Source organism: Gobius niger (genome assembly GCF_951799975.1).
Source record: "Gobius niger genome assembly, chromosome: 18".
Lineage (NCBI taxonomy): Eukaryota > Metazoa > Chordata > Actinopteri > Gobiiformes > Gobiidae > Gobius > Gobius niger.
This window is the reverse complement of record NC_136869.1, coordinates 19,465,405-19,578,113: the sequence shown is the minus strand read 5'-3', so window position 1 is coordinate 19,578,113 and position 112,709 is coordinate 19,465,405. Positions and strand designations below refer to the sequence as shown.

Genomic DNA, 112,709 nt, shown 5'->3' with positions numbered 1-112,709 from the left:
GCTGTATATCAATATGCTGGACAAATTAAAATGTCTTCGGGTATACCTAAAAGCGGCATTGAAATAAAATAGTTAGATGTTCAATGTAATAATTTAATATTCCCTGCCTATTCGGGAATAAAGTAGCCTACATAGCGACCCACGGGCCCAAGCAGCACACATGGAGAGCGTCATGAGAGGTAGCAGCTAATATGTCAATGTCTTTTTTGTTTTTGTTTCATAAATTTAAAACGATGCAAATCGACTTGATGATCTTTTTTGGTACTCTTTTCAGAGCTAAGATAATAAGTAATTTTTGTCATTCACAAAGAAAAGGGAGCCAACATGCTTTATGTCTTAAAAAAGTACTTATGCTAGTTTTATCATAAAAGATAGATTTTGTAATTTTACAGTTTACTTGACATAGTTTAATTTGGATGCATGGGATTTGTTTTGTTTTCATTTCAGGAATGGAAACATTAGTGTTCTGTGCAGCTTGAACGCATCGGCTGGTCACATCACTGTCCACTGCATCTCTACAGCTTCCTGCTAAGTTTTCAAACCAGAATATGTCATCCATCATGACAAACACATTATTCACCTATCAATAATACATTGCATCTCCCTTTTCTCACTGCTGAAACCCAAGCTTTGTTTTATTTTGAGATTTCTCATTCCTCATGCCAGGCTTTATGAAAAACACAGGAGAGAAAGGGCGACGACCAAATGCATTTCACCTTGTGCTTGGTGGAATGCATTTGCAGCTGCTGGACAACAATGGCCTTGAGAATAGTGCTAGCAGGCCACAGTGGACTGGTATCTGAGTCTGCCAGAGCCACACCTTCAGTCCCTTCGCCTCAAGAGTCAAAACAAGCAGCAAGCAGTGCAATCACTGACACATTTCCATCCAATTTCCACTGCAGAATGTGTTCATTTTGGGCCTAATGGCATGTCATTTTGCTGGAGCCTTTGGTCAAGAATTAATCCTGGAATCAAAACAGATTTTCCGGGGAGCAATCTTCCATCAAGTATTGATTTTTTTACACTCACAGAGCCTGTACTCCCTAATTTAACCTGACAGCCAGCAGCACAATGGACTGGGAGCACCTTGGCATCTCACAGAGGGAGCTGTGCTGCTCCTTCAGCCTCTCAGTGAAGTGAGAGAGTGGCTGGGAGGGGTGAAAAAGGACTCCCAGATGTATAAAACAAAGAGCATTGCTTACAGAAAACACCCAGATAAATCTTCTCGTCTCTGTTTTACCTCTAATTATGTTTTCTAGTGCAGTGCGACTTGGGCAGGTATAAGGCTGAGAGGGAAGAGGGGCGAGCGTTTGGGGCCATCAGCTATCATTATGGGCCTGTTGACATCTCCCTGTCTTTGAGTGATTCTCATCTGTGATTTCCTCTGGCCATTTTCCACAGATGCACAAAGAGGGTTTCAACAGGGCCGCCATAAAAACGAGCCAAAGTGTCGGCACAGGTCCTCACTAATAAGAAACCAAAGACGTGTCCACCCCTGTCACTCCGCACCATGCCTTCAGATATACAATCATTGTCTGGATGCGAGCGGTGGTAAGTACACTAAAGCATATGTGAGGTGAGCGGGTTGAGAGGATGATGGAGGCCAGGCCTGGTTATTTTCCTGCAGCTCTTAAAGCAGCGCTGACCCGTGTCCACGAGAGTTGCACTCTGCCAAAGGGGCGCACAGACCAACTACCAAACAAGAGGGAAACTGCAGCTTTTAACTCTCAATTACAACTCAGAGAACACTTGGGCCAAAGTCACAGGAAATGCTGACATTTTCATAACTTTTAAGTTTACCAAAAGCTTTAAACTAGACTTCAGCGGTGAGAGCAGTAGTATAGAACGGGGTGAGGTAAGGTCTCACAGGCCCAGCTAGGCCTCTACAATACAGCTTTATAGTGCACTTTTGAATAAACAACAACAATAATAACAACAACAACCACAACAACAACAATAATAATTATAATAATAATAGTAATAATAATAATAATAATAATGCATTGGTTTTATATAGCGCGTTTCTGGACACTCAAAGACGCTTTACATTGCATTATTCATTCACTCCATACTTGGTGGTGGTAAGCTACTATATTGTAGCCACAATTGCCCTGGACTGATAGAAGCGAGGTTGTCAATCTGTGCCATCGGTCCCTCCGACCACCACTAACTGCTCACTCACACACTACATTGACCCAGGGTTCCTGGTGTTCCCAAACGGTCTCCCATTCAAGTACCAGCCAGGCCCCAGCCTGCTTCTTTGTGTATTTGTAGTTTGGAGGCACATCATTAAATAAGACATAAGATCCTTAGGGTTCGGGCTTAAGCTTAGGGTTAGAGTTAAGATCTTATGTCTTATTACATTATGTATCTCCAAACTACAGATACATATTTTTCTACTGTATATATCCCATAGGTACAAGTTATTACGCATTGTTACATAGCACATGACATTGTTCTAATTTTGTAGGTAATCAAGGGTAGTGTAAAATAAAGTGTTAGCTAGACGTTTATCATGCACAATAAGGGTGTATAAAAGGGGGTTAAAAATGTGTATGTATTAGGCAAGGCAGGTCAACTTTATTTATACCGCACATTTCATACACAAGGCAAGACGCATTGAGCCGCTCATCACCCTCATCACTTCACTTGCTTGACTTTGCATTTTCATATTTACTGTTTTGTTTTATTGCCTTAAAGCAGGGGTGTCAAACTCATTTGGGTGGTGGACCAAAATCCAGCCTCCTTGGCGGGTCGCATGTAATGTAAACATGAAAATACTAAATTGAGAAAACATGTTTCTTATGAATTAATAATTCAGAATAAAAGTAACAAAGGATTGTAATAAATAATAATAGGCTTACACTTGTATAGCGCTTTTACCACGTGGCTTAATTGTTTATATCCTGATCTCTTATTATGTCAGTGCCCTCTGCTGGACATGTGTGGAATTCTGTCTTTTTACAAATTTAAGCTGCCCCCTAGTGGCTGGAATGAGCACACTGGTTATTTACTTAAAAGATCATAACTCCGCACAGGAGTAATTAGCACCTTTTTGAGTGACAGTGCAGGGTTTTAGAGGCAGTTGTGGTGAACAGGTCTGGGCTCATTCTACATAATAGGACATTGCTGGAACATGTAGGGGGAGGAAAATACAGAATTATAACATTTTTAAACTCCGTATAGTCCCTTTAATGTTTAGTGCAGCCCTGTCAGGCAACTCCTGTTGTGATATTGGGCTATACAAAACCATTGATTGATTGATTGATTGATTGATTGATTGAGGCGCATTGATGTTGTAGCCATTCCCAAAGTCTATAGCGTTGTGGCCCCTTTACTGATCTGAAGATCCTTCTTCACTCTAATTCAAAATATTTTTTTTTACCAAGTTAAAATAACATGTAAAGTAAAATACAACGCACATTACACAGATATTTATTGCCCTTTTAAAACTGAAACTATATGATGTGCTCTAAACTGTGTTCAAAGTGTATCATCGAATTGTTGAAAAGAGATGTTGCATTTATTTATTTATTATCTCCTGAACAGGAACTGCACATAAACGGTGTGGTTTTACCCGAGTGTTTCTGATCGTCGACTCAGGATCCTGAACAGAGCCATCCGGGCCTCAAACACAATCACAAGTGTGTGGTTAAATGGACTATAGGCCGATGTGACGCGCCGCCCGGGCCCGACAGGTGTCTCCATATGAGCGCTATTATCTCCTCTTACCTGCGAACGCCTCAGCATGTGTCATTGCTAATAACGCCCCCCGAAAGAGGCAGGGGGGGAAAAAAAAACAGCAAATAGTTGTGAAAGCCAAACGCGCGGGAGGGGGGTGGCGATCATATGCATGGCCGCCCCAGATCGCATGTGAGGATTGGTAATTGCACCCCTAGAGGCACCAAGGTGGAAGTAGCCGAGGCCGGGGCCAGCTCTCCTGCTTTCACACTCCCAGCAGCTGAAACCTTCAAGAGCGGACAAGCAGGCGAGTAGAGGGAGACGTACAGACAGTTCATTTACCCAAAACATTGGCCCAGCGCGCGCCGGCTGAAAGATAAGGGAAAGTGAATGCTTCATGCCTGATGGAAGACAAAGGCAGCAATTTAAAACCATCTGCATCCAACACAAGCTAGCACCCCCCACCCCCCCCTTAGTGCTACCCACAACCCCACCACCTCACTCTAGGTGTCCTGACTGATATTGAAACATAATCCATTCGGAGCGCAGACGTGTCATAATATTTCAATGTGTCCTCCTTCTCACTGAGGCCTGTTCGGGACAATTTCAGGTGCAAGGGGAATGGGGATGTTTTTGTTTTGTTTTTTTTCTCCAACAAGCTCGACGGTCGGCTTCACTTTGCTTCTGGTTTGGGGAGGGGAAAAAAAGAGAAGTATCAAGTGACATAAAGGAAAGAGGCACAAGAGAGTTTTACAGTTTTATTGCAGCTTTATGGCCATTCTTAAGGAGACCTATGGTGTCTTTACAAAAACATTTTCAGGACAAAAGTTTTTCTAGCAAAGCAATTTTGGTTTGGGGCTGTAAATCTCTGCGTAGTGAATGAAAGATCATGGAAAGGGGAATGGTCCTGTGACTTTTCTGCCGTGTTTTCTAAAGTCACTGATGGAGGAGTGGGAGAATCGGGTTGGATATTTAAGGCGCTGCAACTGGGGAGTTTTGTGTAGTGGGATTTTGAATAACTTTTGAATATTTGTTCAAATGTCTTATATTATTTGGGAAGAACACATGATGGAAGATTTCCTTAAAGCTGTATAACATTTCATCAAATACATAATACCTTGAATAACATGAATTTTCACATCGCCAGCTGTCTCCATGACAATGTTAATGCTTTAGTTTGAATACAGAAAGCTTGTCATGGCGTTAAAATGCATTAAAGGTGCATTATGCAACTTTTTATGAGAAAAAAAGTTGATTTTGTGATTATTTGACCTTGTAGTGACCCAGTGCTGTATGAGTGGTCACCATGGCGCCTTTACTTTCCATCACAGTCGTCTCTACAACGCTCCAGGATCAATTGTGTTATAGGTTTTCTGGTGAGAGGGTCTGTCAGCAGAGAAATCCTTCCAAAAGTGCCATGCTCATACACTCATACAGCCGCTGGGTCACTGCAAGGTCAAATCCTCACAAATATCAATAGAGAAAAATTAAAGGTGCATTGTGGAACTTTTTATGTGAAAATTAAAATGTTTTATTTGTGCGTATTTGCCCTTTTTGTGACCCTGTGGCACCTTTACTTTCAATCACAGTGGCCTCTATGATCCTCCAAGGTCAATTGTTTTTAGAGTTTCTGGTCGGTTTTCACAGCTGACCGACCCTCTCATTAGAAAACTTACCAAACAATTGATCCTGGAGTTCTGTAGAGGCCGCCATGATGGAAAGTAAAGGCGTCATACTATCGACATACTGCACCTACTAACTACAGTGGCTCACAAAAAGGTAAATTACGCACAAATGTCATGCTTGTTTTTTCACATGAAAAGTTCCACAATGCACCTTTAAGAATGAAAAATCCCACACTGATCCCCAAGAAGAAAAACAACTTTTCATGTATAAAATTAGTCTCTATAGAGATGTAGATTTCATTGAACAGCACAGGAAAAATGTGTATATATGCACATTCCGTTTAAATATAAAGCCAAATACATTTAATACAAAAATGCCTCATGATTTTAAATGTATGAATTGTATTTTATATGTTATTTTCAAATGCATACAGTATCACGACATTCTTGTTTTCTAGGATGACCCGACACAGAGATCACGTCTACACAAGCGTCCGGTGGTGAGTGAAGTAGAAATAGAAATAGAAATACATACAGTACATCGACACAAATGCTCACGATTTTATATTTACTCCATGAGACAGGACAAATTCCCTAAACCGAAGCCTCTGCTGTCCAAAAGTTTCCATCTGATTTGATAAAAACAAACTTTTTCTGTGATTCTTAGCGGCCGATTGATGCACTGAACGCGCTGTAGGCTCTCCTCTCATTGTCTCCAATGTTACTCCGCTGTTTGTCGGCCCCGCTTGTGTGTTTACAGCGAACACAAAGTAAACTTTCATCACGGCGCTGTACAAACAGTTTGAGACATCACATGTGGGTCAGGAGCTGCATCGGCACAATTACCCCCGTTAATGGCAAGAGCAGGAAAACAAAAGAATAAGGAATAAGTTCGTGAGCACCTCGACGTCGGCACTCAAACGCACAGCCGGGGTTTTTGAAATGAAGAGCTGAAAGGAAGAAGACGAAAAAGCATCAGTTTTCAAGCCTAATGTTAATAATTTATGTTGCCTGTGCTTTTTATTATTATTATTTATTTATTTACCACTTTCTTTTGCCGCATCGGACGGCTTTTCAAAAGGCATCACAGACGGGGGGGATGGCATCTATCGAAAGTTTTTGGAGTTTTAGTTTTCAAAAGGCTTTCTGCGCGCTTTATTTATACATCGGGGCCCTCCTTTACACTTGTCTTGTTGTTATTTGGCGAGGCGAACGCATGCAGCTTTGATGAGAAGCAAAGCTGACATGTATTCTTCGGCGCTGACCCCGAGGAAAATCTAAATAAAATAGCTAAATATTGAATGGACCGGGGCCTCCAATCCTCACACTGGCCTCTCATTAAATATATCTGAGTGTCAATTAAAAGTCATTCAGCGGCCACCAGCAGAGGCGAGAGGTGAAGGAGCGCCATTGTACCCCGGGATGTGAGATGCACTTGACCATGACCTGAGCCGGACCCTGACGCCATTCATTTGACTTGTTCAATAGCTGCTGTTTATGTGTGTTGTTTGTAGAGATGAAAAGAGGAGTCGGCCATGTTTGAAAAATATTTGTATGTTGCTGAAACCTTTGAACTCGCCAGTAGCGCGCACCTGTTTCTGTTGCTTAGAACACGCTTTTTCTTTTCTCTCAACCAAAATAAGAAGCAAAACCTGACTTTGAACAGTTTTCTTTGAGAAAGGTCATCCACAGTGTCATTTACATTAAATGCATTTAAGTGGACTCATTCAGAGCGGAGCATAGGTTTCTGTTCCATATAAATCCAAAACATTCAAATTCAGCAAATCCGATCGTGATGGAAGTAAGAAAATGTTTTGACAAGTGTGTTGAGAATCCTAAATGAAAGCCATCATTAAGTAATGATCATACTGTAATTAAGAATGGACTAATTATCCCCCCCTCTTCCTGAAGCTCTAAGGAAATGGAGGCAGTTCTTTGCCTAAAGCACTTTCCATTGAAACGTTTTTGCTCCTCGATAAGTCATTATTGAACACATGCTTGTCATTCTGACCTCCACATGTTTAACACTCGCAACATCGTCCTATGTTTTTCCTTTCACCGTTATTTTCATTCCATTCTATTGAAATGAGCTGGCTCCAAAAGCCCAGCTAAATTGCTAACATGAACGAGCTTCAGTTTGACCACGCTGGACGCTATGGGGGACGCCTCCCTCCCTTGGTCCATTCTTTTACAGTCTATGGATCTGATGGAGGTCACTGCAATATGCAACCAGAAAAATGTTGTGAAACATTTTGCTGTGGTCTTTGTCTGATGAATTTTGGCTTCACTCACGTACTTTCTTTTTGCCAACACTCTGCCCAAGGTTGGTCAAACTAATATTGGTTTTGTAGGAATTTTAGATCTTAACAGTCTTCAAATACTTGCATCAAGAGGTCCAATATATACCATTTTATATCAGTTCCACATCCTGGCTGCCAACATTTCACTACAAATAAAACGAAAATGACTCTTGACTCATAATATTAAGAAATAGAGATGTAATTGACTGCAAAGCCTTAATAGATGCAGTTCCTCATGGTCGCTTAAAGTGCGACAGCAGGAAAAAATGTGAAAATGCACATTTTTCCGTTTCTCTCTTGAGTGGTAAATAGACTCACCTTGTAGTCGGAGTGATGTCGGTGTCACAGTGAAGCTGGTTGAATCAGCTCTTGTTAAGTATCTATCAGTGCAGAATGACTTTAGAAAAAACCCGGCAGGCTCATGTCAAACAATTGTTTATTACTAATTATGGTACAAATCAATGTGACAGACTCGAAGCATTTATTTTAGAAAGACACAAAGTGCTGCTTAACTGACCAAACAGATATTGCTCTATAGATTACAGTTTCCAGTCTATAAAAATGAAAAAGAAAAAAAAAGAAAAAAAAAAAACCTCTGCGGCTTCTTCAGCTTTGGTTTCGACTTCTTTGAGTTCAGTGTTAACATTTATTTATTTTTATTTTTTTACAAAAGAAAACAAGTGTGTTCCCAATCGCGGTAAAATCCTCTTCCGCCGGCGTAAACTTGGGAGTCAACATCGCGGCAGAGGCTCAACAATCGAACAGAATCAATACACATTAAGAGCAGAAACGTGTCACAATAAATAGATGAATAAATACATAAATAAATAAACCGACAAACACGTGGTGAACACTGACAGTGCGCGCGACTACGGACCCGCTGTAATGCATGGCGTCGAACAGAACTGAGGTATAAGCCTTGGATCAACTCGCCGTACATCGGATGCTCTTCCTTCTGCGGTTTTTAAAGATTGTCAACATCATGGATCTGTTTCTCTGTACAATGTGCATATTAACGATAGAGCTTTGGTCCAGCTTTGAAAAGTTGAGCGAAGGCAAGAACTCCTTTTGTGTCTGTTTTTTTTTCCTTTTCTTTTTTTTGTGTGTTTTTTTTTTTTTTTAAAGTACAAGTTTTTGGTTTTGCAGCTTTTGTGTTAATAAGCCTCAGCACTGATCCTCGTTCGAACTAAAGCAAACGAAGTCGATGACAAAACGAAACAAATCCTTTACCTTAAAATCGACTGTGCAATCGACTGACGATAGTGATTCCTTTTTTGCACTTACTTCTTCTTCTTTACTTAAATCTTCCTCCTTTTCACTGACGGGATAAGACAGATATCGAGCGGACGCGATTCTGCATAAATTGCGTCAAATTTCACCTCACTTCGAATCAAGTTCACTCGTTTCGACATGTGACACTTGTTCTCAGCCGTTCTTGCAGTTCCTGAAAGAGACAGGCCGCGGTTTGTTGAAATATTACTTTGCAAATCGAGAATAGAATGTGGGAATATTTACATTTTATTCATCCGCAAGCCCTGGTTTGAAAAAAAGTGACCCTTTTTTGAATCGTAATGTCAAGCTCGCTCGCAAAGCACGTCCGCGATGTGTTCAGTGTCATAGAATAAAGATGAACATTGTAAACAGTTTGTAAACCTCCGAAAGTGTAGAACTCATTTGAAAAGAAAGCGAGGAAAGCGGAAAGTAATTAAAAGTCAATACAAGATCTTTTCTGTGGCAGTTATCGCCTCAATTTTTGTCGCTCTTCCGTCCACGTAGCCGTGAAAAGGAACTGAAAGCTTTGGCCGGCACTCCAAAAATGTTTTAGCTGACCCGCGGAATGAAAGATCGCTCTCAAGAGGAAGAAAAAAAAAAGAAGCAGCAAAATCCACATACAGAATAAAACAAATTAAAAACAGCTAAATATTTGCCAGTCCTTGAGCTGAAGTGAATGTGTTCTTTGGCTATCAAGCTTTGGCAACAGAATGACACAGTAGCTCAGATCGAAGCTGCCCTCCCCCTCACCTCAGCGTCCCAAACAATCTCGTCCCATCATCTGTAAATACCTGTAGAAGTGGCACAAACGTAAAAGTGTCGATAGATGAAAAAAACAACAACAAAAAAACAGGCCAACAACAATATTATGCAATTGTTCGACAGCAAGAAAAGGTATTCTCGTCCAAAAGAAGTCCCATCAGTGTGACAGATTTTCCCGCTCCCCCCACCCCACCCCGATATTTACAAACAATGAAGAAAAAAGGTAGCAAGACAAAGATAGAACGTATATTCAACTTCACACATATAGCTTAGAGTTTGCCAGTACAAATGTAGAAATTTAGAGAACATTTACATTACAAAATTATTCTTAGATGCAACAGACTTTGGTAAATAGTGTTTTGATTTGGTATGATCTCTTTACTAAATCCCTCCTCGTCGCGAGAACCGAAATTTGGGCAATAGTCTGGTCTGCACGGCCAGAGTCTAAAACAGCACAGGTGGATTGTTTTTTTTTCTTTTTTTGTTCTTTTTACATATTTCTCACATAATAATCTCTTTTTTGGTTTTTGCCAAGTTCATTTACATAACTGTGGTTTTCACGCTCACAACATTTAAGTTTTCGTTCGACTGTCCCATCACAAAGAGTCCGTCCCACGGCTTCTCGCTTGTGTAATGGCTGCCGCTCCGAGAGTTTCGTGTTTTGTTTTGTTTTTTATTTGGGGGGGAGGGGGGGAAGCCGTTCACTTGGGGAGATCCTCGAGAGAATCGGTGAGAGAGTCCATGGGCGCGGCGGGACCCAGCTCGGGCTGTTTTAGGCGCTTTATCGTGTTTTTCAAAGCCTGCCTCTTGTTGCAGAACCACACCCGCACCACCTCCCTGTCATAGTTCAGTTTCTCGGCGATCTCCGTCATTTCCTGTCCCGACGGGTGCGTGTTCTTCTCAAAGTGGCTGTTGAGGATCTCCAGCGCCTGCGGGGTGAACGAGGTCCTCCGCTTGCGCTTTTTGGACGGCTCGCTGCCGATAAACTCGGTCAGGTTCTGCATCCCGGAGCGGTGGCGCGCTTCGGCCTCCGCCATCCAGCGCTCCAGAACGGGCTTAATCTTCTGGGCGCTTTTAGGGGTGATGTCCAACTTCTCAAACCTGGCAGGATATAAAAGGCCAGGGTTCAGTTTGCCAGTCAGACTGTTACCTATAGTGTTCTCCTGGGCTTCCTGTGGTAGGAAAAAGTGGCTTCTCAGGATGGTGTGTCTGGGGAGAATTAAGAAAGAAAAAGAAACTTACTTAGAAGCCCTAGAAGCGAACAAGGGATAAGCTCTTTGGAGGCCGAGACTGCCATCCGGGTTCAGCTGAGCAAACACAAGCCCCTTTTAGTCATTTCGTTCACTTTATCTATCAGTCTATTTGCTCTATATCACTACTGTATCAAACCCACCCAAATGCATGTTTTTACCATCAACTGCTGATTGTCAACTATGACCTAAACCTTTTTAACATTATAGTTGACCCAGAAAACAAAGACTAGAAGGCCAATTCAATATGTATGGAGCCATTATCTCAAACTGTAGGCCATTGTGGTTCCCCATCTAAAATCAAGCTAAAAGTAACATAATAGGGACTTCTGTTTCCCGTCTGCACCCGGAAGTGAACATGCAGCAAGTCTCTGTCTCAAAACTGGCAATAATACACTATATTATTCAAATGATAAAAGTGCAAAAGAAACAGTCTGAAATTCACGACTTCCAAGAGAAGGAAAAAAATATATATAACACACAAAATCTCTAATGCAAGCAGTTAAATATGGCACCATTATTTATTTAACCAAAAGCAGTTGAATTATTTATCAAATGTACATTTAATACATTTTTCAAACTTTCTTCCCCCTTCTAACAACCCCTCATTTTTTATAATTAATAAGAATACATTTGCACACTTATAATTCTGACATTTTAGCAGCTCGCTCTGTCAAAAGAACGGACCCACAGCTCAGTGAAGCCTGGCGCTTTTTTCACGCCGTTTATGTAACTTTGTACTATTACTACTTATCTTAAAGGTACCGGGCATGTGGTATGTACTCTCACTGGCGATATACAATCACAAGTCGCAGGTTTTGATAGCACTGGAAAGTCAAATATATATCTGAATAAATAACTGGTGTTATGGAGCAAGCGTGACGTGCAAAGATGCTTTTAGTGGCCTGATGGAGGGACAGAGAGAGCTCGGAGGAGTCTGGAGTCTCAGCGGAGCAAACAATGCGCCCAAGACGTTTTTTTAATGGTGTGAGGAGGAGATGCCCATGCACGCCTTCCCCTACACCTCGCCTGCGCATTCCAGCCCTGTCGACAGGCGCCATTATTTATAACCCCGTCCCGCATCTAAACAGCGGGGAGTACTGCGGGGAATACATTAGTAAATATGAAGAGTCACCAGAGACAGGACATTTCATGGATCAACAGGAAGCGCGGGTACTAAAATGAGAAGAGAGAGTGTGTGTGTGTGTGTGTGCACTCCCCCGCGCCGCCATTTCTGCCCCAGATGCACCTCCAGCGTGGCGGCTATAACTCTAAGTACCTCAGGAGCCTGGTTACAAGTGCTCCATTTTAGGATCGCACTCCTGCAGGCCTGAAACAATGCCTCAGAAATGCCACGGCACGTCCCATTGCTCAAATAAAGGATTTCTAATCATCTACTCGGAGCGACTCAGATCTCCCTTCATTTTTGCTTTTGGACCCACATACTTTATCTATTTATCTTTATCTATTAACTTATTTCTGATTTCAAATATTTCTTTCTTCTTTTTGTTTCTTCAAGTAGATGCCCCATAAATCCATTAACCCTCAACAAAAGAGAATAAAGACTGTGTGGTCTCAGCAGCTAATTTTCAGATCATGTCACGGTACGAAAGAAGCCTGGATGAACTTTTGAACTTTCCGACAAACCTGTTTTGGACCGGCTTCTTCTATGACATTTGGCACAGTGGAAACATTTTAAAAGCACTTTGTCGGACGGGGCAAACCTTCAAATAGGTGCTCGTGTTGATATTGACGGTGGATCATTGGGAGTTCATTGGTCAAAAGAGTGTTTTTAATCGTTTGGAGCCGGCAGTGGTCAATGCCAAACACTGATGTCAAGGATGTGAGGAGTGCCGCAGTAATGGATTTGGGTTTACGACATAGTAAGAATGTTGTATTAGCACTTAACTGGTTTGGGAGGAGGTGAACCTTGTGAGTTAAGTTAGCTAAAAAATGCAATAATGACCATCCTTGGATATTTACTTAGACGATGGGCTCCACTGCGTCCTCATTTGTTTTTTAAATTCAGGTACAGAATTGACAAAATTCTTGCAATTGTTTTGCCCAAATTTGAATACATCTGTGAGACTCCGGGTGTAGAGGTAAAATTCAGACGAAGGTCCGTGGCTGCTCACACACATGATCATCACTCACATAAAGGATTTCATTCTGTTCTGTTTTTCTTTGAAGTTAAATAATTATATCATTTTTTTGTCTGTATTTTATTCTGGTATCTAATTAGTGGTATGGCCTGTACTGTCAAACCACACATTCATCAATTTAGAGCAAAACTGATGCTTTTATTCAATGCCAAACATGGACAGGGACAGTGCATATTAACCAACATCTGCATTGAAGCAACAATAACACAGGGCTGATATACGTCCATGGTCCCAGGGCAGATGACACAAGTGCACAATAAAAACAATGGAACAGAAGTTGGTGCTGCAACAGAAATGTTCAAAAGTCACAGGACTGGTTTGTTTTAAGCCACATGTTGAGTTTTGAATAAAGGAAATGTGGGACATCCCCTGACAGTGAGGGGGAGACTGTTCCATAAGTTACAGGAGACATTTTATCCAGAGGCTGGAGGCCCGTGTCCTGGCACCACTGTGAGCCTTGGCTTTAAACAAGTCCAGTTCCAACAATAGCATATTTAAGACGGTTACAATTCTCTAGGCTTAATACATTTTTCTTTTAATTATTAGACTTATTGTGGAATCAAGCACTAACAGAGCTACAGCATGCTAAGGAGCTAATGTTCTGAATGTCTCTGTAATCTGATTGGTCACTTCATGTACCACCCCACTCAGAGGCGCTAAAGCAGTATGTTAGGGGTTTGTATTTTATGTTATATAACCAAGCATCAACGGATATCTAGATATGTTCTTAAAAAAAAAAACATCACAAATCTAAGCAGGTTTACCTGAACGCTGAAATTGAAGAGTTACCTCCGTATATATAATATGTCCAAACTCCACCCTCGGACATGCTTGTTTATTATTAACTCATAAAAAGTCTGGAGCAATACTGAGCAATGGGAGCAGACGTGATCTGTCACTGTATGTTCCCCGTCTTGAGTTCTAACTAAACCCTGGAGCCTCTCTCCCCCAAAGTCAAACGTCCATGTTGATGTAAACTAAACTCAAGCATGTGCATCTCTCCCCCATCAGCGTGTCACGTCCTCTGTCATACAAGGGGAAGACTCCTGCAATAACAAGCAACCGGGTGTGTTTATTTTTTTTTGAGGCTAATGGCTTTTAATGTCTGTTATAAATATTTGAATTATGCCCGGTTGTGAATATTTCATGTGCGATTTGAAGATTTTGAGCATTAGTAGCAGGCGGCGCGGCTCATAAGGAGTCGGGGCCTGTAGCGCTTCACTTTTGATCGGCCGCTTGATTTTGATGCGATGAAATTTTAAAAAGAGAGTGGCAGCACTGTCACATAAACAGCGCGGGTCAAACAGTGCACGTTTCCAGGACGCACTCTGGAGGAAGAAGGAGGGAACGGGCAGCAAAAATCGATTGAAATTTTGATTGTAGTTTATTGTGATACCCAAACCTTGATGCACTTTTGATTTTCATATTGTAGAATCGATGCAAATGTCAGAACCAGTGTCATTGACGTCATGAGTGAATATTTGTTTACTGTTTTACAATAGAACAAACTGTAGCTTGGCATCAACGTTTTCAAGTAACACCAAAAGCAGAGCTGGAAATGACTAAAACAACAACGCCCTAAGTGTTCTTTGAGTTACTACAGTCTGTAAAATTCATAGCTACATCCTTTATGCACATGTGGTACATACTTAGCCGTTGAGGAGGAAGTAGCATTAGGACACGATGTGGGTCACTAGCTCTGATGTGAAGGGTACATTCGTCTTATTGGCCGTCTTTAAGTGAAGTGGCATTGGAGTGGAAAAACAGGAAGGATAAAGCGCTGATTGTCTGATTATCTCATGAATATATAATGCTCCATTTAGGGCTAAACTGTCCTCGCGGCTGCCATAAAACATGCGAATCTTATTAGCAGATCATCTCCAGCAGCCGTTCTCATGCTCCGACGCAGCCAGCCTTAGTAATTATTAAATGCTTTAAGTGCTTCATGTAATACTCTGGGATGTATTTTGCATAAGTAACAGGCGGCTGTCATGTCAAACGGGGAGAGGGAGGGAGCGCAGACACGGTGCGGACACGGAGGCCTCGTTCCTAATTTAAAGGCTTTTCCATGACTTTAGCAAAAATGGTTTGTGTAACAACATCAAGGTGTTGGAAGTGTTTATGAACAAAAAGCCGTCTATACACCAACGTTCAAATGGACTGGGTTTACCAGTTTTTCAGAGTCAGCTTCATGGTCAGTGCTTCAATCGACAGAATTGGTTTATTATAATGCAATTTAATGTTGGTTGAAATATGTAGTTATTTTGTGTGTGCGATGTGAAAGATTGAAGGTGGGGCACAGATGTTATGCCACTTTAGAACCACTAAAATGCACTCAGCTCAGTGGTTCTCAAACTATGGGTCGGGACACTGAGGCTGGGGGTCGCCGGATGATTTTGAGACAAGATTTTTAAAGATTAGAACACTGAATTTAATGTTTTCTCTTTTTTTTGTTAAAACATCACACTTTGTAAAATGATCCCAAATATAAAAACAAAGTAATCAATTTAACTTAAACCACATAAACCACATTAATATGTTTTGCACCTGAAATGATTAAATGCTCTTGTTGGTCTCATGATTTTGGACGTTGCGGCCTTTAGGTTTGGGAAGTTTTATAGATACTTTTATAATAATGAGAAATATTTTGAGTATGAATGTGGAGAATGTAGACCCAAGCACTGGCCTGGGATTGTGTATCACAATAAGGAGTGGCCATTGGCCAAAAGATGATACTGTCCACTGTGATTATATACAAGCTGGCGACATACATCTGACAGAGGCTCTGCCAATGTAAAGTAGCTTCATTCAGCTAACACAGGTTTTTACCTTTTAATTGCGTTTCACAAAAACCTCTATTGTAACCTTTTTTTTATGTGTCTTTTATGTTTCTGAGTGAATCTATACTGCAAATGGCAAATAAGCTGAATCTGAATCTGAATTTTTCTCTTCATAAAAATGATTGAATGTAAAGTGTTGGTACTATTTTGTGCAGTGTAGCAGATTTGACTGAAATAAAAGTAGAAAAAGTTTGACTTGAATAAGAGTAAAGATTGTTTCTAATTATGTACATTTCATTTCAGATAAGAATATCCAAGGGCAGAAATGTAGTGCCCGTTTCACTGAAGCTGTGGCTCTCTCTTTGACAGAGCGGGGCATTTCTAAATGTTAAAAAGTGGCCCTCACAGCTGCGGAGAGTGCTTACCTGCATATGGCCGACTGGCTGTAGGCGGGCCCCTCTGCCGCGCTGAGAGCCTGGCCCACCTGCGTCTGAGTCAGCCCCAGCGACAGGCGGCGGATCTTGAAGGCTTTGGCAAACTCTCGGATCTCCTCCAGGTTGACCCCGTCCACCTCGCTGGGCGCAGTCTGCGGGTCTGCGGGCACAACGTGCACAAATCATTTCATTAACCCGGCACGCCGCTGTCATCATGTGCATCTTCCCAAACGCCGCTCGGCAAACAGCCCTCGCCTCGGTCGCCACTTATTATCCAGCTCTGCCCTCCCGCGGTCAACTCCATATATCTGAGCGCCGCTTTGAAGAATAAACTCAGCCGAGGAGTGAATAGAGGAGGGCCATGTTTTTGTGGGGCAAGTGTTAATCTTTAATCTCCCATACAAAAGCACCGCACACGGGGCCTGATAATATGACAGAAAAAGATTGAATGGAGCCGGTATGTCTTATTGTATACGGACGTCTGCCTTTTTCTGCATAAGTAGACACATACAGCTGTAGCGTGTGGACATAATGTGGACATTACAGTAAAGAACATATGACAAGGTTTTCATGTTTCTGTTATTACTACGCCATTTTATTCAATAATGCCAGACCAGTGTGGGAATTAATCGTATTTTTCCACTAATGGAGAGTCAATGTTATTCTAAAGAATGTGTAATATATGAACAGCCTAGAATTACTTGTAAAAACAAGTGTCAATGTCTAAATACTGGTAAATACTTGTTCTGTAGGCAGGCTTTGGGGGGGGATGTTTCTTGTTAAATGTAGTGTTTTCACACACCGTAGGCCGCCATGTTGGACGGACCCTGCGTTTCTCTGATTGGTTAAACTGCCTGTCAATCACTCCTTTCAGAACACACGAAGAGAACGCTAACTACCTTGTAAAGGATTGGAGAAGCGTGTAGTCAGGCTGAACCCCCAAGAATAGAAACAGAAATGTGCTTTCACCTGCTTCCACAAGGCCTCCAGTGACAACATTTACACATTTTGCCGTCAATCACACACGTGTCCAACCACTAAGAGTTCACTCTACAAACTTAAAGCCACAACGTGTAGAATTGACTTAACTTTACCGGGAGCGGGTACGTCTCCAGCTTGTCTAAGTAGAGTTTGAGCTTTTTTAATAGGTTAGGTTCTCATCCAAATCCATTCTTTGATTAACCATTGCAGTAATAACATTTCCTGTGTCGAGCTGCTCATTGGGAGCACGTTTTGTCATTGTTGGGCAAGTTACTTAAGCATTTTAATCTATTCTATATTAGTGATTACAGCTTTAAAAATGTAATATGTTTGTATTACATATTACTGTTTCAAAAATGTAGCTGAGTTGCACTACTTTGAGTTACTTTTGAGTTACTTTTGGCAAAATATAAACTATGATATTAATAATGCCACTGAGCAAATGTGCAGTCAGATATTTCCTTTTCCTTCGCTTTCCCCCATTTTCTCATTTTCGTGTTTTGTTTTGACGACATTAACTACAGACCGCAGATCTTATACAGCAGTGTCCAACAACTTGATCTGGTATGCTGCATTTTATTTCGGGGAGTTTGACATTTTTTCATTCACACATTTAAATGCACTCGTAATCTAAGTAATATGTTATATTCCTTAGTCACTGGAAAAAAAGGAATATATTTGTGTAACTTGTTACTTTTGTAATACATTACCCTAACACTGCGTTTTGCTCTGACAACAGTATAGTTCAAAATGTTACAGTGTGCCTTTAAGAATTCCTGTCTGTACTGTCACTGTAGCTGCACTACTAACCCTAGGCCCTTATGTACAGTATAGTTGCAAAGCCACAGTTAGGGAATAGTTCCCCTGAGCCCATTTCCAATAAAGAAGTGAAATAATAAACATGCAAAAGTAGGTGAAACTTGAGCACGTCTTTAATGTCAGTGTGTTGTTCATACAGTATGTTCTTCTGAAATGGCCGGTCTGACTTAGTGTTGAACATCATTTCAAACGACCCACAGAAAACAGCTCAGTCTCACTTGGAATGTTTAAGCTGCAGACCGGAGCGCACAAACGTCTGACAAACTGCCGCATGTTGAAGAATTTCTGGACTAATAAAAAGTGATTTCACATTGTACATCACTGTCAGGGGTCCGGGCGTCCTGCTTACCAAAGCAAAGTTTGTGCCTCTGAATAATTCATCTTGGTCATTATCGATGAATTATTAAAGGAATCCTCCAAGCGTATTTAAGCAGAAATCTATGGGCTGCCATCTCCTTGTGGCTCATAAGTGATGTGTAGCGTACGCGGCGGGCTCTAGACGTGTGAACGCTCTGACCGGGACACACTAAATGGGAGGGACGGGCGCTCGCTGCTTCGGCCCATCATCTCCACATTGATGAGCATCACTTCATCACTCCCACAGGACTCCATTTACTTAGAGGGGCCCGGGCCACTAATGCTACGCCGCCTCCGGGGCCCGAGTCTTTAAGATAATGCACTTTCCCATCACGAATAACAACACAATTTACAAGGAATGAACGCAAAGTGAATAAAAGGTACAATTAAAAGAGCTGAAATGATCCCAGCCTGAACACACTAATCGCTCAGATAATCAGTCTGGGAGCACAGTAAATTAAACGGCCAATTTGTAATGTCTAAATGACAGGCTGTTATCCGCGGGATTGTGTGCCTGAGTGAACACTGAGCTGCAGAGTTGGCCTGTCTACATCTATAACCTGCTTTCTTCATTAGACCAGTCAGAGATACAGTACATATGCTGAGATTAGCTCAGGCTGAGAAAGTGACTATTACCTTACTGTCACTGTCTCATCCATTCATGCTCAGCTACGCGTGTCATCGAAACAAATTACCTTCTAACTTAAATCCATATCCAGTATTCAACCTATAAATGAATATAATATGGCACAATGGAAAAAGAACTTCATTATTTCATACATTCAGACTTTACTATCACCGTAGGGAAATTTGTTTTGCCCAAACTGATCTTGGTCAGTAGTACCAAGCTGGAGGTATTACCCTACTGTGCATGTTTTGGGTTGAAGTACAAAACCAGAGAGAGAACATTCAAACTCCCCACACACAAAGGCCAGGCACGGGAATCTTTATTTATTTATTTTTTATTACAGGCATTTTCATTGGCTAAAAGCATTGTGATGTTATAAATATGTTTGGACCACAATTCATATTTTAATTTAGTGGCTTCCTCTTTCATTGTTTGTAGTAAAACAAAATCGGGTTCAGGGCCTTTAACTGTGGGCGGAGCAGCTCATTTTAGTGGTGCTTTGTTTTGACTGGAGGTAACTAGAGGCGGGTAGTACTCAGTTACATTTGCTCTGCTATATTTACCTTTTGAAGCAGTTGTACTTCTTAGAACTTTTTTATTTTTTTACTTCTTCTTTAGTAATATTGTATTGAAGTATCTGTTAGCGCAATACTTTCAATACTACATTTTGTGTTAATTCACTTTTCGATCTTAACACGTCAATAACTGTCAAATGGAATTGGGTTTATGAACTTTAAACACATGACTGTTTTCTTTTTATACATTTTAATGTTAACATATTACAAATCATAATTACTTGTAATTGTATTGCAATACATATCGGATCGGCCCCTGAGTATCGTGATACGTATCAGATCGGGAAAAAAGTGGATCGTCCCAGCCCTGTACTTCCCATCTGTACTTTTACTTGATTTAAAAAAATAGTTACTTGTTCCACCAAAGTGAGTCAATCTTTAAGTTGCAAAAGCTTCATGTTGACACATATAATAGATGTAGTTTGTTTTTCATGTACTAAACTCTTCAGAAAAACACTTTTTGTACTATATATTTTTAGGCATTTTCTTTAGAAATGCTTGGATTTTTACATAATTTCATGTTTTGTTTCTCATAATTTATGTCACTACTAAATCGTGAATCCGATTTTTACGCTCACTCGGAACTCACAGTCAACTTACATTTTTGACTTGAGAAATGATTTAGTTCACTACTTTCTACTTCTACTATTTCAAAGTAAAGTTACTCTTACTTGAGTACATTGTTTTGTTACTACACAAATCTCCGCAGGCAACGAAGAAAACATGAAGTTTAAAGAGACTAGATGCAAGTTGGTCATTCTATACTCACTACTGCCACCTCAGGTCTTACGCGTAACTGCAGTTTCTATATTAAGCTCGAGCATGATGGCACTTTGGACCCAAATGAACATCTTTCTGAGTGACAGTGCAGGATTTTAGAGGCAGTTGTGGTGAACAGGTCTGGGCTCATTCTACACATCAGGACATTAATGGAACATGTAGGGGGAGGAAAGTACTTAGTTTTAACATTTTTAAACTCTGTATAGTCCCTTTAAGAAGAGTGGGTCCTCTTCCAAATTCTTATCTGTTAAACAACAGCAAGAGTAGCATTCTCAGTGCTTAGCTGATCTTTAGTGCATTTCATTCCGCTAATATGAGCTTTACTTCACCCGCATTAGTAAAAGATGTTTAAACAAAATAAAATCAATCAAAATCAAAATAAGACTGGGAAAAATCATCCAGCCCGAGCTTTACCTCCTATTTTGTTGGCACCAGTTGAGTCCAGGCGCTGTGTTGTAATTTATGGAGGACAGTGCCACTATGAAACAGGATTTACGCTCGGCCGACTTTGTGCAGATATAAATCACATACAAAAGAATAAATGCACACTGACACGCTCCCTTTGGATTGACATTTCCCATCTGATTATTGTAAAGAGCAGTAAGGGACACAGCGTAGTTTAATAGTTTTATGCTGTTTGTCGGCGGCTGACACTGGCATTTCATCTCGTCTCGGCTGCTCACTCTGTCAGGGGATTGGTGTATGTATGCAGTAAGTGAAACTGAAAGGAAACCATATGCCCCTGTACTCAGCATATAGCGCTAATTCTATTTACGCCAGTGATTGTGATTCTGCGCAGGCCAAAAACAGTTTACCAGAGATTTTTCCCAGCTACAAGTAAACATGCACTAAACACAATGTCTACAACAAGTTGATCAATTGCGACTTGTGTTTTTGATTAAATTGCGCGGCTTGGAAGCTTGACTTAAAATGAGTTTATGTGGAGTTTAGGGGAATCGACTGTGACAAATGAAATTTATCAGAATAAAGCAGTTTTTTAAAGGCGGAGGCTGTATGCTGACAGGCGGAGGCCCGGTGATTTATACGGGCCTGCCAATGGTCAGATCGTCCCAAGAATGAAGCTTATGTTCATTAAAAAGAGCACATGCCACATCAGATCAGCTACAACAGAGGAGAGGAGGAGTTGTTCTGAGATTATATTACTTCATGCTTGTAAATGCCAATAATAAGACCTTGAATGTCATTTGAATACGTTTGAAGCATTAACAATACTGTATTTGGGCATTAAAAGGCGTTCTGTAGTTGTAGAATTGAGGTTATTGCTGCAGCATATGAAGATTTCCTTTTGGTAGGGAGCCAGTGTTGCTCGTGCTCTCCTGATTCTCCGTGGTGTTTTTCTGTGGCCGTGTGGCGGACACTTACTGCTGACCAGCTGTCCCACGCTGAGAGCCGAAGAGGCCGAGGAGGAGGTGGAGGAGGAGGAAGAGGGCTGGTGGTGGAGAGGGCTCTGTCTGTGCATGTGCAGCAGGCTGGGCTGGGACGTCACTGGACCCGACTGACCCTGGGGAGCCTGGGGCAGCTGGGGACAAGGACACAAGCACAGGTCGCACTCACATGACTGCATAACAATCCAAAGAGCCAAAAATGCAGAGGTTTTGACCTGGTTTATGGTTTATATCTCTGTAATTACTGGGCTTGTCCACATGAAACAAGTCAGCGGGAATATGTATATAATTGACTTCAGTACTAGCAAGTATTATTCAATCACAAAGAGAAATTTGAGGCACAGGGTTAATGTAGCAAATGAATGATAAGCTTAGCAAGAGATTGAGAGGTTTTTTGAGAGCATTTTCTGTATTTGTAGGACCTCAGGAGGAGCATTCTGGGAGCTGTCACCGTGACGCTAAGAACAGCCACCGGTGAGGATTCAAAGATTACTCAAAGATGCGCCAGCTCCAGTAATGTTTTGAAATGTGTCACCGTTCTACAAATGTTATCGATGACAGAAAAGGGTGACTGAAATCCATCCACTTTCCTTCCACATTACCACACGGCGGTTACTTCATGTAATCACGTCGCTGTGGTCAGTAAATCTAATCAACAAATCTACAGCTATTAAATTAGACAGTTAACACGCCGTGGTAACGAGATTGCACTGATAATAGATGTTAATGACGAGCGCCTGCGGTATCGGGAGTGACAGCGGGATATACCGGCGGCCTAATAGACTAACACTGCGCAGGAGACAGAGGGAGCTAAAAGGAAAGTGAGTACAGCTCTGCTCGCTGTCTGTACGCCTCAGCTCAGTCATGAAATGTTAACGCGCGTGACAATTAAGACTCGTCACTCCTCGCCGGAGCTAATAACGGCAGCGGGGGAAAGAAGTGAAAACATGTGGACACAGCACTCCCTGTATCACACCTCAGTCATGATCCGCGGGGCTGTGAAAGACAATGTATTTTCATGTTTTATGCACTATTGAAATGCTCTTACAAGATCAAAATGGCGCGTCTACACTTTTAAAGCTGTCGTAAAAGCTGGGCCCGGGCTTCTCCTTTCCCTCCTTTTTTTTGCTATTAATTATTTTGCGGGTGGCATGTGTTTGTTTTGGATGCTGGTGGTGGTTTGTGGGGGGGGGGGGGGGGGGTGTCAACAGCGATGCGCACTACTGTCAGCGCTGTTGACAGCCTCTGAGAATTATTTAGCTTCACTGGAAATGCTCTACACTGCACACTCTGACAACCGTAAATTATGCCCGCGGAACGGCGCCGTACACGGGGGCTTTGAAGTGGAGACAAAAGCATAAACATTATTACAAATGCATTAATTCATTCGAGAGGATGATCTGGTGGTCGTCGCCGCGGCCGCGCAATTAGTTGTCCGTCTCGGGAGCGAGTTCATCCATCCCCGCACTGTACGGGCCGCTCAGACGTGAACTTTTACCCTGTAATTCCCCCTGACATCGCCATTATCCAGTCAATAATGTTTTTATCCACTGTCAAACCCGCGTATGCAGAGAAGTCTAAATTGTCCGCGCAAAACGACCTGCGCCTTTAAGACAAAACAAAACGCCTGTGGTTGGAGGTCGGCGAGGACGCAGGTAAGGAGTGATTGAGGAGGAAGAGGGGCAGGGGGCGTGGGGAGGAGAGGGAGGGGGGCTGGGAGTTTACAGAAGTGATGAAAAGTGTTGTTTTTTGGGGGAATCTACAGGGGCGCCGGAGCCTCTTTTGAGTCTGCTCCTGAAATGTTGGCTGACAAGTGCCTCCCAAACAGACACTCGCATAGGGAACAATTGAGCTAAAAGCCGGCTTTTTGTGAGAGGCATGATGCAAATGAGCGTTATAAGTGTCAAATGGGGAAATATACGAGACTGTGATGTGCCTCGCACTGCACTGAGCAGTTTTGGAAAAAAATTGCACTTCTGATGAGTTTTTTGCAATTGCGATTAGGTTTGTAAATAACGTATTTTAAATCAGGATTGAGTTTACACAGTGCACATTTAAGCTAGCAACATTAACATCTGGAATCAATGCATTTCACTACATGTTTGTAGAGCCCACACCACAATGTTTTAAATACATAAGACGACCCCAGGAAGATGTTTTTTGTAGTTTTCAGAGGATGATATATTACCTCAATACTTGTAGCCTTTGCTATCAGCTAATTACAACCATAAAAATAGCAATTTCAATATGACTGCGATTAATCCTGTAGCTTTCAATACGCCTCCTGTGAGTGAACAGTCCACTAGGTGTTGCTCATAGTCTGGAGAGTTGTCCATTAGGTTGCATGTTTAGAGTGTACTGTGTACAGTACTGGACGTGCCAGTATCATTGGTACCTGCTGTCCGGGCTTGATTGGCGACAGCGTGATTCCCTGGGTGTTGATGACAGGAAGGATCTGATTGCCGATCACCGTGGCGATGATCTGGCCTTGAGCGTTGGTCAGGAGCTGCGGTGTAATTGGCTGAACCTGCAGCGCCGGGTTGCCGCCCCCTGATTGGCTGGAGGGCCCTGCAGAGTTGGGAATCAGTGGGATTGTTCCAATTATCTACAAAGGGGGCAGAGAAGAGACAAAATCAGCTGGGCGGTTTTAAAAGGCGCAGAGAACAGAGGAGGTGAGCGCTACTGGAGGCATCAGTCTTAATGATCCCAGCTGCGAGCTGCGAGCTGCTTTCTGAGGTTAGACTCGGACTGATCAGAAACAAGCCACAAGCTCGCACCTATTACAAGAGCCGGAGGTGGTGCTGCTGCTGGTGGTTGTGCTGCCAACATCTGCACGTGGACATTTTGGGAACTACAACAACGGAAATCCACTGGTTTAATGCCTCCATAGCCATCAGTGCAGAAGAGAAACTTGGAGATGTGTTGATGTAGAAGTTACATATATAACGCATAGCATTCATATCTTTATTCTGACTCCAGTGGTATCGGTCCATACGTACATTTCTGATTTAAAGAGGGGGACAGTTTCTGTATTTGAAGAGCTTAGTGTGTGATTTGGAGACAAACATGCACAAGTGTCTGGTGATCATCTGTCACAGCGGAGGTCTTACAGGCCGGGGCGAGAGGAGCCAGGGCAGACTGCTGGGAGCACACTGCAAAGGTCAGCACAGAATACCTGTGTGTGTGATGGTGCACACCAATGACTGTATTATCCATCACAGACTGTGTGCGAGGGTGTGTGGCACACACACACACACACACACACACACACTTACACACACAGAGTGTGTGTGCGTCTAAGTGTCTTTGTCTGTCTTCGGGAGGACGGCTGAGACCCCCATTTCACCCGCACACAAGCAAAAAGGAAGAAAAGGGAAGAAGGAGCACAAAAAGAAACAATAAGTGTAGAAAAAGGGAGCATCAGAGAGTGAGACAGGCCCTGCTTCTAACAAGTGCAGGGTCCCAGGGGCACTTGAGGCCTCCTGCCCCTCCGCCCGGCGCGCCTCTCCTCTGTGGCTGTAATCAGGAAGGGCAGATCAAAGGGGGCGGCAGAGTGTCACTGCAGCGTTTTAGCTCTCAGAGCTGCCAGAGTGTGGCCGAGAGTGGCGCTTTAGGGGGGGACTTAGCGCCTCTTCACCATGATGAAGGTTAATGTCATCTGGGGACTGGTTCTGGGCTCCTCTGCCCACCCCCTGCTGACAGCGCTGCTCCACCAGGCCTCATTACACCAGAGAGCGCAGCACGCATCACGCCCATTCCTCTGAATTCTCTTGTTTAGCAGCAAGGCTGAGGCTACTTTGAGAAAATTGTTCTTTCACTGCCTTTGAATATCAGTCTTGATGCACCAGTCAAAATCTCTACACTTGGACCCAATTATGAAATCAAATGCTTTACAAACAAGCCTCTCCTCCCTCACAGTCGGCTGCCTGTGTGTTTCCTGTGCGCCTCTGCCTGACATAATAGGGAGGGATGAGTGGGGAAAGGTGGGCCGCGCTCTGTAATTCATCCCTGCCACGGCTCATTTGCTTACGTTGCTTCGCATTAGGGATGAGATAATTTATCTCTCTCTCCGCGCGGCTTTACAAACTCCCTGTAATGCGCTCCTGCCACTTAGCATATTTTATTGCCCGGGCTGACGCCTGTGTCTCCTGAGTCCTACAGATCGCGCTTTGCATGTGTCTGTGGCAGGGAACTTGTTCCGCTCAATTATTCATCATCATTGGACTAAGTGGTTCTTCTATAAGCATAATAAAGGAGCAGGCGAGTGACAGCTCCACTCTTATCTCTGTCCCATGATGCAATGGGCTCTTCAGCTCAATGTCTCGCACACATTTCATCGTTCCACTCCAGTAAAAACGCACTTTGTATTAAGGAATTAACAATTTAAGACAAGTTTCGGTCATTTTTTGAACAATAAACATTTCAAACATAACAGAAGTTTAGGTAAGTTACGGGAAGTTTGTTTTAACCTGACCCTGGCCTGCAGTACATGCCTTTAGTTTAGACTAAAAAGCTTTCTCCCAATGGGCCTCTTTCTTTCACTTCTCAGTTTGCCTTCTACAACACATGTGTCCTTCCTTCACGCTGCAGAACTCATTACGATTATGCCGCACTTGTTTTTCCCAAAATGTCATCTCTTCAGCCGGTGCAAATCTGTGTCTTTAGCCATGGTCTGGACCCCAGAGAGACACTGCCTGGAAGAATGTATCCAAAAGTGCACTTCATAAACACTCTGAGGTTGGCATCAACTTTTAGACTATAGCAGGATGAAGGAAACCAAGTAAATACAGAACTTTATTTTCATATTTAAAGCCAAACATTTAAATGTGGTTAATGATGCCGTTATATTTGGAAGGTCAGAGACGCTGCGTGCTCTTTCTATTGCCTTCTATGTATTGGGACTTAATCCTGAACTGGTTCTATTTGAGTGTCATTTGTATCCCCCCAGTTTACATTTGCAGCCTTACTTTGCCTACAGAACCCGCATTACGCTACACCCAGGAGACTCCCCCTTATGAGAAGCCGCTGTGCAAAGTGGATAGATGGCCTGACGCCACAAACACAGCGCCCAGGGGTTTACAGACACGGCCCGATGCCCCTGGGACGACAGCAGAGGGATTCGCTCGGGTACAAATCATTCCTGGAGCATCTACATCTTTCAGGAAATCCAGAACATTTCCCGCAACGGCCGGTAACGACCCCATTTCAAGCTCACTTTTGTTTCAAACTTAAGAGAAATTTAGTTGAGAGTTTTGCCTTCGTAAAAACAGTGAAACAGATGCAGAGTGAGATTGACTGAGCAATATTCTGCTTTCATCTGCAGCTTGAACAGCATTGTTGTAGCAGCCGTGTGGATAAAAGAGCCTCATTGATTCTCCTTGGTGAATAAAAAGGCTGTGGCCAGTATAATTAAGCTTAAAAAACATATTGAGTTCCCCATGTCCATCAAAGCTGGCACTTTTCAAGGTCCCTGGAGCTCGCACTCATCAAAGGGTCTTTTAGGAGAGAAATGAGGAGGTTAAAGACATTTTATATTCAAAGAAAGGTGACTTTTGCAACTGTGGAACAGATGATAGAAACACTCTCTGCATTATAATGAAAGTAATCATAAAACAAATCTGAGCTGAGTTTTGATTTACAGTAGCGGCCTGTGCTGGACCTGCGGCCTTGTTTGAGCCTTCGTAATAGCCTGTATAATGTCCCATAGTGAGGGGAGGGGGCGGTCGGGACCCTCTGATAGGGGAGTGCATGTTTCCCCTGAATAATGCGCAGGAATAATGAGATGGGGAGCAAAGGCTGTAGCCCAGGGCTTTGACCGTCTCAGTGACCTGATTATGTCAGGGAGTGTCAGCCGCCAAGACACTACAAAAGCACAGAGCATCCCATCAAGTCCATATCCACAGTGATCTGTCCCCAGCGCTGCAGGCTCCGCGGGACAGAGAGGCCATACTGTCTCATTACTGGCATTTAGCATCAAGGCTCTGTTCTACACACTCACCTATGAGCCATACATGCTTTACTCTGAGTGAACACCAGTAAATGACTTGTCTAGTCCATATATACTACAGTGGGAATGTTTACGCACTGCTGTTGCTCGGGTTACTTGTTCTGCTGTGTGTGTAAGATGGGGTTAAGGTAAATAACATGGAGTGGCATAAAAGGGCACATTGTCCACACAATTTTCCTTTAATATGTGCTGGGTGCACCTACGATAAGATGATTCATTAGATAGGGCTCCACAATGACAAGCATCATCGTTCAAGCCTCTGGCTACTGATGGAACAATTCTGCAGCCACCCTGTAAATATGACAAGGTCAGCATTTTACTGCGACGGGCGCATGCGGATAAGAGAAACAAGGGCTTTGTTTATTCCCAAAAAGCTTAATATATGGTTGCACTCTTTCTATATTGTAGACAAACCGCCTAAAGACCCTGCACTGGAAATCTATCACAAAGGCTGTTCTCTCGATTGGCCATTGTTTATGATGGAGTGTGTGTGGTTCAGAGGCTGTTACTGTGGAAACCGTGCTCAGTGTAATATTTAATTAGGTGTTGTTCCACCCACCTGTCCTTGTGCATTGGTCACCAGCTGTCCGGTGGCTCCCTGCAGGTTTGACAGGGTGTTCCCAAACACCTGGGAGCCGATGGAGCCCAGGGCTGCGGCCGCTGCCATCGCCGCCTGACTGGCCAGAGGGTTGAGCTGCTGAAACACATCATTAAAAGGCACATGTGAGTTTTCCAAGGCCCGGTGTTCACTGCTAATGCAGATGTCCTGAATGAAGAGCTCCGCGTGGGGGCTTCTCACTTTGTTCTGTGTTGCTAAGGCCAGAGAGGCTAACTGCAGCGCGGGCTGTGCAGTCCAGTGGTGAGGGCTACACAGTCGATCATACAGTTCCCACAGGTCTGAGGTCTGGACGCAGTGGGAGGCTCGGCGGTGGGGTGGAGCAGTGAAAACGCTGTGAATAAGTGGCCATTTTACCACTGTAAGTGCTTCCTTTGGCCCCCAAGGCTCCCCACGGGCCCAGTCCAGTCTGTCTACCGGCGGCAATGACCCGGCTCTATCCCACTCACACAATGGAACCATGCATCACTGTATCGTCCACCGCCTCAATACGCTTCGACTAAGAACTTCTCCAGTGTCATAACGCGCACTGTTACTTTTGTAGAAGGGGGGGGGGGTAAAAAAGACCATCTTTAGCCTGCTGTATCGGACTCATCGGGACTGGCCTCAGAGAAGGAGCGCCATGCTAAAGGGAGAGGCTGAAGAGCTGTGCACATCGCCGATTACCCATATAAATCAAGCTAACCACTTATTAGAAGGCTGAAAATGCACTGCTGATTTGGTTGTAGTGCAGCAGAGCAAGTCTTATTAGGTTGAGTAAGTAGATCAAAGACCGAGAAGAGATAGTAGACCCCCCCAATTACTCAGCAGAATGGAGGAATAATAGAAACCGTTTGGTAACAGGCTGAACACTCGCAGCAGCTGATGTCTCAGTCAGTGTATGTAAAACAACATGTATTTGGAACAGTCAAACTAACTTTTCCACAGTGCGTTTTCTGTGGGGAATTCAGCTGTGTTCATCTGAGATCACTCACCGGCCATACATCTTTCATCTCTCCCACCCACCACATATATATTATTACACTTTCTCAAATCAAATGATGAAAAAATGCCACCGAGCGATCAATACTTTTTCATTGACAGTAAAGGTTAAGCACATTAAGAATGACACTGCATTTGTCTTATGAAATCATATTTCATGTTGGTGGCCTCAAATTGGCCGTGATTGATATTGCCTCCCCTCGTCTGAAAGTCATCCAGTTTTTCCTCGATAATCGCAAGACCGTCTTTTATGTGTCCAGCGGATGTCCTTTAGAAATCTGAACACCGTAAAAAACGGAGAGCGGGATTTTATCATCGGATAGAATGATGAGAAATTGGGGCTGTGTAATAGTTTACAATATCAACGCTAGAGCTCATAATTGTATAGATTAGGTCCGCTCTTTGTAATCTCTTTGCAAATGAGTATCTAGCTCTGACACAAGTTTTGGCTGGTATTTTTTGCCGAATCAACACATTGTTTATATTGTAAGTTATCACAAATTGTACAGGATTATGGTGATGTTAAAAGAGAAAAAGAGTGCTGCACTAGATCAAACAAGTCAGATGTTGTTTACTCACACACAGTAGACTGCGTAGACTGCTCCTGTATATGAACATAGAATTATATCAGTGCGTGAGTGGAGTTCATTTGCCCACACTGACAACTGCTATTACGAGTACTCAAGTTAGATACACATTTTGACAGTTAACACAAAAAAAAACAAAAAAACGAGCAAACACTGCTCTCTCCATTAAGTGAAGGCTTAACACGATCGGGTGTTCAATGGAGCGAAATGACTAAACAAACCAGTAACATGAATGCAGTACTTGTGCATGGAGAAAATGCTTTATTAAAGGGACTATACAGAGTTTAAAAGACCTGTTCACCACAACTGCCTCTAAAATCCTGCACTGTCACTCAAAAAGGTGGTAATTCGGGGTCCGAAGTGTTTAATATGGAAGGTGCAGTTACACGTCTGACCTGAGATGGGAGTAGTGAGTAAAAAATGGCAAACTTGCATCTAGCCCCTTTAAAGATGTGTCCTTCATAATGTGGCGAGAACTTTTGTTTGTTTGTAGAATCTTTTTTGGTCCATGTAGGGAAATACATCCACTAAATTTGAGTCATGCTTTGACCGGGGGCAGCACTGGAGAGACCAGGGGACTTAACCCTGTTTTGCATGTTTTGGGTTGAAAGTGGGATAACCGAGCAACAGAAAGTAGAGAAAAGTCCATGATGTTGAAATAGTTTTTTATAGTACTTTTTTTTTTTAAATCCACACACCATAAACAGGATTCTGTGGGCCCCAGCGGTTAAGTGAGCGCACAAAGGAAAGCCAACCACAGGCACTTGAACGCATCCAAACAAAGGCTGCAGATCAACACACGGATAATGTGATCTGCGAGGTGCTAACACACCCCGAGAGCCGCAGCGTGTCATTGTGCGATTTCTCTAAAATATCGTGTTTTATTTGATGATAGCCCCTCGCAGATGTTATTGTTGTGCTCAAACTAGGCGCAAAGAGAAGCCGCATCCCCGAGCGCTGAGTATTATGGTCCGGGGTGGGAGAGAGCGAGAGAGAGAGAGCAAGCGGCGGGAATAAGGAGAGACGAGGCTGTGTTCAACTCCTAAACAGGTGATTTTCCGCCACGGTGGCTCCTCTCAGCGCCGCGGCGGGAGGCGCGAAATGACAGGCCTGCGCTGGCATTTCCACTGATTGCATGTGTTGTAGAGATAAACAGTGATCTTCCAGTTTGCTGTGCCTGCATGTTAACCAACCGATCTGATTTGTTTTATTGTCCATAAAAGGGTCAATGGAGACGCTCCCACTGCACGGACGACATGATGCTAAACACGCGGCGGTTCGCTCTATTGTGCAGCGGTTTTTAATACGATCAGGAGCACAAAATTTGGAGACAAGACTGAATTATTAAGCTAGCACAAAAACCACATGCTTCAATAAACATGTTGACTAACCATATGTAAGTTTGTCCGGCCACTTGATCCTCGTCCAATCCCAGGTTAAAGCAACTAAACCTTCACGACTGCTGCGGGATCAACCGGTTCGGAAAGAAATGTCGGCAAATTGTTACAAATGCAGCGTTGTCCTTACAGAATGAGGTTGAGCGAGTTTAAACTCTGCCAGACCGTCTGCGGCCTCCCGGACCATGAGGGTCACCTGGCGCAGCAACCCGTGTAATCTCCAAAATAGAGGGGAAAATGGTGTCCCGACAAAGCGTGGAGAGACCCCTGTGAACGCAAAATTGTCTGACACACACCAACCCGAGTTTATTCTCAGCTTGGCCCCCTTCTTTTTTTTCCCCCGTGCGGCCGTTTTTTGAACCTAATTGCTTTTTCTGGACAGCGCCGAGCCGAAAGAATACGAAAAGAGAAACAACAGATAAACGGACAAAGTGGAACAGACACCAAAGCCGATCTGTGCGAGCCGCGACTTCAGCTGTGTGTGAAACTTATTCCTCATGAAGAGGGAGAGGGTCTTTGCTGTCAGGAATAAGTCCAAGTAAGTTTCAGCTTGTAAACTTGCGATTTTTACATTCTTGTTACAGAGTAGCACTGCGGGGCGCATCAAAAACGGATTGAAAACGCCATTATAATGGTCACAATGAGCCAATCTCAAAAGGCTGCAATAGTTCAGTTAGCATGTTTACGGACGTACCATAAAAGATACAGCAAACTATAATGCATTTCATATTGGAGACGTATTCTGAACAAGCGGAGGTTTACTTCGATCATGTAGACCCCACCTCTGTGTCTCCTCCCTGCACTGTTTCCTCTCCGGCCTGAACGTAATCAGCTGTGACACGAGAAAACACGCTCTGTGTCTGTCAGGACTCGGCAAGTCTTCTGCTGACAGTCCTCTGCTGACTCCCCACCTCTCATTCCTTAGGAAAAAAATAGAAAATAAAAAGTACATGTATAAAATAAAACAACAGCCACTCTTCACCTCCCTGTCTGCCCTCCCCTCACGTCGCCCGTGTGCTTATGAACATCAAAATGCCATTAGGCCGTCCAAAAACACCTCTGGTCCCTTGGTCGGGTACGGCCCTTTGCACGACGGCCGTGCACTTTGAGCCCTCAGAGCTCACCACTGGGCCTCTGCTGCAGCCGCTGGGGAGGATAAAGACTAAAAAAAGAGTCACAATAGAGTGGAAGTATGTGGAAGAGAAGGACAGACAGAACACTGGGATTGTCCATATTATTGAAAATGACTTTGCGCTTTGCTTTGTTGTCAAAATCATACCTAAAGTGGCGTTTCAACACAACACTTTATTTTCAAAACACTCACTCGCTGATGTCATGAGGTTTGGGTTTTTTAAAGTTTAAAGAGGGCTTTTGTGCTTCACTGGTTAGAAAATGCAATATTGATCTAAAAAAAAGAAGACAATCCAGTAGTTTCACTTCCTGATTTTCACAGTCTCACTGTAAGCCCCGCCCACCCCTCCTCCTCTTGCTCCCCTTTGTTGTGCAGCTGTTCGTGCAAATCGTGTGGCTCGTGTGGCTGTAGTGAAGCTATGGCGAGTGTTTTTACTCTGCAATGAAAGGATTAAGCGTAGGTGAGGAAAGCACTTCCTGGATACGTAACACGTCTAGCCAGTGGAGAAGATTCAAAGATTACTCAAAAATGCTCAATTGGGTCAAAACACCTGCAAGAAGAGGATGTGTTTGAAAAAAAAAAAAAGAAATAGGCCGATAATCTAGGATCTATAAGGAAGAGCAGGGACAGACAGAAACGGCGCGTAGAGAAGGTTGAGGTGGCGCGGACACTAATGGAGTGATGTCATACGAAACGGCGGCTAGTTAGCCGCGGAGGTTCGGCTGATCAAATAAAAAGCATTAAGTCCAGGAAATGGATCTTGGAGAAATGGCTATATCTAATGAGGCGAAATGCAAATGAAGGAGGGAAAGAGTCATGAAAACGTTTAAACCCGCGATAAAGGGATGATGGAGTGCTGGACAGTGGCCGTCAATCTCCGCACTCATTCCCTTCATGTGAAATTAACAGCGGCTCTAATCATGACATAAAATCTGCTTCGGCCCATTTGTTGATAATTGTGAAGGAACAAAGTGGGCTCTTTGTCATCAATCACCGCCGCACTACACTTCCTCTGTTAGAGAATACAGTGCAAGTAAAAAATGGCAAGTTACTGTGGTGGGAAAGGGCTTTCAAAAAGTAGCCATCCGCACTGGGTCGCTTTAGAAATACAGTGTAAGTTTAAAAAATATAAACAGAAGTATGTGAGCCCACTATATACTGGATTCCTCTCCCCCCACTGTATTTCTCCATCCGCGGACATGATATATATACTATTTAGCCGTTTCCAGATGTATTAAATTTGAAACTACTTGATGATTAAGTATCTGGGAGGAAAAGTGCTGACCGTTCTAGCCCGTGATGTGACACATTCGGCGCAGTTATTTCAGTACTGTACTTGGATGGGGTCGGAAACCACAGCAGCGTTAAGCCCAAACCGCAGTAAATCCACTCTTAACGTGGACACTTTTTCTTTTGCAGTGATAAAATGAAAAGAATCCAATTATCAAAGTCATAAAGTCCAGGTATGAATGCATTATTTGTGTGCTTAGTCTCCGTAGCCTTTGTCCGACAATTACTGTGGATATTCAATAAGCTCTGGCTGGGGTTTGGGAGGTTTACTTCATCCCGGACCGACCAGCCATTTGTTTTCGTTTGGGGCCAAATAGCATCTCTTTTCACTCTGCGGTTGTTTGACATATAAATATAGCATTTGAATGACTTTAATATCCTCCTAATCAATGTCCAGTGATCTTTTGATGTCCTCAATTCAATATAGGAAGGGTCATCCGTGCTGCGGCTTTATAAACACAATAAAGGTAAATGATTACTCTCCAGCGCGGTGTCCAAAAATACGGCCCGTAATGAAGAGAAATGGAGGAGTTTGAGGGGGAGGCCTGTCAGGTGTCATTGGCCAACTCCCGAGCCCAAAGATTAATCACGGCAGAGGGGCTCGGTGGCTACCATGTGTCCAGCCCTGATCGATAAATCCGCCCCCCTTCCGCCCCTCCCTCGGCGACTCTCTCTCCGCTTCACTGTGTCTTTTTCTCCCAAACACACGCCGTTACTGGGAACATGTTAAATCAGCATAAGTGGGGGGGATGAATTGACGACATTTACTGCCACATTTGTATTGATTATGGAGTTTGGACTTCCATACGGCTCCTCTTTAAGGAGTCGACTTAAGAAGATGCACTGTTCTGGCTTTTAGTCCAGTCAATTTGCAAAACATTACCAGGTCTAATGAAAAAGGGAGAGGATGCCCTTTATATGTAGTGGAGACCAGTGCTTTTGCATCTTTGTAGCGATATATATGAGATATATATGAGATATGTTACAAATATATATCGGCTTTGGCCTGCCCTTTGGTAACTGTGGAGAAGAATTTCTGATAATATTCTTCAGGGACTGCAAATGGGACTTTTGGCTTGGTCTATGAGGAGGGCATAATGCAATAACATTGCATTAAAAGGGTCTTTTTACAGCGTGGCATTGCTGTGCGCCTGGACTCCTCGTGTGAGCCCGGTGCGCTGTTTGCGGTCACTAATGGGCATCAGAAATTACAGCGGCAGAATTGCGCCCCGCGGGGGGACTGGCCTCCTCGGCGGAGCGGAGCACTTAGCCAGTGTCTGGAAGGCTGCAGTCGGAGGAGGGGGCTCAGTGTCACCGCCCTGGCCCATAATTAAAGAAACCCTATTCCTTAGCCACTGTTAGGTGAGCCCTCGCCCTGCTCCGTCCCAGGCCCCTGTGGGCGACTAATGCGTGTTGCCCCCGGTGCGCACGTGGGCCTGGACAGGGAGCTGCGCGGCTGCCGGGTGTCAGGCTGGACGACCCTTTGCCCATCAACCAATATAAAAAGGCCAGCTTTAGAACTGCTGCACACAGCCCAGGAAATAGAAACTTGGTAAGGTCTGGAAACCTAATAAAGCCACAAGAGTCAAAAAGTAAGTGCAGTGCGGCCAGAAAGTAAAGTCCCTGTGGAGTTTTAAATGATTCACCCACTACAATGTGATAAATTTAGGTTGGGGCACATTTATAAATTCATGGCTCATATTTGGTCCTTAAGTCTGTAGATTTGGTTCCTGCCTAATCCCTCATTTGAAGTAAATAAAAGTAGTAGAGCTGTCATGGTCAGGCTGTTTTCCTCATCTGCGCTCATGCTTTGTAATTATTCATATGAAATGCGCCGCTGTTGATGGGCAACAGTCTTATTTTCTGCTTCAGTCAACAGTGCACATTTGTATTTCTAAATTGTGGGGCGCTTGTTATGTAAGGCAATTTTCTGCCTTCTTAAGAGCCGGATCTCCTGTGCATTAATAAGAGGCTGCTCTGAGCTGCTGGAGTTGAGGGGCTGCTCCTGCTAAAAGAAAAAAAAAAATACTACACTTTGCTTTCCTAACTTTGGAACATGGAAACTGCATTAAACTGCGTTTTGTGTTAATCAAGCTGTAATCATAATAACGACTGTTTACTGTTAATAGCTGTCAAAACTCATTCATAACTTGCTTAATGCATTCCTGATTCTTCACAGGGGTGATCAGGCTTGATGTTTTTAGCATCGGTGTTACTTCCGGGTTCACAATAGCTAAAACACTCCAGAATATGCTGCAATCCTCTTGTTTTCCACAAATGGCTGCAAACACAAAATGCTGCAAAGTGGATTTCATACAGAAAAGGAATGATATTTACATGTTGTTCATCTATTAGTTGATAGTGCTGTATCCAGTAGTAGTGGTTCATAGTAGTGGACAGCGGTAATGCTGGTAGTGGATAGCAGCAGTAGATAATATGCTCTTCTTCCTCTTAAGCGTCTCATGCACAAACCTCTTTGAGCCATTAGCCCTACATTTCAGCATGTCATTCTAATTCTGATTTAAAGCCTTGTGGAATGACGATCGCCTGTCACACCAAATTGAACAGACACGGAGCCGATCTGGAAAATCAATTAATCAATGCGGCGGCGCTCGGATCTAATACAAATGTTAATATAACGGAGCAAACGCCGCATCCCATAAAGAGAGACATTGGGGGCAAATTGGACAGTGCCGACTTTAACACCGGCTGACATAAGTAAAAGTGCACTGCAGCGGAAAGCGGTGACACGGAGGGGCCTCAGCTGGAGACAAAAGCAGAGATGGGGCTGGGTAAGGTGCCGGGACAGATGGGAGGGGGCGAAGGAGAGAGAGAGAGAGATAGAGAGGGGGGAGAGGAGGGGGTAGACGAGCGGGCCCCAGTCTGAAAGGCCGTTGTGGTTGGCAGCCGCTGACCTTGGTGACGATGGGTTTTCGCCAGAGGTTTCTAATGAAGGCTGATTGCCCCGGAATGGTGAGAGAGAGAGGGGGAGAGGGAGGATGGAGGAGAGGTCCAGGTAATTGCAGCACTTGTGGCTCTGAGGCCCGCGGTCCTGTGATGTCCTGTGATGTCGGGGTGCAGCGTGGGGAACAAGAGAGATGTCTTTGGTGGTAAATTGTGGAGCACCGGGATAGGGGAGGCAGACCCCTAGGCTGTAATTACCCCTATGAGTGCGCGGCTGGAGAGTGGACAGGCCCAGTGTGGGGCTCTGACAGAGGACAAGGAGGCGCCTGAGACGGGACGAGGGGACAGGCAGACGGCAGGAGTCCGATGAGAGAGACCCCCCCTCTAAAAAAAAACACAGCAGCACCAAGGTCAGGGGGAGTTAGAGAGGACACGACATGAAGGGGCAGAGGCCAGAACAAGAAGGTGATAATGCCAAACAATAGGGCATAATGGTTTGGTTTCAAATTTGAGATACAAACATTCAATGACTTAGTTCTTTAAATACATTATTACATAGTTTGGACTAGGGGTGCGACATGTGAAGATCCTAAATTAGTGCAATAGTTCTACATTGCCTTATATAAGTATCTAAAACCAGCTGCTGCTTCACACTTCCCTGTGATTGGTTAAGAACACGTGTCACTCACTCTGAGCATGACGAAGCTGACCAATAGGTGGGGTGGGAGGGAAAAGTGTTTCGGTTTCTTTTCTCAGAAGCTCTGGGGACCCACTGTGAAGCTTTAGGAACCACAGTTTGGGTCCTGACGCCATGATTGGGAATCGCTGCTTTCGAGCCCCAGAAGTCGAACAAAACAGGATCGTAATAAAGACTAAAGTCTGAGGCTAAACGAGGACAGTGCTAGCAGAACGTTGGCCTTTGGAAATACAACTTCCTCATGTATTCCTGTGTAATTAGATGACAGAGAGGAGACGCTGGTGCTCCACTGGGGGGCGTCGCGGGGTCGGGGGGTCCTGCCAGCCCAACTGGAATAAGAGGCTGGCCTAAGCTCCCGCTGCCACGGATCAGTATGTGCCGCCGCTCCCCTCGCTGCCTGGGCTGATGTAACTCACTGGAGTGGCAAATTACACCAGACCTACAGCTGTAGCCCGACATTATGATTAATTTGATCAGTAATTTCTCCTGTTTTTCATTTTAATCGCCGCGACCATTCTGCTGTGGCAGGTCTTTCAGATCTAATTAAGATCAATTCCGGTGTAACAGACTTGGCGAGCGCCTTCACCCCCGTCAAATCCCCGAGCTCCCCGGGCGTGGAGAAAAGCCACAAGCGCTAATCAATCAACTCCCGGCCAAATCCTGCCGGCTCTACAATCAGCCCATTAACACACTTAAGCAAATTTCATAATCTCCCCCCTCCCGTCTGTTTGTCATCACCGCCGGGGCTGTGTCGGGACGCCATAGGCCCGCATTCCACTGTGGAAGGAAGTGGGCGGGGCAGAGGGGCTGACTCTGTTTAAGCAAATGAGTTGTGGTAATATGACTGAAGGGGACAGGTACTAATGTGGTTATTAATGAGGCAGTTAATGAGCGTAGAATGACAAACAGGCGACTCGGAGACACTGGGGATGTAATGAATGCGGAGGATTTCTCAGCAGCGGAGGGTTAACAAAGAGTATCACACGTGTCCCGCGAGAGCAGAATTACAATAGGACATTAATTGGAACATAATGAGTGTTTGTCTCGCGGTGGCTCAGAGCTGCCGTTGCCATAAAAAAGACCAACGCCCGGCTGATTCTGCGGGCTGGTATTATGAGAGAGGGAAATGGGACCGTTATCGCTGTTATGCTAATTTTATTATGGTAATTATGGCTCGACTTTCTTCCTGTGGGTAAATGAGAGGAATGCTGAAACACCCACCTGCGTCTTTAATTAAAGCTCCCAAAAAGATCACGCATTTGAGCCCGAATCCAATCAGGTCTCTACTTTCAGAGTTGGATAAGTTATCTAGTAGTTTATAGAAGCGCTTTGAAATAGAAAGTGCATGTTCCTACCAATTAATCGCATCGAAATTGCAACACCACCAAGGCTGCAGTCGTTTCGGTAATATAATGTCCATTAGCGGACGATGCAGCTGCTGTTAAAAATCCTATTGTGCCAGAGTAGGGGGCTGCGGCCTGTCCTTGGGCGACGCCTCCTCCTGGTGACTCTCCACGGCGCTGACCCGGAGAAACTAAACCCTTTATGGCCATTCTGCTCCAGCCAATCGCGCACACACCGGCGCACGTTCCGTAATCCCATTTGATAAGGCAATATCTTAATGACACCTGATGTGGCCCTTCATCCCCTCAAAGGTCTGTCCTCAGTCATCATAATCAGGAGGCGGCTTCTTTTAGAGAAGATGAGCTATATTCAGTCAAGGGCCTCAGCGTCATTCAGGCCCAGGCGCCACATAAGAGATTTTTTTACTTATCGAAAGCAGGATAGTCCTACTAAAATCCAGAGTCTGCTTGATACCCTATTGTGCATGTTTGAAGGACGTAGAGGAATCTGGAGCACCAGGAAATCAAGCCCTACGCAAAGAAGGTAAAGGTTATTCTCTTGAGATCTTGAGAAAGTGGAAAAGATCTTCACTTTTGTGTGTGTGAAATACATTTTCTTAAAAGTGATAGTCTGGAAGTTGTGAGGAGAGAGTGAGTGAAATTTTAAAGTAAATCATCAAATTCCTCCCCGCTTTAACCAGAAAGCCCTTCTTGTTTGCAAAATGAGGAGAGCGGGAACTCAATTTTCCAGTGTGAACGATCAAGCTCCTCCCCCTCCTCTCCTGATTGGACCTGACAGGCTGGTTCACACGAAAAGCTCGTCTCATTGGTCGATGCGGGAGGATACTAGACTCTGATTAGTTGCCGAGATCCGGATTTACAAAAAATATACATATATATTATTACTTACAAGGTGGACGATTTTACACAGTTTATAAAATTTGTAAAACATTTAGACTTCCAGACCATCACTTAAAAGGCATATACGAGCTCCTGGTGCACCATCTTTATGACAAGTATTCAATAAGACCCCAGGAGACTGAATATTTCGTTGTCGGCTATTGTAGCATTAACTGCACAGCCCGATGTCTTATGAAGTAAAAGTACATCTGTGAGTCTGCGCTGGCATAATATTTGAATGAGAATTTGACCTGTAAACCTCAGCCTGGCGGTCGGGGCAGTGCGCTAGCTTTAGCCCTTGGAGCCCATTAAAGCAGGGGCTGTTTTTCCTGCTGAGTCTCACCGGGCCGTGACAGGGCCGGAGAGGGCTGCACGGGAGGAAACAAATAGCCCAACTCATCCCGGCCATAAAGAAGGTTGCACCACAACCCAATAAGGCCCTGACGCTGATGAATGTGACCGGGGACGGAAAGGCGACCCTGCGCGGTCTCCTCCAGAAATGAAACCACAGGGATATAAAATAGGTTATTATCGGCGCACAATGACAGGCGGGCGGACAGAGGATGGAAGGATAGACAAAAGCAGGTTGATTAGGAATAGCGGCTAACACTGACTGATCACAGCGCAGCGCCCCGTAGGTGAAAGCACAGCGGACAACAAAGTGGACTTTTGGAGTTTTGGTCAGGAATTTGTGCTGGCAAAAATAATCTGATTTTCATTTGTCCAGTCTGTTCATCACTGTTTAGTTTTATCCAGTTCTTGTCTTCATTAATTACCAATTATTCAGTCTTTTATCAATTTTAACCTTTGTCGACAAGTTGATAAAAGCACCACTGAGTGAAAGAGCCAGTTTTTGAATCTTCATCAGCACGTTATGAATAACAGTCCGTGTGGGTGGTTGTTAGGTGACATCTACTCAATTATGTCAAGGCTCCGGCTACAAACATATATTTAAATGAAGCTTCACACAGAGACCGAGCTGCCAGAGCCCATTTGACTATTTCCACTGGATAGAATACTGGCGGTGTATCAAGCGGCGTGTATAAGCACCGCATTCTCAAGGTTGACCTGGCTCACATCATATCAAAGTCAATTCATGCTTTAAATGTTCCACTTCAGGGCTTTACAATAAGAATTACTGGAACTGAAAAATGTTCAGGTTAAAACATGTATTTTGGGGTGGCATGTAAAAAAAAAAAAATGTGTGCGATTTTGTACTCTGCTAAAGGACACAAATTTCTAAAGGTGGGTGAGCTTTGACAGGCTTTTGATTTGATTTGATTTTAAAAGTATTTGGGCTTTTAAACCAGACAGATGGACTTCATTTTAATATTCCAAACGTTTGGCTAAAAGTCAAATGTTGAAATAAACAAGGCCACTCATAGTAAACCGAGATTGATGGACTGTCGTTTTAGCATTTGTAGATGCTTCATAAAGTGTACATTAGAGCTCATATAGGACTTATGTCGACCAGCCGGCTCATGCAGGAACTTGGAAAAATATCAGCTATCAAGGGTTGGCTGATAGCCGATATCAAACAGAGGAATGTTATCAGTCCCATTAGCATAATTACTTAAGATTTTTCCACAACATACAGTAAGAATACGAGGTAATAATACAGTTAGAATGTTGACATATAATTATCAGTAAAACATCAATGTCTGAAAAGTGTATTTCCCTTAAATTAAATCATTAATAATTAGGGATGCACCGATACCGATACCAGTATCGGGTATCGGGCCGATACCACAGGCTTGTACTCATACTCGTACTCATTCATGAGGTCCCGATACCAGAAACCGATACCATTTGACGTGCGGTGAGCGCACCTACGAGGCGCAGCTCTCAGCTGAGGAGAGAAAATAGCAACAAACTGGAGAATTCTTTAGTGGAAATACAATAATCCACATAGAGCTGACTTTATTACAGACTGCGCTCTCTAAATCAGAGTCTGTGCTGGATTTAACCAGAGCTAAATGTTGTTCGTGCTGCAGCGTCTGCAGTGTTTACAACATACAGACTAACGTTGCTAACTCGCGGCTAGCGCACTTTTGGCCATTCTGACGCCGTTTTATGCCCAGGGGTTTATTCTTCTGAAAAACTAACCCAGCGACTAAAAAGTCCTCAGAAAATCCAAATAAAAGAGATACAGCATGTTTATATTGAGCGAAAATGAGCTGCAGCAGAACAATGAAAACGCTGTAGCTACTCGCTAAGTTGCTACAAAACACACGAGAAAATACACACGGAGCTGAAGTAAAGACGAAAAGAGACCATTTAAGTAACATCTCAATACTATTGTTAAGATAGATAGATAGATGATACTTCATATATATAAATAAAAAATATATGAATAAAGCACAGGAATTGGGGAGCTTTTGGACATGGGCTTTTCTGTCGATGATGGACAGTGCAATAAAAATTATATTGAATGAAAATAAAAATAAATAAATAAATGGCATCAGCACAATTCTAATAACTGCTCTTAAATGTGTCGCCTACTTAAGGAAATGTAAATGAGTAAATTTGCTAATTACAAACCAATCTGCTGTGGAAAAAAGTAAGAATGTTGAAGAAAATGCCTTGTACTCGTATCGGTATTCGGTATCGGCGAGTACTTAAATCCAAGTACTCGTACTCGTATCGGTTTTAGAAAAAGTGGTATCGGTGCATCCCTATTAATAATATTGGCCAATACATGGTTCTTATTTGCCTGGCCTGCCAGACACTTTCTGTTCAAAAGAAGAACCGTCTAAGAGCTTATCATTTCACGATTTTACCCACATCGGTCCTATCACGCACCAAGAGACGGAAGCCGTCACCGGTCACCACCACGCACTCTTCCAAAACATTAAAGATGGCGGCACGGTGACCAATACACTGTTTTCTTCTGCTCTTTCGTCTCTTTTAAGTCATTTGGAAAATACTAAATCCCTAAAACCAGAGCAAGAAACAGCATTCGAAGCGTTCCTCGTAAAAAAGGACATTTATGGAAAGGCTTCCTGTCGCTTGTTTCTGTGACGTATCTAGCGTTGCTCTGATTGGTTGATGCCGTCTGTCAGTCACGCCAACCGGGAGATCGTTGAGATAATGATTGCTCCCAGACTATATGTCTTTGAAATATCTATGAAAAAGCAAGTAGTTTGGCAGGCCAGGCAAGGTTATTGATTTATTGATATTTAAAGCAGAACTAAGTAACTGATGCCCCTAGAAGTGCCACTGCAGGTGTCGTAGCATGTTGGCAAAGGGAGAGTGGGATATTGTTCATCGTACCACAACTCAATGACACAATGGAGATAATTTTTTTCACTCAAACTTCGCTGTAAATACTGTTAAAGTGGTGCTAGCCCGCAGTTAGCTTTGCTTTGCCCGTTAGCCTGCTAGCTTCTTCTTCGTGGTTCTTTTAGTGTGTATTGCAGGAAAGTTACAAGGGTGGTTTTCTTTTTCTTTCTTTTTTTCTTTCTCTTTGTCCGGGGGGAAACCTATGCAAACACGGGTCAAACACGCCCAGGATCAAACCTGAGGTGAGGTGAGGTGAAAGAACACCCTGCTGCCCAAAATGTTCAGGGCCTTGTCTAAACAGCTAGAATAACTACTATCTTGACTTTATCCGAGTTTAATACAAGGAATATATCTATTTTAGCAGCTTGTGTTAAATTCAATATTGGGACCGTCTAAGTGTGGAAGAGCAGTGCCAGTGTTCCTGGCGTGAGGACGTACCGGTAAAGGCATGGGTGGGGTTACCGGCGAAGGTAGGCTGCGTGCCGGTGACTGGTTGGGCCGGTGTGGGGGAGACTGCTGCGCCGGTCCCGTGGAGGAGCAGGTGGAGCCGGGGGAGGGGACAGAGGTCTGTTGGCTGGGCGGGGTCATGTGGTGCTGGGGAGGAGGCTGGCTGTGGCTGTGGCTGTGGCTGTGGCTGTGGCTCTGCTGGTGCTGCTGGTGCATCTGCTGGAGCTGCTGGAGGTGCTGGAGCTGGGAGTTCAGTGATGAGGTAGCTGCGGATGGAAATTGCCCATAGTTAGAAAATATACACTTTTTATTTTATTTACACAAGCAAATAGAGTGAGTCCATAGTGAGAACCAAACAAGCTCCAGGAATATCTAACACCTCTGCATGGAGCATTTGCACATGTGGAGTACACAGGGAAACATGTAAATTACACAGTGCCACAACAAGGTCCTCTCGGGTTTCCTCTTCCGACAGTCCATGAATTCAATTTAAGTTGTTGGAGGACAAAGCTATCAAGTCAGACTGACATAATTGCTCTCTCTGGAGCCAAAAGTCTTCATTGTCATTTGGAAAGAGAGAGAATCTTTGGTTTAATGGCCAAAAATCTTACAGGAAAGAGACATCCATCTCGACTGCCGGACTTCAGAAATAAACCCATTAACTAATTGGATCCAATAATGGCGCACCATTAGAACCTAATTTCTACATTTAAATGCTTGTAAAATTTTATGCCGTATAAAAAAATGTTAACGCTCTGGCTGAGAGTAGATGAAGACAAGTCTGCATGCAAATTACCCAGAGGAGCCAGAAGTCTATTCAGGCAACTAATACAGTGCAAACGCAATCATATTTTCCAAAATGGTGGCCATGTGAGGTACAGTGTGTACATCTAACACATGGCTTAAAGAAAGCTGAGAAGAAAGAATCAAATTAGTTTTGCAGAGCAAAGTTTTGCTGAAGTTTCGGCCTTCACAAACCTATTTAAAGGAATGAAACCCACAGGTCAAACATTATTTACCAACAAAATGAAAGGCTGACCTTCTACTAGCAACAAGTTGACAGAAATGTTCTAATAGAAGTGAAATGCAAAAGATGTGGAAAAGAAAGTACTCGTGACTGCACCGGTCAAAGACATGAAAAGGAAAAAAACATCTCAGTTTTGAGTGAATAGCTCAGTTATCAATGCAGTTTTATCAATACAGAGAGTAATATATGGTTTACTCCAGGTGAAGCAATGCAATGTGTGTAAAATGTTATTTACTGGAGTTGTACTGACTTGTAAGTGACTGATAAGACTGACTTAAGACTTTAAGGTAACATTTATGAAACTATGCTGGTAATGCGTAGCTGCGCTACCGTGCCGGTTAGTAGCACTAAAAACATGTACAATAGGCCAGGATGAATAATGTGTGTGTGTGTGGTCAGAGGGACTGTTGGCGCAGTCGCGAAAGCGCTTCTGTCACTCTCCCCCAGGGGAAACTGAAGCTACAAACGTAGTTTACCACCACCGAGTATGGAGTGAATGTACAATTGTCTCATGTAAAGCGCTTTGTGACTATGTCTGTGAAAGGCGCTATATAAATAAAGATCTTCTTCTTCTTCTTCTTTAAATAGTTGATGGATGTTAATGGTGTATTAAGTACTTACCAAGATTATACAAATGCTTAATAGTGTGTAGTTATTAGAAAGTGTCACTGGTGGTGAACATCAATGGAAATGCAGCCAAGCAATAGTGAACACAGGGCACACTCTTATACACCATCTGACTCAATGCAGCTTAATAATGTATGTAAAGTCGTCTCAAAAAAATTAACTAGACATTAGTCTTTGATTAGCATGATCACTACGAGAGCAGGACTCCCATCAGCCTCATCTCCCTCACTCTCCCGAAACGAGAAGGCAGCTCCTCTCGGCCTGTAAACAGCACACTTTTAAATTCTTCTACCTTCTGACACATTGACACTCTCACACCCCCAACATGAATTATATATCGTCTGCGCGAACGGCAAGAGTCCAATTCTCACTTGAAATGTTGGGGCAAGTTGCCTGGCAAACGCTCAGCCGCTGTCAGGGCCGGCTCTGTTCCTTTGCAACTTCTCCACGACAAAAATGTCGAGCCCTGTTTAAAGATGGAATAAAGGGGAACAAAGCAGGAAAGAACCAAAGGAGCAGGCCGCAAAATGAGATTTCTGTCAAAAAATTATCCAAACCAGGAAAGATCAAAGACAATTGTAGAATTTCCTCCGGCGCCAGCCATTACGCTGAGGAACAAGAGGCACAACAAAGAATATGAGGCAAGGAAAACAAATACAGAGGGAATATGGAAGAAGCCCCATGTGGCCTTATTATCAGGGCTACACCGCAGGTAACTATATTCTTTAACAGCAGCGCTTTATAAACTCTGTCATCTTGTTAAGACTGTCAAGGCCGCTGACCCTCCCTTCCCCTCTAACTGGGCAACTGGCATTTGGGCGCTCATTCTTTCTAACCACAGCTGTCTGATTGCTTTGCTTGAGCACATAATCCAAACGGCTTGTCTCGGCTAATTGTTTGCGCTCCGTCCTCCAGCAGACACAGGGCTGACGACGAGAGTGGGAGCTTCACTTATGATGGAGCGAGGCCAAGAGGCTGCCGCCATCCTATACACTGCTCATTATATCTCCCCCTGTCTCCGTGTTGCGTTTCATATTCACTGGTCCCCGACTGCGTTGCAAGCACTTCTGCCACTTAGTCCCCGAGACAGCGAGGTGTGAGAGCCCCGCTTTGGCTGCTGTCACAACGCGCCCATGTTAATGTTTGTAATTAGGAGTAAGATGCATCGCAGGGACAAGTCATGCCGCGAAAGAAGACGCAACAGCACGATAATGTCCATTTAAACATTTAACCATCATTGGAGATACAACACAACGCCAACCTCAGCGCTTTTAAGATCTGCATTGGGCTTTTCTAAGAGTATTTTAAAGCAATGGTAGCACAAAAATCCCCTCTCCTCCAGAGCTGTTGAGTTGCGTTCCTTAGTGGCACAAGAAGAAATCAACTGTTATCTTTGACTGTCCCGGCTGCAGCTTCTGAAGTCGAGAAGGGCGAGCGAGACTGATTGTCAGAGGTCGAAAGGAGAGGTCAAAGCCGAGTCGTTCGTCAGACAAAATGCTATTTTTGTTTCCCGTGTGTTGGAGGAGTGAGGGGGGAGGAAGCCGCCTGCTCTCTCATTACCAGCTGGATCTAGTCCTTGCAGCACTTTCTCTGGGGCTGGGTTACAATGTTTTCTTTTCATCACGCGGCATGTGTGTTTACACCTATGCACTGCCAAACTCATTCCTAAGATACACGTGTTATGTGTTGCACTCGGGTCTTCTCGGATGTGATTGTGCCAGTTGAAGGAGCCAAGAGTAGATAAAGCATGTATTAAACTTATGATTACAAAGTTCTGTTTAGATGAATAGATTGATCAAAACACACCGACAGAAAGAGTCAAGAGCAGTCCTACAGCAGCGCGCAACACAAAACTTAAGGGTAATTCCAAGGGTCTGATATCATGCATGGATTTCCTTCATTTTGGGCAACAAAGCAAGAAGGTCCCAGGTTCAATCCTGGTGGTTCCTTTCTGGAGTTGCATGCTCGCTCCGTGTCTTCTAATGTCCCCCCCACCACTAAAAACATGAATTATCTGGTTCGCTCTGGGGCCAGCAGATCCCTAAAAAAATGATTCTGAATCTCAGTGAAACTTTCCTGGTTAAAAATGACCAATAGAAATTTTCACCACCTCAATTGAGCTGTGCCAATTCTTACAACAAAACATCCATCTTCAGAATTCTTAAAAGCGAAAACATGATATAACATGTTTTTGATAACTTAAAGCCACACTGTGTAACTTTTTTTCTTAACCTGTAAAGCACTATGTATGAAAAGCTCTTTATAAATAAAGTTTGATTGATTGACTGATTGATTTCATCCACTGAATATAATAAATACAAGTATTTCTTATCTAATAACAGGTATTTTTACTTTTGAAAAATACCAATAAAATGATCAACCAAACATGTGTCTTTGCTGTAAGCGGCTTACTTACTAAGACCTGACTTGATGTCTCCGGCTCGTCTCCATGGAGATGTTGACCAAAGGCAGCTAAATATTAGGTAAGAGATAATGTATAGAACGCTGGTCATTATCGGGAAAATAAGTACCGACAGGGCAAAGCTGAGAGGTCTTGTTTCGCCCTGAAGGTGCCTATTTTCCCGATAATGACCAGCATTCTATACATTATCCCGCTTATTATACGGCCATTTGCCAACTGAACACACACAACATGAACTTCGTACACTTTTATGAAGGCCAAAAGGTTTATTTAATGACTTCCGCTGCAAATAGTTCCCAAAAGTTTACACGTTGCTTGGAAACGTTTGGCGAGGTTTGCAGCAGCAAGGCTAGTAGCTAGCCAAGCTACTTAGATGAAGGTGCAGTTGGAGGAATGGTGGTGAATCTCTGGGTAAATTGAAAGTTGGACTCCCATTAACTTCACGAACGATTCCCCCAACTTCTCTCGCAGAGACAGGGACAGAGATAGTGTCGCTACTACGTACGTGCGGAGTGATATGAAAGACCTGTATTACAAGCACGAATTCCGTTGCTATTGGCAGCGGTCATTATTTTTTTCAGAGGTCCTCTATCAAAAATAATGACCGGTAGAACGTTGGAAAATCTCATTCAAATCAATGGAGCGTTCTACTTACGTTGTGAAGAGCCGTATAATTGGTAAGGGATAATGTATAGAACACTGGTCATTATCGGGAAAATAAGTACCGACAGGGCGAACCGGACCCCAACGCGAAGCGGAGGGGTTTTGTTTTGCCCTGAAGGTACTTATTTTCCCGATAATGACCAGCGTTCTATACATAATCCCGCTTATTACACGGCCATTTGCCAACTGAACACGCACAACATAAACTTTGTACACTTTTATGAAGGCCGAAAGGTTTATTTAATGACTTTCGCTGCAAATAGTTCCCAAAAGTTTGCGTGTTGCTTGGCAACGTTTGCCAAGGTTAGTAGCAGCAAGGCTAGTATCTAGCCAAGCTACTTAGATGAAGGTGCAGTTGGAGGAATGGTGGTGAATCTCTGGGTAAGTTGAAAGTCGGGCTCACGTTAACTTCACGAGCAATTCCCCCAACTTCTCTCACAGAGACGGGGACAGAGATGGTGTTCGCTATTACGTACGTGCGGTAGAGCGTTGGAAAATCCCATTCAAATCAATGGAGTGCTCTACTTGCGTTGTGAAGAGCCGTATAATAAATACAATTAAGTTAGGTCCTCATCTGAATACGTTTGATTACCCACTGCAGAAATAGTATTTTCTGTATCTAGCTGGTCAAAAGGAGCATGTTTTGCATCGCAAAAGTAGAATCCAAAATGTTACGCAGTGCGTCTTTAAATCAGTTTACTCGAGGTCAAGAGCATTGTCACAAAAACTAGAAATCACTGTTTGAAATACACAATGAATTCAAAATCAATTATCTAAAGTATTTTGAAAGCTACTGTTTTATCTTGAGCTATACGCATAATAAGTGCCCCCCTTGAATGCTCTGTGGGCCTAAACACAGCCATCGTTGTACCACTTCAGAACTAACACACTGTGCATTACGGTCCTGCCTCACGTTCTGCTTTGGGAGTCCATAAAGCTCCGTCTCAATTGCCTTTTCAGTGAGTCACACTGATAATTACCCCACTGGAGGTAAGGAGATTTAGACTGTATGAGCTGTGGTAATTATGAAGGTGGTCAGGGGAAGGTCATTTGTCCTCAGCAGATTAGATGGGAGCACTGCCATACTGATGAAGAGGATAGCATCACTGCGGCGCTCCGGCCCACATCAGCGCGGGACACTCATCACACTGACAAGCTCTCACGTTAACTCAGATGTCTGCGGTCTTTTAGATTGCATTAAAGCCACACTGTGGCACATTTCACCCAAATTACAGGCGATAAAGTTGAGTCAAAATCGGGTCCTCGCGGATGTTTTGTCTCATTCTGATATTCGAAAATTGCGCAGATTGTCCAGTTGAAGAGAAAAATGTGCCCTTGAAGCTAACGGTTAGCATGAAGTTAGCATTCTCCGTTATTTATGTGTTTATGGGATGTTGAACCACTTTGCCTCTGTATCTTTATTTGCTAGAAAATACATCCATAATTCAGCATTTGTTAAAGTAGTGGTGAAGTAATTGGTCAAAGAGATTCCGTCTTTGTTTTCCCCCTCTGGCAGCTTCAAACGTTAACATTTTCCAGAGATGCCGTCTGTATCAATTAAATCCTGTTCAGAAAGCTTTGATTTTGATAACTCATAGCAGAAATAGCATTGTCTGGCTCTTCTGCATTGCTGGCACGTTTGTTCATGCTTGTTTATGTCAGTTTAGTTGCTATTTTAAATAAATTCATCTTTCAAACAGCACTATCCTTAATTCATCTATTAATCTAATTATTGCTTTACTACTATTTAATTTTGACATATTTTGAACTGTATTACATTTATATTTGACATACAACTGCTCTCTCTCTTTTTCTTTTGTCAAATCAGGGGTCATCACAGCACAAGGTCACATGATTTGGCATATTATTCCACCAGTTGTTGCTTTTGAGCCTGTGACCTTCCCGGCTCGGACCCTTGCTCTTTAGCCATCGCCCCGCACATCATTTAGGATAAGGGTTAAGGTTAACAAATGTGCTGCCACTTAATGGAGCCGACCCGAAAAGTAATCATGATTTGTTAAAAACTGTGCAACCCGAATAAAAACATGACTTGGGCGCAGCAGGCGACGTGAGCGCGGCTGCAGGAGGAACTGAGCTAACACGGGAAAACACAGGCAGTTAAGGAGAGAGAGGAGTAGAGCAGCCACAGGATTTGAGAGTAAACCACATTGCTTGTAGGGATCCAGGGATAATGCTTTTACTTTGTGATGCAAGGCAATATCAAGCTGCGTTGTAGGATTCTCACTCGTTGGGGGGGGGGGAGCGTTTCAAAGAATCAAATCCTCTCCATGGAGATGTAACGCGTACAAGAAAATCCCCACGTACTCGATAATGCTGTCCTTTTGGTGTTGCCTGCTCCGGCTTATTGATTTCCAAAGTGTGGTCCAGGGACCTCGAGGGGCGCCCTGAGAGGTATTCTGAGGGGTCACCGGGCAAATTGTGATACATTTTCTTTTTATGGGCTACATGAGCAAACCGCTATGATTGTGTAGTGCCGACTGATGTGATGAATGGATGACGGCTCGAACATCATTATCCATTTTCATCAAACGTGATAGCAGATTGACTTGTAGTTAGGTGTTCATTTTATTGAATATTGAGCGCCAATTCAAAGCTGCTATTTTGCCCATTTCACATGCCCGGACATTGTTTTCAGTTATGAGCGAATCAATAATCCCTATAGCAATACTGAGCAGAGCCTCTCCCGGGCCCCCTCTCTCTGGTCCTGCAGGAGGGGACCGGACAGCGCTCCTCACTACGGGGCGGCTTATTACAGCGCGCCCACCGTCCCACCGTGTCGTCAGACCAAAGCAGGGGCCGCGAGTAAAAGCCTCATGCAAAATTTATGTTCATGCGGCTGTTTCAGGGGGTGGAAAAATCAATATTGCGGCCTGATGCACGGAGATGACTGAGTGCTCTCTGACTGACAGTAAAAGCTCAAAGAGATTGAGGGGCCACGTTTACTGCTGTAGAAATGGAGTGGAGAAGAGTTGCCCCGGCAGAGGGGTTCACCTAATATTTGAATTTCATTGAGGATTATTTTGGGAAGGTGGGAAACAAATAGGCCATCAAAAACAAATAATGTATTGCAGAAGCTCTAGTAATTATCCTACACGAAACTTACAAGATATTTGACTACTGTACATCATCTGAAGGAGGCCCAGGGAAATACATAAAGGGATTGTCTCGCTGTGGATCTGGACTGAGATGCATGGACATTTTTAGATGCGATGCAATTTGGAAAAGCTGTTTATCGAATCAACTTGAAAGTTTGTCATTTATTATAACAGTCAGCTCTAACCGATCTCAGACAAATAGTGATTGAGACTAGTTTGGTGGGAAGTGTATTGCAAGCTGCAAAATAAGACTTTATTATTATGATTATGAAATGATTGTGCGATAATCAAAAGGCAGCGTGGGTATGAGGACATCATAAGGCTTTTGTTCTGCTGCTTGGCTTACACAGGCTTTTGAAAGCGAGCCGCATACCCACAGCGCATTTGGGGAGGAATGCGAGAGGAGAGCAGAAAAAAGAAATTTCAGTAGGATGAAATAAGCCCAAACAATGGGATTTGCTTTCCATTCTTGTGCCTCCATCTTGTGTCTTTAATTATTCCCTTTGGTTGTCTGAGGGAGCGTGTAAGCACTTTCACACAGCACAACATGCCCAGCAGCGCAACACTGTCTGCCTTAGTGATGTGGAGACTTCTGAGTGACACCGAGCCTCTTGTGATTATTAATGCTGTTTAATACAACACAAGGGCAGCCGCACGATTGAGGGGGGGAAAACAGATTTGGGAATGCATGTACTCAAAATGCAAAGGGAATGGAATTATGTAGAACACGGGTACTTGAGATACACGTCCCCGCCGCTACATAAACAATGCGTCGCCGCGTGAAATGAAGCCTAATGTTTTGTAGACATGAGGGCTGTGTGTTTGATAACAAGCACCACGAGCGCGCCGAGCATTTTTCTTATTTTTTTGTACACCGCGTTTAATGGAGCCTCAGCTGATCCTGGTGGGATCCTTTGTGCCGGTTTAGTAGTTTCTTCCTGAATCGCATATGAGATATTTGAGAGGCCAGAACGATGTATGATGAATGAAGTAGCATGCTACTTATACGCTTATCGTGCTCACTGACTAGCAACAGGTTCAGCAAAGGGCAGCGGCAGTAAATGAAATTCCGCGCCGGGACAATATATCATCAAAAGAAATGTATGCACCCCCGAAACTTACGAGGCTTCTTCAAATGCGGACAAGGTGCCTGACGGGGGTGGGGTGGGGATAGTGAAGGGAGAGGGGAGGTTTTTTTTTTCTTTCTCTTTTTTTCCAATGGATGGCTGAGGAGCAAGCTGAATTTTGTTGAATCAGTCCTATTTTCATACCGGCTGATCTGTGTCTTTTAACCATTTCACTGCAGCTGGAAAATGGAAGTACCAGGGCTAATTTCACAGTGAAGGCTCACTGAACAAAACCCCCCATGGTCTGTGGAAAAAAAAAAGGGAGAGGGGGGAAAAAAACCCCTGCTAAGTCTACTTTGTCATTGTGAATTATGGCAGTGTAACGCAGGCATCAGCGTTGTGTACATGGGATGAATGGAGGAATGTGTCCAGGGAACCAGCGACTGTGAATTTTCATTACAATTTCGTGTTTGCGGCTATAAATAAAGGGATGTGTACATTTGATACAGTGAGATTGAATGATTTTGGACAAAAATCTACTAACAATCTATTACAATTTGATATATTTTGAAAATGTTTTAAAGATTAAGGCCCTAGAGCGAATTTGAAACTGATCCTGGAACTTAAACAATTATTATTAAGTGTTTCAGGACATAAAAACTACAATGTTTTCATGGTTACTCACATTGATCACCTATTACTTTGCCCTTTTGAGATTGTGATCATCAAATTGTATTATCCGTGTTTCTTCTTTGTGCTGTGTAAGTTTGTGATGATTGCTATAAAGAAGATATATCGTTTTCTGGAAATATTTGATACTTTTGAGCTAAGAGAAAAGTGAGTAAAGTATGTGCTCTCTCCTCCCCAGAAGCAGGCACATGGGCTTTGTGTAGCTTTGTAAGTAACCGATACGTGTCTCCAAACAGCGTCCAGCGCTGATGCCACGGGACGCTTCTGTGATGTGTCTACTGTTAGTCCAGAAATAGCACCCGCGGGACTCTCCTCTCCTCTTCACTCTCCCCAGGCCTCCTCCGGGACCTTTTAAGCTGCACTGATACTGATAAAAGCCCCGCAAATCTGGCCCCCAGATACCCAGGCCATTAATTAAGGTAATTAGGCCCTGGTCAGCGATTAGCAACCACAGATAGCTTTTAGCAGCGGCTGGGGCGTCCCCGTTGGCGCGGGGGTTTTGGTTCCAGCCCATCTGCTGACAAATGCCACCGCAGACTCTTTGGTTTCACAGACAGGGAACCGGAGAGCGGTGTTTAAGAGTGACCTCTGTGCGCTCCCACTGCTCCCACACTCCCTCTACAGCTGCTGTAAGGGCTATTGTTTGTTCATCTCAGCTGTGCCTTTATTTCTCCTGCAATCACGGAACACGGCGCTCTATGAAAATCCATACGTGTTGCACCCAGGAATAGTGCAATGGGAAGCGTTCACTGCACAGTCTATCGATCAAAATTAGAACATCAGCGCCGAGTGTAAGTAGTATTGATTACAGCATAATGCTACATTGATTTGCTTGTATTATTAAGTCCATGATAGATCTATATTGATGCGTATGCTTACAACAGAATTCTCAACACACTTTACAAGGAAGAATATACATTATGAGACCATTTTACAGATATTGTATCTGGAGGAAATAGGCTTCATAAAACATTGCCTTCATCACAACATCATAAACAGCCAGAAACCAGAAAAAGAATCCCAGTTATAGTAATGTCATCTCATGTATGATGTCAAATCCTGCAGTCATTGTTCACATAAAAGCACGTGGACACTTGCAGCTTTTTTCCTCCACTTATTTATGATAACAAATCCAAGAAACTATTCACAGGAAATGGATTCGCGGAATGAATTGTACAGGTTTGTCGTAAAGGAAGAGCGAGAACACACCAGGGGACATATGTTAGAATGTGGCGAAGGTAATCCGCGGAGCTCTGAACAGACGAGACACATAAAACAGGCAGAGTACACATTATCAACCCCAGAGCAAAGACTGCAATAACTCACATTATCGGGGCAAAGGGAAATAAAGGATGCGGCTGTGCTACTTTACACAATTCCACTTTGAGGCAATCGGTGATAACAGCATTTTCATTCCAGTTCAGTCCCATAAAATTACCATTAACATTACAACTCATGCAGAACACAGATAAATGTGAAATGTCAGCCCGTCCTGCCACACACCGGGGAATCCAGTTCCACAAGATTACCATCTCTGTCCGCTCCCTCCCAATGCACCTTGTCTAATATTTCATTTACAACATCTCATAAGTTCATTTTCCCCTCGCTGACCATGTAAATCACAAATCAATTTTCATTTAGAATGCTTGACTACAGATTGGGGCTGAAAGCTTCGGAATTGCGCCCCGGCAATATGGCGGACCTTCGGCAAATTATTTGGAAACAACTTGGGAGAAAAAGAAAAGGGAAAAAAAAAAAAAAAAAAGAGGGAAAGTGAGATGTAATTTCGACCAAACAACTCAGGGCCAAGTGGTCAAGGCATTTACCGGAAGCACGTTACAAGTGTGGAAATATCAGGAAACAAAAGGGCGGAACAATCTATAATGTACTGTGGTCATTTTCTTCAATGCTCAGTGCGACGAGGAAGGCGAATGCGGCTGATTGGGGTTTATAATCAATCGATGCAAGAGATTGGAATCGAGGATATTATGTTATTTAGCAGAATAAATTACGGGCAACATTTGGAGTTCTATTAGTGGTGAATGAAAACTCGTAGAGAAGATTTAAACATAAACAGAGAAACTTAATTGAACCATTTTAGAATGCCATTATAAAGCGTTGCACCTACTGAAATGTTGACTCACTAAGCATTTTTGTAACGACTGTTCTTACATAAAGCTAAAGAATTGGTCTATATCTGTCGCATTACCGTAATTCATATTTGCGGGCGCCTTCATTGTGCTGCCTCTATAGCAAATGGTGTGTTCATAGGTTTGCAAAAAGCCTGTGTCGGTGTTTACCAAGCGAGAGGGCAGATGTCAGGGTGAGCCGTGCAGGAGCACACGCAGCCACATCTGATTAACAATATTATCGCCCTGTGTGGTTTTTTGTTTTTTTTTCCCCCTCCCTTTCTGTTTCTATTTCGGGCCGTGGCGCTACGCTGTCCTGTGGCATGGCTGAGCCGGAGTGACACTGCCACCGTCCAGAGAACAAAACACAAGTCAAGAGCCAGGGGGGTCGAGACAAACAGCAGCGCCGCACTGCCCAACTGCGCACAAGCATCTGGAGGAGGAGGCAGAGATTTTGAAATGCACATGGGTACTTTTCTGTCCAATGGGGACGGTTTAAGATGTAGGGCAGGGGTTATCGAACTTTGTGTTTCACTGTTTTTGCAAGAATTGTCCAAACAAAAACAAAAATCCATAAATGTTTAAAAAGTGTATTATTTGTTTAGGATTGGGCCATATTAATTGCGTCCTTTATGGAGGTATATATTAGGGCTGAACGATACGGACAAAATTTCATATCTCGATTTTCATGCAAGATATCTCAATATCGATACGATATAACTATGGGTTAGGTGAAAACCAAGCATTTTTCAGAAAAATAAAAACATAATAATAAAGAGTGCAGTTTTATTGATGATCTATATCGTTTATGTCTTTTCTTTTTTCAATTTTAACGTTTTGAATGTTCATATTCGAGATATGAATCAATACGATAACGATATATTGTTGCTTGTTCAATATGAACATCTTAAATGTTCATATCTTGACATCGATACGATAACGATATATCTTTCAGCCCTAGTATATATCCAGTCGACTGCTAAAAGACCATTAGCACTGTCGAAGCCTCCTGAAGTGAGAAGAAGGGATGCCTTGCACCAGCCGTCACACCAAAAAAACGCCAAAAGTTGCGGACATAACTGTAATTGTCAATGTTTTTTTGCTAAATTGGAACCTCTATGATCCCCGGATTTTGTGAACCCGCCCCTCTTGTCCTTCCAACAGATAGAGCAGCTCCCATGGCCTTAGACTTGAGGTTTTCTTATTCAAAATTTGGAGAGAGATTTCACAGAGAGAAATATTCTTAGCTGCCCTCAACTACAAGGTAAATCTATATAAGCTCTTTAGATGTGACATGAGCACAAGCTATTACAAACCTTATGCAACTTGAATTACAAACAAATCATTAGCTTGTCTTCTCTACAGGGGGTGCATTTTACCTACAGCTGCGCTTCAAAAGACCGTACAACACACCAGGGACTATGCATATGTACAGCACAACCATAGCCCGGGTGCAATTTGAATGCCTTTTTTGAACTCTCTATACATTATGCTAGTAGGTTTTCCTGAACTCCCACAAAGTCAGTAACCCCACGCGTTTCCGAGCTGCTTATAGAAGACAAACAGTGGCTGATATCAGTGGCAGAGAGAGAGAGAGAGGCGTATCTGCGATGGGACTGCCTGGCGAAACCTGTCTGCGGCTGCGTGCGCTTCATCTCCGCCAGCACCTCTCACTCTCAATTATTTGGCTGCTGTCACAACAAATCAATCAAATTACCGCTTCAGGACTGTGCGCAGCTGCTCCTATTGCACCGCTAGTCGCATTAGCTTTGAAATGTATGAGCGCTACATTTTATCACTCCTATTTATTTAATGCGGCTCCCGTGAGTCATCTTACGACAACGAAACGGCAAAGTTAGACCACTGACTAACAACCCGGGATATATAGTCTCACTTGGATGGTAAACAAATGATAAAACAGCCAGGGGAGTCGCAATGATCATTATTTAGGCCGTAAAATATCCTTTGCAAATAAGAAAATGTCCTGTCGCCGTGGGGTGCTGCAGTTTAGGTCACTTCAAACAGTGCAAATCTAATAGCAATTACGCTTATTGAAGTAAATATCTCTCCAAAATCGTGCAGCCCTGGAAAGTAAATGTGGATTAGAACTGAAGTCCCGCATAAGTGCTCTCAAACAAAAGTAATTCTTCTCTGAACCCAATTATCGACCAGATTATTTGGAATACCTGGCGTCTGAAGATGACCTGCCTGCAGAGGTTTCCCCAGAGCAGACGGGGGTTAAGTCAATGGCCCGGTGAGCTCACCTCTTAAAGGAGCAGTAGCAGTCAGCTGAGGCAGAAGCGATAGAGTCTGACATGTCTAACTAGTGTGGAAACATTTGCCTCTTCCCCCAGGAGCCCACCCTTTGGTGCTGTAATGAGCACAGTCATTTCCCTAATGTGCACCGCGCCAACACCCGCAAACTCCGAACGACAACACTGAGCGTTTCCATCAAACGGGCCGCGCGCCTTTGATTGGCACTGACAGCGGGCTCATTACTGCAGGTGAGTGGGAGCCGACCTTTATCAGGAAGCTTGAGCGCTGTTTGGTGTTTCCTGTGGACGAGTACAGAGGAACAATGCTCTCCTCACCATTAGAAGTCGGCTCTCTGATGTGATGCGCAGCTTGGCTTTCAGCTCACAGCAAATAAGACGGGATATACTTATTAATATAAGAGAGCAGCTGTAAACTAGTTTCTTGCATTAGTGTGAGAGAGACACAGGGAGAACGAGGAGACAGATGAGACTTTGTTCTGCCTTCTCCCATTGAGCATTATGCGCAGCTTTGATGCATCTGTTTTACAAGTGCCGTAATCATGCGCTGCTTGTTATAAACAGATTAAAACAGCAACAAAACACATGAACATGGGGCTGTTTTGTCAGCCTCAGTCAGACTTGCTCACACTTACAGTGAGAAAATCACAAACCATTTTCATATTCAGATCAAACATCACATTACAGACCTCTAGCGTGACCCAACCTACTTTTTGTCTCTGTGAAGTCAGCTAGAATTGTGTGCACTCTGTCACTAAAGATAACTTTCCCCCTTGTTTAGTTTCATTGGGAATTTGTTTTACTGCATGTTTGCAGGCATAAATCATTCTGACAAATAACCAGTTACACTGGAGTCTGTGTTTACTGAGTCTGCCTCAAGATGCTGCTCACTTTTATTTAAGCCACTGCTCCAACTTTACAGCACAACCCCATTACAGTGATAGTTATTCATCACAGTCTGCGGGCTGCCCTCCTAAAGCTCTCCGCTCTCCCTAATGTCAACACGCATTCCTACACAGCCAGCTTTGATTAGCACAGCCAAAGAGAAAGAAAATGGCTGCATTTGTTTTTGTGAGACCTTATATTTTTAGATAATACATGTAAAACTAAGGGACTGCTGTATTTGTGATGTTAACACTGAACTGTACTTATTCTCCTGGGGTGCCACATAGTGTTCATGTGGAGGTGAATGTCTCCACAGCCTCTCAGTTAGACTTATTAGAGGATGATTAGCCGCCTCATTACGTTTAAACACAGCTCCTCCTGTAGACTCATTACTGTTTCTCACTGTTGTCTCATGTCTGATCTGACACTAATGAGCTGGCAGCGTGGTGGTGTAACGCACACTACTCCTGGGGAGGGAATGGGCTGACATTATATGTGTGATTAATCAGGCTGAGCCGGGGGCAGCCGTACGGGGCTGTGGGGGCAGAGGCCAGAGCTGTGCTGTCTGACAGAGGTGCTGTGCCAGCAGGCCTCATTCACTGGAGCTGTGATCCACTCAGACAGGACAGAGCGGAGGAGCGCCGTGCGGCCAGAGGGCCTGGACACAGTCAAGACATTTAGCTTCACTCCTGACTTGTGTCACTTTCTCTCCACTGAGGTCCCTTCAATGCATCCCCCTCAGATAAGAGCATGTGCGAACAGGCAGTCTGTCAGTCCGGACACTTAAAAAAGATCTGCCACAGAGGCATTTCTCCAGCTCATGTATTCCACTATCAGAGCAGAGCAGGAGTTCATCAGGGCTTTGGCTGAGGGACAATGAGTGGTAGGTGTTAGTTCTGTTTGTGGAAGGCTCCATGCGATGCCTGAAGCCCGCGGCTTGTCCCTGATGCACCAGAGGAGCACTGTTGAAGTGTGAGTCAGACAGGCCTGCTGGACCCATTACCGTTCATACTGACGGAGACACTGAGGTCTCAGATAGATGCGGCTTTATTAAAAGCTCTGCCCACAGCGATGGCTGCTGTTATTTATGCATGTTTGTGTCCATTAGCCTTCTACCTCCACATTTCCTCACTCAGGGCATCTGTCCATCCATTTCCTCACATGAAGGGACCTGCCCCGCACTTTGTGCTGCACTGGCATTATTGTAATCCCCCTCCAAAAACACACTGCTTTACATGTGGCCAGGCATCTTTTTACATTAGTGCATCTCTCTCATCTAAGATTTATGACAGACGGTTTTACCATCTATTCCTCAATCTAATGGTATAAAAGAGACAATGTTTTAAACATTAAAATGAAAACCATTTACAACTATGATCAAAAGAGAACACTTGAGCATTAAAGTTTAAAGACAAGCATCAGAGCAGCCCTGTGGATGGACAGATGAGGTGGAAAAGAGATAAAAAGTAAAGTACAGGGCACTCTTATGCACAGGAAAGAGGCAGAAAGTGCTTTTGCGCTGTACTGCAAAACGCTGACCTGTAATTAATATGGTTGCTCCTCCAGGCTACTCGAAGATGGCAGCTTTTTGGGAACAACCCCCTGAGGAATCTTACCTGGTCAGGGGCTCTGGAAAGCCTTTCAGAAAAGCAAGGCAATGAAACAACCATTTTTAAACCAATAATCCTTGCTACATATGAAACAAAAATAAGTGCAGGTTTTAAAATCGTCTTAAGTTGTTTGTGAAAGTCTAAAGTTGTTGCTGATGTTTTCTCATGTGATGTGCCAGCGTTACCTTGCAGGTTCTGGAGCGGCAGGCTCATGATGCCCCCTGCAGCGGCAGCAGCCACCAGGCTCTGGATGTTGGCTGTGGGCAGAGATAGCACCAGGCCCTGCTGGCTGCCCAGGTGTCCTCCTGCGCTGAACGGGATGAGGATGGGCTGGTTCATGCCTGGAGCTGCCCCGGACATTACACCACCCACTGCGTTGGCCAACTGCTGCGCCACCAGGAGCGACTGTGGGCACATGCGAAAACAGATTATGGATAAGACGACCAAGTGATAGGGAGGTCTAGGCATCTTTGCTCAGACTGCTGCCTCCACGACCCAACCCCAGATAAATGTACATATGCAGATGATGGCACTATGTTGTTTATTCAATATGAGTTTCAGTTGATGGCATAAAATGAAAGGAACACCTGTGTTTGCAGCAGGACTGTCTCTTTAGGAAAGTAAAATGCAGTGTAAGACTAATTAAGGGTCAATAGTCTGACATACTAAGCACATACAGTAAACAGTGTTTCCCTCCTTATCAATTACACCTGCATAATCTGCGCTGCTCTCTGTGCTTCAACATTTCACAGACTGACACAGATCACATCTAATCTTTGTAAAAAAGGTGAGAATGTCTCACACAGATTCCTCCCAGCGACCGACTCTACCAGAAATGTGGTGCTTTGAAAAAAAAAAGGAGCACTACTTTAGTCTTTTGATGAGGCATATAACATCACTGCTGCCTCTTCATGTACCCATTCATTCATATTAGTTAAAGTGGAATCGCTGCTGTCATACCCACAGAGGAAGATAGGTTATCAGAAGTGTCGCTCTGAGGTATTTCACACAGTAGATCTCGTCAAATGTATTTTCCAAGGAAGTGAGTTTTGGAAATACACCAACACATTTTTCATTGAGAGCTCTGTGCGTGAGGATGTACTTTGTATCATGGCATAAAACTCTGAATACCCTGGATGACATTTCAAATCTTATTCATTCTGGTAAAAGAAAACTTAAACAATGTTATGTTTGAGCACGTCAAACAGAATCTGCAAAAAGAGAGTGAAGTAGGAGATTGTGAATGTGCAGCAAAATACAAGGGAATCGTTTCAAATTGAATTGTTGGGGCTGGAATAATGAAAGTACAATGTCAGCTGGCGTTGGGTCCAAAGTAAACCAGCGTAGGTAAGCTTGACTGCGCTACGTCGACTCCTAACCAAGACCTGAGCTCACAAGCTTTTAACTTCAATTGTCAGCTCTGCCCGCGTGTTGCTTTGGCGTGTCGGCAGCTGGCACTGGTGCGGAGCAGCCTGGTGTGAAGACTGTAGCCACTTCCAAAGCCGGCGCACTTAGGTGACAGGCGTGTCACTCTGATAACCTGCACAGGGCGCACACCGACACGTGCTCTGACACACAAGCCAGGGCTGTTTAGGAGCTATGAGGTCACTTATGTTTGAGCACACAGGGAGTCTATGGGCAAACCTCACGCTAAACAAAACATAAAGAATGATCATGTAAAAGTGAAAAAAATTGGTTTGTAATTTTTCTGATTCTATAGTTTCAGGGAGATGGCTGTTTTTTGTCTGGTGCAGCTACAATAAAACAACAAAAACACATAGCGATCAGCGTTGGCGGAGGATTTCTTTCTCAACATTTGCTTTGATACACAACAACAGTGCATAACAGATGACAATATCCAAAGCTTCTGAGAGCATTCAAAATGACATTTGCCATAAAGTCTCAGAAAGGATTTAATAATTCGGGAGCTCGCGGGATCCTCAAAGGACAGAAACAAAGGCGAGCCGTTTGTTAGCTACAAGTGACACATGTTTAATCTTGCTTTTTTAAGTCAATTTAATCTGGAATCGAAGCAGCACATAATCAAAGACGGCCTTTGAACATTTCATCTCGGAGTCAAACAAAATGAGATTGCCAGGCTTGACAGCAAAGACTGCCTCACATGGAAGAGAATAACATTAAAAGACAATTCCACAATTATCAGATGTAGCTCTGATTTATTTATCGTTACAGGAGCAACAGACAAGCAGGCGGCTGTTAAGCATAAGGCAGCTGCGGGGGGAGCCTTTGTGTTTGGACGCGTCTTTAGGCTGTGTGCTGTTCCACTTTAGGATTGAGATTGAACTCTGAGGTGCACGTACTGTACATAAGTCAAAACCAGAGTGAAATATATTTAACATAATCATCCACACTTTCACTGTGTAACAAGCCGTTTATCTGTTTGCACACACAGCACACTTGGACTGTGCTTTTCACTCATTCAAGCCCTCACTGCTGCATGTGTTCAAAATCTCTACGGCCTGAAATAATGACGTACATTTTGGATGAAAAAGAACCAATAAATAGGTTTCTAGAAAAAGGTAATAATTGCTGTAAATGCGTGTTGACTGAAAGTTTCCCTGCCACACTCCCAGATTAGCCGTTCACCTTGGATGTTGCGCGTGTTCCTCTCACTCCTGCGCTTCACCGATGCTGTAAAAGCAGCTATACAGCGCTTTGGCAGGCCTGACAGCTGAGTGTTGAGAAGTGGTCTCCTAGGGGCCACACAAGTGCATGGAGTGTGTGCTCGTGCTGCACTCGGGCCGGGGGAAGCGGACCCACTCTGGACTGGCTGTGGTACCAAGCCTCTCTCTGCCCATCGGGGGAGAATAGGCCTTTCTATCTGCTTGGCAGCTCTGGCACTGAGAAATTGCCCATAATCACCCAGATAGCAGACTTTTGTCATCCTAACTGCGAGTGGGAAACAGAAGGAAGGTGGATTCATGTTGGGTAAACTACCATCGGATAATGGTTGTTCGAACAATATCCGGCGCTGCAGCGAGAATCTATCAAAACATATTGATCCTGGAACAAGAGAATTGGGTATGGCATGCGGAGCGCCTTTGTTTCTGAAAAGTGTTAGCTTCACAGAGACTGTACTGACAGCATTAATATATTAGATGGTGACTGTTGAGAGCCGCCTGCTGTGGCTCAGGCTCTAACTGCCGTCTCTCCCTGTTTATTTCTTCTCTGTGCAGCACTGAGGCTCTGGCCAGCGCAGGTATCTAACATTCAGAAAAGGCCTTTTCATTCAGCTGCTTCTCGCCTGCACTGATTGACTTGTTCACTGGGATGTACTTGCTGTAAAGCTGCCTTGTGGAAGTAAATGACTCTTCTCCCTGGCGTTTCATCTTTGTTTATCCTGATGAGGCTCCACTGTCATGAGTGCATGCAGAATGGCCTTATTACAGCGGCTGGGTCGACCCGCCGCTGTGCCAGGGTTAAACGGTGACATTGAGCAACACTAATGAGATAGATGTTCATTAAACACTGCCGAGCCACCGGGCCAATAAATCCAATCAGGGAGGACAATGGCTGATGGAGCCATTAGCAGCAGTGGGCTCAGACTCTCTGCTCCGGCTTGTTTTGACACGGCCGGTATTGTCAGCTCATTAGTGCCACAGCTCAATTACACGTGAGGATGATGCACAATGACAAAATACTTCAGAGCAGGGAGACAGGAGTTTTCAACACATTATCAGCTCAGCATTTCAATAGGATCTGAGAGAAGACAAACTATACTATTTTTGCTTTCAGTTCTTTAAATGTAATACTTCTAATCACTTATTTGTGCGTGATGCAACATTATTTTAAGTGGTGATAAAAATTTAGAGAGACCTGCTGAGAGCTCATTATGTTAAATGATTTATTGTCCATATGTGATCAGGGCTTTTTGGGATATTCACAGGGCAACATGACAAAAATATACATTTGATATGGGAGGAACGATTATCGGAGGCTTTTAGACACATTCAACAATTCACATGAACAGTAAGTAATAAAAATTTCAGGCCTCTGTAAAAGGTGATCTATCTTGAACTTAATTTGGCTTTCCACTCCAGGAGCATTTAACATTATATAAGTTTGGACTCCAAACAGGTTACTGCATCAGTATTAGCTGGTAGGTGAAAGGTCCTTGCACAAAAACTGAAAACTGAAGCCGGAATAACTGACCACAGCATGTTTACTTGAGCACTGACCTGTGGGCCCATTGGGTAAGCCGGGTGGCACTGTCCGAGGTGGCTCTGCTCAGAGGGACTGCTGCTGGCGTCAGACTGCACCGATCCGTCCCGGGCCCCTGAAAAGCAACAAGTATATTCAGATGAAGTGACCCGGCTCATTATCGCACACGCCGAGCCCAAACAAGGTCAAGAAATACCTCGACTGCGGATTCATATGACCACGTGGAGCCAAGCAAAGCAGTTGGGAAGGTGGGAATTTGTGGGTAAGCGCTTTATCAATAACCGCTGTAGCGGTGAATAAATTACCAGGCGGCGGCTCATTGATGGGGATGATGCGTACCGCGGAGTCCCCGATGGCCCAGATTACTGCTGAGAGCTCAGGCGCTGACGCTGGGACCACATTATTCAGCCATTTACATCACTCATCTAAACCCACAGCCTCTTTCATCCACAGCCCACAGCGACGGGACACAATTAGACCTGTTTGCAGCCAGGGCAGAGTGGAGCGTGACATGATAATAAGCCGCACTGATGGCTGCGGGGAAAATAAAGGACACCCACAATTGGATATCGCAGCAATCACTATCTCAGGCCAATCTCTCCGCGGCGCACTAAGTGAGGAGCGGCTTCGACCCTCACCCTTTACCCTCGGTGATATCAAGATCGCATGACGCCTCGCTGTTGACACAAAAGCTGGGGACAAGCCGAGGAAAATAGAGCAAATGAAATGCGCGCTTTGGCGTTTCCTGGTCAAACTGGTCTTTTGTCATTCTTGATATTGAATTCTGAAGCTTAAAGTGATGTTCGCGACATTATGGAATTTGCCATATTCCTTTTGTGGCTTACAGACCAGTGACAAAAATCCTGCCTTTGCGATTGAATGATGCTAAAACCTTTCAACAGAGAAAAAGAGCTGCTCCACACCTCAGTATTACACCATAGGCTGTATCTATAGAATGTGGTGTCGTTATATGAAACCATTAGTCAGTGCAAATCATGGTTTTAGCCGCTAAGAGACTGCTCAGGAATGCTAACCTTGGGCCTTTCTATATTGAGCCGTTTTAGTCTTAACTGAGTAAATGCACTTCTGTTCGTCCTTCAGTTGGTCATAGACATAGACAGCTAATGTACTGTTTCTTTGTTTTGTAAACGCCAGGTCATGTCACCACTTTGTCCTCACACTTTCCTCTGGTCGGGCGGTTTGCAATTTCAGTTCGATCGCGATTAATTGTGCAGCCCTATTCTCTAGGCTCCCTGAATAAGATCTAAACTACTGCATTTTATTCTACATATTAGCAGATGTTAGAGCGTTGGCATAATGTGATCTTGACATTCTTGACATACTAAACATGATCCGGGTATTGATTCCTGATCTATTATATATGAAGACTTGTTTAAAAGCTACACAATGTTTAAAAGAAAATCTCATTTGTAGTGTGAGATCGGCGAGATGTGAATGAAAAATAATATTGACTCCGAGAATAAAGGCTATTGTGTCTTTTCAGTCTTAGATGAAAGGCCTTGTTGAACACACAGGGCAGGCACTGGTTCATAAAAGCTTTCTATTCAATCGCCCGACTGCCAGACCTCATTCCCTGTCAACTATATTTGTGCATTACGTTTTAAAAACCCCACCGCGCCAACTGAAATCATTTCATCTTTACATAAAATCCAAATAATTGGTGAATGGCATGACCCGACAAATGAACCTCGAGCGTTTGACGGCTGATGCGAGAGCCCAGGGGGGAGGCCTGCTTGTCTGCGGCTGGTCTCTACCTCTGGCTGCCTGGGCCTCATCCTCGCGCTCATCAGCCGCAAAATGCACCGGGTATTTTGACAAGACGCTCTCTTTTCACCAATTATTTCACCCATTACAGATTACATTGTGCAGCCCCCACCGCCCGGCCTGCTCCACAGGATGACTAAGTCTGAATGAAGGGTTCGCATGACCAAATAGCTTCATAAATAGATCTTGTTTTACTCTCTTACGGAGAAGCAAACAGATCACTGCACTTGCTGAGGTCATGAGGTGGTGCTTGTCTGTGCCACTCCATGTAGTAGTGGCAGCTATTGTCTCGAGAAATCACATTTTGCACCTCTTTGAGTAATCTTCAAATCTTCCCCAGAGGCAGCCGCAGCTCCCAAAAAGCTCACCCTGAGGTCCTACGTATACGGGAAATGCTTTCCTCACATCTCGATCTCATCTTTTCACGAAGTAAAAACACAGGCCATCGCTTCACTGCAGCCACATTTTTTTTTGTCAAAGAAACAGCTGCTCAGCAAAGGGGAGCGAGATGAGGGGGATTGGACGAGTTCACGGTGCAAAGTGAAACTACTGGGTATTTTTTGTTTCAGCTGTTTTGGATCAATATTGCCTTTTCTAATCAACAACAAACCCCAAAATGTTAGCCGGGCCCCCTGACACATGCATTAAAACATAAAACATCGATGCGAGAATGTCCAAAAGCGCACAATAAAAAGTGCTGCAGGCAGAAGGGCTGGAGATGACAGCGTTTAAGATATTGCCTGTGAATAATGTATTTGATCAGATAAACAGTGGGGGATTTAGTGAACACCTTGATGCCTTTCATTGCATCACTTCGAAATAACTTAGAGGGGCTCCATCCTCTTGCAAATATGTGTAACGCTAACGCATTTACCGCCGCAGAACGGATCGATAATAAATAAATACACATGCACATCGCCTCCCGGAGGATTTGTGTAATTTCTTTAACTAAATTAAAGAGCTGACAGAAGAAATATCCAGGGAATAAATCGCCAATTCTGTTTTTTATTACTCGAGGCTTTGTACACGTTTTACTTTTCTAAAAAAGAAAAAAAGAAAAATCCACTCAGCCAATGCCAATGATTCTTAAACCTGTTTGCGGATGGAGATTAATACTGTATAGAGGGAAAAGATCTCGATCAAACCTTTACTAAAAAGAAAGTGCTTTGATGCTGTGATTATACGCGGGTCGCACAATGGAGAAAATGGAATGAATGGACGTATTGATGTGAGGGGAGATGAAAGAGGTAGGCCAAACGCTTGAAAGAACAGGCGACGCACATTCAACATAGCTTTACATTTATCTAGGACATTCAAGCTCCAGCGCTTCGTTTTATTTTTTTTTCCCTCCTCTTTCCCTTCAAAATTCTGACCAGGGGAAAGCTTTGTCACACGAAAACTGATATTGAGGCTACTTAGCTAAAAGAATGGCGCGGGGCAGCGTTGTTCCCGGCTGCCTTGATATTAATTACAAACTGGAAAATGACGGCGGGATTCATCGCTGAAAGAAGTTCTTTACAACTATCCTGCGTCCTCTGGGTCGTATTGATTATATTATGTGTTTAGCCGTTCATATTTCTGTCTTTTCTCAAACGTAAACCCCCATGGACACATTTAGGATAAGCTCTGTGAACTGGACTTTCCATTTTAAAACAAATCGCAAATCTAATCACTAAATGCTAACCAAAAAACATAGGCTAGAAATTGTGATATTCAATAACTGTGTTGAATATTACGATGTTTTAGAGCATTAACCTTTAACCAAGGACTAAGATCTTAGCTTTGTCAAAACAAGAATAATCTCGACCAAAACACGGCTATAATTGAACCTAAAAAATCATTATGCTAACTGAACTTTTGCACATTTCTAAATATATATATTTTGCGATACGGGTAATGCATCGACTAACTTGGCGATATACAGTCTGGCTTTAATGTTTGCTTTTGTGTCACGGGCGGAAAAAGCTCTAACTGTACGTGGCCTCGAATAATGATATGTATTACAGCTCGTGGGGTGCAATCGGACGTGGCCTATGTCATGGAAATAGGTCCGATATCCAGCGCTATATGAATTTGCTTCCATTGATCACCAAAGTGGCCACTGGAGAGACTTTGAAAGCCACACAAGGCCTGACCGCGGTGCGCGAGTGCGTCGGGTCTAAAAGACGGCTAAGAGCTATATTTATTTGACTCCATCGGCCCGTCTTAATGCAGGGTGCCCCAAGGACCGCGCCACAAAACAATTAGCCTGGATTTCATGAAGCTATCAGCGGGCCACCTTGTCTAATGCAGCGGCTTCGTACATTGACAGTCTGAATAAAATGCTGTTATTGAAAAGCTTTGTGTTCCTGTTAGCGTTCGCCTCAGTGCATTTATGAATCAATTTTCGGCCATAAAAGAAGCTTTAACACTTAAGCTATTTTAGTGGAAATGCATTATGTAAGTTGTCAAATGTACAAGAGAGGCCTGGCAACGATTCAGGCTTTTCAGAGTGAATAGCCAACTCCCATTTTTATAATGGTCCTTTTGAAAGCGGCTGGCTGAGTGCATGTGTTTCGCTGCTAAGTTTGTGTCAATCATTTTAACACTGACGTCTAATCTATGCATCAAGAATTCATGTGTGTGTGCGTTAAGGAGTTAAAATAAGGTTAATTACATAGCTGCGCACATAGTAAGTGTTTGGAGAGTTGTAATTTGTAAAAACAAAAACTATTTAGGACTCGATTGATTTGAAACTGTTCATGCGTGCGGGTTAGGGCAAACAAACGAAACAACAGGCTACATCATACACAAGCTTTAGTTCCATCAATAGCCAACCAATTGTCCTAAATTGTTTGGCCATTGATTTAGCTAATGCCACTTGAAAAGTTGCACTGGCGAGTTTAGTGCTTTGACGCGAGTAATCGTCACGCACTCTTAGGCTAGTGAATACACAGACTTCATGCCACGCTTGTGTTATCCAGAATCAGAAGTCTTACAAGGCACGGTTATCAAGTAAACACTGGAAACTGTTCATGAAGAGCAGCAGAAAATTTGAGGAATATGGCAGGGGCTGATCAAGGCTTGGGTAAAGTCTCAAACATTGACACTGAAATGAATGCTGATGAAAAAGTAGTTTATGTGTTTTATTTTGTCTTTTTGTTTTTTTCTGTGATTTTTTGGAAATACTGTTGGATTATATTATCTAGAATGTCCCCAAAAATGTTGACGTAACTTTAGTCAGTATCGCCCAGCGCTCGTCTTGGTGCATCTTCATATAAACAGACTCGCACGTTCCAGTGTTGATTTACATAACTCCTTGTAGCATTCGAGACAAAATTCATTGGTGATTCAGCCCAGTGTTTCACGACTCCCACCAAAGCCCTCAACAATAACGCGCAGCATAATCTGCCGCCAATAACTGCAGGTGCTCTTACTCGGATGGCTCCCACCGGAGGTGTGTGAAGTAATACTCTGTTTAGAAGCGGCGCTGGAGCGGCTGAAGAGATTGGTCAATGGTATTTCTGGGGATAAAAAAATCACCGGAGATCTACTTTTGAGTAGCACCTTGGAACATTACAAGCTCGGCTGCACAGTGGCCACTGCTGAAGATCCAGCTCCAAGTTAACTGCTCGACTTAATTCATTAATGACTTCATTAAGAGTGCAGTTCTGGGCGAGATTAGCAAATCATTTCAATCGTCTAGTTTTAGGATGGTTCAATAGCCATGTTTGAAGCAGAAGAAAGTTCTCTCTTATCCCTGTATCACAGCGTCCAGTGCTTCACCTGTAAAGTCGACACTGTGCTGCTTCGCCGCTCTTTGCATTATTTTGATTTGTCAAACAACACAGCCGGACCAAGCATTTCTCTGACTGGAGGGGTAATCTGCCAGAATGTAATTGGCGGGCGTGTGATTTCTTTCAGTCATACATGAGGATCAGCATGTTGCCCTGTGATTAGATAGAATTAGCGCTACAGTTCACATATAAGTACTTTTTGTGACAATACTTGGGGTAGCATGCTGGAAGATTTTACACTCCAGCAGTTCTGTGAGTGTCTCTGAGGTGATTGTGCAGCCATAAGCACCACACAATAGATCAGAGGACCGAGGAAGCGGGAAACAAGGACCAAAGTCATGGTGTAGTCGACAACAGAATTGATACCTTGCACATAAACAAGAGAAAATAGTGCACTTGTGTTTGGAAAGCGCATGCAGATGATGACCGCATGAGAGGGTCATTTCTGCTCGCCCCTTGGCCGTGGGTCTTCGCCAAAAGGCTCTCTGACACAAGAGTCCTCCGCTCAGACTCTTACCTGTCCTCCCCTGACGCTGAGTGCGGATGGAGGCTACAAACCACCAGAGGGAGGTAAATTGGTGAGAAGAGGCGATGCCCATTTCAAAGGTCAAGAAGGAGAGCCGTGGTGATGGGGAGAGGAAGATGGAGCAGGGGCCAGTGAAAGGACATAGAGGGGGAGAGGGCTTTTGTGGTGCACCTCGCGGGGGGACTTTGGGACACTTGCCACATGAGCACATCTGCTCTGAAGCATCCTCCTCATTCCCAAAGCAATGTCAACCTGATTAGCTCAGGGATGAAGGAGGCAAATAATGATACAAATGAGTCTTCATCCTGTTAGAGCGCTCACAGAGAGATGAAGACTGGCTTTAGAGAGCTGTAAGCCTTTTAGGAGGCGCTCCTCCTCCTTTTAAATGGTATTTGAGGCAAATAGGATTCTCCTGTCTACAGCCCACAACCTTCTACTAAATACATCTCTAAGTTTGGGGGAAATTATAGTTTCACAGTATTTAGTGTAAAAGTACCATATATAATAGAATTTGAATGCAGAAAAATACACTAATAACATTTTCCTTTGGTTCAGTTGTGTTTCTATGTATATATCATTTATTTATCATTCTTGTAAGAAACATAAAACTAAACATAAAGGCAGGTTAACAAACATAAATTCATGAAAAGTGTAAAATTATAATACATTAAAATAGTCACCATAATTGTCAGTAAAACCTTTGCTGACCTTCAGACAAAGCTAATGGCAGGACAATAAACGCTCTTTAAAAGGCTCTTTCCTGGTCTAGTGCGGGGCATTTGAAGTGGCCGGTGGGGCGGAGGGCAGTGTGTGCGTGAGCGTCCAGACACCCACATGTCATGGCTGACACATCAGCCTGCGGCCCCCAGGCATCTTCCACTAATGCTGCCTATGTCCCACTTTCTGCCCCTTGGCCCTCAAGGCCTTCCCCTCCCGCGCTCCACTCCTTCTGTCATAGAGCTATAATAACAATGGGCTCCATCACTATAGGATAACATCAGGTGAACAGGCGGCTCGACACCGGATCTAACGCTCTGCGCAGCTCAGTTAAACACACTTTATACAGTGCTGGGTTTATCTGTGGAAAGTACTGCATTAGTTTCAGGCGGTTTTCTGCTGCTTGTAATATTTACAAAAGTGAAAAGGTAGTAGCGGGTAGAACCTAGTAAATAATCTGTGCTCTCAAAGATGCAGTGCCCTTCCTCCTGTTGGTGCACATTATTCCGGGGAGCAGACAAATAGTGGAAGGAGGGACGTCAGGAAATAGTATTGCTTTGAAGCCCATAACTCTATTCTGGAGAAAAGAAGCATCACAGTGTTATTCCACATCCTCAGATATAAAGGGAAAAACGTAATAACTTCTCGATAGCCTGGATCTCCACTGCCCTATACCCCCCCCCCCCCTGCCTGCCTTCACCCCCGCTCATCCAACATACACCCACTTCTGCTGCCTCAATCTTTGGTTTCAAAGGAAGCGAATCAGCCAGAAGGACAGAAGGTTATGCATTAGTACTGGTCATTGCTCAAAGAGCGAGCGTTATAAATAATAAAGGCTTGTGAAGGACACTGGGGCTGTGGGATGCATCTCTGGTTCACGCCACACAAGTCAAAGACAAGACTGTAATTTCTATTCCGAAAATGTGACCCTTGCAACTTCAATTACATCTCAACAACAGTCAGCCTGTCGGTGCAGGATGTGCTGCCTCTTTGTTAGCTCAACATGAAAGCATTACTGATATTGGCTACGGAGCATATACGATACAATATGTATATTTTTAATATGATTTTCCAATTTAAAGCAGGTGTAACTCAAAATAAATGAATAGTGAAAACCTATTTCCGTTCTCCTTCGCTGTCTATCCACAGAACTTGTAATGCACTTTCCAACTTCAAACAAATAATCTAGTCAACTCCGTGACACAAACAATGTGACATGATTAAGTTCCATGTGTCATTTCTGAATATCTAAGCAGCCGTGAGACCCGATGACCTCTGATGTTGTTCTGTAGAAAAACAAGCAGAGCCCCTGTCCCGCTCAGCGTCCTCCTGTCCTCTATGGCACAGGCAGACAGCGCCGCTGTCGCCGCGGGCAGCATGGGCCCATTAGCAGATGTATTACACCTGCTTTATAGGCATGCATTAAGCTTGTTTTCAGGTCTGCGCAGACAACTGGAATCCCCATAATGAGATCCACCTCCAGGGGAGAGACTTGTTCCCCTCGCGCTCCTTTATCCGCTCTTATTTACTCAGCCTGGCCTGTTCAGAGCGCGTTTGTGCCACTTTATTACTTAACCTCAACACACAACATTACAGGGCTCTTTGAATGAGTAAGCAGCAGCCCACCATGCGTCCTGCGCACTAAGCTGATTACACAAAAATAATAAGACCTGTGCCTCCAGCATTATGTGTGTGTGTCTTTGAGTCTCTGAGTGCAACATCATTTTCTAAAGCAATGACAGTAATGCGGTCAAATCGTGTCAGCATAACAATTCTACACAAAACCAGCCCCAAACTAACGTAAACTGATCAATATAACTATACATTTGGACAGTGTTGCCAGTAATTAGATTAGATTTTCTCTCTTCATGTAAAAGGAGATTCACCAACTTCTGTATTGCACAAAACTTTTAATATGTTCCATAATTCATGAATTTCCAAAGACAGGTTAAATGCTAAAGTGGTCACAAATAAAAACAGATCTTCAGATCACGACAGATATAACAGAATAAAACAAACTTACTGTAGAAATAGACTAGTATAGTGTCATCATTAGAACAATACAGTATGTAACACTATTACAAAGATAAGAGACATTCAGTCTCTGCCTTGAATATCACGATATAAATGTATTGCCATATTTTATTTTAAAACAAAAATGATCAAAACTTTTTCATTTTCGTTTCTATTCATGTTTGTTTTTGACGATACGCATATTGCATCAGCGATAGCGATAATTTGGCGATATCCTGTATGGCAGAGCTGAAGTCAACAAATGACTGTAGTTAATTGGCCAGCTATGATTCAGCCCACATAAGAAGCCCAAACCAACCTAATGCAGCACAGGTGATCGCCCATAGACGCTGGACAAACCTTAAAAGCGTGTAGCATTTCAGCACATGTAGCATTCAGGTGCGACTTTTTTTTGACCCCGCGGAATCAATGAGAGATTCATCTATTTTTCTTTTTTTTTTTGTTGCTCTTTTTTGGGGGGGAGGGAGGTCTCGGGGGTGACCTTTGTGAAAATGTTCCACCATTTTGGCAGAATCCGTATAAGTGCAGACCATTTGGTGTAGACAGTAAGTGTATGAAATGAGTGCTCCTGTCGTTCCCGCCCGGCTCCCTTTGACAGCCTGATGATAGAAGCGTCACATCCTTGGGAGAGTAAATGCAAACTGACAAGAGATGAGCCTTTGCTTGCGGAATATAATACGGAATTGTGCTCTGAGTGTCTTATTATCTTGTCTGTTGATGTCTGAAAGGGGGAGATTTGCTTGAGAAGAGAAGACAAGAGAAACTGTACGCATCCCAACACCATTTTCGAGAGGGAGTGGGGGCAAAAAGAAAAAAAAAAAAAGAAAAAAATTGCTTGCCCTGCTAACCACCGCTTTCCCACCTATAATGTCCACTTCTGCTTGGAATAAACACAAGGCGGCGGCGGCGGCGGCAGGCGGGCTGTTTGTGGTGCTTCGTCGCCCCTGTTAGCTGAAGTGGAAGACTATTTGCACAGGCAAGCTTTTAGGGAGCGGGACGACCCCTCTCCCCGGCGCTGTAATGCGGTGGGTGTGGAAGGTGGACAATTTACTGTAGAGACAAACATGAGCGCTACTGTCAGTGACTTTTCATGCTGCAACAAACTCACGCTTTTTTTTTTTTCTTCCAACCGAAAAGTCGTGCAGCAACTTAGCAGAACAATGTCACATTTGAAAGGGAATACTCCGCTCGGTTCTGTCAGGCTGATCGTCAATTCTACGTCACGTAAAGCGCAGAATCAAAATTCCTTCATGCCAGGAAAAGTTTGCACTGTTTACAGAGCAATGTCAAGAAGCAAACAGTTCGTCAACTAAATGTGCTGGTGCAAAACAATCACACGAGATATAATAAGAGATACTTGTACATTAACTTCTTATCTATTGGTAGTGGAAAGATCTGCTGCTATGATTTGGAAAACTATGAGTCGAAGATGTGTGCCCATCTATTTGTGTGTAAAATAAATTGTGCAAAGGCCAATGTAAAAATAAACAAAGTTCAAGCAATTAGAAGAACAGAAGAATTAAAAGAGTAAAAAAGAAAAAAAAAGACTATCCCGATTCTTAAAACGAATTAAAGGTCATTCCAGATACTGTGCACATAATTCCAAAACGATGCACTCCTGCCAATGAAGAGACCTGGTCCCGTGGGGGAAACTGAACGTAAGACTCTGAGCAGTTCCCAGTGGATGTCTATCTATCTGTCTCACTGGTCAGAGAAGAATCCTCTGGCACAGCCCCAGGGTCCGCCACCAGGCAACGAGGGCCCGTGCACCTCCGCCAGGACGCAACAACTTCATAATAAATGAGGCAAAAGTGTACGGCAAGAAGAGTACTTTTAAAATCAATCCCAGGCATAAAGTGAGCGGAGTGAGAAGAAGGGCTGATCAAATAGAAGAGACGGACTTTTTGATGCTTATTAAACCAAATTGCAACTCTTTGGAGACAAATCGTGCAGTCCTTGTTTGGAAAGCTCTCGCCTCAGGATAAACTTCAGATGAGGATTCAAAAGGCTGCTCAACCCTCGCTTATTACTTCTGAGAGTAAAATGGGGAGTTTGTGGTCTTGAAAAATTGTATTGGTGATTTTTTAGTAAACTGGCTGTATGAACACATTTATTATACGTTCTGATACAATAACATTAGACGCACTGACAAACGCAGAGAGAGAGAGAGAGGGAGGGAGAGAAGGAGGGGGGGTCAGGGGCCAATGTACACAATCATGTACAATTCACATAAATGGTGAAAAAGGCGTGTCTGCTACTTTGAACACGTCAATAAATCAACTCTATTATTTTAAATGTCAAAAGCACAGACGCTCACAGGCTTGAACATGCACACACGAAATCTAATCTAATTCATTACAGGAAACAGACCATCGCCAACGGAAGAGGCATCAGAGTGTGTACTTTTTACTACAAAAGTCAACAAGTATAAAAAAACACATGCAAAGCTACTGATACATTTGAAATAATAGACAATGATTCGCTCTTTACAAGGAAATATGAGCAGTGTTGCTGTAAAATGTGTTCTAATATAATAATTCATCAGGTATGATTATGCAAATAATATTTTTTACATTTGTGTCTGATCAAATTAACGTATAGCTGGAAAACTGAAATAATGCAGATTAATTTAATTGTCAGTGAATAAAGATAAAGCTTTAGTTAGAGCAGCAGAGAAAAGGCAGAATAATTACTTACTATACAATTTATGTGTCTGATAAAAAGTTTTGAAATGTACAACTAAACGACGTCTTATATAAATACACTTTTATTGTCACTTATTATTTACTCAATATCAATTGCTGGTTAAGTTCCACTTATCTTGTAATATGACAGCACTTTGTCAATCATTGCTACAGCCCCGTAAAGAAAGAAGACACTTAATAAGAGAGAACTTTACTGTTCAAGCTCAGCTGACACAAATAAACACAGACACAAATAAATTAATCAAATAATTTTCATATATTATCAATTTAAAATTTCTTGCTTATCGTGGTTACATTTACTCTATAATTCTTTTTGTTTTGTTTCCCTGTGGATGTCAGGATTAAATGTATTGCCAAAGACCAAACTGTCCGCTCTTTCAAATCCTAAATCACTGAATAAATATTGACATAATTAAAGACTTCCTCGACGCATGCCTGCACTGAAAAGTTGTAGTGAAGTTACTTTGTGCATCCAGCTAACACCTGTCCCATCACTTAGCTCTCCCTGAGAGGACTGCAGGCTGCCGGGAGCCAGAGCGGAGGGCTTATGTGCGTGGAGCAGGACTTACCGTAGAGTTTGTTGGGGGTCCCCTCTCGGTCCGTGGCTTCAGAGGGCAGCAGTAAGGGCTCGTCGTTCAGGCTGTCGGGGCTGGCTGCTTTGTCGTCCGCCCGGAGTTCTGCTGCGCTCATGTCGCTGCGCAGGGAGAGCAGCGGCTTGCTCAGCTGCCCTGTGATCATGGGTCCTGCTGGAGCTGCCCAGGTGGGACACGGGGAAAAGAAAAAAGAGAAAAGAGCCTGGTCAGATGTGCTGGAGTGTCTCGCCCTCACCGGCTCCTACTCTATGTCTCTCCTCACTCTCTCTCCTCCAGCGCCTCATTCCCCCGCTCACTCATCACTCTGCCTCTCTCTCCTGCGCCCTCCCTCTCCCCTCCGTGCTGCTGCCTTTTATCTGGAGCTGGTGCTACCCCGCTGATACTGCCGGCTGCTGCTGCTGAACAACTGTTACGGATCGCGTGGCTTTAGCATTACACCCTGCCGTCCCCAAACTGTGATACATCTATCTCTGAGGGCTCATTACCTGACAAACAAGAGCCTTGTTCTGAGCCTTGACTAAACTGATCAACTGTGCAGTGACAAACCTGACATGGACATGTGACATGGTCAGAAACAAATGAAGAACCTAAAAGAGTCCAAATGCAACCAGACACACCAGTTATTAAACCAATTCTCCCATTGTGAAGGACAGACATGCACCAAGATGACATTTGAAGAACAGATACATGAGTTTGAAAAGGATGATGTGCCCAAGTAAAACAAAACTATTGTGTAAGACGATTTAAAACTAAAGTGCACTTTTAACTTCAGAAAAAAAATACAACATAATTAAGGACTTACCTAAACAAAACTCCTGGAAAAATTGTGTGTTAAAATGTCCAAAAATAAGGTCAGACAAATAGTGGTTAAACCATGCCAAAAGGAGAGAGAAATCAGCTAGAACATATTTGGAAGCAGACAGTGTGTCCTCAGCTTCATGGATGTGAATGGGCAGCACAGGTTCAAGCCTGAGGTAGCTTCCTGAGACAGTCAGTGGAGATGTCACCTCCTCTCTCTCCCTCTCTCTATCTATCTGCCTTTCTCTCCCTCTTTCTCTTCCTCTCTCTCTCCCTCTCTCTCTCCCCCCCCTCCCTCCCTTGTGTCTTCAAACAGAAGAGATCCTCAGACAGTGTTCATCCTACCTCAGGCTGTGGGACAGTCTTCCTTATTTATGAACCAGGTCCAAGCAGCCCATGTCTGAGGACAGGTGACCAGTGCACATCGGCACAAAGAGAAAAGGGCTGATCCTGCCCCTGCACTTCACCCCTCCCTCTTAACCACGCAGCCAATTCCATAAGTGTGGTCGATGTGTTCCTGCCCAGAGGGGCCTTTTTAATGCTCTCGTCACGGGAATCAGCCCACTTTGATATGACACATGATAATCTATGAAAATGTAAATCAATAAAAATAGTTTAAGCTGTCGTTAAAATTGTGAGCCGACTGGTCAATACTCATATCCCTGGTAACAATGTCACTAGTCATCAGGGCTTCGTTTGTGGGGCACTTAAATGTGGCGCAGCACATCGATGCAGCCCCATCCTCGTGGAGGTAAACACATTTTCAGTTGTGTCCGCGCCTGGTCATACTCTGCATGTGTTTTTGTCAGTCTCCACCTCCCACCACCTCTCTTTTGAGTGGCTTGATAGGTCCACTGGAGGGCAAAATTAATACCTAATTGAATCTTGCAGTCATCAAAATAATCAATACTTTTTTATTATTTATTCTTCACAGTCTGTTGACTGTTTGAAAGCTCAGAGGGACAGCGGAAAGCGAAGGCAGCCCTGAAATTTCTACCGTTTCACAATGTAATTTTCACTGGGGCATGAGAGTTTGTAAGGCCTATAAAAAATGAGAGCAGTGGTTTTTGTTAGGAGGCGGGAGGGGGGGGGGATAAAGGAAAAATGGGAATCTTTGGCCCAGCAGCTACAATGAAAAATAGAATAAACAAGCTCCTGACACTTCCGCGAAGGGCAGGCTCCTTTCTGTCCATCCCTCCATCTTTTTCCCTTTCCCCTTTCCTCCTTATTTCATCATATCAGGAGTGTGGCGCTACCTCTCTAATGCTGACATTTCTCTTCCTGACAGACTCCAAACAAGTACTGGGAATGAGATCAGAGCCCTAATCTTCCTCTGGCCTGTGAGGCTCCAGGATAAGAGGCCAGCGCATCCCTCACAGCCTTCCACGGATTGTTAATTACTAATGCTCCAAACGGCAGGACTTGGCATTCCAAATAAATATATGAAGATGTTAATATAGACATACAAAAGCGAACATTTGCAGGGGGGCATCATCTGCTGCATCCAAAATGTGTTACTATTTTGAGATTTGCAGCAGCCATTTGATTGACCTATAACAATTCACTTCAAAGTTCTTATTAATTTGCGCAAAACCAAATATCGCAATGGAGCAAATTGTGGATGAGACAACCACTTGATTATAGTATTAAGTGTGACAGGGAAACAGAGACAGCAGTAGATAAAGGAGGCGTGTCATCTCTCCACTCGTGTGGCAGACGCTCAGGAGCAGGTTGCAGAAACACGAAAAAGCACTTGACGTGGCCCTCGCCCCGCAGCCAAAATCCCCAAGTGAGCTCAGAATTAGCGGTCAGTAAAAAGTCCCAGGCGCCATGCGATATCCATGCTAATAGCTGTCGGCCTTACCCGATATGTCACGTTGTGAGAACCGCTGGCTGAGAGGTTTCAGTCGGAGACCACTCTGACACTTCAGCCTCCAGAGTCCTGAGTGAAACAGTTAAACAGAGAAAATAAATAACAATCCATTTAAGCTGAAATAGTCACACGAAATAGTGCTTTTTAAATAATACGCTAGTAATAAGGGACTCAGACAATATAGACCGTGAGTTGAGTGTTAACTAATTTAAAGGCCCTATTGCTGGGTTGCAGGTGACATCACAGCGTTCTAAAGGCCTATACTTTTATATAGAGGAAAAATTGTTTTGTTTTCTTGAGTACATTTTTGGTCTTGTACAGAGAGATCATGGACCCAGTGACTGATATTAATGATACATTTTTTTAATTCATATATTTTCTTTTTAGCTATGACTTGAAAGTGTAATGTTAATAGGAAAAACTGGCTCCTGCCCCCCACTGGGTCCGGTGACATCACCATATTCTAGAACCTGCAACCCACCAATACCAGTTTATTTTCCCTTTTTTTCCTTTCCCAACTTTCCAAACATCCCACTTTTTCATAAGCTGGAGTACATAAGCTTCACAACTTTCAGTAATGTAAACCAAAACTAGCCAGCGAGTTCACCAATGATAAAAAAAAAAAAAACAGTAATAAGTATATAAGATGCACAGCGTACAACGGTATTTTTTCCACAAATGTCTTCCTTTACAATATACCAGTGCTTCATTACTAAAATCAGGTATAGGGCCTCAAACACGATGCAATTAACTAAATGATCTTGTATCTAACTATGATATACAACATATTATTGCAAAAGTGTATTGAAGTAAGAAAAGCAGCAGGATACTGAATTCACACACATTGGTTACATTTTTATCAATGATCCACTAACTAGATCATTTACCTCTACGTCAATCGACAGTGTCTACTATCTAATACACTGAAATAAATATTAAAACGTGAATTAAGTGGTTACAAATTAATCAGACAGATTAAAAAGCTTGCGCGCCCTCTCGAGTATGATTCGATAAAAAATGTGAGTGAATTCCGCTCATTAATGTGATGAGCAGTTATCCCTGTTGAATCCGCTGCAACTAAAGCGTTCCCAGTGGACGGTGGTGGGTCAGAGAGGGCTGAGGGCTATCAAAGCAGTGTATTAAAAGGAGCTCTTTGAAGCTTGTAAACCATGGTGCCCAGCAGGTCCGCGGCAGATAGAGAGGCCCATGATTGGTCAGGTGTGTGTGCGTGTTTTTTGCTACATCGATCCACAGACCTGACATTCTGCAGCATCAAAGCTTTCAGCGCACTAATCTGACTCCTCCTATGAGGGCACGGCTTGTTTTTATTATTTTCCCTTTTTTTTTTTGATGAAATGCTTATACCTCAGAGGAGCACTGGCAATCTTATGATATAAGATTCGGTGTGTGTTTTAAAGTGGAAGGAAAACATATATTAAAATTTAGTGCTGCAACTAAAATATTTTTTTAGTTTTGCTGAGTCACATCATAGCAAACTATTCTTATTGAGATGTTTTATCAAATTTTAATCAGATTGTGATCAATATTGTGCTCCTTTATGGAGAAAATTTACCAACATACAAAAATAGTGAAACTTATAGTTTGTTAAAATTATAAGATGGATATTGCTGTAGATATATTTTTGTGTCGTGCTTGCTATCTTCATAATAAAACTTGGTTTAGAGACAGTGTATAGACCGGGAGGCAATTTACAAATGATCAAATGAATCAATAGTTAATATCAAAACTGCACAGGGTGGGATAAAATAAAGCTAACTGTCTCTAATCAAACTGGTAAAAGTTTCTGAAAATGTTGTCAATTATGTGATTAATTGGATTAGTCGCTGCAGCCATATTACAATCCTACCTGCAGTCTTTATCCAGTGATAAATAATGCCAGACCAGCAGAGTATTACAAGACCACCAGGCTGGACATACCATAGGCATCAGCAGCAGAAGCAGAGTGACGCCTTTCAGAGATTCACACAGACGCTCCTCAAAGTCAGTTCCCCCTCTTCATACCTCCAGAGACCTGTGCCACATACACACTTGTGAAAGGTGTGAAAATCTGATTTCCCAAAAAGGATCCGTAATTCTCCGTGAGGGTGGAAGCCACAATCAATAAATCATTGCTAAGTAGATTGTAAAGAGAAAAAAAAAATCCCCCTTGGTATCAGTGCATTAGGATTCTCCAGAGGATGGATGAGGCACGATGGGGGGTGTGAGACAATCTCAATAAAGTAGTGGCAAATAATACCCCTGGCGTCCAAAAGGAGCAGGGCAAACAGCTGTAGAAAAGCCATGGGAGTCGCCACAATGCTGCGTTAGGAAGACCTGAAAGCATACAGGAAACATACATAAATGCACAGAGTATTTGATAAGTACTGCGTGTGCATTTTTAATCAAGTTAAGTCTATAAATCATCAGCAACTTCTTCAAAACGCAGAGTCTGTGTTATTTTATATAACATTTGACAACAACAAGCCTTGCCCTGTTTAAGAAGATCGTGACATTTCAGATACATTTCAAGCATGATGCATTTATCATGATCATGTGATTATTTGTAGATTTGCCTGATGCGTAAAAAGGAAAACTACAGGTAAATTGACAAAGATTCATTCAAATTAAACACCACATGAATCACCGCTCAGATACAACCACATATATCCTGTCCATTGTTTCTGAGAGAAGCGAAAACATGTGGAAGTTTCGCTTCTGCTCGCAGGTCCTCGCGCCGTGCCCCCCCGGAAGACTACACTTCCCACAATGCCTTGCTGCAGTCATGTGATTAGCTCATGACAGGGGGGAGCTTGATGTAAACAGTATTATGGAATATCGGGGCAATTTTCTGTAACAAACAGCGTTATGAATGTCTTTTGTCATCTGGATCATTAGAGACCGAGGATCTTAGTTTGATAAATCGCTTCTGCTCGTTTTCGGACCGATACAACAATGGCGGAAGCGGAGGAGCAGGTATGCTAACATTAGTGCTACATATTTGTCTGCATAAAATGAACTACAACATTACTCATTCCTTTTTTAACATCGTTTCTTTCTAGGGGATTGAAATATTGATGATGTAACAGCGTATGTGTCATGTATTGTGCTTCTGATAGCCATATGTTCTTTAATGATTGAATGAAACTGTCTGTTTATTCAGGGCAGAAAACCAAGTGAGGAGTTTACAGATGAGTCTGAGGTATGAACTACGTCTCCCTGCACCCATCCCTCTCCCTGTTGTACTTGTGTGTTGCATATAAGGTAGCATCAAGAAAAGTTGCACCAGCATGTCTGCAGCACATTGTCAGAGAAAGGAGTTGCACTCTTTTGACATGCACTGGTGATTTTGCACCCAGACCCCGCTGCTGCTTACCACAAGGACTGTAAAACAGAGCCAACCTTTATCAACACAACTTGATCCCAGAAGGATCTTTGTCAGGGGTTTGAAAGGTGTCAGACACTCATGAATTACAGATGGCTTTTCAGATCCATCAATATTAGGGCTGAGCTTGAGTATACACTTCACCTGAGCTTTAGAGAATCACAAGTAGGCTAAATAAAATATAACTTCCACATCAGGCTGGCAGGACGGGGAGTTTGTCTTATTGGACCCAGAGAACAGAGTGAAATATCTGAAAACAGGAGAAAAGAAATGTTCCAGCTGGTAAATAACCTTGAGACAGTCCCGTGTGCTGTGTGTTCATTACTTCCGGACACTTGGGCCTCGAGAGAAATGACCTTAAAACTGGCTGCCACTGATTCACAACAGAGTCACAGCATAGTGCTTTCAACTCATCCAATCACTAGTGAGCATCCAACGCTGAGGCTGAACGTAGTTTGCATGTTGGGTTTCTCCATCAAGCCAAAACATGCGCACTAGATCCCGGCATCTAGTTCAGGGATAGGCAAGTTTGCTCGATGGAGGGCCGATTATCTTCACCGTCAAAAGACTGAGAGCCGGATCCTCCAATTGTAGGCCGAAGTGAAGTTGCCTACCCTCTATTATTAATCTCCCAAGGTAGAAATTTGTTTTGTATTAAATTTGTTTTGGAACAGGGCAGCAGCTCAAAGTTACACATCACAGTCACATACAACAGCATTGTCACAAGTGCACATTAGTGGAAAGCACAGAAAGTCATTTCCTCCTCTGACTTTTCTCCAACTCACTATACGAGTTTCACAGAGACAGGAATGAAGGAGTTCTTCTACCTGTTATGCTTACACAGAAATGTCCAGTACCTTCTTCCACTGCAGTGCGGCTCCTGTCCGTTCCCAACAGGTCGCCCTAGTAGCAATGAAGGATGAATCAAATGCAAGTGACCAGTTTCCTTACAGGATCAATAAACAAGCTTAACTCTTCAGTAACACATGATTCATTGTTTTTTGAGTATGTGCCCTACACAGCTACAGTGTAAAAAGGTGATTTTTAACCACTGATAATGTTCAACCAAGTGTCCCCAGGTAAAGCCTGTGGTGTGCGCAAATATTTACAACAACCAGCTGTGTACATGACAAAGTAAAGGGCATGTTACAAAATGGCAAAAGTTTGAAAAATGGGTAGTTTCTCTCCAGAGATGAAGTTTGCCTTTGTTGTTTGATACGCCTTTGAAACCCGTGACAAATGCCCTCGCATCAGAAATCTCACAACCAGAATACACAGGAAATAGCCTAGATATGGCGTTGTTGAGTGGGAAAGGATTGTTTTTGAAAATAACATTTTTTTTTTCACGCTGTTGTCCCCCACCTTCAAGCCAGTAGCACATAATGGCAGACAATGTTTTGAGTTGATGCACCCTCTGGGCAGCCCCAGACTGTGCAGCATTGGTTATAAACTGAATTATGAGTAATATTCAGGCTGTGACTGGCCGCAAATGTTGGCTCTTACAGAAAGTGTAACATCGTGAATTGGCCCAAGTTTCCTTTATGAAAAGACAAAACCAATGTATTATTACGCCAGGGATGAACCTGTTCTTAAAAGATTGCTTTATGCTATATTCCAGGCAATGTAATGCTTATTTGTATTGGATATCCTTTAATACAGCAAGCAGATAGTGTATAAAGGATGTTTGCAACAGTCCCACTGGTTTCAGCCTGTTTTAAATTGGTAATGACATTTAATCATGTTGGAAATAAGAAAAAATGCTATAGCGATTTGTTTTATAATTTGGTAATGAGCAGGAGGTCATGGCTCATAGTGCAGTATTTTTTTATTTTTTTTTAACAACCCTGACACTAACACTACCTTTTGTTCCCATATTTTGCAAAAACACCAATGATGTTGAAGGACATCCATGTTGCATAGAATAATTAAGTGTAAGAATATGTGCTGTTCTCACTCCCACAGGAGGAGGACAGTGAAGAGGAGCCTAAGCTAAAGTACGAGCGGCTCTCTAATGGCGTGACCGAGATCCTCCAGAAGGATGCAGCCAGCTGTATGACTGTCCACGACAAGGTAGACAACAGTGTCCACAGAGACAAACATTCTTACGTACAAATCTCACGTTGTTTATGCACATGTGAGGCCATTGTTCTCTCACCTGCCCTCTGAGGGAGCTGCATCAGAGCCGCCTGGCACTTTCGTCTTCTCATCTTTATATTCCCACTCTTACACTCCTTTTCTCTATTTATGGAGCTGATATTTTGAAGATGACCACTCTTGCTGTGGCGGTTAATCGCTCTGGCACGGGCAGCGCACACACCACAGCTCCAGTCACAACAAGTTACATCTCCTCTCCTGATGTTTTATTAAAAACTATTGATTTTCATTTATTTATCTTAACTCTGAAGAACTTTTCCTTCCCTTTTTCTAGCTTCAATAAAGCAAATTAGCCACCCTTTGCTTTTGTGAAATGTTCTCTTTGATTTGACTATGGCGGTCTGCTCCATCATCGGTACCTGTGTGGTCTCAGCAGCCCCCACAGCTGTGGCAGGCTCACCACATAAAGCTGCCAGCAGCACATATTGCCTTATGTTGCCTCATATTTTAAGTGTTTGAATCAGAATTTCATTTGAACAATTCCATTCTGATAAATCCCTTTAAAAGTCGCTCCGCCTCACAAGGTTGAACCCTTTATTTATTTATTTTTGGTTATTTTATTTGGGAGATTGCGGCGGCTCTGTCTGACATGCTCAGCTGTGCCTGTAAATATAAGCATTTCATTATAGACTGCACTGAAGCATGGTGGGCTCGCCGCACATCCACACGCCGCTCTGTGCGGGCGGGGGGATTAGGAGGAGGGCAGAGAGCAAGGGTTGGGTGGAGGAACACACACTTAATCTAATGCCAAAAGCCCCGCATTCTATAATTTTTTTGTCCCAGTGGACTACGTACACACACACATAAACACTGCTTCCGCCGGGCGCACGACACAGAAACCAGTTGCTGCTCCGTAGAAATAATAGCTCTACGCTGGGCACCGGCCCGATTGCACTGCATGGCTGGCATAAGGAGAAGTCAGATGTACAGTGCATTTATTATGCTTAAGCGTTTTAATTCAAGAGAGGAAAAAAATGCCATTTCACAGTGCCTGCCTTAATAAATAGGTCTTTTCCACTTTCTGCAATTTCACAGTTTTGCCTCGGAGCCCACCCAATCCCCGCCGTGCCCCTGGTGCTCCAGCTCAGGAAATATTTTTATATCCTCTCCCACGATTTTATTTAACACATGATTTTTTTTATATTTATTTTTTATGAAATCGTGACTTGGTTTGCGTCTTCAGCTTTATTTACAATGCATTTTTCTTCCATAGTTCCTGGCCCTTGGTACACACTTTGGGAAAGTCTTCCTTTTGGACATCCAGGGAAACATCACCCAGAAGTTTGAGATTGTAAGTAGTCTCTCGTTATAACATTGTATTCCACTGACACGTGCAAGTATGATCTAACATAAATGCTGAAAAAAAATGCTGAAAAGGTACCACCAAGTGCTTTTTGATTGGTTTACATTCAGTCATTGTAGAAAGTTGCAAATAAATGCATTAAGAAATACTAGATGAATAGCAATTAGAATAAATATTTATTGCATTAAACAGTAAATGTTGCTCTATTTTTATGACAAAGGTAGGAAGTATAGCCACAGATTTTACTCAGGTAATGATCTATAATTAGACCAATAGAAGCAATTTCTGAAAGCCTCATCTTTAACTAATATCAACACCGTTCACTAAACTCGTATGACCAAGAGTTTGCATTCTAGAGATTTGACCTGTTGGCTATAAAAACATGCCATGATGTTGTTTACCTGCAGAGCTCAGTGAAGATCAACCAGATCAGCCTGGATGAGAGCGGGGAGCATGTGGGCATCTGCTCTGAGGATGGCAAGGTGAGATCTCCCGCTCATCGCCGCTGGTTACTGATCCTTGGGCCATCGCTATTTTTCATCTCATAATTCTCCTTTCGATTGCTTTTCACTTACCTGTGCCAAGCGTTATGCTAAGTGTGTGGAACTTTGTGATTTCTGAGTGAGATTTTACAGAGGTGCTTTATCTCCAGTCTATCCTTATTTTGTTCATGATGCCGGGATTTATAAAAAGCTTGTTCCGATTGTGAGAAGTGTGGGGATGATTTGTGCTCATATTCGTGGAGCTGTCAGTCATCCATCAGCCATGGATACTCTCTCGCTGTTCGCCGCTCTGCCGTTATCTTGTCTCTCCTCATCATTACCACCATCTTTCATGGATTTTGCAGTCAAGATATGCTCTCTGATATAAGCCTCCCTCCCCCATTTGGAGCTCTTTGGTGGCAAAAAAAACAAGATCTTGTCGCACAAAAAGTGGAACAGACAATTAAAATCAATGTTACAGCGATTGTTTGCCCTCACCACTTCACTTGGCTGTTAATCCTCTGAAATCTAACTTAATCTTTAACCACTGGTGCAGGTGGAAAAAGAAGATTTCATGGGGTAACCATATTACTGAGGTGCTTAAAAACAGTTCCTTGGCAGGCCTTCGACACCGGAAGGCTGTGTGTCCTGTACTCTAATGGTGCTCTGGGTTTGCTGTGGCCAACTGAGGCTGTGGTCAAGTCCAAGATTAGGACTCCTGTTTCTAAACCCTGCAGGGTTCAAAGAATCAACTTGTTCACTAATTGGTGACCCAGTGGAGAAGTAGGGAGCCAATCAAAGTCTTTTCAGACTGCAAGTCCCCCTGTTGACCTCCGATAGTTGCAGAGGCAGCAATTAAAGGAGAAATTTTGAGTTATTCACCTTCAGTTGTTGTTTCATCTTTGTTGCAGGTTCAGGTGTTCGGCCTGTATACGAGAGAGGGCTTCCATGAGAATTTTGACTGTCCCGTCAAAGTATGTCACATATATCTCATCTCTACTCTCTGAAAGTCGTAAAACCATGTTCATATTCCTCCAGGTGGTTGCATTACACCCCCAGTTCACTAGATCCAACTACAAGCAGTTTGTCACAGGAGGAAATAAGGTACGTTTGAAGGTTGTTGTGTGAAGACTGTAACAATAATCTGTCCTGATTGGGTCCAATTGTAAGTGAAATGTGCAAACCTCCTCCCTTTAGCTTGGCTAAAGGCGAGGCTTTTGTGTGGGGTGAAAGTCTCTTCGCTGGAGTGCTCTCTGTCAGTGCTCTTCCCATTTCCACAAACTGCTCTTCACTCAGCAGTGTTTGAAAGGCAATGCCCCGGGAACATAGCACATAGATGTCAGTATCCAAAGAATCCAAAGATTTTTGCTTGGATTGAAATTATTTTACACATTATTTTATGTGAAATAAGTAAGTGAGAGAAAATTAGAAAATGTATTATTTAACTTTGGATATAATAAATAGTACATAAAGTTCCAGTGGCATTGAAATAAATAGTATTGACCTTGTATCATTGCTAGTTTGTCCATAAAAAAGTATACTGACATTTATACAACTGGGGTCAGGAAAAACAAGTTTTCATGAAACCCCATTGTTAGTGTTACTTTGCCATTTTCTTTCAATTGGCGCTGATTTCTCTCAGTTCCAAGTTGTGAAGGCCTCCACAAGGTGCCTGTGATGGAAATCAATAAGCCTCGACGGGAGCCACATCCTGTCAAAGGAAATTCAATTTTGTCTGCACAGTTCTTTTGTCATTTCATCTCTTTGTAAAGCAAACTGTTTATTAATATATCCCAACGGCTGAATTACTTTTTCATCTACACTAATGTCCTATGTACTTTTAGAGCTTTTAGTAGCTGTGTTTTATGGACAGAAGTAGTGCAGGACGTGTGAAAACATGTCAGACTGAGGATTTAGGATCCACTTTCAACCATTTAAATAAAGCTGTACTATTTAAAATTAGTTTTATTATACATGAATCACATGAGTCATTCTCTGCATTCACGACTTTGTCCTTTTAATTATCTGTACAATTGTATTTATCTATTTATTTATTTTGCATTTTCTTGTGTTTGTTTTGTTTCTAAGTTTTATATCAAGTGTAAAAACATCCTCTTATTCAAACCGGCAGAGATGTCTTTACAGTAGCTGTTCTTTGTTATGCACTGCCCTCTGCAGGTCATGTGCTGCCACTTCCACATGTGTGTTCATTAACAAACGTATTTTGTTCCTTTTACAGCTGCTTTTATATGAAAGAAACTGGTTAAATCGTTGGAAGACAGCTGTTCTTCATGAAGGAGAGGGCACCATCACTAATGTTCAGTGGAGGACTAACCTTATTGCATGGGCCAACAATGTAGTATGTGTCACTGCTCAAAATGTACAATCATAGCAAAGGTTTTAACTCACTGATTTAATTTATTTAACTTTTTACCAGGGAGTGAAAATATATGACATCAGTACAAAACAGAGAATTACAAATGTACTGCGGGACAATGTTAGTCTGAGGCCCGACATGTACCCCTGTAGTCTCTGTTGGAAAGATGACTCCACTCTGATCGTGGGTTGGGGAACTTCTATTAAGGTTTGACCTTTACATTTGCGCATCATTTTATCACATCAATTTGACCCTCACAAGGAATCGTTTTCATATATATTCAGATTTGTATTGTAAAAGAACGCAATCCTACTGAAATGAGAGACCTGCCCAGCCGCTATGTGGAAATAGGTATCATTTTCTAGAGTAATCTTTCCTGCTAATGAATTTATGTGAAATCTTTTAACCTGAAAACAATTTTGGTTGTAACTTGTATATGCCTTTGCAGTCTCAGCTTTCGAGACTGAGTTTTTCATATGTGGCTTGGCACCTCTGGCAGATCAGCTCGTCACTTTGTATTTTGTGAAGGAAAACGCTGACAGCATGGTAAAGTGTCATTTTAAAAATGTTCAAAAGTGGCTTTTGGACTACATTTTTACACTGTATTCATGTATGAGCAGGATGAGGACTTCCGTGCAAGGCCTCGTCTCGACATAATCCAGTCTCTACCTGAGAGCTGTGAGGAGATCTCCTCAGACGCACTGACAGTGCGCAACTTCCAAGACAATGAGTGCAGAGACTATAGACTAGGTAAGACTCTAAGAACCTGACCTTAGAGAAATGTCATGCATCCTTAGCCTGCACAGGGATTTTATTATGCACTGGCCATCAAATGTCAGACATAATGTACAGTACATGTGTCTTCATTACCAGAGCATTCTGAGGGAGAGTCGCTCTTCTACATCATCAGTCCTAAAGACATTGTGGTGGCCAAAGAGCGAGACCAAGATGACCATATTGATTGGCTGCTTGAAAAGAAGAAATATGAGGTTTGTGTCAATTCCTTTAATAAACAATTCAAAAGGTTGCATCTGCTTTTGCAGAGCTTGATTGTGCGTCTGGTTTCTTTGCTCTCTCTGTGCAGGAGGCGCTCATGGCTGCAGAGATCAGCTTCAAAAACATTAAGAGACATGACGTAAAGAAAATCGGGATGTCTTACATCAATCACTTAGTAGAAACAGGAGACTACGAAGGTGCTGCGAGGTAAGTTATATTATTTATAAATGTATTTCATCTTGTATGATGTTTTTACCTTTGCATAGTTTTATGTTGCTTGTTTATTGTTATGCATCAGAGCACAGATTAAAAATAATGCTTGTTTTTGTTGGGTTTTTTTACAGAAAATGTCAGAAGGTTTTGGGGAAAAATATGGAGCTCTGGGAGAATGAAGTTTACAGATTCAAGACAATCGGTCAATTGAAAGTAAGAACAGTATTATCTCTTATTAATTCTGTCTTGAATTCTGACTAACACATTCCCATTCTTATTGTCAGGCCATCAGCCAGTATTTACCCAGAGGAGATCTGCGCCTTCGCCCTGCCATCTATGAAATGATCTTACATGAATTTCTTAAAACTGATTATGAGGTAAACTATGACCATAATTCTTTTCCATCTCCTTTATAACTAAGTGGTTATGTTTATTCGCAGGGTTTTGCTACGCTGATTCGAGAGTGGCCTGGAGAGCTGTATAATAATATGGCCATTGTCCAGGCAGTGACAGACCACCTGAAGAAAGACCCCACAAACAGCACTTTGCTCACCACTCTGGCCGAACTGTGAGTGATTTCAACTTCCGTTCTATGAATAACCACTCAAAAGCCTATCAAGTGAGAAGACAAAAATAACATGTCTTACAGATACACGTACGACCAGAGGTATGATAAAGCCTTAGAAATTTATCTGAGGCTGAGGCACAAAGATGTCTATCAACTCATCCACAAGCACAACCTTTTCTCCTCAATTGAAGATAAGATTGTCCTTCTTATGGACTTTGATAAAGAGGTAAATATGCTGGAAAAAAAAGCATTCTGTTTAATTAAGTGTACGATTTTCATGCTTTTAACATGTCTCTGTTCTCTCAGAAAGCTGTTGACATGCTGCTGGACAATGAAGACAAAATATCTGTAAGTATCTCACTCAACAGTTCAATGTGTGACTCCAAAGTGGAAACAATGAGAGTCGGTAACAGGCTATTTTACAGAGTGGTGTCTCTGCTGTGGAAAATGGTTACAATCTAACTCTTTTTAAACAGATCGACAGAGTGGTGGAGGAGCTGGCAGACAAACCTGAATACCTTCATGTGGTAATTTCAAAATCAAACGTGTTTTTCATCAAATTAATTTGATAAAAAATCCCATACTTATTTCTTTTAACTTTTCCGCAGTACCTCCATAAACTTTTCAAGAGGGATCACCACAAGGGACAAAAGTATCATGAGAGGCAGATCGGTCTGTATGCGGAGTATGACCGACCAAATCTCCTGCCTTTTCTCAGAGACAGCACACACTGCCCTCTGGAGAAGGTACACGGGATTTATTATATTCATGAAGTGACACTTGTAAGCTGTAAGCCATATTACCTTCAACCATTGTGTTCTTCAAGGCTCTTGAGATATGCCAGCAGAGAAACTTTGTAGAAGAGACTGTTTTTCTTCTCAGTAAGTTGCTACATTTTAATGTTCAATTTGATTTTTTTCACAATAGTTGCCTAAAAGTCTATTAGAAGTAAGCATAATATAATTTGCATTTTTGTCAGGCCGGATGGGAAACTGTAGGCGAGCTTTGCAGATGATTATGGAAGAGCTCGCGGACGTGGACAAGGCCATAGACTTTGCCAAAGAACAAGATGATGCTGAACTCTGGGAGGATCTGATCTCTTATTCGATTGACAAACCGCGTAGGTCGCTGTCCTGTTATATCTTCGAGGGAACTAATTAATAACATGTTGTTAATCTTCATTGTGCGTGTGTCTATAGCCTTTATCACAGGGCTCCTGAATAATATTGGGACTCATGTGGATCCTATTTTGCTCATACATCGTATTAAGGAGGGAATGGAGATCCCAAACCTTAGAGATTCACTGGTTAAAATCCTTCAAGACTACAATTTACAGGTAGGAAAGCTAAAATATCAAATGGATACAGATTCATATTAGATATGTTAATTTTATGTAAATGTTTTCTTATGTGTTTAGATTCTCTTGAGGGAAGGTTGTAAGAAGATCTTGGTGGCTGACTCCCTCTCGCTGCTCCAGAAAATGCACAGGACACAGATGAGAGGCGTCAGAGTAGATGGTATTTTCATTTTTATTTGTTATCAAACTCTCAAACTTATTTCCCGAAGTCAGAATGTTGATTTGTTTCATCAGATGAGAACATTTGCGAGTCATGTCATGCAACAATATTACCTTCAGGTATGTGATGTAACAACTACACAATTTTTCATTTGAAATCTTGCGTCTGATTTAAAGTCAACTGCTTGGGCGTCTATTTCAGACATTACCAGAAACTTCAGTGTGGTGGTGTTCCACTGCAGACATATGTTTCACAAAGAGTGTTTACCATCTCAAGGAACTGTAAGCAATTTTATTTCTGCAAAACAAAGGGTTCTAATTCTCCTAAGTAACCTTTTTTTTTCTTCTTTTTTTTTTCTAATCACAGATTCCTGGAGTGCAGTTTTGTAATATCTGCAGTGCAAAGAAGCGAGGACCAGGAAGTGGAATATTGGATATGAAGAAGTAGCCGCCTTTTATTATTGCTAACTTGTTAGTTATTTATTTATACTGAAATTTCTTTCAGCATCATGCACTACCCACTACTATCAGCTAATTGTTAAATATATAATTCTCTTTTGCTAGATTAACTCTTGCCAACCAACATATTGCCTGATTATAAGTATACTACTCAAGTACAGTGCTCTAGGCCTACTAACCTGTCTTCAACACCACAATAATAAAACTATGCTGAAATCTGTTCAATTTGTTTATGTTATGCGATGTCTACAATGTAGTTGAGGAATAAAGAAAAAAATTAGGTCCGAGGCACAACTCAATACGTTGTGCGACGTGTGTACGACTTTCAAGTAAAAATCCTTTATTTTCGAGGGACACCAACGCGTTTCGATCGATTAGGTCTTCATCAGGGCAGACAGTCTAGTAGTAGTTGAGGAATATTTGCTTGGTGACATGAAGTTAGTGAATACAAAGTTAAACGTAATTCTATATATAAATAATTTTAGAAAAAAAGGCCCTGCAATGAACATATCTGATATGCAGTATATGTTTGCGAAAAGAAAGCATCTAGATTGTAATTTTAGGAAATTATAGAACTTGTTTTGGCCCGGCGCACCGTAACGTCACTTCCGTTATTTTCCTCCGGAAGTACAGTCAATTTTTTACTCAGAAAAAACAGCTGTTGTTGAAAAAGGAAAACATCAAAGTGAGTTGTGTTGTTTATAATGTTGCTTTATAGTTTGCGCATGCCTATTATTGCAAGAAGTACTGTTGAAACTCCCTGCTTTGTCCCAATAGCAGCAGATTTTTGGTCCGAAACAGCGAAAGTCGCTCCGCTCATTTGTTGCGAGCTGCTGCTAGCACTAGCTCCATCACTGAGCACTAGCACACAAGCCATTGGGAGCTAGCTTACTCACAATTTCTGACTTAACACGACTTCGGAGGAGAACAGTCTGTCTAATGAAAGAACACAACTGAAATGCGTATGAAATGGGACGTGAAAGTGAGCAGTTTTGCATTGTACATTGCGTGCTTTGCTAACCGCGAATTTTACTGTTTACGTTTCTCATTAGCCAGCGTTGTTGCATACTGACAAAAAAGGTTTTTGTTATAATCATATGGCTGAATTATGAATAATCTGGTAAATTGAGTTATATACATGGATAGTGTGCTTCAATATTCTCATAACATGTTATATTTTGTTTGTGAAATAAGCAAGGATCTCTAAAATAAATGGGGATATTTATTTCTCAAGGATGAAAGCTGGTGGTCTTCGTCTAAATGAGTGGCTTTGGCCTCCACAGACCTACTGTTTGTTCCGTTTGACACATATCTTTAACTTTTGTTTTGTCAGAAATGCCTGCCCCAAAGAGAGAATTATCACCACCCGGGTCTGACCCCAAGATGAGGAAGTTGGATGAAGATGGAGATGCCATGCTATCTAAAGTTGCACCAAATGCCCTACAACCAGGGAATTCCCCAGAAAGGACTACAGCCCCACGGACCAAGATAAAACGGCCGTCTTCACCTGAAGGAAATAATTCAAGGCAGAGTTCTCCTTTGTCAGTCTCTGACCCCCCACTCAAAAAAGCCAAGCTCTTTTCCACAAGTGCCTCTTCTACAGTGTCCTCAGAGACGTCCAACACATCCCTGAAGAAGACAACACCCACAGACTCTGACAATGAGGCAAGTGTTGTTGGAAGTAACGTGAATTACTTCAGTGTGAGGGATGATGGCAAGGCTAACGAACTATTGTCTCAGCCAGAAGGGGTGAATGAAGACACTGTACAAACAGACCACAGCTATGGGAGATTATCAGAAATGACTGAGACAGGTCAGGATAATACGATTTTACAACAAGTCACAAGTATTGTTCCAGAATCACAAAGATCAACAGGATCCGAATCAATGGAAACAAGCAAAGATAATATAATGAAATCTGAAGATGATCCTAGCAACTGTGGTCAGTTACAAGCATTCGAAAGTCAAAATAGCAACAAAGATACACCATCAACAGACACTTTGGACAATGAGACAAGTGTTTTCACATCTGATCAAAGTGAGAAAGATGAGAACACTTCAGAGACTCAAACGCTATTGTTTTCTGACAAGGTAATATGTCCTGTTGTAAATGTTGATTCAAATGAGAACGAAAGCCCTTGCATCATAACAGTTTTTCAGACAGAGAGCTTAATTGAAGTCACTACCGAGTCTGTTGTAGAAGAGGCTACGCTTCATGTTAAATGTGACTCTGAAGAAAATGAACATAAAGCACTTGTTGAAGAAACATATACAGATTATGCAAGTAAAGTGTTAATAAATAAAAAACACTCTGAACCAGCGCAGTTCATAGCTGTAAGCGGTATTCCAGACAGGTTCAGTGAGTACAATGAATTAACTGATGAAAGTGATGATAATTTACATCACACAGACAGCAATGTTCAATTCACAGATGAGGAGCCTCAAAAAACAAAACCGTTTCAGGACCAAGCGTCAAATGCTTTTTCTAACTTCCCTGCTGGTGAAAATGCAGACAAGTTGGATGACAATGAAATGGAACAAAAGACAGAAATAATATCAGGCAGTAAGTGTGTATCTCAGAATTTCATGTCAAATGAAAATGACCTGGAAATCCACAAAGATATGTGCGCTACTTCTGAAGCCAAAGAAGATTCACTTATGGAAAAAGACACTTATGTTGAAGATGCCACTACTCTTAATGGTCAGCTCAACGTTGAAATTCCCACTGGACCACTGGACAGGATTAGTGCTCCCTCACTCGAAATGCAAAGCCTTAAACCCCCAACAGACATGGACATGCCGAGTGAAAGTTCCTCTGCATCACTCAGTGTTGAAGCTGACTGTGTCCATGATGCCACTGAAGCAGCTTCAGGTATGTCTCAAATTGTAAATGAAGATCCAGTGTCACAAAATAATGAGGTGATTGCTGAGTCCCCTGTAGCACAGGAGATTGTTTGTTCAGTGCCTACAGAAGACATACTGGGAGAGAATCAGTATTTTAAGGAGCGAGATGAAGAAACTTCTGAAGTCACTCAGCTGCATGACAGTGAGATGCAACAATGTGAAACCATCACTTATTCTGAAATGCCTGAAATTATCCATCAAGAAATAACAGCTGTGCCTGTGGAGAATGTAGTAGTCAGTGAACATGATGCACATGTGTCAGGCTCAGTTGAGAACGAATACGTAAATGTTGATGATAAGGGTGAAATCAAAAGCGAACTTGATGTTATTGCTCCTGCAAGGCCCAAAGTTATAGAAACAATAGCCACTACTGAAGTGACATCTGAACTGACCCCAAAATTGTGCGTACAGTTCCATGAGGTCACTGAAACAGATGTAGTCACTGAATTGCCCTCTGTTACGATAAATAACAATGGAGGAAACACTGAATCTGTCATTATTCACATAGACACACAGCCCACAACATTACCGGATATCTTATCTGCTGCAACAGAAGACCAAAATTGCATGATGAAAATGCAGTCTGCAGAAGAAGAAAAAAGCACTCCTTTAGTGAAATTAAGCCCAAATGTTGTGGAAGTAAGTGAAACAGCAGGCGAAACGCTCAACAATGAATCGATGGGCAATTCAGAGGTAGATGCAGAGAGTCCAGTAAACGTAGCATCCACTGTAGAAATGCCTATCAGCTCAACTGTTGTATCTTATGAGAATACAAATCTTATTACAGGACAAGTTGAGGAAGTTCAAGAAAGTTTTATTAGCAATGCCTTCACTGAAAATACTGAAGATGTTATTGAATATTATTCAACAACTGAGGAGATATGTGATCCTTCATCCATAGTTGAGGTTGACACTAATAACGGTCAACAAGTCGCCACTTTAGACACAGAGATTGAACATGTAATAACATTTAATAAGAGTAATAACACAGAGATTGTTTCTCAATGTGAAGATCCCATCGGAATGGAAGTTCAACTTTCAGAGCAAGACTTGGCAGAAGAAAAACAGACAGAGGTTCAAGAAGTTATGGCTGAAAATGTGGCTGCCATAGAGAGACAAACGGATTCAGTAGCAGAAGAGATTAAACTAGCACCTTCAGTTGTAATGGAAGAAGTGGCTGAGCATACAGTGGCCTTTTTCAGTGAAGCTCGGAGTGATCATTCTGACAACATGGATAGTGAGCAAATGCAAGCGCCTTCATTTGTCGTGGATACTTGTGAAAATATCATTGCAATAAGTGAATCACAGGATACTGGTGCAACAGAAAATATTGAAACAAAAGAGAGTGAAGTAAATATGACGAGCGAAACCAATCAAGTGCTCCTTATTACTGAAGAAGAATCAGAGGAAAATGAGGTAAATGTTATTGTTGGTCAGCAAGACGACCTTCCCAGCTTAAAAGAACAGAATGAGACTGTGGTTAAGACACATGAAAACCAGATCGTGTACGAGCCCATTAGCAGTCCAGAAAGCACCACGGATGGAGAAATTCCTACAATGCCAGACAAAAATGATACTGTGATGCTGATGCATACAAACAGCACAGACGCCTCACAAATAATGTATAGTGTGTCAGCTTTATCTGCAAACGAAGAAATGGGGGAGCTGCATTGTGAAACCAGAGAACATGTTTCAGACAGCTGTGTTATGGCTGAAATCCCCCAAGTGCCTATAGAAAATGCATCTGTAATTTCTCCAATTGAGGAAATAAAAGTAAATGGGCAGAGTTTTCAAAATGAAAGCCATATTGAGAAAGAAATAGTTTTGGACAGCCAAACAGAACCGCAAATTTTGGAAACAGGTGTTTTATCTCCGGCCCCAGTGAATGAAGGAAAAAGCATAATTGACTGCCAGCAAGTTAAAGATGAACATTCAAACCAAGAAATTATTTCAGAGAGCACCGTTGCATCTGAAATGCTAAGTGCACAAGAGTGTGCCGTCTTTGAGCAGTTGGAGCAAAGTCATGGTGCAGAGGATGATAGACTTGCAGTGACCAGCTCCAGTGAAGATGCACAAGATGGTCAGTCAGAAAACACCGAAGAGAAAGGTAGTCTCCCTGATGTAACTGCATCAGCATTTACTGAGCAAGTGCAGGAGTTCAGTGGATCTGAAGTTGTTATGGATACAACAGCAGCAGCCACCGTTACTATTGAAATGGAAAGCCCAGCTACAGGTGGCACATGTGAGGAGTATGTAATATTAGAGCCAGTGCCTGCTACTGCAATTCACTATGACATAATTACTCAAGCTGTGGCTGAATCGGGGCTGTCAGCAGAGATAAGTGCAGAAAGTGTGGCAAAGCCAGAAAGCATTTTAAATGCAGTCCAACAAACAAGTGAGGTTAAAGATGCTCTTAATGAGGAAAACTCACAGGAGATAGAAATGGTAATTGAGACAAACTTGGAAAGCTCTGAACAAGTTGAGCAAATCTGCTCCCCTTCACAGTCTACTGACATGATGAAAGAGATAACAGCAGACTTGAGTTACTCTATGGCGGATGAAGGCGCACAAGCAGGTTCTGTTAATATGGAGCCACCGGAATGTCAGATTTTGGAGGATATTGAGATTGGACGCGAGATTGTTGTAGCAGAAGAGGAGCAAGAAGAGGATAGTGATATTTCTATAATTGAAAAACCACAAGAGTCTACAATTGAAGAAGTAATTTTGGAAAAGACAGAGGAAAATGTTAATGAGAGAAGCAAAGAAAATACATCTTTGGACAATGAAAAGCAGGACAGTGTAATTACTCTAAAACCTGAAACTGAGATTAAAGAGCCAGAAAAACCCAAGAAGCAAGAAATGAATACACAGGCCAGAACCAAAGCTCGCCAAGCAGCTCTCGCCGAGCAAAGGGCGGCTGCTGCGAAGAGACAAGCCAAAAAACAGCAGCTCAACCTACTAGCCTTGTGTCAGGAAATAGCAGAGGACATAGCCACAGACAGCATGCTTCTGAAGAAGATTGAGGAGGAGAAGCAGGCAGCAGCCGCTGCTGCTGCTGCTGCTGTCGCGGCGGCGGCTGCTGCTAAAAGTGAAACAAGCAAAAAGGAAATTCTACCTGATAACAAGCAAGAAGAGCAGTCAGTAGATGTTTCTATTCCGACTCCAGAAGAAGCAGAGGTGAGCTCCACTTCAGTGACACCCCCTGAAGAAAATCCTATATCCCAGGCCTCCACAGAGAATGTAGACGAGTCAAAGGCTACTGCAGAGCCACCAAAACGAAGATTCTTTATTTCACAAGTTAATGTTCCATTAAAAGTCCATGAGAAAAAGAAGCTGACTAGATATCAAAGATTGAGACAAGTTGAATTGCAGATAGAGAAAATGTCATGGGCTAGAGTGAAGAAGCTCAAATCTGACCAAGCTAATCAAATGTTTCCAGACATGGATTGGCAGGCATCGATGTCATTTTCCTCATTTTCTGGAAATAATGTAGCCACTCCATCTGAGCCAGTGACTGGTATATGTAAACCTCCTTCAACGAGCCCCACATCTACCAATATATCTACACATAACAAAGAGGAGCCTAAAATCGAGACTCCCAAGCCTGAAGCAACTAAAAGTGAACCAGCTGAAATGGATGTTTCCCCACCAGAAGCCACTAAAGAGACAGCAGAAAAAACAGAAGCCAATAAAACGAAATCTCCCCAAAAAGAGGATTTGTCAGTTGAACCAGCCAAACCTGAGCTACGCAAGTCTTCCCGTCTCAGTAAAATCGAATCTTCAAAAGCTGCTTCTGCTCCTGCCCCTGCTCCAACAGCTAAAGTTAAAACGGTACCCAAAAAAGTTCTGCCCGCTGTTCCCCCTCCCATGCCAAACGGTCTTAATAATCAGAGTTTGAAGATTGAGTATAAGCCCTACAAACCCAGGCCCAAGTACTCTTTTGATGACTTTGAGCTTGATGATGACCCCATAATAACTCCAAAACCAAGTCCTCAGGCCAGGCCCTCTCACATGACAGGACCGAATGCTCAAGCAAGGCCAGCTTCTACAAATACCACCCCTTCAAAACCTGCAGTCCCAACACAACAGCAGTTGAAGTCCAAAGTTTTGACACCAGCTGGACAGATCTCTGGTCAGTCAAAGCCTGCCTCCAGTGTACCAGCCAAAGCTTCAGCAGCCCAGGTGCAGTCAAAACAGGCACATGCAACTCCATCGTCATCAAAGCTTTTACCCAGCGCTAAAGTGGTGCAGACCACTGCTGTCTCAACAAGCCCTTTGTCAAAACTTGTCAGTGCTCCAGCCCCGTCCAAGCCAGCGGCCTCCTCATTGGCGCCAGTAAAGTCTACAAGCACCACTTCCCTGAAGGAGACAACCTCCACTGTAAATCACTCTGCTGAATCCACGGCAACCCCTGCTGCTCCTCAAGATACTAATGTTGCAGATGCTGCCAAATGCAAGGTATGCCAAAATCAACTTTCGATGTACTTTTCTCTTTTACTATTGTAAAGAAGAGTATGACTTTTTACCTCTTTCTCTCAGGCCACAGATGCTATTCCTGCTGCTGTTGCTCCTGAAGAAGACTCAAAAGTGTCAGATGGATCTCAGAAGTTTGACGAAAACAAAGAAGGTATTGATGTTTTATTTTGGCTCACAATAAGCTATACAAATGTTTAATACAAAATAGCCTACAACATTTTCTCAATTTATTTCAGTGTTCTAAAATTGTAATGTATTTTTACAGCATCTAATGTACATCCAGAGAGTAAGTCAAAAACAGAAGAGACGATCATGGATAAAGCCTCAGAACTCAAGTGTGAAGAGTAGGTCTTTTTCTGTTTTGAAGTCTTATTGTCTGAGAAATGAAAGTAATATAGTGAATGTTTGTGTTACAGTCAGACAAACCCTCAAAATGTCGAGATTCCCATGTCTGATACCAGTCTGCAGAAAGAAATAAAAAAACTAAAGGAAGCTGACAAAGATGGCACCCAGACGATTATAGTAAGATCATTTTATAGCCTTTTTGAATTCACTGAATAAGTACTGTAGTCACCATGCATCTCACTATAGGATGCAGGACAAAAGCATTTTGGGCCCGTGGCATGCAGCGTGTGTGGGATGCTCTACTCTGCTGCCAATCCTGAGGATGAATCTCAACATTTACTGTTTCATAACCAGTTCATTAGCGCTGTCAAATATGTGGTAAGATGCAATTTCACAGATTACACACTATAACTTCAATCATGTACATCCGATAATCTGTGTTCAAGTGAATGCATTTAGTTACAGCCCATGCTCTCTGTTCCATAGGGATGGAAAAAAGAAAGGATTTTGTCAGAGTTTCACGATGGAAAAATTATTCTTGTTTTACCAGATGATCCAAAATATGCCCTGAAGAAGGTAATTTTAAACAGAGACTAACAAAAAATGTCTAGACATGTGATTTTGTAAAATGTCTCGTCTTCCCTGTTCAGGTTGAGGAAATCAGGGAGATGGTGGACAATGACCTTGGCTTCCAGCAGGTGGAGTCCAAGTGTCCCTCAAAGACTAAAACCTTCCTCTTCATTTCCAACGACAAAAAAGTTGCTGGGTGTCTCATTACAGAGCACATTAATGAGGTCCGTACAATCCACTGTGTGTTACCATTTTGATATACAGACATATTTACTTGTGGCTGTGATTCCAGGGCTACAGAGTGATTGAAGATCCCGCCCCGTCTGGTTCCGAAGGGGAGAAGATGATGTTTGAACGGCAGCGTGCATGGTGCTGCTCCACTACTGCTGAACCAGCCATCTGTGGTATCAGCCGCATTTGGGTCGTCAGTACAATGAGACGCCAGGGCATTGCCTCACGAATGCTTGATTGCCTCAGGTTAGTGACTTTTATTTTATTTATCAATTTAGTTTGCACATAATTTAAGACATGCTTGTCTATTTCTCTATGCAGGAACAACTTCATATATGGTTCCAACCTGAGCAAAGATGAGATTGCTTTCTCTGATCCTACTCCCGATGGAAAAGTTTTTGCCACACGTTACTTTGGCACTTCTCAATTTTTGGTTTACAACTTTGTGAATGGCACGCCTTCAACCCAGACCAAAACAGACAAAGCGGAAAAAGTATGACAACCCTCAGCTGGGAAACTATAGATTTTATTGAGACACTCAATGGAAAATGGGACCTAAAGCTTAATGTTCTGTTTTAAAGAAATTATAATACTCCATTTGTTGAGGATATTCATTGGTTTAAATCTCAGGATGAAAACAAGGCATTGTTGGAGACTATTTCAAATTCACCCTTTAATTGCAAACTTGATAGTATTCTAACAAAGTTACTTTTTGAGCAACAAACAAGGGGAGTAGTTAAAATGCATGAGCCAAAAGCAATAGAAAAGTATTTTTTCTTGCAAAATTAAATTTCTAGATTATACTCACTGAAAGTGTTTTTATAGCATCACACATTGTACATCTCAGTCTTTCAGTTTGTTTATTTACTCACCTTTTTATCGTGTTTTAGTTGATTATCAATAAACATTTGAGAATATCATTTTAACATTTCATAATTTGGTCCTGTTAAAACATTTCTAATAAAATATCTAGAAATGTTCTCACCACATTTTAAATCCATGGAAATGTAGAGACATGGTGTAGGACTCGCTGGGCATTCGTGTTCTTTCATTTCCTATGTTCAGTTCTTAAGCTGAGCCATAAAACCATTTAGTGTGGCATTGTAGCCCAATATTCATGATATCTTATACTTCACTAATGCTCTTTGTTGCTTTGTTTGTGCCTGAATGAATCATGTGATAGTTATAGTTCTATATATTTTGGTTAGTTTAGTTTTCTATCCGTATGTTCCAAGCTAAGCAACATATGGCTGTTATTTTTAGTTCATGTAGATTAACATCTTCCTATTGCTTTGTAACAATGAATTATGTATATCAAACTATCATGTAAATGTATGCATACTTCTGATTGGGAATGATATGGCCTTACGGCTAAGGGGTTGATGATTGCAAGGGGGATATTGCTCAGCGATCAAAGCGAGGTGTTACTGAACCTCTGTCACGGTATACGTATATTACTGTAATCCATCCTTAAGTTTCCTATTTCTTGTAAAGGCGTTTTTAGACAGATGTGTTGTGTATGAAATACAAATTTGGTTTATACAAAGCTGTTATGTAAATATTTATTTAAATAATAAACAACTAAAAATATGGTGGTTTTTTTCATCATTTCCTTTAAAAAGGATTTACAGATATCTTTTTTTTTTTCATGGAATCATTTTCTTACACATGAATGGGTCACATTAATCCTTTCAAAAGCTTATGCAAATTTCAAATTTTTAATTTGTCGAGTGTTCTTCATGGAATAATATGGTCAAGTTGATGTAGAATCTATGCCAAAAAGTTATTTTTCTAATATACATTTTTATTAATTAAAAGTTATTTTTCTAATATACATTTTTATTAGTCTGAGATTTACTCTATGTGTTTGCAGTGATGTTTCCAGAGATCCTGACATCACCAGAAGGTCCCGCTGAGGGCGCATGTGTGCATTTGGCCTAAACACTTGTAGTTGTGCATTCCTCGATGCTCCTGTCACAACACAGTTCAGCATGATGGCAACCTCTGAGAACCAAAACAACCTTAGAAAAACAGTGATACTTCCTCAGGGACAGAGTGAGAAAACAGAGGTCTCCGCTTGTCCTAAAAGGCTTGATAGCGATCAGCTGTGACACAACAGTCCAGGGTCGGAAGGTGTCTTCAGTGCATTTAACTTATTTACACATTATGATTGGAATATAGACAAACACATCAAATGATATAAAAAATTTAATTACATTTTAAAAGGACAAAGGTGAAACAGCTGCCACACTGGTTGTTAAATGTTTAGACAGGGCCAACATAAAAACAAGTTACAACTGGTTGTTGACAATTTGATCATTTACAATATAATAGAATTTAACTTTTCTGTCACAGTAAGTGTAAGAAAAGAAACGGCACAATTTTGACCCCGGTGAAAAGCAGCCATGACCTGCTCACAGTGTGAGGGGACTGCTCACAGGGACTGGCCTTGTTGCCTGACATCTGTGGGGAGTTGATCTGTTTAAAGCGTTTTAAAACAAGATTACAGTAATGCTCAGAATACCTGTCCTGTTGACAGGCAAACTATAAGAAGAAAGAGCTGCTCTTAGGTTTGCATGTCAACAAACCTTCACGTGACAAAATCAAGACTATTTATTCTTCTAACACACGTAAGCTATAAAACAAGCTACACAAAGTCTGAAAAGTAGAAACATGTCAAATACTGTTTTTGCCTGTGTGACACGCTGCTCCACATTTAGCTGCAAGCATAATCAAATGTTTTCATGCCAAAGCTATGGCAACATTAAATGTTAGGCACCGACATCAACTTTAAATTAGCCAATAATATTATATAATGTTGTATAATGTTACATAGAATAAAAATAATAATAATAATAATAATGACAATATTATAGGCTACATGTTTTCTTCTTAAACTGATAACATTGTTGTTCTTTTTTCTGGCCACATTTCAAAATGTTCATAATATTGGGCAATTCTCTCCACAGAAATTATACAAAACATCCAACATGTCAGGCTCTTGTAGCCTTCTGCTCATAACACCCTGACCTCGAGCTGGCTGCACAACAACAGCCTCTCCATCAGAGGGTGCCTCAACTAATGGGTGAACTTTATTATCCATGATTTTAAAATCTGTCACTACACTAGGAAGTTTTCCATTCTTCTCTGACTTCATCTTTGTCCCCTCTGGATTGTTCTTAGGCCCACAACAGTCACTTTTCAGATCACCTTTAACAGAAGATTCTTCCTGGACTGCTTCAGAGTCACTAGCATGAGGCAAAGAAAAATAAGTGCAGTTTCTTGACACTGACTTTTGTTCATCTTCTGAGTCTGTCTTGAAGTGCAAATATGATGTTTTCTCCTCTGTGACTTTGCATCCTTCTTGCTCTTCTTGAGTGGTGCTTGTTAAGTTTTGACTTATTGCAACTGGTTCGGAAACAGACTTTCTCAGGACTGTGCTGTCTTGTAAAAGCCAGCGCCCATTATCAATAAGCACATTGTCTCCAGGACCAACCTGTGCATTAAAAGCTATGCACCTAGTAGGTCCTGTTAAAGTGTCCAGTGCATTTGAAGAGTTAAAGTAGGACAATTCTGACACTGTTTTGGAGCGGGCAGCATGAAAGGGAGAAAATAAACTAGTCTGATCTTTTTTCTGCTGTTTATGTGAGGATAATGGCCTATCAGTTTTATCCACCTGGGAAGGAGACTCTTTTTTGCCATACAGTCGTTCAATGGTCCTCATTACAAAACCTTTGGAAATAGATTTTCGAGAAGAGTCATCTTCCCCACTAGAAAGCTCACTTGAGGTCTGCGACTGATACCCTCCACTGACAGAGGTCTCTGCTCTACACTCTGTCACATCGGCTGAGTTTTGTTTCTGACTTAGTTGATGATCCGTGGCACTCTTTGCGAGAAACATTTCCCGGATGGATTTGACCCGGTTTCCCTCAGGCTGTTTGGTTATTACGTTGCTGGAGTCGTAGCTGAAGGATAATGATGACTGTGGGGCTGAGCGGGTGCCAGGGCTCAGCTGGGACATGGGAGACTCGGAGGGAGATTCCTCGCCTTCAGACCCAAGGACGGCTTTTCTTTGTGAGGGACTCTTAGTGACTGAACTTATCTTAAGACAGTTTGTTGCTTTCTCTTCTAAACATGTTACGCGGTCAGCAATAGATTGTAATATCACGTCATCACACAGCTTTTTGGCAATGTTCTCAATCTTTTCATTTTCTGAAAGTACTGTCTGATTGCACCTCTCTCTGAAATGAATCATAACAGGACTTTCTTCCTCAGACCTGATTTCATTCTCATCAGTGCATAGTTCCTCATCAAGGAAACTGTTGTGGTCATGTCCAACGTAATTGCCCAAATTAAGCTCAATGTCTACGTCTGTTAGCTGCTGTTTTCTTAGCCTCAGATCAGCAGTAACCGCTTGTTCTTCATCTGACAAAGGTTCTTCAACAATAACTTTAAGTTCTTTGGTTTCTTTTTGCAAATCTTCCTCTGAGAAAGATAGCTCATCTACATCTGTAGCTGTGTCATCACCACTACAAGGTACTTCTATACCACTTGAGTAGATTGAATGATTTCTGTCAGCGTCAGATAAACTGGAAGGCTCACTCTCAATCTCTGGGCTAAGTCTACTCTGAGGTTTGCTGACATTAAGTTCCACATAGCATTGTGAATCGAGCATCTCTGTTTCGGGGACTCGATTTTCAGAGTTGGCTAATAAATGCTCTGTTTGTTGTTTTTCCAGCTCACAGACACTGTGCTTCGGCTCTACATTACTGCTCCCTGTGTTGTTATGCGTCATGTCTTCATTCTCATTCGTTTTTGGACTGACAGCCGTAATATTTTCATGTAATTCTTTTTTTGTTGATTGGTTTTTGTAACTGTTACTTCTTACTTGCATTTGCACGGGCTCATCTACATTTGTTTTGTTTGATTGCATTAAAGGAAGTCCTTGCTCTGCCCTCTTTTGGGTTGGGTTGATTTTTCTGGGTGTCTTTCTTGAAGAGGCTAAGGTGCTGTCAGTGGAAAGATTTCTCTGAAGTGATTTTTTTGAGCTTCTAGGTTTGACAGGTGGAGAGGCCAAGTCCAATGATTGAGAATATGGAGATGTTTTCTGAAGTAGTTTAGATTTACTGAGGATTTGTCTTCTTTCACTTGCAGGACTGGCAGACGGAGTTGTACTCTTCATTCTTTCAACTTTTGGAGATGCCTTTTTATCAGCAGTGCGGTCATTTATGGAAGATATTCTTGGAGATTTGTTAATATTTTCAGATGATGGCTTTTTTCTTTGGGCCGTTCTCTCTGTAGAAGGGCTTCCTACAAGTTTAGCTTTTTTGGCTTTAGGTTTAGGCGACACAGACTCCTCATTTGATTGTTTCATAGCCTGCGGAGCTGGGTCTGTGCTTTCTCCTAATGAAAGATCTGCCCCAGTGTGGATGGGAAGAGATGTGGTTTCCTTGGGTATGGTATATTCATCTAAAGTGGCTTTCTTCAGAGACATTTTCCTTTCAAGAGAGATATTACTGACCAACGGGGATCTTTTAATAGATGGAGTTCTCTGTAATGGTGCATCCCTCAGCTCTGAAGAATTGTCAGCCTGAATTGATGATGCCATCTCCATTGTGTGGTCAGTAGGTGAAATGGCCCTGTCAGATGTAGGACTTGTGGATAATGGATGGACATCAGACACAGATGAGAGCCGATATAAGGGGCTGCTGGCTGCTGAGGCTTCCATCCCTTGTGCAGAGGAGGATTCTAGCAGATTTTCTGGGGGTGGGGGTGGCAGGTCCATTGACAGGGAATTTGAGCTCTCCTCAAATTGCACTATGATTGATGCTGATTTATCCAATGGTAAATCAGCTAGATTATTTTTAGAACACAAATCGTTTGACATTGAAACACTTTCCTTTGAGTCTGTGAGCAATGAGCCTTTTCTTGAACTTGTATGACTGTGCTGTCTGTTGTCCGATTGCTTTTCAAAGGATTTAATTTTTTGTCTAACTGAACCATTTCGTGTAAGTTCTGGCGCTGGAGCTGTGCTACTATTTGGAGTTTTAGATTTATCTTTCAGACTCTTCACCTTCTCTGCCACACTCATCAAACAGGGATCATTTTCCAAGTGAAGTTTCTCTGAGAGTGTTTCGTTTTCCCCTTCAAGGTAAAACGCAGGTTTAGACTGAGCTTTCTCCAACCAGTCTTCAACATATCCATTAGTTCCTAAATCGGACATTACAGGCAGCGGCATGCTTTTTGTGATATGTAATGATTTTCTACTGTCTTTCTTTTGATTTAACATTGTTTGTTGAGTGAGCATTGCTCTTTGTCCTGAGATAGGAAGCCGCGTTTTATTCTTAGTTCCCTGATTTGTACCATTTGCTGTCGCATCTTCAAATACATTTTTACTCTTTTTCAATTCAGTCATGTCTTTGTTTGATTTGGATTTCTTTCCATAAATTTTACTAATGAATCTGGCACTAGTTATTGGTTTCCCTTTCTTATTTATAACGTCTTTAGCCTTGTTTCTTGGTGACTTGAGTCGTTTAACGATCCCTTTGTGCTTTGGAGAAGCTTTTCTCTCTTTAACGTTTTTGGCTTTTTCCTTGATTTGGCTCTTTGCTAGCTTCTGAAATAAAGGCTGAGCATGTGATGAACCTGTATTTTGTGACTGAAGAGTTAAGTCTGACATGAGGGAAATGCTTTCAGACCTCCAGAGACTCGCAGGTTCGGATGCTGTTGAAGGTCTGCAGGGTTCTGGCTGAAAGCTACAATTAAAAGATTGGTGACCTGTGTCGGAAGTTGCTGGCCTGGAAAAATTAACAGATGTGGACATGGCCTGTGCACAAATGTTGGCAAGGAAATTATCCTGGCAGGTCTGCTGTTCATATATATGCATGACAGTCTCTGTAACCTCCTCTTCACTTGAATCCACCTGTAAGATCTCTGTCATTCCAGCTGATTTGTATGCAGCAATGTTGCTGTTTGCTTCCACAGATCCAACTCTTCTTGGCTTGGGGACAGGTTTAGTGTGTTTGACCATGCAATACTGCTCTGTTATATCACCATTTTCTATGTGTTCCCTGAAGTATGAACCAATTATGTCCTCCTGAAGCCCATCTGCAGTCAGTGATGTAACGCTTTCCACTGAGGCTTGTTTTGATCTGATTTGTTTTTGACTTGGGGTAGGTGTTCTCAAAGGGGACACTAAATCTCCATCTCCTTTTATAATGTCCCCTTCAAAACTGCCCTGATTAATAGATCCATTGTTAAATGAAGTTAGATCTTCATTGCAGATATCTTTGTTTGTAGTGATGTCTTTGCTGGGAGCAGTAGGGGGTCTAAAATCCATATGGTCTGATTCAGGAAGGCTGATCTCTTGTTCTGGCTCAGGAGGCGGTAAACAGTCCTCAATAAGCTGATTGGATAAAACGGAGCGCGAGAGGGTGGTCGTCCAATGGACTGTCTCCTCCTCCTTAATTGTCAGTCGCACTTTCATTTCCACTGTCATGCTGCCATCTTGGTTCACCCGAAAAGATTTTTCAATATCATCGTCTGCAGGCAGCAAACCGTCCTGGCCTTCCACCACATCTCCAAGAAAGTTTTCCTCCGATTCAGCCACAGACTCCAGTAAATGGCTAGACTCCATTTCATGGGAGTTTGTAGGGAAACTGTAAGAGCTCTCTGCAATGCTGTTGTGAATCTGGTTGACAATATATCTCTCTGATGATGAGGAGAGAATCCGTGGCTTCAATGCAAAAGATCTCTTTTTTTCTTTATATTTGTCCCAAGTGAAAGAATGATCCAGTTGTACCCATATCCATTGCAGAAGATCAGATTGAGCCACATGAAGCATGAAAAGAAAAAAAGAACAGTCAGTTTGCTGCTATAGTAGACTACAGACTCACTGTCTATATGTGGGTCAGCTAAGGTATTACACGTAATATTGTCTCAGCCCTTTATAAGTCTTCATCCAGTGAGATGAATTACAACTGACACACTGGGTTGTCAAACAGGTATAGCTTGTTCATTACTGAGCAATTCAAAGACATGTTTTCATCAAAGTTTATAAATATTATTTCATATTAAATCACTTACGATTTAAAGCCTTTAGTCTTCGGACACCCCTTCGTTTTTTCCTCATTTGTGTCAGCAGGACTGCTTTTTGTGTATTGTAGTTTGCAGGCTTGAACTTCTCCCTGCCTGCGGCCACCACAGTCCCCGAGCACATTATCAAAGCTGGGAGGCCATCAACCTGTGCAAAAAAAATAAAATAATAATAATATAAAATAAACCAGAATTAAAATGTGTGCACATTCATTATTTATTCTATGTGTATTACTAGAATATGATCTACATAAATAAAACTATATGCACATTTATTCTCTAATGCTTAAACAGTCGCAGTAATACAATCTACAACACATCTTAGATACATGGCTTTGCTGCAGTATCCCAGAATGCTTTGCTGGGTATTAAGGTGAACAGGCAAAGAAGCTTAAGACTTTCTCCACTCATGTGATGGTACTTTAAAGCCAGGTGGAAGCCCAGTCCGTAATAAAGTCCGTAGTAAAGATATAGACTCATAAACATATAAATACTTACACGTCTTCCATCTGGTGTGTGTAGTTTTGCCACATGGAACTGCATCAGCTCTGAAATATATCTCCGGATGGATTCAAATGTGGGTGTGGTTTTCTTCTGAAGCACAACAACACACTGGGTCGATGGGTCTCCATTTCGGAAAACCTGTAGCTTTTTTGGAGTGCGCATCACCACTGGCTCCTGAGGCTTGTAGCCGGGGTTCAGCCGTGCCTGCTGTACTGTCCGCCGCCGGGAGCTGACGGGCCGGGCGTGGTACCAGGGGGGCTGCCTTTTCCGTGCCATAGCCAGGTTTATGGGTTTCACCTTTCGCTGGTCTGAGCAAATGTATGACTTCCCATCTTCTAGCTCGTCCAAAGAGGAGACAGCATGGACTCCTCGGGGGGTGGTAATGTTCCTCACCCCGAATGGCAGTGGGACCTTGTTAGACAAGCTGTCCAGGAGTGCCTCAAATGTTTTAAAAGAGCGGTTGTTGATGACCATCCGCAGACCGCTGAACTGAGGGTCCCCGCTCTTGTAGAAGCACACCCGTTTAGACAGGATTGGGTTGGTGACACTTGTGTGGCGAGAAGTGCCAGCAGTGTACCCACTCCCCGAAAACTGGTCAGGGAGCATCCGCCTCAGCACTGGCTCATTCATTATTCCAGACGTGCTGCAAACAGAGAAAACATCAAAATGATCAAATGAACATCAGGAATTTTTTATTTCATCGATTGTATCACTACTTTCAAATTTTCTCTCTTTTTATTCCTATTCTTATTATTTATGAATTATTAATGCAAAATATTCAGACAGATTGTAAACAACAAGATTAAGATAAACTGAAAAAAAAACAGACGGGTGACGTGTGACAAACATATGCTGTTTACCTGATACTACAGGGGATATCAGGTAACATGACCCGGCTTCTAGGAAATCTGCCACGTGAACGGCCTCTTCTTTTATTTGATTAATTTGATTAACACAGCATGAACATATGAGAAGCCAAAGACTGGCCAGGGAGTCTTTCCATTATATGTTTTGCAGAAAGTCATGTCGAGTTTACTGCAAATGTTTCAAAATTTAAATCAGTTCCTATTTTGATATTTTGTTGCTAGATCATGTGATTTAGAACAGTATGCTGATTTTACGCTTTTTTAGTTATTTTCATCAGTTTTTAACAGAGAAAAAATAATGGGATTGTTGTATTAAGGTCAATTACAAAAGAACACAACATATTCAAATTAATTTATATATATATATATATATATATATATATATATATATATATATATATATATATATATATATATATATATTCACATTCACATATACTGTATTTGACCCTATTATATCAATCCCTCTAGCAATAAACACTACATGCAAAATGGACAAAGCTAAGCTGAATAAAAATTAAAGCAAGAGGTAACATTATTTTACTCACCCTAGATCAGGATCATGATATTCCAGATCATTTTTAGCAGATCCATGGAGCTGTTATTCCGTGCTCTACATCATGACTGCTGTTGAACTAAGTGCACGGCCACAGTTTATTTCAGGAGACACCATCACCCTCAATTTGCTTAATCTTTGCTTAAAGTTAATCTCCGCTGCTTGTGCACGGCTTGAAAATCCTCTTGAGAAAGGTGTGCCGCACAAATGTGCCCACAGCGTACTCTTGAGGACTGGAACTAACATTGAATGAATGAATAAAAACATTAAATAAAATTCTTGGGGGAAATTGGTAATGGCACAAACAGATTAGAATTAAATAAAAATGAAAATAGAATTATTAATTTGATAATATCATTTGAGAAGTCTTTTAATGTCGATTTGAGCTACATTCAAATGATAGGCCTTTAATTTAAGTCGCATAATTAAGTTTAAAATTTGTGGGCGGTCTTCTCTCCTTCAGCAGATGGTAAATGAATAACCGGTTTCGTGTAGAGCAGTAATCTCATTGTAGGCTTCCTAACTTAATAAGGATTAGGAGCTTTTCCTTTGCCGGACCCTCAGAGCCACACTGGTTTCAATGAAGGGGTCGACCCCTTACCTTGCTGTGACTCCAGGTAAGAACATATCACTGAAGGCTTGATGGTGACACTAGCCTACAAGTCAAACACTTGTAGAGTTCTCCATTGGCAAGTAACCACGTTACTCTCCCAAGCTACTATGGCCAGTTGACTTTAATATGAACACATCTGATTTAGCTTACAATAAGAAAATTAGACATACTCCTATTCTAGGCCTAGTTTTACCATGTTTTGGTTGTATTAGTCAATTTATAGGCTTTTATCTATAACATTACGTTTATAGTAACATGTAAAAAGACTTGAAAAACAAGCACTGATATAATTGATAACATTATAAATCATTGAGTGTAAATGAGGCATGAATATATGTTATTGTTATAACAAAAAATATAGGGAAAAGAAGGGCTGAGCGTCGGTGATATAACTCATGAGAATTGATCTCAATTTTTTATTACATATTTAATAATTAAAATTAACAACAAATGTTTTTACTGGTATGATTCATGAACATAGACGAGACCATAAAAAAGGCATAAGAAAAAAAACTTAAACTTAAATTAAAATATTACATTTTTATCCTCCAAACCAGGTGCTGACAATAAAAAGTTCTATTAACTGTACAGCCCATCGGAAAGAAAAGTACAAAGGTGTGTTTTTAGTGTACTTTAATGTGTAAAACCTCCATAGCCCACATAAGAAATACTCACGTAACAAAAGAGTTGTATTTCTAGAAAGGCAGTTATGTTCAGAAGGCACGAGGACAACAGAAGATTAAGTGGAACCCAATTACCATGGCATTAACTGGTCATGTATCCTCATCCATGAACAACCACATGTTGCATAACGCTAACCAAAACTAACCCGAACTTGGGTCTATTTCCGTCCTATGGGGCTTAGCGTAAAAGGGATGACTCCATGCCACAGTAAACCTTGGGCAAAGGAGAGAAACAGGTCAATTAAATTAATATGGGATCATGTTTTAGCTTAGTTAAAGGGATAAAGTGTGCCAATAATGCTGTATAAATATCTCAGGTGCATTGGTGCTATAGGAAAGAATTCCAGCTGAGCCTGAGCAGACAGAGATTAGGAAGGCCAGCAGGAGGCTCCCGTGTGGCCAGCCGCTGACCTGTTCCCAAAACAACAAGAGGCACAAAAATGTGAAAAATCTTCTAAAGGAAACTGGGGGAACAGTGGAGGAAGCCCTCAGAGTAAACAAGTAGGCCGTGAGCCCGCATGCCC

General features: G+C 42.5%; 5 protein-coding genes across 8 annotated transcripts; 2 read left to right on the top strand and 3 right to left on the bottom strand.

Moving 5' to 3' along the window:
- Positions 1-10,321: 10,321 nt before the first annotated feature.
- Positions 10,322-77,194, bottom strand: pou6f2 (POU class 6 homeobox 2). Of its 4 annotated transcripts, XM_079576398.1 has the most exons (10): positions 77,025-77,194; positions 76,199-76,381; positions 64,104-64,201; positions 60,090-60,309; positions 43,387-43,661; positions 28,379-28,516; positions 24,208-24,417; positions 21,790-21,946; positions 16,258-16,426; positions 10,322-10,849 (listed from the first exon to the last, which is right to left on the bottom strand). In XM_079576398.1, the coding sequence occupies exons 2-10, from the start codon at positions 76,365-76,367 to the stop codon at positions 10,342-10,344; spliced, it is 1,944 nt and encodes a 647-aa protein (XP_079432524.1). In that variant the 5' UTR covers positions 76,368-76,381; positions 77,025-77,194; the 3' UTR covers positions 10,322-10,341. The 4 variants fall into 4 exon arrangements, with proteins under 4 accessions (XP_079432524.1, XP_079432523.1, XP_079432526.1 ...); XM_079576397.1 differs by lacking the exon at positions 77,025-77,194 and having other exon boundaries at positions 76,199-76,469; XM_079576400.1 differs by lacking the exon at positions 77,025-77,194 and having other exon boundaries at positions 10,322-10,741; positions 76,199-76,469.
- A 4,478-nt stretch (positions 77,195-81,672) lies between these two features.
- Positions 81,673-92,550, top strand: vps41 (VPS41 subunit of HOPS complex). The gene is made up of 28 exons (XM_079576640.1): positions 81,673-81,866; positions 82,054-82,092; positions 84,238-84,345; positions 85,643-85,720; positions 86,140-86,214; positions 87,126-87,188; positions 87,253-87,318; positions 88,454-88,573; positions 88,652-88,798; positions 88,876-88,942; positions 89,040-89,137; positions 89,212-89,341; positions 89,465-89,580; positions 89,676-89,794; positions 89,932-90,013; positions 90,085-90,177; positions 90,241-90,368; positions 90,450-90,594; positions 90,675-90,716; positions 90,845-90,895; positions 90,977-91,114; positions 91,195-91,249; positions 91,348-91,488; positions 91,568-91,704; positions 91,786-91,885; positions 91,960-92,004; positions 92,087-92,166; positions 92,252-92,550. Exons 1-28 carry the CDS (start codon positions 81,846-81,848, stop codon positions 92,330-92,332), a joined length of 2,565 nt encoding a protein of 854 aa, XP_079432766.1. The 5' UTR covers positions 81,673-81,845; the 3' UTR covers positions 92,333-92,550.
- Positions 92,551-92,962: 412 nt separating this feature from the next.
- LOC306977450 (uncharacterized protein) lies at positions 92,963-102,434 on the top strand. The gene is made up of 10 exons (XM_079575764.1): positions 92,963-93,028; positions 93,677-99,705; positions 99,787-99,874; positions 99,989-100,067; positions 100,140-100,245; positions 100,315-100,446; positions 100,555-100,644; positions 100,719-100,862; positions 100,931-101,115; positions 101,191-102,434. Exons 2-10 carry the CDS (start codon positions 93,679-93,681, stop codon positions 101,366-101,368), a joined length of 7,029 nt encoding a protein of 2,342 aa, XP_079431890.1. The 5' UTR covers positions 92,963-93,028; positions 93,677-93,678; the 3' UTR covers positions 101,369-102,434.
- A 372-nt stretch (positions 102,435-102,806) lies between these two features.
- Positions 102,807-104,968, bottom strand: LOC306977930 (uncharacterized protein; the record flags this gene model as incomplete). Its single annotated transcript, XM_079576369.1, has 2 exons — positions 104,295-104,968; positions 102,807-102,840 (listed from the first exon to the last, which is right to left on the bottom strand). The coding sequence occupies exons 1-2, from the start codon at positions 104,888-104,890 to the stop codon at positions 102,807-102,809; spliced, it is 630 nt and encodes a 209-aa protein (XP_079432495.1). The 5' UTR covers positions 104,891-104,968.
- A 2,567-nt stretch (positions 104,969-107,535) lies between these two features.
- On the bottom strand, positions 107,536-110,097 carry LOC306977929 (oxygen-regulated protein 1-like; the record flags this gene model as incomplete). Its single annotated transcript, XM_079576368.1, has 4 exons — positions 107,536-107,666; positions 108,037-108,630; positions 108,955-109,111; positions 109,462-110,097. The coding sequence occupies 4 exons, from the start codon at positions 110,095-110,097 to the stop codon at positions 107,536-107,538; spliced, it is 1,518 nt and encodes a 505-aa protein (XP_079432494.1).
- Positions 110,098-112,709: the final 2,612 nt, after the last annotated feature.

Bases quoted from the DNA above. Each gene is read 5' to 3' on its own strand.
- pou6f2 (XM_079576398.1), bottom strand. From the start codon at position 76,367: ATGATCACAGGGCAGCTGAGCAAGCCGCTGCTCTCCCTGCGCAGCGAC. The intron at 64,202-76,198 runs GTAAGTCCTGCT...GTTGCTTTTCAG, and splicing joins GACCCCCAACAAACTCTACG to GGGCCCGGGACGGATCGGTG. The intron at 43,662-60,089 runs GTAACGCTGGCA...TTCCATCCGCAG, and splicing joins GCCGCTCCAGAACCTGCAAG to CTACCTCATCACTGAACTCC.
- vps41 (XM_079576640.1), top strand. From the start codon at position 81,846: ATGGCGGAAGCGGAGGAGCAG. The intron at 88,574-88,651 runs GTATGTGTCACT...ACTTTTTACCAG, and splicing joins TTGCATGGGCCAACAATGTA to GGAGTGAAAATATATGACAT. The intron at 91,705-91,785 runs GTAGGAAAGCTA...TTATGTGTTTAG, and splicing joins TTCAAGACTACAATTTACAG to ATTCTCTTGAGGGAAGGTTG.
- LOC306977450 (XM_079575764.1), top strand. From the start codon at position 93,679: ATGCCTGCCCCAAAGAGAGAATTATCACCACCCGGGTCTGACCCCAAG. The intron at 100,068-100,139 runs GTAGGTCTTTTT...TTTGTGTTACAG, and splicing joins TCAGAACTCAAGTGTGAAGA to TCAGACAAACCCTCAAAATG. The intron at 100,447-100,554 runs GTAAGATGCAAT...TCTGTTCCATAG, and splicing joins TTAGCGCTGTCAAATATGTG to GGATGGAAAAAAGAAAGGAT.